The sequence below is a fragment of the Talpa europaea genome (genome assembly GCF_964194135.1).
Source record: "Talpa europaea genome assembly, chromosome: 10".
NCBI classification, from domain to species: Eukaryota; Metazoa; Chordata; class Mammalia; order Eulipotyphla; family Talpidae; genus Talpa; species Talpa europaea.
Genome location: NC_140077.1, coordinates 12,524,481 through 12,663,573, shown reverse-complemented (window position 1 = coordinate 12,663,573; position 139,093 = coordinate 12,524,481). Strand labels below are relative to the sequence as shown.

At 44.9% G+C, this 139,093-nt stretch overlaps 2 protein-coding genes across 2 annotated transcripts; one reads left to right on the top strand and one right to left on the bottom strand.

Annotated features, from left to right (window-relative positions):
• Window positions 1-76,974: 76,974 nt before the first annotated feature.
• Window positions 76,975-98,574, top strand: TECTB (tectorin beta; the record flags this gene model as incomplete). The annotated part of the gene is made up of 9 exons (XM_084244555.1): window positions 76,975-77,050; window positions 77,937-78,127; window positions 79,708-79,850; window positions 79,957-80,029; window positions 85,307-85,410; window positions 85,549-85,632; window positions 89,419-89,581; window positions 90,994-91,066; window positions 98,507-98,574. The coding sequence occupies 9 exons, from the start codon at window positions 76,975-76,977 to the stop codon at window positions 98,572-98,574; spliced, it is 975 nt and encodes a 324-aa protein (XP_084100681.1).
• Window positions 98,575-98,641: 67 nt separating this feature from the next.
• Window positions 98,642-133,832, bottom strand: LOC311178179 (guanylate cyclase 2G-like; the record flags this gene model as incomplete). Its single annotated transcript, XM_084244554.1, has 21 exons — window positions 98,642-98,746; window positions 99,479-99,570; window positions 100,702-100,800; window positions 101,944-102,118; window positions 104,119-104,311; window positions 105,528-105,668; window positions 107,450-107,627; window positions 109,315-109,470; window positions 110,776-110,944; window positions 116,224-116,295; window positions 116,795-116,899; window positions 117,679-117,762; window positions 120,745-120,882; window positions 122,948-123,105; window positions 123,813-123,922; window positions 125,170-125,305; window positions 125,974-126,238; window positions 127,531-127,713; window positions 130,319-130,428; window positions 131,385-131,733; window positions 133,449-133,832. 21 exons carry the CDS (start codon window positions 133,830-133,832, stop codon window positions 98,642-98,644), a joined length of 3,402 nt encoding a protein of 1,133 aa, XP_084100680.1.
• Window positions 133,833-139,093: the final 5,261 nt, after the last annotated feature.

Here is a 139,093-nt window from a genome sequence, read left to right as displayed (position 1 = left end):
AGAACAGTCCCTGGAAGTACAAAGTCATATTGATTGAATTAAATATGTTACATGAAAACAAACAAGTAGATAATTTTTAAGAGTTATATGCTAAGAATTTCTGGTCACATTATGCAGTGTAAAATGGGTAAAGACAATGAGTGTTTCTCCTAGTTCCCACTTAAAGTGAATTAAGCTCTACTTTTCTTGTGATCCTTTAAGTGAAATATCTGCACTTCTACATTCTGCATATCTACACAACTAAAACAAAAGCACACTGTTTTAAATTTTTTGATTTGTAAGTTTTCACCCTTCTCAATAAGCATTTTCCTACCCTCAGAGAAAATGTTCCTTAACAGTGAACAGCTTATGAAAATAAAGATGTTAACCTAAAATAGAAAAACTTTACAACATATCCTCAAATCATTTTAGTATTTGGCTATTTCTCACCTGGCCTTAAATTCCTTTAAAACATTGGCAGGTCAAGTCCAGGTTAGCAGTATTCCTTAGAGGGCATATTCTCATTTGTTTTACAATCCCCACATGAGTTCACTGCCATAACTGTTATTCTCACATAACTATCTCTGCCTTTATTTTAATGTAACGATCTAACATAATGGGCGAGGGAAGAAAATAGTAAAGCAATGCACCTGGCATGAAAGCTCTTTTGTATGCTAAAACCCAGCTACACTCAGGTGCAGAATGTGGCTACAACAGGGGGAGCCCTTTGCCGCCTGAGAAAAGAAAGAGGCGCCAGCCCCAATAATGCAGGGAGGAGGGGCGAAAGAAAAGTCTTGTGCCAATAGGAAGTCCACGCTCAATTCTCCCTCCCCTCCGCGTTTACTCAAGGTCAGTAGAAGAAAAAAAAAAAAATCCCAGAGGCGCTGGACTACGGGCCGAAGCGAGGCAGCCATGGGTTATGGAAGGGACAGGCGCGGGAGGGCCAAGTCTGAAGCCAAACATCCCGAGTTCAAATCCCCACTCCTTACACCTGCGTGACTTTGGGCAAGTGGTGAACTTCCATGCCTTGGTTTCCCCCTCTGGAAAATGGGCATACTGTGTCGAGTAAGGGCATACCCTTACTTGAGTTGCTGGAGGACTGGCCACTGCATGTAGGGCGCAGTGTCTGGCACACCATGAGCGCTCAGTCCAACCACCCGACCATGGGACTGAACTCCACGCAGGGGCTTCCGAGCATCCCGGCTGCCTACAGGCCAACGTCAATGTCCCCGTTCCCTCTACAAGCGCAGGGTACGGAGTCCCCAGGGATCTCCCTCCTCCCCAGGGCCTGCCCTGCCGAAGCCTGGTCTCCCCGGGAAGGAACCACCCGACCCCACAGCCCGCATGGGCAGTGCCTCCTAGGGGGATCCCCAAGGCTCGGAGGCGGGAACAGGGGGGACAGACCACCCGGACAACTTGCAGGTGTCACGCTGGATGGGGCGGGGAGAGCGACGACGCACCTGTCCCGGGCTCCCTGCGCAGCACGAGCAGCCTCCAGCGGCTGCAGCACACTCCGGGCCGGCGGCGCGCGCCTGCAGCTCCACGCTCCAGCTGCTGCAGCTGCCTGCACCTAAGTCTCCGCTGGAGCCTGCTGCAGTGTCGCGCAACGGTGACGCCACCGGCGCCCAGGAGTGACGAGTGGCGCCAGCTGCTGGCTCTGGGCGTGGGAGGGGCCGGTGGGGGCGAGGCATGGGCGGGGCCGACCGGGGGCGTGGAGTGGGCATGGAGGGGCGGGGCATGGGCGGGGCGTGGGCGGGGCCAGGTCCTGCAGAGCCGACAGGCGAAAGTGTGCTTACCACGTGTCTGTGTGACTAAGTGTAGCCTTCAAGTGGCTAAGACTGGTTATTCGGCCTGAGCAGAGTCACGAGAGTGTGCATGTGTGCGTGTGTGTGTGTGTGGGGGGTCGCCTAAGTGTTCTCTGTGTGATCTGTGCTCATCTGGCAGTTCGTGTCTCCTCAGGAATGTGTGCGTGGGCTGTCTGGGTTTATGTGTGCTCTGTCTTTTATATTTGTAAGACTCTGCAGAATTTATTAGGGTTGGGAGGGGGAGATCGGCATGGCCTTGTGTAATTTCCCTAACAATGAGTGAGTTCCTTTCCCTTAAAGGAAGAAAATGAAGTATTAAAAGAGAAACTAGGTTTGAAAGAGCCCTGGTCCAAACTTGCCCAGGTGTAACCCTTGAGATAAAACGACAGATTCTTTCACAATGTTGGTCAAGCCAGTGACAAGGCCAGTGGTTATCAAGAGCATTAGGAATTAAGGAAAAAGATAACCTTTTAAAGGAGCTTAAGCCACAGGCATTAAGTATGAACAGCTGAGAATACAGTGATGCTTGAAATATAATCCCTACCCTTATGCCTCTGCTACCAGCTTCGTTTCTTCTGTACACACCAACCCCAGCCCTCTCTTCAAAAAATCTTTGTCCATGTTCACCATCAGAAACCATCCAGAGCACCCCATGGTCCAAATATCTCAGCCTGGAGCATGTGTCCTCCACAGATAGACCCCTACTTTTCCCACTATCCTCCAGCAGAAGCCCCTTACTTTCAATTATCCATTTGTCCCTGGTGAAGCCAGAGGCACTCATACTCCTAGCAGTGCTCACATTCTTCTCTAAATTCTATAGTTGCTTCCTAAACTAGGTCCCCAAACCTTCCCTAATCTCACCACTGCTCAACAATCACGCCCTCCTGTGAAATCTGATAAATTTACTTTGGCACCACACTTGGGTTTTTATCAACTTGTATTAACCTTCCACAAGATTATAAACTTATCAATGCCACTGCTTTGCCTCAGTCTCCTAAGTGACTCTATGATGCTTTGTTAGCGTAAGACAATAGATAACTCACTGAAACTCAGGGACAAGAAGAAAACCAAAAATGTCCTCTCTCAAACTTTCCACTTCTGTTTATATAAATCCATCCCAAATTGTAGGCCTGTCCCTCTTTTGAAACAATCCAAAATAGTAGAAATGGCTATTCATATAAGAATAAATTTTGAGCTTTTTGAAATCAAAAATTCTGTCTTTACTACATACACCCCTTACCTGCAATCACCCAGCTAAGTACTCAAGGCCTATTTTGACAATAAGGTGAATTCTAATTCCAAAGCTTCATAATTTTTTTTTAATTCTATCCTGACTGATAGAGATTTTTTATTTATTTATTAATTTATCTATATAAGCACTGGGTACAATAGAAAGCACGGGAGGGTGAGAGAATTCACCAGAGCCTGAGCAGGGAACGGAACAGGCAGACTGATGAAATACACTGCTGAGGGGAGCAGTGGGCACGGCAGGAGAGGTCTGCATACCATGTGAGACCCTTGCTGGCAGCCGGGGATAGAAATGGTGCTGCAGAGGCTGCGGGCTGCTTCGCAGCCCAGCACTCAACCACTGCGTCACCACAGGAGGCCCATAAATTTTTGATACAGATTAGTGGTATCTAGCAAAAAAATAAAGAAAGAAAAAGTAGAGAAAACAAAGTGAGGTCTCAGGATTTGAAGACATCACTAAAGAGAAAGTAATGAAAAATGAAGTAGGGACAGAACTAAAATGTAATACAGATAAAAAATGACCTTGTCTAACATAAAATTCACTTGTAGGAAACTCCTCAGCAACACCCATTGCACAAGCGATTTTTACTGGACTTATACAAGTAGATTGCAATGCAAGGTGTTTCTGGTTACTTAATAAGAACTGTTTTGGAAACAAGTGACAGCCTTCGCAATCTGTTTTATCAACAGAACCACAATAATTTATGGTAATCCACCTAGCCAATATGGAGCAACAAAGACTGAATTAGCTCTCCAGCTAAGTCAACTTAAAAAGAAAAATAACAAACAAATAAAGCAGACAGCAGCAGTACAAGACAACAGGCCAGTGGTCCAGGAGGGCGGGAAGACACATACAGGTGAACACAGTGATTGCCTCACAATGAGTGTCACCAAGCAGTAGTAAGGAGAGAGGGAACTCAGAAAGAGCTCTGCAGATATCCTGAGTTGAGGAGCTAGAACTGGAAGACCAAGAAAGCCAAAGCAGGAAGTAGAATCTAAGAGGAGAGCTAGAGAGAGGGAGCCCTGGAGACCAGCAGAAAGTTTTGCTCTGGTCTTCAACAGGTTTATACATGCGCGTGAGGAAGCTACCCAAGGCCAGGAAAGAATTTAGACAGAGAGAGAAAACAAGCACCAAAACTTGCATGGGGCAGGGAATCATTCCTGTTCTCACAAGCCAGAGTGGAAGGTACCCAGTGATCATACAGGACCAGGAATAAGGCCTGATCCTGGCACTCAAACTGGAAAACCACATAATTTATGATTCAAAAGGTCTTGGCTCAGTAGAGGAATAAAATCTACCCTAGAGGAAATGCTGCTTTGGTCCTACAGAACAAATTTAAAAGCTCGCCCCAAAAGGATCAAACAGTTTTCAAGAACAAAGTGTCCTAAATCAAAGCACAAGAGTACTTATAAGAAATCAAAAACATCCACCACCCAACAACGTGAAATTCACAATGTCTGGCATCCAATCAAAAATTATCAGGTATGCATAAAATAATCAGGAAGGAATGACCCATACTGAGAAAAATAATTCATTTCAAAAAGTCACAAAAACGATAGAATTGGTAACCAAGGATATAAAAAAGCAATTTTGGCTGTATTCTATATGTCCACAAAAGTAGAGGAAAGATTAACCATATGAAGTAAAGATGTGGAAAAACTTTAAAAAGACCCAAACCAAGCATCAAGAAACTCTAAAATCACTGTCAAAACATTACAACACATACAAACTCCACTGGTGTGAGACTAACAGCAGATTAAACATTACTGAGAAAAAGATTAGAGAACTTGAAAACATTTCAACACAACTCCTAAGGTGACTACTGATTAAATCAAAACAAAGAATTGCTGCTAATATACTAATAAAGAAGAATCATTTTTTAAAAATCTCAATGAATCCAAAAGAAGATTGTTGGAAAGAGAGGAATGAAGAATAGATGGGACAAAGAGAAAGGTCACAGCAATTTGGTAGATTTAAATCTAAACACATAAGCAATCGCCCCAATTAAAAGTCAAAACTTGTTAGACTAAAAATAAATCAAGAATCAACTATATACCACCTATAAGAACATCACTTTAAATAGACACATAAGTTAGAAAACAAGAGGTCGAAAAACAATTTACCATGCTAATGCTAATCAAAAGAAATATAGTTGATTACATTAGTATGAGACAAAAAGGATTTCAATGCAAAGAATATTACCAGAAATAAAGACGGTCACTTCATGCTGTTAAAGAAATCAATCAAGAGGAAAAAACAACTTTAAACATTTCTGTAATACAGAGCTTCTAAATAATGACTCCAAGACTTACAAAATTGCAAAGAGAAATAGAGAAAACCCATGATTAAAAACAGCAATTTCCACTCCTCTCTTTCAATACCTGGCAGAGCAAGTAAGCAGAAAATCGGTCAAGACACACAAGACTTGTACAATACTACACACCAGCTTGGCATGACTGACCTCTACAGAACATTACATCCAATAAGAGAACATCATTCTTTGAGTACATACAGAACATTTACCAAGACAAACCAGATTCTGGCCATAAAACAAATTCTCAATAGATTTGTAAGGAATTCAAATCATATAATATATATCCTCCTGCCATGCTGGAAATCTGAAATCAGTAACTTAGAGGTATCTGAAAAATCCCCAAATATTTGAAAACCTGCACACTTTCATAAAAATGGTTTTAAGGAGAAATAAAAATGGAAATTAGAAAGTACTTGGAATTGAATGGTAATGCAAACACAGCACTTCATGATGTGAGAGATGTAGGTGAGCAGTACTTAGTGAGAAATTTATACCAGTGAAACAACTATGTGAGAAAAGAAGAAAGAGATGAACTGGAAGTGACCATGGACCTGGAGAAATCAGACCCCTTCTGACTCACTTTTAGCCCATCTGTAGCAGATGAAGATGTCAATTTGACTGAAAAATGCTTCATTAGTAGATCAAGCCCAAAACTTTAAATAAAGCAAGCAAGAGGCAGTCAGACTTCTGGAAGATCTGTCTTGGCATCTCCTACCCAGTGAGCTACAGGACAAGCTCAAGTCCCCCCACCCTAGGAAGGAAGGCTGGCAGGAACAAGGGAGGGTTCCAGGCTCCCAGCTACTGGCTGTGCCCAGGGCAGGGCACCAGATCTGGAGGGGATCTGGGGCACTGGGTGGGATAACTAGTAGAGCAAGGTCATTAGGAAATGAGCCTGTAAGTCTTTTTTTTTTTTTTTTTTTTTTTTTTTACAACTATTAGCTCATCCTTAAGAAATGAAAGGTATTTATTCCCCTTGTCCCAGAAGTATAGGCTGGCTCTGAGGTTTAGGTCTGAAGTTTCCCAAGTTGTTAGGAGAAGTTGCATTGTTAATAGCCTTTTGTTATTGAAAACCAAAAACAGTCAAGCTGGGGTTGGTCACCAAGAAGAAAAAACCCAAGTGGGTCTTCTTTTTCCTGTGCAGCCAAACTGCATTGTGGGAGGAGAAGTTTTATGAGGAGGGCTGTAGGCCAGCACTGCCCAGAGACACTGCCCAGGGGCTGAAGATTGAAGGTTGAATGTGGTTCAGATTTGAGATCGCCCCATTGCAGGCCGACAGGTGGTGCGTCTTCAGAAGGAGGGGAAGACCGTGAAGAGTTAGAGCCTATGGTCTTGGGAGCCTCAACAGGGTCTTGGCCAATGGCCGAGCATGTTGTCATGGGATGGAGCCTCATGTTCCCAGCAGAGCCCAGGCAAGGAGCAATGAAGGAGACCAGCCAGAAGCCAGCCAGCGCCTCTGCTTTCACTTTCTGCACAGGGGCCTGGGGAAGCCGTGGGGAGGGGAATCGCAAATGTGAACCTCCATAGCCCCTTGACGTGAGTCATTTAAAGACAGATAATACAATGTTCATTCATTCACAATACACTGACTAAGTGCCCAAGTGTAGTTTTAGGTGCTGAAGCTACAGAGATGTCACACACAGATCCCACACTGATGACCCCAAGTGTAGTAACATCCTGTGCTGTGTTGGAAGGAGGAAGGTAGGGAGAAGGTAATACACAAGCAAACAAGATCGCAGCAAATTGCAGAACATGCAATGCAGAGCCTAGTGGCATCTGTCACCAAGGATGCCAAAGATGACTACAGGGGTGTGAGAAGACCTGGCCATGAAAGCAGCCCAGAAAAGACCTTTCCAAGTACAGGGAGAGCCCCAAGAGATGTCAGAGCTTGGCAGAGAGAACTGAAGAAAGGCCAGTGGGGGCTGGACTAGAATAAGAGGACACATGGCAGAGGGAGGGGCTGGGAAGCTAAGGGCCAGATAAAGCAGGACCTTTTGGGTCATAGTAAGAAAGTGGAAAATTAAAAATAATTTTGAGACATGAGGCATGAATGTCATGGAAAAATTTACATATCCTTAATGTAAAGATTAGAGTAGGATGAATCAAAACAGAAGTCCAGGTGTATGGTTTTAGGCAAGCTGGAAGGGGGAGAAACAGGCAGTGATTCAGGAGTTATGATGTAGGTAGGGGCCTGCCTAGGACAAATCAGCAGCAGGGAATCTAGGTAAGAGGAAAATAAGGACATTGTGTAAGCCACCATTTACTGAGCACTTACTGTGCGCCAAACACTGTTCTAAGTACTTCACGATCTCAAACAATCCTCAGAATTAGTCATGGCACAATCTAGAAAACAGAACTCATGCTAGACAGCTGGTATTGCGGCTTTACTACGGAACGCTATGAAAAAAGCTCTTGAAAGAGCTGACAGGACAAAATGGAACCACGAGGCAGCCTAAAGACTGGCAGCCATAGAAAATCATTGCCCCCTAGAGCTGGGGTGATAAAGTGAGGTGTCAGAGCCAGCAGCCGGGAGGTAGAGCCACTGAGGTGACAGTGGGACCAAGGACAGAAGGGCTGCCTGGGAGAACTGACACCAGAGCTGCCACTGCTGGAGACACCACCTGAAGAAGAGGGATGCCCTCCTGGCTGTTCCCTTTTCTGCCTTCCCGTTATCTGCTTCTTGGCTGTAGCAACCTGCAGGGAGCTGAAAGAATGTGTTTGCAGGGGACACCTCCCACCCCGAACACAGAGAAGAATGGGGAAGACTGGAGAGTGCATCGTGGACAGCCAGGCAAACGAGGTACCTATCCTCCCAACACCCTCGTGAACTTGGAACTATTATTACCCCCCCATTTTTCATATTGGTAAACTGAGGCACAGGGAGGGGTTAGTTGACTCTGGTGTATGGTGGAACCCCAGTGTGAGTTTAAATCTATCTGATGATAGAGCCCAAACACATAACTGATATGTTTTCTTTTTAATTTTTTTAATTTTATTTTTATATTCCCCATACAATTGCAACCCCCTTATTTTGACCCCAATCCCTGATATGTTATTCAGCCAGTTTAGTGAGAGCCTGAGCATTAGGACGGGTTCGCCAGTCTGAAAAGCAAAAGTCTTAATGTTAAACATGATTCCATGACAGAACAGAAGATATTAACAGAAGAGGTGGAGGGGTTGGCTTAAGAACTAAGCTGGTGGTCCAAACTCAGACTGAGGCTGCAAAAGCTTAGAGCCAGATGACCTTGGTTCAAATCTTGGTGGTGCCACTACTAGCTGTGTGATGCTGGACAAGTTACTTAACCTCTCTGAACCCCAGTTTTCTCATTTTTAAAGTGGATTCCCTAATGTCCACTTACTTGTTGGATTATTTTGAGGTAAAATGAAATAATGTATGGGAGACAAATAATACAGAGGTAAGATTCACTAAATAGTAACTATTATTACCACAATTATTGTTAATCTTCTCTTGCAGACTCTAGAGGCAAATAGAGATTCTATTCTTTTGAGCTTGAATCCTGGCAAAGATTATGATCTAAAATTTTTGTAACTCATATGAACCCTTAAGGTTACTTTATTCTTGGAAGACTGTCTCTGTATCAGTCAAGATGGGCTAGGTTCTGATACAGTAACAAAGGTCTCAGAGTCTTGAGACAAAGTTTATTTCTTATGCTATTTGTAAACAGCAGGTTTTTATAGGGGCTCTGCTTGTAAAGATCACGGTGAGGGGCTCCTTCTTTCATGTGCTTCCTTCAAGGCTGAGACTGGGGACAGAGAAAGTAGAAAGCCACTCATGGACTCTCAATCCACATCTAACTCTGATGCCATTTTGTTAGCTACAGCATCACAGATCAAGAAGTGTAATCCTACCACATGTCCAAAATAAGATAACCCACAGTGGGCCTCCCTGGTAGTGCAAGGGGTTGAGCGCAGCGCTGTGAAGCTGTCTGCAGCCTCTGCAATGTGAGTTCAATACCCAGCCAGGGAGCTACCCACATGGCACAGCAGACCTCTCCTGACTTGCCTGCTGCTCTCCTCAGCCATGTGTTTCGGTCAGTCTGCCTGTTCTGTTCCCTACTCTGTCTCTGGTGGATCCTCTTACCTGCTACACCTCTGGCCTGTACCCCAGTTCTTGTATGCATAAATAAATAAATCTTTTTTTAAAAAAACACCTTTTTAAAAAAGTAAGATAACCCACAGTTACGACCTACCCCAATGTCTGTCAGAAATACAGTAAATACAGCTTGGTCTGGATAAAGCAAACTTTCCATTTGGGGATGAAGAGACTTATGTCTCTAACAACCTTCTAACAAGCCAGACTACAATGCATGACATCTTCAAAGTCTGTCTTTGTTGTACCCAGAATTGCATCCCTAAAGACAACATGTCTCTTAGGCAATTTTTTGTTCCTAAATATTAAGAAACTTTCTTTGAACATCACTGTTGGCTCTTGGAAGACATTGTTGAAGATGAGATGGTGGCTGGAAACAAAGTGTCTCGACCTCTAGAAAGGACATCTTACACAGACTAGCACTTGCACACCTGGACCTAGCCAGAACCTTGCTGTTGGGTATTGATGCTTGTTGAACAAGTTCTGGTATAAGCAACAAGGCCTTCCTGGCCTTGCACAACCCAGTGTTCTCCCTGACTTCATTCTATTTACCTGGGTTTTATTCATCTTTGGCTGGCTCAAGGCTCTGTTTTGTTCTTACTCCTTTGTAGAACAGAAATCTAGGTATTGTTAACTTCTCCCACATCCAATCCAACACGAACTTCTGCAATTTTACCTTCCAAATATATCTTTGAATCCAGCACCCATTTACTTCCCTCTCTACCTGCACTGTCCCAATCCAGGCCACCACCATCTTCCCTGGGAGGTGTAACAAGTTACTGCCTGGATTCCACATCTGCTCCCCACCTACCACCCTCCCAAACATGCCACACATCAGCCAGAATGAACATCAGAAAATTCCACCATGTCAAACAACCTCATTTCTCTGCTAAATTTCCACCCCAACTGATAGAAATCTTTTCAATTATTCTTTAGAGTTTTTAGGACAAAAACTAAAGCCTTCAACGTGGCCTCTACTGCCCAGCTCTGCCTGACTTTGCCAGCATCACCACCTCGTCTCCTCCCTCTGGCCCGTTCTATCCCCGGTTTGGGCCACCATGGCTTTCTCTCACTCCCTCAAGAAAGATAGACCCTGCCCTGCTCTTGCACACATTGCTTCCTGTGCAGGCAGTAGTCTCCCCCCTCAGCAACCCTTTCCTCTCTAATCCGTACTTCATAGCATGCCTCAAATTCTGTCTCCTCTTGAAAACTTAACTGACCCTGAGACTAAGGCCCCTGGTCACATGCTTTTCTCCTGCAGGACTCATCACTGTTATAATTTAATACCTACTTGTAGAAGTGGTTATTGACTATGTGCCTCTCCCCCTTCAATGTCATTCTTGACTTCTCCTACTACCTTCCTCTGTATTGCATGCACCTAACAGTGTCCCCACCAAAACAGATGCTCAATACTCTGTTGAATGTCTAAATGCAAGACATGGTTAATTGACATATTAATCAAGGAGAATGTGATGGTCCTGGACAAGGATACCTCTAGAAATAGATGTGTTCAAGGGGGGATGTGTGAGCTGTACAGTTTGGGGGACTCAGGACTTACAGGCATGGTGGAAAGGTATATATCCAAGCTTAATAGAGGGGAAGCAGAATTCCCATTCATATCCATCACCACTCCTACTCCTTGAGCTAGATGAAAGGGATTAGAGGGGGCAACATACTAGAAGGGACCACAGAGCCCAGCTCTCCAGTGGTAACTAGCAACATTGTGTGGGGGTCCACCAGGAAACAGTACACCCCAACTAAGAACAAGGCAAAGCAGAGGCAGAGAAGCAGACACACAGTAGGTCTGAAGGAATTGGAAATAACTGAAAAGGAAAGCAGGGCCTCCGTGGTGGTGCATGCGGTTGAGCACAGCATTCTGAAGCTGTCCGCAACCTCTGCAGTGCCGTTTCGATCCCCGCCAGCCTCGGAGCAACCCACATGGTGAGCAGACCTCTCCTGTCTCGCCTGCTGCTCCCCTCAGCAGTGAATTTCGTCAGTCTGCCTGTTGTGTTCCCTGCTCTGTCTCTGGTGAAAACTCTCACCCTCCGGCACATCTGGCCTGTACCCTGATTCTTGTATAAATGAAAATAAATCTTTAAAAAAAAAAAAAGCACACATGACTGAGACAGACTTACTTTTATTTTCCCCCTCTACAAATCAATCTTTACCAAAAAGGAAAAAAAATAAAAGCTTATGAAGAAGATGAAAATAAAATAGAGCTACTGTGCATTTAAATGAATCCTTCTCAAAGGAGCTGAGACTAAGCTAAAACCTCACCAAGTCTTATAGGGAAGATCAAATTCAATTTAACTAAAGTTTCATTTTAAAAGAGTTTTTTAAAGAATTAATTTTAACACTATGATACTGTTGATGGATGGCTCATTGAATCGGGCCCTTCATTCAATTTGGGTGAGTTGTAACTTGTCCATTACTGCCACATGTATAATTCTGTTTAGGAGATTAAATTATTACATAGTTATGTTATCAAATAATTTTATAGTAACTTTTCCCAGAGGCTCAGTGCAAGGCTCCTACCTCACCTCTATAAGTCATTGGAATACATATGTAAATTTAGCATAATTGACGGATTAACAAACCTTAAACCTTTATTAAGGTTTGGAATTAAACAAATGTTAATATCCACAATGTTGTTTTTTCTCTAGATTATTTATTATTAACTATCCTAGAGGATAGTTTGTCTAAATTTCTAAGTCACCTGCTCAGTAACTGCTGAATAAATATAATCTAGGTAAAGGGTGAATTATAGCTAAAGTGCCATCAATTGATTGAATTCTGGAATGAATGAAATTTTCACCTCCCAGAGATAAGGTTTGGTTGACTTTAAGGGTTATGGCATACCTTATTCTGCACAGCATGAATTTTTGAGTGGGGATAATAGTTATAATAATAAAATTATCTGCTGGTGAGTAAGCCCATTTTAGAAACCACAGCGACTCTTAGCCAAATCCTAATTAATCAGATCAGTCAGCTGGTTCTCCTCTGCATGTGACCTGCAATCTGTTCTTATTCACGAAACCAGAAGTGGCACATGCCAGAATCCTGTTATTAATTAGGTTCATGCTTCAAGATTACACCATGGCCACCATTTCAGACACATCCAAAATGATAATTATTCTGAACCATTCATTAGAGCTTGACAAACTCTATTATCCACAACTGTGAAAGGTCTTGGAATGCTGACTGCTAACTCAATATATGGTTTCAGTTTCCCTGTTGCTCATTTTCTCATGTGTAAAACAAGACTATTAATAGGACCTACTATTGTAAGGATTGCATTAAAACATGCAAGGCACTAGGACAGTGCCTGGCACACAGTAGGTATTGCGTAATGTTTGCACCTATCATAAGAGTTCCTAGCAAAATCTCTAGTCCCCTACAAAGGAAATCTTCATTTGATCCAGTTATCAGTCATTTGCTTTCATGTGTCATGATTGATAAATGTGGTATTTTAGAATCATAGTCTTCTCTGGCTTCTTCTCCAATAGGCATTCCTCTTCCAGTTACAGATTTACATAGAGCTTTTCCTTGGTAACTATATCACCAACAGAACAAGGATGGTCTTGAGATCACTAACTAGTGCCCAGCTTTTTTTAAAGTCAGGGAACACTGAAAATCTCATGAGAAAAACAGGACATTGGAAAAGTTTGCATTCAGTTTCAGGGAGTTCATCAACCCCCACCAAGGTCATTGTGGACCCAAGATTAAGAATCAGTGTTTGAAAGCAGGGCCTAGAAGACAGTCACATTTGGAGCCTGTTCTTTTCATGGTGGCGAACTCAAACAAGACAGAAGCACATACTTAATGCATTGTAAAGGAACCACGAATCATGATGTAGTGGGTAAGGCCTTTCCAACAGTGTTCTGATGCTGATGAAGATGATGGAGAAGAATGAAGATAAGAACAAGACGGGGAGTCATCACCCCAAATGGATAGAGTTAAGCAAGCTATAAGTATACTTCTACCTTGAAGTGAGGCAATTCTGCCTGGTGCTTTGGGCTCGGCTGCACAGCACAAGGGTTGTTATTAACAACTCTGCAGGCAGTTTGAGGAATTGATTTTATCTACAGCTTTTTTTAACTTTTTTTTTTTCTGAAACTTTCTTTTAAAACTGGAGCAACTAAAATATTAGCCCTGGGGCTCTTCACGCATGTTGAGTGATTCAGGCACAAAAGAAATGCTAATTATGGGAACTGAGCTGTGAATTCTCAGTGACCCTGAGAAACAAAGTGGTTATCTAGTGGTCTTAGGTTGCTAGAAATTTCTTAAGAGTGTTTTAAAATTACCTTAACTGATGTTCACCTTAAATGCTCCACCTAGAGAGGTTTTAAAGGCTCCTGATAAGAAATGAATTCAAAGAGGTAATTTCATGGGCCAGGAGATCTTTGGGGTGAGTCAGGGGTACTGTAAGGAGAAAATCCTCAACTGGGGTGGCAGGATAGGCTTGCCACCCCCAAAAGCTGCCACTTGGACTTGGGTCCCTGCTCCAGCCCTGCTTCCACCAGGCACCAAGGCCAGGGACCAAAGAGGAATAATAATTTAATTTCAACAGAGGTCACAGAATGAGGACAAGGACCCAGTTACATTTCTGTCCCATTATGATCTCAGGTTGCCTTTAAAAGCCTTCTCAGGGTCTGCAAGGACCTCTGCTCCCTCATCCTCTACCATCCTTCCTTCCCTCACTCTACCCTAGTCCCAAGGCCAGCTCAGCCCTGGCTCAGAGCCTCTGTTTTATTGCCTCCTCTGCCAGGAACATTCTTTTTCTAGATACTTGCATGGCTGACTCATTCTTACATTTAGGTCTTAGCAACTTTCTGTCCTTTGCCTTGTCACTTTCTTTCCTATCATCCTATTTTATTTATAGCACTTATCATCATCTGAAAATAATTTGTGGATTTGTTTCCATCACAGTGTCTATTTTCTCCTTTAGAATGTGAGCTCCATGAGGGCAGGGGCCATCTCTGCTGCAATCCCTCCTGTAGGCTCCCCTCACACCAATCTCAACACAAAGAAAGCACTAGACATGCATTTGTTGGAAGGTGGAATGAGTGATGATAGCAGTGACGATTTATTGAAGATATACTCTCTGCCAGTCTTGGGCTGTAGAATGTTACAGCTCACTAGATTCTCTGCACAGTCCTACAAGATAGGCGCTCCTCTGTGATCTCCATGCTCTGGATGAGGCTGCAGAGATCTTAGACAGCTTTTCCAATGTCAAAGCTAGCCTGTTGTAGGCCAGCAGGTGCCAGGACCTGATTTGCACCTAGGCATGTGTGACACCAACACTCATGTTCTAAATCAGGGGATGGTACCCTTGTTTCAAAGGGCCTGATAATATTCAAGATTTTGTGGTTCCTACGGCCTCTGCTACAACTACTCAGGTGTATTGTGGAATGAAAGCAGCCATAGAGGACAAATAAATGGACTCGACCATGTGCTAATAAGACTTACTGACAAAACAGAAAGTGGGCAGGGCATGGCCTGGAGTCATCATTTTGGATCTCTCCTTTAAGAAATCACTCTGTGCATACTGTGCTAGACAGAGGGGCTAAAATAAGGTGGGGGGGTTAGTAGTCAAGCATTAAAATATGTGCTTTGTTTATGCAAAGTCTGCTTCCCATAGGAAAAATAGCAGAGGGATAAATGAAGTTAAAAAGGCAAAATAGGAAAGTTCTGGTAGGAATTATGATCACTGATTCAACCTCCAGCTGAACTGTAGCCATCATGTTGAATGACTGGCTCATTCAAATGAGTTATTCCATTCATATAGTAATTATACATAATTTCAGTCTTCCTTCTCAAGCACATGCACTTGTTGATATTTGCAAGAGGAGAAAGAGGAGCTAAGGATCATGGGTCTGAGCCAACTCAGAGAAATCTCTGGCCACCTCATTGGGAAGGTGAACAGGATTTGTGCTCTTAGTGATTCAGAGTGGCGCTTGAGTCTAATTATCGTATTAAAGCTAAAGATCAACTCACCAGCCCCTGGGAGCTGGCCTGGAAGGCTAAGGCCGAGCTCTGAGAATCAGGAAGACAGGGACAAAGGCAGGGGTTTCCACAGTGCTCGGCGATGTGTAAGCGATGGGCTGTGTGGGCTGGGGCCCAGAGGATGTTGGGGTGGTAGGGGGCATGGACAAAGCTCCTCTGGGCACCTTGCTTTTCTCTTGGGCCATCCTAGGTCATTGGAAAGATATTGCACAAAATATTCCTTTCTCTTACTCTGAAGAAACTGTCTCTCTGTAACCAATACAAGATACCGACACCAATACCTGCATTGCCCTCAAATTGTATACAAATTTCAAAACTTGGCCTTTAAATATTTGAGCAGGTGACAAAGAGGCAAACTTTAGTCATGCTCTTGAACATTCTAGTCCCATCTGCCTGAGGAATATTTTGTGTAATGTCTTTCCAATGACCTAGAGAAAAGCCCAAGAGAAAAGCAAGATGCCCAGAGGAGCTTTGTCCACCACCTCCAGTTTAGCAAGAGCCCTGCTAAGTCAATTAAAGTGGAACCCCCACCTTTGCTTTCTGATCAGGTTCCTCATGCTCTGCCAACCCCCAGGCGATATCTGATCACCTGGCCTGTCTTCAGGAAAAACTCCTGCCAAGTCTCCGCTTAGTAAATTTCCATCCCCTGGACCCTCACCTACTTCATGGCTACAAATTCTAGCTTGTGTGGGTGCTATTCAGAGTTGAGGCTGATCTCTCTCCCTTGCTGCAAAATCCCATTGTGGTGCTCTCTATCCTGGTGGGGGTGGGGATGAGGGAAGTCTGCCTTACCATACTTCACAAGTGCCATTGGACATTTTTGTCTTTAGCACAGGAAAGCAGCCCTGCCTGGTAGAACCAGGCTCGGAAGGGGGATCTAGCAAAGCAAAACTACCCCAGCCCCGTCTTTCACTAGGAATGAGATTCTGGGCTCCCCTTCTCTCAAGAGCTCCTCTTTCTGGGCCTGATTTCCTCTCAGTAACAGAGTGAGTCCATCTCATACCTTTCTGTCTATTCAAACATCCATTTTTGTTGTCCACTGAATGTCTGTTGTATTTATTATTGCTTAGAGTGACTACTGAAGATGATACATAACATTAATAAAAATAAATCTCTATTGTTTATTTAGTATTTACCTGGGTTGTGCCATGTGCTTTCAATTATTCTGTTATTTAATTCTCACAACCTCCTTATGAGGAGGGGCCCTTGTGATCTCAGCCTTCTCTCAGATTGACAGCTGAAGTTGAGCAAGGTGACATATATTTCCATGAGCAAACAGAGAGTAAGTAGCAGAGCTCGGATTTGAACCTCAGCCTTTTTTTTTTTTCCCAAGAACTGTGCTCTCTTCGTATTCCCTATGACCCCTGGTTAGGCTTTTATCCAAGAGGAAAATGCAGATTCAAGCTCCATTATCATGAACTCCTTATTACTATGCCATGATGCATGTCATCAAATCAGATTACCAAACATCAGGATGTTTTTTCTGGAGCAGAGGGTGTAGGAGCTGCCTGTATGTGGACAATGCATGCTGTCTCGGGCACAGTCTTTGCCCTCGAGACACTTAGAACCCAAGGGAGGTGATAAAACCTATGGCCCAATCCAAGCCGTAGGCAGACCACTGGTAATGAGGCAGGGAGCGAAGGTCCCCTCTGCCTTGATTCCTTATTGCTGTTGACATGCACCAAAACAAACAAAAAACTATAAAACAATGGTGTCTGCAAATCTCTACTTACTCGAGAATCTTTTTCTTTTGTAGAAAAAGGCAACCCCTTCAAGGATAGACCAAATCAAAACTCTGGTATGCAAAAGATTGTGGGGCTCTCCTTGGAAGAAACAGTGTGGGTTTCTAAGAAAACGTGGACAATGGCCTGATGGAGGGGGAATGTGGGGGACTCATGGTGGAGATTCTAGAAAAAGCAGAGCCAAGCTGGAAAAGTTCATGGTTTTCACAGATCTGATTCTTTCAGGAATCAGGGAGAGAAAAGGAGGAGTTTAGTTATTGAATGTCCACTATGATCTAGGCGCTTCTCTAGAGATGGAGCACTAGGTCCTGCCGACAATGTGCCACGTTGATGTTTTACAGAGGAAGCTAGTAAGAATTCAAACAGGCCTTCTATCTCTTTCTCTTTCTTATTCCACCTTAATGCCTGTGTAGATATCTTGGTAGCTCTCAGTCAGAATTTCCTGACATCAATGGTACTGTCTCATTAGAATAACTGTAAAATATTGAGGCTGCAAACCTACTCCAGAGCCTGGCAAATAGCAGGACCTCAGTAGGATAGGACAAATGAACAAGGCTTTAATGTGGTTTCTCAGACCAAAGTAAACATCATCTGACCCAACAGTTCTCAAGTGGGAGAGATTTTTACCCTCAGGAGGCATACTAGAGATACATTTGATTGCCACAAAAGAGGAGGGTGGGTACCTTACTGGCATAGTAGATGAAGGCCAGGATGCTACTGAATGCACAGGACGGCCCCACAACAAAAATTAACTGACCCCTGATGCTAATAGTGTCAAGGTTAAGAACTTCTCCGCTAATCCAATAAGTATTTTGTACAGATGAGGAAATATGAATCAACAAGATAAAGAGACTTTCCCAGGGTCATACACCTGATGGATGGCAAAACCATGATGAGAAACATCCCCTGAAGTCTTCTGTCTTCTTGCCAGACCTGCACCTGCTGGCCAGCCAGGGGGCTGCCTCCTACCAGGGGATGGGTGCAGTGGAAATGTTATAGGGCAAACCCGATGGGGTGGGGGTGGAGTCCACAAAGCCTATACGAAATTTGCTTTGGGACATCCTTTTCCCCCTAACAGAAAGATTGTGTTGAGTTAATGCAGGCAAACCAAACATCATTACATAAATTCAAGTGGACCAAGTCTTGCTCCTCAGTCTGTATCATTCTCTGAGTAAGCCGCCAGGAGAGATTCCAGAGAACTAGGAGACGAAGACTTGGATCAAAAAGTTCTCACCACCACCTCCACAGTCCTCATCTCTTCCTTTTTTTTTTTAAAGATTTGTTTATTTACCCATACAAGAGCTGGGGTTTAAGCCAGGGGTAGGGGGATGAGAGGAGTCACCAGACAGAATGGGGAGCAGAACAAGCAGATTGACTGAAATACACTGCTGAGGGGAGCAGCGGACAAGACAGGAGAGGTCTGCTGCGCCATGTGGGTCAGCTCCTTGGCCGGAAGGGAATTGAACTCATGCTGCAGTGGCTGCAGATAGCTTGATAGTGCTGTCTTTAACCCCTGAGCCACCAGGGAGGCCCACTCCTCCCTCCTTTTCTTAGGCTCACAAACTAAAACATCATTGTCATGTCAAAAATATTTTCCTTTAATAGAATGTTAAATAGGTAAGTTAAGGATATTAATGATTCAGGGGTCATATTAGATTGAGGTTGAAACTGCCAGAAACTGATTCTTTCTAAAATCTATTAGTTGTTTATATTACCACTGTCACTAATACATGGTTTACCTCCCCTGTGCCAGGGGAGAGATAGAAGGAGATGGACAGAAGGAGAAGAGGGTGATTGCCAATGTCATTCACAGGCATATCATTGACCTTAAGAATCACTTAGTCCCAGCATGAGAATTTCCTTTAATTGTTATGACAGAGCATTGCAAACATGGATAAAACAAAACAAAACCCTCCTTCTAGCTGATGTCTAAGCCCAATAGGACTGTTTTATTAAACAAAGTTTAACAGAGACATTTAATCACAACCCCTCACTTGGACCTTGCCACTTACATGGTTGGGGTTGGCTTACTTGGTAGATGTGTTTTGTGGGGACTTGCAATTCCCTGGAACATATTGAAAATGGCAGGATACCCGACCCAGGTGTAATATGGGGTTTCATTTAATCAGAACAGATTCTGACCCCAACATTATCCCTAACCTAAGCTTGTGGAGAGAGTCCCTGAATGAGTGCCCAATGCCAGGGAACTGGCATTTCCAGCAACCTCCAAGCTACATCTTAGTGGAGACTGGAGATCTGGGTTACCACAACTCTGAAGATCGACTTTTATCTTGAAATTTCAATGAAAAATTAAACATCCTGAGAACACTGAGTACTGATGGCTTTTGTTTCCATTGCAACTGCTTTTCGAGATGGATAATTCCCCTTTAGATTTTCATGAGTTTGGCCCAGAAATCAGACACTCAAGGCATTAAACATACAGGAGCCTGGGATGCCAAGAAAGCAGTAGCATCTATTTAAGGATTGGCTGCATCACCAGCTAAGTGTCTTGGGAAAGTGAGTTGAATTTGAATAGATCAGCTCTCCCACACAAGTGGGAGATCACACTAAGAAAAACACCCCAGGGGGTGCTGCTTGGGTCTGGACAGGGGTGTTAACTTTGGTGACAAATAGTTTGTTGGAAAATGTTGTCCCAACTTTGAGATATCCCAATGCAATATACAAAGGAAATCTACCTTTTTTATTCTGCCCAGGTATAACATTAAAATTAAACTCAGCATAGATGGATCATCTACAAACAATATCAGTTGCTAAAGGAATGTTTTAACAGCTCAACAAACACAAAGGACAGACTCTCATAATCAAAGAAGTTCCCTCAATTTGAATACAACTAGCTGTACCTAAGACTTGCTACTTGGCCCTGAGTTCTTGCATCACCCTAGGCTGGAAAAAAACTCCAGAGATGGGTAACCATTTGCAGTCTGTAATTTGGAAACTGTGAGTATCCAGTGAAGTTGTCTAGAGAAGATTGAGGTGAGAGACCTGGAATGGAGCAAGTAAGTATTCCAGGACAAGGGCAGCGCGGAACTGGGAGGACAGGAATAGTTCTAAGAATAAGTCGCTCTGCTCTAGGGCACACTTTCCATGCTGTAACTCTGCCCTAAATTGCTTACTTAATTACCCACTCGGCTTTGAGTTCCTTGAGAGCAGTTGCCCAGAGTCACAGAGCTCATTAGACGTGAGGCAGAGATGGTGGTACAGCTAGGGGCATTCGAAAGGAGAGGGCCAAGCTCCAGGGGTACACATATGCTTGATGTACCCATTGAACCAGAGTTAGAGGGTATGTTTGCTGTTATCTAATCGCACTTGCCTTTTCTGGCTGGTGTCTGGAGGGCGCCCCACCTCCATTCTATCCTACCTGGCAGGCTCACAAAGAGCGTCATCCAACAAGGTAATTAAAATGTACCCCTAGGGGAGTGTGATGGGGGTCAGGGCTGCTGCTGCCCTGGGGAGGTGCCCTGTGGACGGCAGAGGGAAGGCTCCGCTCCTCCCCCACAGTCCCTGAGGGTGTACAACTGTGGGTGAGGAGCAGCCAACCTCCTGCCTGCCTGCTGCTTGAGCTCCGGTGTGTTCCCATTGCCAAGTGCAAGAAGAGCTTAGTTCCAAGCTTTTCCATTTTCCCAGGCCCCGGTCCCTCATAGTCACTTTCTGGAATTGACTCCAAGAAAACATCACCCACACTGTTTACCAGCAGCTCTTGGTGTGAAGTTCCACAGCAACAGCCCCTCCTCTGCAGGGGAAACCCAGTCCACAGGGAAATGCATGTTGCCTTCTTCTAAGACTCATTTTTAGGTGTTTCTTTTTTTTTGTTTTTTTTAACAACCTGATTTCTGGCAAGATGTTGAAGCCCAACACCCAGAGCCAGCCTTAGCTAAACTTCCTGCCAGCCCCACAGGCCACTGGGTGGAGGCCAAAGGCAAAGCTCCCTGAGCAGGGGTCCCGGGCACAGAAGCTCCGCAGTGGTGATGGAGTGTTTTCATTAGCGCTGGCTCTGCATGCCAGTGGAGCCTGTTAGGTATCTGAAATGCTGCTTGCACTTGGCTTCAGAACCAGAGTCCAAGACTATGGTTTCTGGAACTGAATGGTGAGGGTGGTCTTCCCAAAGCAAATATCCTGCCATTTTCTTCCTATGACCTATTGGAGGGGTGATTTGCCTTGGGGTACAACCTGCTATTCAAAGTCTCTTTGGAAATGCTTTAGCTCCAGTGTTTTATTTATTGAGTGCATCTGTGTTCCTTTCTTGATATCCAATCTTCCATGACTGCCCCATCCAATAGGTTTCAAATCCTGAGTGTATGTTGTGTACCTTCGAGAATCCATCCTCCTGCCTATAACCCCATCAGGCATCATTGGCTAAGACACTCATGACCTTGGGTGGTCCCCTTAGGCCCCATGGCCCGGAGGCAATAGATGGAGATCGACTAACACACAGCTGGTGGCAAGAGTGAGCCCCAAGTAGAGAAGAAGAGACAGAGAATTGATAGCCTTCAAGAGGTCAGGGGGACAGAGTCCCCCATGGGGAAGGTGGGAGAGAATTAAAGTGATAGATATCAGAGGGGATTGATGGCTTTCTTTCACTGTCCACTGTGAGCTTAGCCTTCCCATCAACTCCCAGAGTCTCTGGCTTTGTCTGGAAAAAATGCTAACCAGTTCTTTACAAGAGCTGTCACTGATGCCGCAGCCAGAGAGCTAAGAGATGCAGCATGCAGTGCAAAGGGAACATGGTGCTCCAGGGGGAGGTTGAGTGGGTGGGAAGGGGTGACCTTGGGAGCACTGATGGGCAGCCAAGGAAGACAATGGGCCCATCCCCAAATCCTCAACTCCTTGCTCCCCTCCCAACCTGCCTGTGTTTGGAATTTCACCCCCAGAGATGACCACTTCAAGTGGGTTAATCATCCTGGACATGTGAGAACTGGGAAAAGGACACAGAGAGCTTGTTTTCTCTTCCCAGTTTCTGGAAAAGGTCTCAGGGAGTTGCTTCTGATAGGAGTCACTCAGGGGAGCAAGGATGCTGGGCTCCAGCTGGGTGAGGGGAAGGAGGTACTGAGAGAATGGGGACTTGGAGGGACAGAATTTTCCATCCTTCCTTCTGTCTTCCTTGGGTCTGGACCCAGTCTCTCCCCAGCAGCACAGACAGCTGGTGCAGACGAGCACTGGACAGGGAGGCAGAGGTCCTCACTCCTCCTGGCTTATCAATGCTGGAGCTGGACAACTCTCAGCACACTCAAGAGACTTCAGCGTTCCAGGTCTTGGCCAGGGTGGCATATACTGAGCACCTACTGTGTGCCTGGCAAGGGGCTTGTTAGGTGCTCACATGCTATTGCTTCATCAAAGCGGCCTTTCCTGCCTAACTCTCCACCTTCATCTAAATTAGGTCCTTGTTCTCCTTCTCAGACCCAAAGGGAATGATGAATTTATTTGTGTGATTTTTTTAAGTGCCTACCACTGCCTATTCAACTGTAACTTCCAGTAGAGCAGAGAGTTCTCTTTGCCTCATTCTTCATTACATTCCAGTGCCTCCAACATGGCGGGCTTATGCTAGCAGTTATTTCACACAGAATCTCTGTCCTCAGAGAGAAGTATTACACCCATCTTCCAGATGAAGAAATGAGGCTTAGACAATTTAAATAAGTGGACAAAGCAAAATTTGCAGCAGATCTGAAGACACTCTCCCCCCGGTTACACTGCTTTGCTAACAAAGATGATCAGACTTGGGGGCAGCCTTGAAACCAGTGACCTTGGTTTGGGTTTGCCACACTGCCCTGTTCCAGAATCAGGTGCTCTAAGACCTTTCCCTGAGAGAGGAAGAAGGAAGAAGGGTCACTCTAGATTGAAGGCAGCTCAGAGCTGGGGTCCCCAGGCAGGCTCTCAGTCTTGCTTAGGTGGGGGCAGGCAGAAGAGATGACCCTGAAGCCCACACAGCCATGAGCAGAGCCCCTCTCAGCAGACGATGAAACAGGAATATCCACCTTATGAGGATATTAAAAGGGGGGCAATCCCCAGGATGTAATGAGCCTAAAACTTTGTATCACAGCCCCTGGCAGGTGGGAAGGGCACAGACTTTGAGGATGGATGCATCTGAAATTGATGACTCTCACACTTGACCAACTTGGGCAAGTTGAACATGTAGTTTTAGCCTCAGTTTGTTCACCTAAAACACAGGATGAAGCTTGCCCCCTCCCTCGGGAGAAGCATACGTGAAATAGGCCACACTTCGCACAGCTTGCCTACCGCAAGCATCCAGTCAATACTCATCCGTCTAGCGCCTACCCAAGTCTGGACCATTTCCTGATTTGGAGCCCTCCTCAGTCTTAAGACTGAATCCATATGCGGGAAAACCTAGCTACAAAGATGTGAGAGGCTGATAGAGGACAGGAGATCCTGACAGAGAGGGGGAGCTGGGAGATGACATCTTGGCTGCTGGTCCATGTCCACTCGCCACCACATCCTCAAAGCCATGCTCACACCCTGTGCCGTGGTCAGCATGCAGGATGCCCAGCTGAGCGAGTGAGATCGACAAGGTAGGCAGGAGGGTTGCCAGGTTCTGACCATTAACCCAACACCAGTCATCTGTTTTTTATAGACACAAGGGCACCAGGGCAACTCCATGGCACAGGAGTAAAGACGAAGGGTCTGAAGCCTGCCACTTACTCTGCTAGCTTGTCCTTTTACTTCCTCAGCTGTTCAATGGGCAGACAGACACTCACCTCAAGGCTTGGAGGGGTTGAGTAAGTGTAAGACACTTGGAACAGTGCCAGACAGGTAGGAATGCTCCGTTGATGTTAGCCATCAGGCTCACAAGGAGCTACAAGGCATGAAAGAAGGGGAGCTGGTTCCTGACTTGATAGAGCTGCCAGCACAGCAGAGCAATGGGCCAAGGAACAAGCAATTAGAGGACATGCTCATCAGTGGGCCAGTGAGGTGGCTTCTGGGGACTCTAGCCCAGGACCTGAGGGGATGTCCTTTCTCAGAGACATGATCAACCTGTTGATTTGACCAAACCAGGGGGCAATGCAGGTGCCCCAAGCAGAAAGGATGATGTGATAAGTTCAACCCTGCACAGTATAAAGAATGAGGGTCCATGTGGTGGGACCAGATGCTACATGGTGAGGGAGCAAACAAGAAGGCAAGCACACCCAGACTTCCAGAGGACAGTCAAGGGAGGAAGCGCCCCTGAAAACGCAGAGAAGAACCTGGCTTGGGGTATGACTTCTGCACCAGGGTTGGCGTTTGCCCTTAAAACTCTAGCCCTTGGCACTGCCCTTAAAATCATGCAGGGGAAGCAACATCGAATCTAAAGAACTTCTCATACCAGTTCCTTGAACTAGTCTCAGGAAATCCAATGAGGTCTCCGCAGAGAAAATTCCCTGGGGAAACAGTGATCAGAGGCTTGATGGGCCTCAGCCACGCTAACCTCCCGCCACCACTAATAAAGCAGCGACACCCAGATATGAATGCTTGAGAATGAAGACAACACCAGTGGGAAATGAGACCACCAAGACCAGAGCCAGGAAATACAGGTGCCGAGTTTCTTTCTTAATCCAAAATGGAGTGGGGAAAATCCATTTTAATGCCAATTTACCATAAAAGCATTCTTTTCCGAGACAAACCAAAATAAAATTATTGCTTTGCAATATATCCGCCCCTCCTCGGCCACCTCCAGCCAAACCTAACAATTAGACGTGAGGATGGAAGGGAGTCTACCCTTTCATCTGTGTCTTTCATCTTCATTCCTGGTGGTTAAATCCCTGCCAGCTCCGCCAGCAGCCCCGCTTTCATCCGCAGTGAGGAGGTGCTCTGACATAAACACACATCTGTCCATGTCCCCAAGTGTGGAAAAGCCCCTGAGCAGGGAATATGATGGGGATGGGAAGTGACACTGCACATCACGCCCAGATCCCAGACTCAGGGAGACAAGATCTCTGAGGGAGGCCCCGAGCTCCCCTGTGCCCCCCTCTGTACCCAACGCCCCAGGAGCAGTGCCTCCAAGCTGAGACCTTGAAGGCTGAGTTCCTTTTGCAAATCAGATTTGATGACATTTCAAACGAAAGCATTTGGACATTTCTCATAAGCCAAAACCCTCTCAAGATTTTGGGGTTCTGGGCCAGGAGGAAGGATAGAGGGCAACCAAATCATGTGGAAGTGACTGTCACATTTCCACCCTGGGCTCGCCCCTCCACAGCATCAAGAAGCTCTGCCTTTCTGTGGAATTCCAAGAATCTGAGTTCTCTTGTCTTTGACTCCCATCCCCTGTGTCTCTGCCTCCCGACCCCTCCGCTAAAACCCCATTTCAAATGTCATGACATCCTAAGAAATTAGGAACCCCACCCCAGTATTTTAAATACCTGTATCCTTGCCTCGGTGGTGTTTGAGGAATTATTTCCGACCCGTTGATAAGCAAAATTGATGGAGATTCTGGAGAAGGAGCCCCAGCCTGTGAGCGGTGGAATAAAAAGTGAGTTCTGTTTCCTCTGAGAGGCTGTTTGTATGGCCAGAGGCTGAAGGACTTTGGGTGCTCCGCAGTAACCTCAGAAAAAGTCCCCAGGCAGCAGCAAACTCTCAGCACAGTTTTGAAACACCAGAGGAGGAGGAAGCCTTTTTAATCAAATAATAACCAGCTGGAGATAAGGCCGCTAGGCCGAGCTCGGCCAGCCAATCACAGGCTTCCTTCCGACAAGCTGCAAGGACAAACAGACCCAGGCTTCTGGAGCGAGTTTCAGGGCTTGTTATAATTTAATGATGCTCTGGGTGGTGTCCACTTGGCTGTGCCTGGTGGGGATTATCTAACTGGGGATGGAGCTCCAGCTCAGAGAGCTCACTCTCGGTGGAGGCACCTGGCCCAGGGATGCAGCTGAGCATCCTGAGAGGTCCTGTGGAGCAACATAGCTGGCTGCTTCCCCTTGCAAGAGAGTTCTCCCTGCTGCGGAGAACCAAGCTTCAGTGGGGCTGAGCAGTGGGGCTGAGCAGTGGGGCTGAGCGGGGCTGGGGGCACAGGCATGAGCAGATTTGATGCTGTCCATGCTCCTCACTGACTGTGACCCTGCAGAGGTCACGGAAACATTGGTGCTTCCTCTCACATGTTGGAGATGCTTTGCTCGCAGTTTCTATGGGTCCTTAACTGGCAGTGACCTTGAGCTTCTCTTTTCTCCTCAACCCCTCTGGCTGCCCTCCTCTTCCAGTGCTATCAGTGCTCTGTTAGGCCACAGACACGTAAGAGGGTGGTTTCTGGGAGCTAAACAGGCCTGAGGGTAAATGTTGACCCTACCTCTTTCTAACACAACTTTGAACATGGCACTTAGCTCCATCCTTGCCAAATTGCTGCAAACACTAAATAGGATTACTCTGATAGGTCCAGGTAAGGTCTTCTGTATCCAGAAGAGATAGAAAAAAAAAGCTCTTATATGTGTTGATGTATTAGAGCCAATAATTAAAGAAATTAGGGGAAGCTCTTTTGTTGTGTAAATAACTCCTCGTCATCTGCAGAATTAATTTTAGACCATTTGAGCACCTCCAAAAGAAACCTCGTCATTTAGAGTCATTCCCTATTCTTCCCACCACCATCGTGCACACACTCTCTCTCTCTCTCTCTCTACCTTTCCTATCAACTATTCATTCAACAAATATTTATTTTGCATCTACTGTGTTAGACACTGTTCATCACTGGCAAACTCCCTGTCCTCAGGAGGCAGGAGTTTATTAAAAAGGCTCTCAGTTCTTGGGCCTCCCTGGTGGCACAAGGGTTTGAGCACCGCATTATGAAGCAATCCACAGTCTCTGCAGCATGAGTTCGATCCCTGGCCGGCCAGGGAGAAACCCACATGGCGAGGCAGACCTCTCCTATCTCGCCCGCTGCTCCCCTCAGCAGTGTATTTCAGTCAGTCTGCCTGTTCTGTTCCCCACTCTGTCTCTTGTGGATCCTCTCACCCCCCACATCTCTGGCCTGTATCCCAGCTCTTGTATGCATAAATAAATAAATTTTTAAATAAATAAATAAATAAAGAGGTTCTCAGTTCAGTGGAGCTAATGGCAGGGACCAGTGAAGGGGGCTTATCACAGAAGGTTTGTCCAAAGGGAATAAGGGGATAGTCAGCACTGGTGGAGAGGAAGTGGGTTCAAGTCAGTGGCCCACATGCTGTCAAAACTCCTCAAGGAAGTTGATGGAGATACGAGAAGAAGTAACGTTACATCTCCACTCCCATTATGTGTGTGTGTGTGTATAAAACAACACCCTAAAATAAATTTACCCACTTAAAGTATAGGATTCAGCGAGTTCTAGTCCAGCCATACAGTTGTGCAGCTGTTAGTAGAATCAGTTTGAGAACATTTCATTACCTCCCCCCAGAAAACCTTCCTCCCATGTCATCCCCAGCACCACTTCCACTACCTGTAGGGAAGACGACCAACCTACTTTATGTCACCCAAGGATTTGCCTGTTCAAGACATTTCATTACAGAATCCTATGCCATGTCACTTTGGATCAGGCTTCTTTCACTTGGTATAACGTGCTTAAGCTTCATTCCATGGCTTTTCATTGTTGAAAAACATTTTATTGTTTGACATTTCGCAGTTTGTTTATCCATCCATCTATTTTTTTAAAGATTTATTTATTCATGCATATTAGAACTGGGCAACAGGCCAGATGTGCAAGAGGATGAGAGGATTCACCAGAGACAGAATGGGAAACAGAACAGGCGAACTGACTAAAATACACTCTTGAGGGGAGCAGCTGGTGAGTCAGGAGAGGTCTGCTGTGCCATGTCGGTATCTCCGCAGCCAGCAGTATCGAACCCACACTGCAGAGGCTGTGGACAGCTTCACAGAGCTGCACTCAACTGCCTGCGCCACCAAGGAGGCCCAGTATCCATACATCTATTGATGGACACTTGGATTGTTTACACTTGCTGCTTGTGACGAATAATTCTGCAATGGTCATTTGTGTGAAGTCTCCACTCCTTTTTATTGACTTCCCCATGACAGGGAAATAAGAAAGAAAAAGAGCAGGTGAAAGATACAGGCTCTGAAGGGCTTCTCTCCAGCCAGAAATGAGACTCAAAACTGTGGCTGAGTGCGACACTTGTACAGATTTTCACAACGCATAAAGCTCTGTCACACATGTCCTCTTGAGTAACCATCCCACAGCGCGAGGAAGGGATTACTTTTATTGCTATTTTAAAGATGAGATTATGAAGGATAAAACAAGTTTGAGTAACTTGCCAAAAGTCCCTTGGCCAAGAATGAAGACAGAATTAAGTCCTATGTCCTTTCTACTTGAGCTCTTCACACACAAAACAGATCTTTATTCTTCTCTGACATTCAGTCTTGGCTTCCAGCATGTGTAGCTAAAGGGGGAAAAGAGAAAAGAAAGAAAAATTTCATCATAATTTGTGGAGAAAATGGCAATTAGAGCAACAAATAGTTATTCTGTCTGTATTTTTTTTTAAAGATTTATTTATTTATGATACAAGAGCTGGGGTACAGGCCAGAGATGCGGGGGGTGAGAGGATCCACCAGAGACAGAGTGGGGAACAGAACAGGCAGACTGACGAAATACACTGCTGAGGGGAGCAGCGAGCGAGACAGGAGAGGTCTGCTGCACCATATGAGTAGCTCCCTGGCTGGCGGGATCAAACTTGTGCTGCCTCTGCTGTGGATTGCTTCAGAGTGCGGTGCTTAACCCCTTGTGCCACCAGGGAGGCCCTGTCTGTATTTTAAATTTTGTACATAAGCCTCAGAAGTAGTAATTATTTTACCTAAAGGTTCTAGTAACCAGCCATTAGGGATCAAAAGGTGGATACCTGGGCCTCCCTGGTGGCGCAGCGGTTGAGCGCTGGGTTGCGAAGCTGCCCGCAGCCTCTGCAGCGCTGGTTCGATTCCCGGCTGCTCCCCGGCCACCAGAGGAGGGTCCCACATGGCGCGCAGACCTCTCCTGCCGCCCGCTGCTCCCCTCAGCAGTGTACTTCGGTCCTTCTGCCTGCTCTGCTCCCCGCTCTGGCTCTGGTGAATTCTCTCACCCTCCCGCACTTCTGACTGTACCCAGTGCATGTATAAACGAACAAACAAATAAATAAATAAAACATGCCTCCATAAAAGGAAAAAAAAAAAAAAAAAGGTGGATACGTGATTTTCCCTACATAGATTAAATCAGACTTTTTCCTCCTAACAATCTCACTGAAGGTAGCGAAGCTGGGGGGATGGGTGATTTTAGGTGGTGGTGGGGCACTGAGAAAGGCAGCATGCATGGGAGGGAGATGGGAAGGGCGTGTCAGAGAACATGAAGGTGTGAAAATGCAGTGAAAGGACCACTGTAAAGAGCAAAATTGCAGGAGAGAATCAGAGAACATGGGGAAAGTTCTATTGAATGCTGGCCAAGTTCCCAATGCATTCTGGGGTGGAGGATGTGTCATTCAAACCCTTGAAGCCATTTGGGAAGCAATACACATAGATATTCCAGGTGGAATGGTGTGGGGAAATAGTCAGCCATGACAGCCACAGAGCTAGAGGGTCCACTCCATTTCTCATCACCAGCCCAGCCACCAAGAGCACAGCCCTGGTGGAGAACACTTTGAGAGGGACCCTCCAGAAGCAAGGGGAGAAGCTTCCATGGGAGAGACAATGCCTAGCCGACTAGGGGCGCTGCCACAGCTCCCTTCTGATGTGGACATTCCAGGGCAAACCTGGACTTTGGGATGACAGAATGGACAGTAGGGCTGTGGTGACCCCAGAGGCTTGGAACTAGGTGAGCATCACTTGGCTCCTGGATCCTGACTCGTTGCACCAAGTACAGGCCAACTTCATTTGGTTTCCTTGGGCCCATTATTTGCAGAATTCAGTTCACATCAGGCAGGTAGAAAAGCTCCCAGTGGGTGGGAAGCAGCCAAGCCACTTCCAGGCCTGACAGATCTTTGAGCTCGCTACAAGATCCGTTTCAAGAAGAGTAAAAGATATCTTTAGAGCTACTCTCACTTCAGAGCAAAGGAGGGTACTGGGCATCAGGATGCAGAATGAGGCAAGCACCTAGCAGGAGGTCTGGCTTGGGGAACGAAACACTCTATATATCGTCTCCCTTTTTCAGCCTCAATAAGAGATGGATACAGAAGGGCACAGGGGTTCGCATTTCTCCTTGTTCTCAATGATACAACTTATTTTCTGACTTTTTGATAGTAGTCATCCTAACGGAAGAGAGAAAATATATCATTGTGGCTTTGATTTGCATGTCCCTAATGATTACAGGTGGTGTTTGTTCCTGTGCTCGGTAGCCATTTGTATAGCTTCTGTGGAGAAATGTCTATTCAAGTTCTTTGCCCAATTTTAAATTGGGTCATTTGTTTTTTTGTTGTTGAGTTTTAATCATGATTCTTAAGCATTGACACCAATGATTTCCAGTAGTTGAAACCTGGTAATATTCAGAAAATAAAAATTGCTCATTTTCCAAATGGGTTAGAGGGAAAACAAACCTATTTCATACAACTGCAGCCAAATGATGAAAGGAAAAGCCAAGCCATTGAATTCAAGTGACTTTTCTTCTTTGTATAGACCATGAGAGACCAGGGTGGTGACATGAAATAGTATTTTTTCCACCAAGAATAAAAACATTCCCTGATGATGAAAGGTGTCCCGGGAATTCTAGAGGAGGAAATGAATGTTCTGAGGGAATCAACAGAGATCTTGAGACACAAAATCATTAGCAATAATATGAACAGATGAGACTGATAAAATTTAATTCCAAGAACTAATCATTTAAAAATACAAAAAGGAACAACCATCTCCAAGGGAAACATACATAAAAAGGATGCAAGACTTATCTGTGTAAGAGAGGTTTTGGGTGATACGTAACTGCATTTAAGAAAGAATATATGTGTGAGTGTTAATTTCAAACTATATTAATTTATGTCTATTCAAACAAAGTAGAATTGGGCAATTCAAGTATAGGAATCCTATTTAACTCTTTGGTACCTACGACAATGACTTAAATAAGCATTTCTACTTTGAGGCAGATCCTGAACAGAGGAAAATGACACCACATTTCATGGCAGGAAACCAAGTTCACCAAAGATCACTTCCCAAGCAGTGTCCCCTGAAAGCAGAAAACACGCATGACTAAACCTTTTCTTCGGTAGCAGAAATCATACATAGCTTCGTCTTGCTTGGCAGAAATCATGTCCATCAGAGTGTGAACTGTGTTAGCTGCTGGGCTAACCACTTTATGTCAAATGTAGCTGATAACCCTGCAGAGTAGATATTCTCAAATCCATTTTTTGGATAAGAAAATGGAGACTCAGGAAGCTGAAATGGGTGATAGCATCATGGAAATGTTTTCAAAGAAAAGCAACATCCTTATCCTTCAGAGCTATGTACTAAAACATTCACCAGTGAAATTACATGTCAGGGATTTGTTCCAAAATAAATAGCAAAAGCAGTGGGGTTGGGGGAGGGGAAGCTAAGGATGAAAGAATTTGCCATGAAGTGATAACTGTTAGGGCAGGGCAGTAAGTGCATTCATAGCCCATTATAGATTCCTGTGTTGTTTTTTTTTTTAAGATTTTTTTAAATTTATTTATTCATAAAAGCACTGGGTACAGTCAGAAGTGTGGGAGGGTGAGAGAATTCACCAGAGCCAGAGTGGGGAACAGAACAGGCAGACTGACGAAGTACACTGCTGAGGGGAGCAGTGGGCGGCAGGAGAGGTCTATGCGCCATGTGGGACCCTCGCCGGTGGCCGGGGATCGAACCAGCACTGCAGAGGCTGCGGGCAGCTTTGCAGCCCAGCTCTCAACCGCTGCGCCACCAGGGGAGGCCCCCATTATAGATTCCTTATTCCATTTTTTTCTAAATATACTTCTTCTAGTTTTTCATGAGTGACAAGCAAGGACTTCCTTCCTACTTAGTATCATGCGTTACAGGATTTAATACAGAGATGGTAGCTAAATACATGACTCTGCCCATTGTATCTATTGTGAATATTGCAAGTTTCCAAACATTAGGAGTCCCACACAAATCCACACATACTTCCATAGATGTATTTTTTTAATGACTCATGAGTGACTCCACAGGCTGTCAATAAGCTTGTTTATGACCAGGGACCCACGCAATCATGTCCCTGGCAAGAGGCGGATTCTTGGCAAGTACTCAGTGATGCCGATGCGGTGGAGGCAACACGTAGGTGTGGGGAAGACTGAAACAATGCAGAACACCGAGCTCAGATGCCCACCATTGTGCTTAATGGGAACATCCCAAGCTTTCCTCCTGGAACCCCACTTTGAACCGCCAGCTCACATTGTTCCCCACAATCTCAGCCAGCTCCACCTGCCTCCTTTTATAATAGCCTTTGCCAGTCAGTGCATACTCACCTGATCAAATGTGCATGGTTGTTCTTCCCAAGAAGACAATGAGCTCCTGGGGGATGGAAACAATCCCGCCAGAGGGGACTGCTCAGCTCCCCCTTCGAAGGACCAGCTGCAGAGCAGAGTTGCCCAACAGCCTCTAGATACTGCTCCTTTGCACTGACCACATATTCCTGCCTAGGTCACACTTACCCGGGCTGCTGCTGGTCATTGGTTGAGCACAGTGGGGACACTCCTGCCCTGTCAGTATCCTCCACCAGCCCAGCAAAGCTCAGAACTGCACTGTGGTCCCAGGCTCTTCCTACCCAATCCTTCCTTACCTCTCTCCTGCCCCAGAGCTCAGACCCTCTCACCATCACAGCCTGCCAGCTTCTGCTCCAGCCCCTTTCTCCTTCCCAAGTATTCTTTCCAGTCAGTCTCTTTCCTGCCTACTCTTCTCTTAGTTTCTGATTTTTTTTAAAGATTTATTTACTTATGCATAAAAGAACTGGGATATAGGCCAGAGGTGTGGGAGGTGAGAGGATTCACCAGAGACAGAGTGGGGAACAGAACAGGCAGACTGACTGAAATAGACTGCTGAGGGGAGCAGTGGGCGAGACAGGAGAGGTCTGCTGCACCATGTGGGTATCTCCCTGGCCAGGGATTGAAGTCGCTCTGCAGTGGCTGCAGATAGCTTCATAGTACTGAGCCTTAATCCCTTGCACCACCAGGAGGCCCCAGCTTCTGATTCTTGGACAACACAAACTGTTAAGCAATTGATGCTCCTGAACTCCTCTATTAACTGGGCCTTTCTCACTCCTTTCCACACACATGAAAAAAAATTTATTGATCTCCCAGTTTGTATTTGCACGCTTGGTATAAAATTCTTATCCTGGAGCCAATTAAAGAAATTCTGCACCAAGCTAGGATGTTCTCCACTATTCTGCAGACACCAATTGCAGATGAACCAGGGCCCCAGGCAACCATTCCAGTTCTACAGTTTGAGCAAAGCACCTTGCTCTTTCTTCATGGTGCCTGACTTTCTTCTTTGTAAAATGAAACTAATAAATCATTCTTACCTTCTTCATAGAAATGATGAATGTAAATATATTAAAAATGGGGGGAGGGCTGTAGATGTGTATATATTTTAAGCGTGTATCCTAATATGCCCTAAACAAAGTTGGCAAACTTATTCTCTGTTGAGTCCAACAATTAATATTGCAGAACCTTAGGGTCCCTGTCAGAACCACCCAAATGCCATGTATCACAGACGCAGCCACAGAAATGTAAACCAAAAAACAATCAGATTGTGACATAATCAAAGGCCTTTATTGGATAATAAGAGTCATGATTCAGGTCCAGGACCCCGGGGCAGTCGCCAGGTGTGTTCCATCAGAGTCAGGGCACAGGAGAGTCTAAAAGAGTTAGCAGGGAGATGGTCTGGGGCTAGGTCAGTTGGGGGAAACTTATGGGTTGGTTCTTAAGTCCACTTATCTGCCTCTGGCTGGTGGGCCAGTCTCCAGACAGAAGGCTGCAGAAGGAGAGTCTGTTGTCATGATCCACATCTGAGCTTGTTTTTTTGTAGTCACCAAGTGTCTGAGTCAGGCTGTTTAATTTTTGCCTACAAATCTCAACATGGCAGTTAAAGATAAGATGGCCTCTGTTTGACTCAAAACAGTTTCCACAGATAACATGTAAACAAGAGTGTGGCTGGGGGCTGGGTTTCATCATAACTTTAAATAAAAACTGGTGTTGGGCTGGAAGAGGTCTAAAGGCTGTATCTTGCTGGCCCTTGACCCAGAGTCATGGAGTCTTATTATTGAAGAAGATAAGCATCTTGAGGTTCAAAATCCTTTCTCCTATATTCATAGCAGACCTGACCTATCCATGAGGAAGCGCCTTCCTGCAGCTCCTTCTTAACCCAGGCTTGCTGGTCCACCTGAGCCTGCATGCACAGCGATGTCTCCTGCGTCGCTCAGTTCTTGTTAACTTCCCACAACTCCTACATGAGAAACTGGGGCCAGCAATTCAATAGCAGGAAATACACGGGTATTTTAAAATATGTAAAGCACTTCTCCAATGCAAAATGCACTGATCTGAAGCTAAAAACCAGCCTCTTGAAATAAATTTAAATAATAATAAATCATAGCATACAAAATGAGCATGTTATCTTCCGAAACAGGAACAACTGGGTCAGAATTTTTTATTGCCCTCTTCCCATGTCCTAGAAAGTAAGCATTCAGAATGTTAGTACTTACAGATAAATATCTGCTCTAATTTTGCACTGGCAGAAAATGGGCTGGACTCTGATCCTGTGTTGTTCCAGGAGACAGTCTGCCTCTTTTCCTTTGCAGAACCACACAGGTCCCAGGACAGGTTTGCAAGCTCTCCTAGTTGCCCTCCAAGAAAGGGGCAGTTCAGAGCAGAGCCCTCTCCCCACACCATGCTGGCAACCCCACAATGCCAGGCCTCTCTTCCTCCAAGTTGTTGGTCCCTGCGTTCTTGCAACCTTGACATTTCCTTTCTCTTCAGTGCTTGTGCATCAGAAAGATCAAAGCTTTCTGTGAAGCACACAAGTGCTCAGTACTTGTGATATTGTGATTTGTAAGAAGAAATGTGGTTTTTGGTCTTCTGGCACAGATCTCCTGAAACCCTTGGAATTTCGTGAGTAAAAAGAGTCACCCATGTGTCTTCATATTCATACCCAACCACACCTGAGTTGATGTTAATGAGGTGACTTTTGGAAAGCACCTGAGAATAGGGTTGGTTGCCAGTGGAGCCAACCATGTGATGGAGGTTAGACATTAAATCCCACTCGCTGACCTACCGGGAGGAGAGAGGGGCTGAAGATTGGAGGTCCATCGGCATTGATCAATGAGCCAGTCTACATGCCCATGTGATGAAGCCTCCATCAAAATCCTAAAGCACAGGCTTGGGAGAGCTTCCAGGTTGGGATACACCAGAGAGGCATAGAAACTCAGTTCCCCTTCCCACATACCTGCCAGATGCATGTCTTCCATCTGGCTGTTCCTGAATTATATCCTTTATAATGAACCAGGGGCCTCCCTGGTGGCATAGGCAGTTGAGCATGGCTCTGTGAAGCTGTCCGCAGCCTCTTCAGTGCCCATTCTATCCCCGCCAGCCATGGAGCAACCCACATGGCACGGCAGACCTCTCCTGTCTCACCTGCTGCTCCCCTCAGCAGTGTATTTCAGTCAGTCTGTCTGTTCTGTTCCCCATTCTGTCTCTGGTGAATCCTCTCACCCTCCCACACATCTGGCCTGTACCCTGGTTCTTGTAAAAATAAATAAATCTTTATATATATATATATATATATATATATATAATGAACCAGTAATCTAGTATATTCTGTGAGATTCTCTGCAAAATATCACACTGAAGGAGGAGGTCTTGGGAGCTGGTCAGAAGCACAGGTGACAACGTGGGTTTGTAACCAGCATCTGAATAGGAAAGAGGGAGTGTTGTGGGTCTGATCTCTTAGCCTGTATGATCTGAGGCAATCTCTAAGAAGATAGGATCACACCATTTTTCTCATGGCACTCATTCATATCAACAAGCTTGGATTGTGTACCTACTGTGCATCAGATCCCATACGAGGCCGTTGGATTTACAGTAGAAACTATGGAAAATCCTTGCTTCCAATAGCTTGCAATGTAGTTTAGCATGAAAAAGCATCCAGTTTGGACTTCCAGGTGCTTCTTGAAGATAGTTTTTTCTCCTCAAGGAAAAGGTGGCTGCTGAGGAAGAAGAAGGCTGCCTTGCCGGAGCACCAATATATTGCCAATTGCATGCCATGTGCTCTTTTATAACCAGGTGCCTTTCCCCTGAAGGACATGGGGATGAGGCCCCAAGGTAGACAAACAGAAAGCAAGTTGGGCCCTGAATCCTTATGACCTTGGGCATCCCACTGCCCCTCCCTTGGGCGTTTCCATGTCACTAAGCAGCTGGTGGTTTAACTGACCTCCAGAGCCTCATGTGCAAACTCCATGATCTGTCCAAACCAGCATGGATGGCGTCTTCCTCCTTTACTTCTTGAGGACCCTCTCCTGATGCCTCTGTATGGAAAACCACTTATTTGGTTTCCATAAATGTATCTTTCCAAAAAACGGAGGGTCCCTAAACCTGAACTCTTAAATTTTACAAAATGATTTGAAAGACAAGGCGCATGAAAGAGCTCAGGGATTCCCCTGTTCTATTCTTTTCAACTAACCCTACAGACTTCTCTCCTGCCCCACCCTCACCACAGGCACCTCCCCATCCTGGAGTTCAATTTTTGGCTGTCCTGGCTCTTCTCTTGCTCAAGTCACTCACATGATAGACTGTGAGGCCAAAGCCCAATAAGCTCAAGTAGTTACCCAGCAGTCTTGTCTTCTGGCCCTCTGACCTCCTATAAGACAGAAGCCAACAAGTCTCTCCTCTCAAGTCAATTCTTCATCACACTGTCCTGAGGCTAAAGATAGATGGAACCAGGAAAATGAAGACATAATTGAAGACATTCATTAAGCAACTGGCTCTCATCTTACTGCTGCAATGGGACAAACAGAGGTCAAGGTTTCTACTCCCACCTCCATCCATTGCCCAACTGCACACCAAGGAGAACTCATGGCAAGTACTTAGTGGCTTTTGGAACCACAAACAGTCCAGATCAATTTGTTCCCAAGGACCATTAGGCAACCACACTGTCCTCTTCCCTTTTTGTATTCTGGCCATGAACCTCCATGCTGACTCCCCACCTGCTCACACAGAAAGAATACCAGCCCTTCAACTAATTAACCACATCCCATTTGCAATCACAACAAGACAACATGAGTAGAATCATTCCAGGTCTTTCCAAACATAACCTTTCTTTAAAAAGCTTAATCAGTTGGGGCCTCCCCATTGATGCAGCAGGTTGAGCACCGCGCTGTGAAGCTGTCCATAGCCTCTGCAGCGCAGGTTTAATTACCAGCCAGCCAGGGAGAAACCCACATGGCACAGCAGACCTCTCCTGCTTCGCCTGCTGCTCCCTTCAGCATTGTCTTGGGTCCATCTGCTTGTACTGTTCCTCGCTCTGTCTCTGGTGAATCCTCTTACTCTCCCGCACCTCTGGTCTGTACCCCGGTTCTTGTATAAATAAATAAATCTTTAGGAAAAAATGCTTTTAAAAATAAAAATAAATAAAAAGCTTAATCAATACTAATCTTAGTACTGAACTGAGACATGTTGTTAATAACAATAACTATGCAATGGATAATGGTGATGGGCTACTGAAAAACTTCCTTAAGCCAAATGTACAACAGTGGCATTTTGATGACACTGTATAACATAAAAAAATCATTATGTTTGTGGCTTCTATAAAGATGTTGAAATCAATATCTCAGAAATCCTTATTCAGTCTATAACCAAGAAATCTGAGAGTTGAAATGAGACAATCGAACCACTAATATTTATTGAGCATCTACCGAATACAGAGATATACAAATTTCAGTCCTTGATTCCAAGATGAGTTGGTTCTGAAGGAAGTTTGAGGACAGAAAAGTTACAAACCTATACAAAAATAATCAAGTGAAAGCAGTCAAATGTTATAAACATTCATTGGAACAAGCATCTCAAACAGGTACCTTAAGGATCAGAATCATTCTTATGACACTGACCCCATCAAATTCCAATATGAGAGTTGGTCACTTGACATGGAGCCTGGAGAGATAAACGACAGATGTGAGTATTGCTGAATTTCATAAAACAAAATACTTCTCAGATCAGTTAGGAGAGTATCCAGCTGCACGTGATAGAAAACTCACAAATAATGGTTCAAACCAAGTATGGGGCATATTTTTCTAAGTCCAGATGAATTCCAAGGGCAGACAGCTCACAACTGGGGAAGTTATTGTGAAAGCCCTCAACAGGTTCTGCCATTGTACTTGACCTGTGGCTTTCGTCCTCATGGTTGCAGCACTCCACATTCCAAGAAGAAAAAACGAGGCAATTCAAATGACAAAAATCTTATTTTAAGTAATTGTGCTGGGTTTTGTTGTTGTTGTTGTTTTCAAGAGAAGACTTCCTTAGTATCTGCCTGCATCTCATTGACCAGCACAAATCACAAGGCCACACCAGCTGCAAAGGAAGCTCTTCATTTTTCCCTTTTCTGGCTCCATAGTGGAGAAAGGCATGGTGGAAGGTGATTTAAATACATTTCACTGGGCCAACAGCAAAGTTTTGCTGTATAATTTCTATATAATAATCATGTAGTACATGAAATGTACTTGATTTTAAATGGTCATTTTATCAGAGATTATTTCTTTGGTCTCACTGAATGTACAACATAACCCTATTTTTGTCTTTTAAGAATTGATTTTAAATTCAATATTTGAAAAATGTTTTTTTAAATAAATTTTATTTTTATATTCCCCATACAATTGCAACCCCCTTATTTTGACCCCAATCACTCCCCTCCCCGCTCCCCGCCCTCCACCCCATAGAGTGTCTCTGATTCATAGTTTTTTTTTATTTTGATTTTCACTTTCTTATAGTTATTCATTTTCCTGGTCCCTTATTTAAGTTTTCTAGATTCCTGCTATGAGTGAGACCATGCGGTATTTTTCTTTTTCTTTCTGGCTTATTTCGCTGAGCATGATCCCTTCCAGCGCCATCCATGTTGCTGCAAATTGCATGTGTTTCTCTTTTTTGAATGCTGAGTAATATTCCATGGTGTATATGTACCACATCTTCTTGATCCAGTCATCTATTTTTGGGCATTTGGGTTGTTTCCAAAGCTTAGCTATTGTAAACAGTGCTGCTATAAACATAGGGGTGCAGGTGCTCTTTGGAATTGATGTTTCTGTGTCCTTTGGGTAAATACCTAGGAGTGGAATTGCTGGATCATATGGAAGCTCGATGTTTAGTAGGTCCAGAAATCTCCACACAGCTCTCTATAGTGGTTGGACCAGTTTGCACTCCCACCAGCAGTGCAGGAGAGTTCCTTTTTCTCCACATCCTCGCCAACATTTATTGTTGCTAGTTTTTTTAATATGTGCCATTCTCACTGGTGTAAGATGGTATCTCATGGTAGTTTTGATTTGCATTTCCCTGATTACAAGTGATGTTGAACATTTTTTCATATGCCTGTTGGCCATTTGCATGAAAAATGTTTTAAAAGAATAATTAAATACACATCTTACTATGATTCTCTGTTGAAGTTAAAGATTTAAAAGTAAAAATTTACTTCTCTCTGCTATCTTTTTTGTTGTTGTTTGTTTCACATAGGCTTTTAGCTCTCCATAACAATAGTGTTTTCTTTTGTAATAAGAAAACAACCAAAAAAATTCTTAAATAAGAATGTTCATGGTTGTATACAATTTGTCCAATGCAAAAGCAGTATATATAACATGTTCCCTATTTTCATAAATATATGAGAGAAGCATAAAGCAAGAGAGTTGCCTCTGAGTGCTGGAAATATAGATTGTTTTAATTTTTATCCTTATGCTTGCTGGTATTTTCCAAAGTGATATTCAGTGAAACATATTAGAAATGAATAGCTGTTGTGGGTGAAGCAGTTCTCTGCCTGGACCTGGAGGAAAGGGAACCTTTGAGCATAAACCAAAAACAGGCTTTGAGAATGAAAATCGCAGCAAAACAAAGCTTTCTACTAAGGAACAGGCCTTGTTTGTTAAGACCTAAAAGGATACAGGAAAATGCTTCTCTCGCTCTCTGTTTCTTTCTCCAAAGGCACTTTCTGCTGAGAAACATTAAACCCCCTTAACATTCTTCAGGGGATTCTCAGGTCTGGGCTCAGAGTCCCATAGAGGGATATTTGTTCCTTTCTGGTGAGTCAGCTGGGAAATGTGGCTCATTGTTTTTCAGCAAATATGGCCACCAGAAGGGGCCCTTTCATGGCATCCTTCCTTCCCAGGAGGCTGGAGAAGCCGGGGCACAGAGAGATGGCAGATGGCTCCTTTGCCTTTCAGATGGTCTAGTCTGCCTGCAGGTCCAACAGTCATTTGCTTTTCTCATGTTTTATGTCTCTTGCCCCAAAACACTGCTTTCTCCCACAGAGTCAAGAAACCATCTGCAATTCCCCTGAATTTGCAGAATCAGAGGCCAGAATCCCAAAGGCCTGGAAAATTAACCATGGTCACCTGCTGGGTCAGTATCAACGAGAAACGGCCTGTTCCTTCTACACATCCATTCACATTCACTCACTCATCCATCCGTCCCTCCCTGCATTCAGCAACGGTGCTTCATCTGGAGACACTGAGACCAAGACCAACTAAATATATCTTTATATAGTATATATCTTTATATAGTATATTTATATACTAAATATATATTTGGGGAAATTGGGGGTGGGAGAAACAGAAGATAAGAAAAAAGGAAACACATTAATAAATACATTCAGAGTCAGCACATGGTGTAAAGAACACATAGCAAAGCAGGGCTCTGGAGAACCACAAAGGAGCAGCATAGGTCCTGAGGGTCTTTCAAGAGGTGATGCTGGAATGGAGTCTTGGATCATGGGAAAAACAAAGCCACAAGAAGCTCAAGCATGGTGCAGGCAGGTGACAATAGCCATTAGCAACTCCTCTCCAGCCCTGCCAAATGGGAACATGGAGGATTATAGTAAAAGCTTCTTATTTTCTCAGCACATCCAATCTAGACAAGAGACAGAAACAATACCCAATGCAATTATAGAAGATTCCAGGCTTAAGTGGTGTGGCTCTGATTCTACACAAAGGCATTTGGTGAAGGAGGAGGGATGAGCATGGGCAGCAGCCAGAGGATCCCATCAGGATGGCAAAGGTTTCTCTGCACATACCACTCTTCTACCCAACACAAACACCTTCAGACACTCACAGGTCTTCCCACTGCCCTTGGCCTCTGTAGGGTAAATGGTTTTCAGGCTTTTCTGGCCTCCCACCATTAGGATTGCCCTGCCTCATGGGGCACCTGCAGTTGTTACATTGTTGTAAGCTGTCTTGTTTACTTCTGTGGGCCTTGGGAGGAGTATTGAGAGATAGTCACCAAGAGAAGAAGCAGCAGGAGAGAAGCAAGAGAGAGAAGGGGAGAAAAGAAAGCCAGAAGAAGCCAGAAGAGAGAGAGAGAGAGAAGCCCAGAGTGAAGACTTGGGGGTGGGGCCTTGGAGGCCACACACACACACCCCCCCACCCCCGCACTCTTGCCTACCATGTACCTGTTTGCCACACTACATGTAAAGCTCAATAAAAGCCTGAGAAAGCCACCGAGGGCTCCAAGACGCTCTTTACCCCGTCTGCCTGATCAGAAAACCTGCTCAGTGGCCATCCTGCCACTACAGCCTCAAAAACCTTAAACTGACAATGCTAACAGATTCCTCCAGTTTACCGGAGTTGGCACAGGAGGAGTAATCTCAGCCTAAGCCATAGATAGTGGTCAGGGAAAAAGGGGCGGGGATGCCTCACAAATAGAGAGACCCACAGCTCAGGTAGGAGTTACCTAAGTGAAGATGGCAAAGATAATAGTTTCCATCCTAAAGAACAGCACATGCAAAGGGCTGGAGGTGGGAATGGCTGGGGCAGGTGGTGCCATGTGGTCTGTAACCAAGGGCAGGGGCACACAGAGCTGGTGAGACATCACACATGCACTTCACAGGGGAGCAATGGAGATGTTTTGCAGGGGGAACATTAAAGGGAAATGATCTCAGTCTAGGTCCGAACATTGCTCCACAAACCAGGGAGGACTCAGGAGCTGCTACAGAAACCCAGGGGCCTGGACTAGCGTGGTGTCTGGGAGAATGGAGACAAGCGGGTCACTTGCAGGCAATGTGGGACATAGAATTGCTGAAAACTGGTCATCAGCCACAAGGATAGAGAAAGGTTCTGGATGGATGGAGTCCAGCTTCTTCACATGAATGCCAAGCTCCCCTCACTACAAAAGAGAAATTAAAGCTGACAAACCTAAGTGAGCTGAGTCTTCAGGGCTCAAATACACACAGGAAGCCATCAGCACATGAAGCTTTGCCAAAAAACGCCCTGGTCTCCACTGAGAACACACCAGACTTGCAGCTGTTTCTCGCTTCTGCTGGAGGTCTCAGGCAATGTGTACACACAAGCCTTCAAAGTCTATTGGGCCTCCCCAGTGGTGCAAGGAGTTAAGCACAGCACTATGAAGCTATCCACAGCCTCTGCAGCATGAGTTCGATCCCCAGCCAGAGAGCTGACCCACATGGTGCAACAGACCTCTTCTGTTTTGCCTGCTGCCCCCTCAGCAATGTGTTTCAGTCAGTTTGCCTGTTCTGTTACCCACTCTGTCTCTGGTAAATCCTCTCAGCACCTGAACCTGTAGCCTACACCCCAGTGCTTGTATGCATAAATAAATAAAATCTTAAAAAAAAACAAGGTATGTTTTCTTCAGAATGCAAATCAATTTGTGTTTAACCACGTGCATTGGCGTGGTTCTTGGGTTTGTTTGTCTTCCTGAGACAGTAAGATCCACTCCTGATGAGTGGCCTTTGGCTCATCTGCCTTCTCACCATGAGAGTGCTTCCTAACAGCAGGTGCTCACTGCTTGACGAATTCATCTTTGTAGGAGTGACTGGTTGGGGGCCACTAACCCCAGAGAGCATGTTTACCTCTTCTCTTCACAAGCCCATGAGTGGAGTGGAAGGAGAGGCAATTTATACTCCAGTATATCAAAATGTGACCTTAGGAGGAAGCAGGACCATGGCAGATGTAATTGATTAAGATGAGCTCACACTGGGTGAGCTGCTAGTCCAATGTAACTGGTGTCCATATCGGAAGATTGTCAGGTGGAGACAGAGACACATGGCAATAAAACTCAATTCAAAATCTTAAACATATGAATCCTTCCCTCAGGTAGCAAAGCCTAGCGGAAAACAATGACTGCATTATTCTAATTCAAGGGCATGCCAGTTGGCATTCTCACCAACACGCCTTTTAAATCATCTCCTCCAAGTAATTTCTTTGCAATTATTGGCCTATTAAATTATCCTCCTTAAACTGATAAGGATTGTTTTTAATCTATCAGTCAAGGAGAAGCAAGTTCTTGAAGAGGACTTTCCAGAATTGGTGGGGATAGTAGTTGAGGGAGGACTTGGTGTTCCACCTTCAGGCATTTGAGAAGAGCCTGGCATTTGAGAAGTGCTTCTGCTGGTTCTTTGGACTTCCAGCAATAGCCTTAGGGTCTAGGGTCGACCACTTTGGATGAAAGTTTGACCTGCCTTGGGATCTCACCCCGAATAGGTGAATCACAGTCATCCTTATTGGTTACCAGTCTGGACCCTTCCTGTGGCAATAGGACCCGGCTAAGGTCACCAACCCTGACCATCCAGCACTGCTGAAAAGTCTTAAACAATCCCTGAATTTCTCACTTAGGCCGTGAACTACAAAGTGACTTTCAATTCAGATTTCTTTTCCCTGATCAGACACACACAAGCTGACCACGTGGCTGGTGGTGAAGGGCTCAGTGTGATTCAGACAACAGACTTGGGTCCTGGCTCAGTCCCTAACCAGCTATCTCACTTCTAGCTCCAGAGCTCTGCTGACACCTTAATTTTAGCCCACTGAGACTGATCTTAGACTTAACACCTCCAGAGATAATAGATTTGTGTTGTCTTAGGCCACTAGGTTGATGGCGATTGGTTACAGCAGCAATAGGAAACTGCAATCACTATCTATGATAGTTTAATCAAAATGTTATACTGTCTAACTGTGCATTTGGAGGGGAAGGGGGAAGAAAATACACCAAAATATTAATACTGGTTATCTCTGGGTATGAGGTTATTGCTGGTTATTTTTATATCCATCCTTATTTTATAGCTTTGTAGTAAACAAATGTTAGTTTTATTATCAGGACAATAGAAAGGACTTAAGAAATCTTATCTGTTCTTGAAATCCCATCTCAAACGCCAGATCTGCAAAGGCTTACACAGTCCCTGGCCCAGAAAAATAGTAATTTTTCTCTTTGGTGCTTATCTTACTGCCTTGTATTGCAATTATTTCTTTACTCTCCTTATCACTCTATCTTCATGGTGAGGTCTTCGGAGTCGCACTATATTGACCCTGTATGTGGAAATCTGTGTGCATCACACATTTGTTAAATAAAATTGCCTTGGATCATCTGTTGGGCTATCACCTTCTAAATAAACTCACTATCAGATTGTTCCTCTCAACTGCTAGTTTTCTCTTCCAGTCTTAAATCCTGGCCATGTCCTGGCCCCTCACACTACTCTGCCCTCCTGTCCTGCGACAGCTCTCCAGCTCACCGGGCCAGTCACACTGGCTTCCTTACCACTTCTCCACCTCCTCAGACAGTCTCTGCCTCTAGGACTTGGCGCTTCTTGTTCCTTCTGCTGAAACAAGTACCCTCTGACATTGGTGGGGCTCACAAGTCCACCTCCTGAATGTCTCTGTTCTCTTTGAGTTTGACTCTGTCCCCCACTTCCCAATCCCAGGACGTCCCTCATCTTCCCCTTCTCTGTCTCTCTCCATTAGCCTTATCATCACCATATATTTGAGTTACTTGTTTCTGTCCATCTCCCTCCTTTAGGAAGGTCTGCAGCAGAGCCCAGTAAGAACAAGAGTAGTCACTCGATGAGTAGGTACTTGCTGAATAATCAGCAGGTATTCCCCCACAGCAGCTGTGTCCACTGCACTTCACTCTGTTACCACACAGCTCCAGTTCCAGGCTGAGGACCCAGCTCCAGTTCCAGGTTTAACTTGGACTCTGACCTCAGAGAGTAATTTTCAAAATGGATAACATCCAAGCAGCAATTCTGAGTTGTTACAAAGCATCCTTTGCTCACGGGAATGCCAAACTTCCCAAAGCCTTCCTGCTCCCACTTACCCAAGACCCAGGAAGCCGAGTCCTGGACCTAGAAGCTGGCCATCAAGTGTTACTCACCATCATTCTGGCGATGCTGACACATCTATCACGTCTTCAAGGATCCCTGAGTTTCTACTTGAGCCATGAACTTTAGTACCGATTTCTGATTCAGATTTCTTTTCCCTGTGCAGTCACATGGCACACACAGAAGTATGGGGAAATGGAACAAGAATGGACTCAGAGAATGAAATTTTCCTCTAACTCCCCATGCTGGAAAGATCTACACAGGCCTCCCTCATCTCCTGCCTCCAGCACAACTCCCAGTTTCCTGGGTGGGAGTCTTTATTAAGATGGAAAAAAGAGACAGATGCCCTGCTTGCAAAATAATACATGGAGAAGTTGCTACACACAAGTTGGCTGATACTGTCGAGAAAAACTTTGCAGATGTTTTCCCCTGAAGGACAAGAAGCATCTGTCATCACCCCTGTAGCAACCACAAAGGGAAAGTTGAAAGGAGTGGCCTGTTCAGGCCTTCCAGCCCTACAGGTGGAGTAAGTGGTGACAAACTCTCCCTTCTCAACCTGAGAGACAAGTGCTTTGGCAGGGACACAGCAGGAGCCGGGACACGAAGGACCTGGGGTGAGTCAGCTCATGTTCCTGAGACACCAGTTTTACTCCAATTTGTTAAAGTAAATGTATTGAAATTATTTTTTTATTTAATTGTTATTTTCCATGATAAGTTTTTTAAAGCGGTTATATGAAACCTTATTTGTGCTTTTGTTAAAAATAAACACAAGCATCACAGTGTGACAAAGCTTTTATAAATGTTGAAGTTGGGGAAGGGGCCTAACCCATTCACACACTCTCTGACGAGGGAGAAAAGTTTAAGCGTCACAGGCCAAAGATAATCTCATATGACTGTGGATTGTATCTGTGTTGGTTCCAGACCTGCCTCTGACTGGCAGAGCTTACTAAAAACAAATAAATAATTTAAAATATAAATCTAGAGGAGAAAATGCAAGTTCACCTTGAAAAGAATTAGCTCCAAAGCAAGCAGGCCCGAGACAGCCGACAAACTAAGTGCTCCCTGGCGCCAGGCGCAAGTCTGCGAGGCCCTTGGGGAATGTTTCCACTCTGTGCCCAGGACAGAAGGTTTTCATGGATCTCACAGGCTGGCACAGGTGCCCTTATAGTGTGGAAGTCAGAGAGGGTCTAGCTCGGCCTTCTTACCCAGAAGCTGAAAATGCTCCCTTGGAAGGAAGGCTCATGGATGAACTGGACAAATATTGGAGATTCCACTATTCTAAAAGGTGGAAATGGATTCAAGCAACATTCCAGGACTGAATTTACACTCACGTCGCACCAGGATCGTCACCTACATGCTATCCCTTACTGGTTGGGACCTGGCTAAGCACTGTAGTTTCAAGCTATATTTGACTCTCTGACCTTCCCATCAAGATTGGGTGTTGGCAAGGGAGAATTCTCTGGTCTCTACCAGCCCTGGCCAACCAATCATAGCCTCTCCAACCCAGACCCAAGGAGAGGGCCTTGCAGAGGGTGCAGCAGGAAGTACCTAGGCCAGGAGCAAGCAGGTACCAGTGATGACCCATGCCTGCCCAAAGGCCTCCAGAAATATCCAGTCACACTCTGCTTTCACATGAAAAGGTTTGGTTTTATTTCTAACAAGTAAGAGAAAGAAAGACTATCTAGTATGTTTTCAAACCCCAGGAATTGACTATCCCAGGGAGGACACTTGTTTATCTAGGCAACAGGGATTTATTTATGCAGATGATGTCCAAGAATGTCATCATCCATGAGAACAACAAGGTGTTACTGTCACCGTCCAGAGAGTTTCCCCACAAGATGGCACACCTGTTGCTGACTGACTCACCAACTCCCTGCTTCTTTCAATCACTCTCCGCCTACCTGGAAATGTGGGCTCGGCAAGTAGAGAGGAGATTCTAGAACCACCCAGGAGGGATTGCCAACTCCATGCCACCACCCCTCCGTCTCCACCACCTCCACACCTCAACTGCTCTAACAAATCTGATAAAAATCCCATTTTTCTCCCTTCCAGTTTCTCATGTTTTCTTCCAACACAGGAGGCTGTTTCAGAAGTTGGAAAATGGGCACTTGGATCATGACCCTGCCCCTGCCCTCCCACCCTTGGCTGAAAGGAGCTTTTCTGTTTGAAGTCAATGCGGACCTTTCTCTAGCTTGGCTTTGAGAAAGAGGGGAGAGGGTTTGGCCTAAGTGAGACAAGGAAACAAGCCAAACCTGTCCACGGCTCCCTCAGGACCCTCCCCCGCTGCCACCACCTTTGTGGAGTAAAAGGGGCTTTTGAAAGGCAAAGGAGAGCCACTAAAAGCCTCTAAGAACAAAGCTTTAACTGTTCTAAGACCTTGTCATAATATTGGGATGGGAGCCAGATGATACTAGAATGGAACATTCCATATGTGCTCATATATGTTTCCCCCAAATGTGTCCATTTGGAGGGGAAAATAAAGAAAAACATCCAAGAACATTATTGTATTACCCAAACTTCTTGGTCCTCAGTCTCCCGAACCTGGTCAGATTGGAGAGCCTCATGGGAACCTGCAGGTTTCTCAGGCAAACACTACGGGTATTTTTAGCTTCTATTTGTTAGTCTGCCTTCACCAAGAAATAGCAGGAAGCCATGGACTTGTTTTAGAAACAAGTGGAAGCACTAACTTTATTTGCGGTAGATCTCTGAAGTAATAAAATGCCGACTCTCTGAAGGTCTTTCAAGAACTTTTCTTTCACGATCTTGTGTGCAAAAAAGAGACCTGAGACTTGGAGAGACATGACCTGCTTCAAGTCAGATGTGGGGACCAGGAAAAGGAGGGGGCTCTTCACTAACTGGTGAGGAGGCCAGGGCCATGACAATGCTCCTGCAAAGCCTCAGCTCTGCACCCCACTCCCTGCCCTCCCGCCTCCTGCAGAGAAAGCAAGAGTTTTTTAAAGAATTTGCTATTTTTATTTACAAGAATGCTTAAAATTCAGAACTATGTTAGCTTCTTGATATTGATTTTGCCATTTAGTACTTAGTTTGGAACGACAAATAGGAGAGGTGGCAACATGAATTTCTCAGAGCTCAGCACTGCCATGGCAGCCTCGCTTGCCACCCCTGCACCCCAGGCCCCCAAACACCCATCTCAAACACCTGCCACCAGCCCCTAACACTCGCATTCACAAGCCACTCTGGTGGGGTGTTGACTTTCCGTGACATTCCTCCCTTGTAAGAGGTTGCCCATGAGACTCCCACTGACCTTCAGCTATGGAAATTACTGGAAGCTGGAGGGCAGTGGGAGAAGAGGAAGATACCAGGGATTTCCCCTGGTTGTCCTGAGTGAGTGGAAAGAGGGCTCAGAACTGATACTACACAGAAAGAAAAGAAGGCAGACCTGGGCTCCTGGAGACCCCTCCCATTGCACCAATGGGAAGGACTCAGGTGACCTGAGGGCAGACAGGACTCCTAGGTTGTGGCTCTTGACTTAGTGCTGTATCCATCTCAGTCCCAGGTACTTGAGTGGAATACCTGCTCCAAGGGCCCTAGGTCTTCTAAAGGCAAGTACTGCTAAAGATGTCCCTGGAGTGGAAATTTTAGGCAGAGAGAACCGGTAAGGTGGCTAGTAAAATCCTTTCCATCACACTGTGAATAGGTTTGTGGACAGGCCAGAGGATTCCCCTGGAATTATCCAGGGGCTTTTCCAAGGTGATCAGGATTTCCCACATCCCTCCTCATGAGAATAGAGTGTCCCTCACCTGGTTCTGACACATAAAGCTCCTCTGCAGTGACAGTAAAAATCAGCAATAAGTCCTACTCCTCAGTCCCTTCTTTGTTCCACACCCCGTGCCCCAGATGCCCTCTGAAAGCTTTGTGTGAAAAAACCACCTGGGATGTTGACCCAGGAGAAAGCCTGAAAAGAAGTACCCCAAGACCTCTTGAAGGTTGTCACTCCCATTAGCCAGTTACTTTCCCCCCAGTCACAGCCTCGGGCAACTTAAGCCTGGACGGTTCAGGCCTCTCAGCCAGAGCTGTCTCAGAGACATCACAAACTGAACCTTTGGGTTTGAACTTCCATGAAGATGAGCTGGGGAAAGAGAGGAAGGTAAAGGTGTGCGGTTCTCCAGTGGGAACAAGCTATTGGCTGACACTGATTGGACAAAAGGTATAAGAAGGAAATGAACTCCCTTAAATGAAAACCAGAAACCTCCTGGCTTGAGATAGAGATAAGACGAGGGCCTCAAAACACAGGCAACTCTGCTTAGAGCCCTGGGCTCCTAACCCCCATGTCAGCTCATCCCCAGCCCCAGGATAGGCCTCCCCCTTTTAACACCCAGGCCCAGAATAGTCAAAACTGTTCCTTTCAGTACTGTTCAAACAAGTGCCATTATCACTTAAAAAGAAAACAAACAGGAACATTTAGAATACTAAGGAGAAACAACTGAGCAAGAATTACAGCCAATGCAGAGTAACTGTCATCACTTTTCAATAGGAAAATGTTTTCCATAAAATGCTTTGCAACACCCAATTCAAAGCTCCTAGCGGATCTCACTAATCCACAGCAACATTAGCCAAACGCTTTGCCCTCTGATCTGAGAATCTCTCTAGACAGTCACTACCAATCAGTCCGAGGTGGCACTGGACATGAAGCCCAGCTGCTCTCTCTGCTCTCCCCAGGAAGACTGGAAGTATTGGGGTGGGGGTGCTGCCCTGTAACGCTTCTAGTCTTCCTGGGGAGAGCAGAGAGGGCAGCTGGGCTTCATCTCTAGTGCCACCTCAGATTGATTTATACCAAACCTGGCTGCTTAACCCCACCCTCAGGTTCCTGCCGCCTTCCCTTTGGTGGTAATGGGATTTGTCTTTCCCAATGTCCTGATGGCTTTGGTCTGGGGTGGGGGTGGAGTCCACAAAGCCTGCATGGAATTAGCTCAGGACATCCTTTCCCCTAACAGAAGGACAAGGAAGACATTGCCCAGTTTCTTCCCTTCTAATTCCATTTGTCTTTTGATCAGGAAGCCTCCGAAGATCACCTTGACTTCTTGTCCCCCAGGATGTGGTACGGTCACTTCCAACTAAGTCCTGATGCCTCGTTCATTGGAGAACAAAATTGTCCACATTACAACAGACCATGGACCCTAGGGCCTTCCTTTAGTTCTCTTTGCCAGCTGGACAACATTGTCCACTCTCATCGACCTACCTTTAGAGACTGTCCGACAGAGAGAGCTCCCTCCCCGCCCAGGTGCGCGCTTCCTCCTCTTTATTGTTACCTGAGCTTCCAGATGGCCTCTGACAAACCTCTCCCCGCTCCGCCAATGGATCTCAGTGTCCAAGTTCCACAGCCAGGAAGGTGTTCTAGTCAGGGACCTATTCAGCTTTAGGGAAAGCACAAGGTGCAGTGGGTGAGTGCAGTCTTGGAAGACATTCAGGATAATGCTTTGTCTTGTGACATAGGGCAAATTACAACACCTCTGGCCGAGCTAGAAATCTGTCCTCCCAAACTCACTCCACCCTGCTCTCTGCCCCAGGTGTGTGACCTCTAAGAACCATCTCAGTGGCCCCTTCATCCCCTGGTTTCCCGCTGGGTTGGCCACTGCAGAGACAGCATGAGTTTACTGGAGGAGAATAAGTGTGAGGCATTTAATCCTCCCTACTGCCTGTGCCCTGCACGCCACTTGGCTCTGCTGTCCGCCGGGTATGACTCACCTGTCAGGTGAGCCTGTCCTCACAAGCCTCTTTGTCTCCAGGTTCCCTTCCACACCCTCCCTCTCATCTCTTCAGTCCTCAATCACTAATTTCGGGCCCTTCACTACTTCCTGAAGTTCCCCTTTATCCTGCCCACATGGGGTCAAGAGTCCCTTCATTCAACCTCCTCTATTCTGCTTGTTCTTTCTTTTTTTTAAAAGATATATTTATTTATGCACACAAGAACTGGGGTACAGGCCAGAGGTGTGTGGGGTGAGAGGATTCACCAGAGACAGAATGGGGAACAGAACAGGCAGACTGACTGAAATACACTGCTGAGGGCAGCAGCAGGTGAGTCAGGAGAGATCTGCTGTGCCATGTGGGTCACCTCCCTGGCCAGCCGGGGATTGAACTTGTGCTACAGAGGCTGCAGACAGATTCACAGTGCTGTGCTTAACCCCTTGCGCCAGGAGGGAGGCCCTATTCTGGTTGTTCTATCACATTCTTTCAGGACCCCTGACTATCGCAATTGGGTACAAAAAATCAGGTTGCAAAGGTTAAAAATAAGGTAACTGGACCCCATATGTATATTTGACTACACTGCCCTTTGCACTTGGATGTGGTGTTGGTTTCCTTGGGCCGCTGTTCCCAGTAACGCAGAGTATCACACTCCGGATGGCTTCCAACAAGAATACCTAGTTTCTCACCATTCTGGAGGCTGAAAGTCCAAAACGGCTGTGTCAGCTAGACCAAGCTCCTTCTGAAATCTGTAGGCATGGTGCCTTCCTGCCTCTTTGAGCTTTTGGGGGTTGCTGGCCATCGAACCCTGGACTTGCAGCTGGGTGGCTCAGCACCAGCCTCTGGCATCGCAGGGCCAGCTCTTGCTGTGTGTCTCTGTTCCCCCTTCTAGTGAGGGTTCCTGTCATTTTGGATTAAGGGCCCACCTGCTCCAGTATAGTCTCATCTTAACTGATCATTTTTTCAAGGACCCTATTTTCCAACAAGGTCAAATTCTGAAGCAGTGGGGATTAGCACAACAGCACATCTGTAGTGGAGGCAGGGATTCATCTCTGAAAAAATTCAACTCAAGAAAGATGTCTAAGACAGACTTCCAATCTAAGGGTTCGAAACCAAGCCCTGGTTCTCCTTCCTGCCTGTTTCTCACAATCCCCCCATGTCAGGCAATGGCAAGTCCGTTCTCCTAATTTCTGAATAAAAACCTGGGCGCCAACCTTGCCTCCCTTGTCTCCCTCTCTATTTCATCCCTCGCTGTCTGCCCTTGGCAGGACCCAACCAGGATAAGGTATTTCAGTTTTTTTTTTACCAGAATAGTACAACCCAGATATCCCCTTCCTGTCGACCACGTCATTGTCTTGGCAGACCTTCAATTTGTTATAATGGTGCTTTAGAGGATGTGGGTATATGTGGGTATCAATGAGTTATTATTTGAAATTATTGTTTAATTTAAAGCAGGAGCGGTACACACAAGTGTCTACAGAGTGCAGAGAGGGCACATGCAAGAGGCAGAAGCAGGAGGAAGCAGATATCCAAACTGACCATGAGTGGTGGGGACCCTAACAACTGGGCCACATGTGACCTGGGACTGGGGTAGGAGGCCCCACCATGCAGGAATGTGGGCTCCTATCGCCAGAGCTTATCCCTCTTCAGGTCAAGTTAACATTTAAATTGTAGGGATCATGCTCAGCGAAATAAGCCAGAAAGAAAAAGAAAAATACCGGACGGTCTCACTCATAGCAGGAATCTAGAAAACTTAAATAAGGGACCAGGGAAATGAACAACTATAAGAAAGTGAAAATCAAAATCAACAAAAAACTATGAACCAGAGACACTCTATGGGGGTGTGGGGAGGGGAGGGATTGGGGTCAAAATAAGGGTGTTGTATTGTATGGGGAATATAAAAATAAAATTTAAATTTAAAATAAATAAATAGATAAATAAATTGTTATGTTAAATCTCCCAACTTTTAAGTGTTGGCTCATATTATAAAACCTTCCGAGGACCAAATCGATCAAGTTGCCTCTGGTTGAATTGGCCTGTGACCTGCCTGCTCATGACCTCTGACCCAAAGGAATGCTCTTTTGTAAATAATTACGAATTAGGTAAGAAGGGGGCGATGACCCTGAAAAGAAAGGGAAGGAGAAGGGAGGCCAAACATAGAGAAGCCGGGGTGTTACTGAAATGGGGGGGGGGGGGTGCTGTGACTGATCCAGAAAAAGGGATGAAGAAGGAAATATAACCGAAGCACAAATTGAGGGAACCAAACATTGACAGCTGGGGATTTGACTTCCTCCTGGAAATAAGGAGCCATCAAACACGTTTGAACAAGAGAGTGACCGACACTCGGCTGTAAATTTTACAAAATCTGGTCCCCCTAGAATCTCTTTCTGAAGCATGAAACCTCTTTCTCTTTGATTAGGCAAGGAAAGTGAATCAAAGGGAGAGCAGCAGAGGCTGCTGCCCTCTTCCTGGTTCGGAGACAGCCGATACCTGAGCCCCGAAGCCACTTTCTTGTCATTCTCTTACTTGCCGTGGGCAAGCCTAATGGGCCACGCTGAGGTTACATAATATGGGCTCCAAAAGGCCTGGGACAATTGGGCCGACTCCATAGGGGATGATGCTATCTATCAGCTCCCTTGAAATCACAAATGTAGCAAAACAGGGATTGCCCGGCAGGATAATGGTTTCAGTGTGTTCAGAAAAGGTGGCCCTGCGTGAAGTCATGGGCTCGAGTGAGGTGGAGAGAATTCTGATTCCATCAGGATAAGCTCAAATGCAGAAAGCGGTCGATATTTGTATTTTTCCAGGGGCCATTTGATAGGAACTGCTACTGATGAGAGATTTGGGTGGGCAGCTTAGGTCAATTGTTTTTATTACCTTAATCCCTTTCACCAGTTGGAAAAATAGAGACTTTTTCTCTGGGTCACCCCTCCCTGCACGGCAACAAGGCTAAGTGAGGTGATTTCCAAGGCTCCCATCCTCTAAACTTTACCTGGGAGAAGGTCAAGAAGGAAAGATGAGAAAAAGAATCTTCAACCTCCGTCTTCCTCCGTGGTGTGAGAAGCAGGACACCCCCGGCAGTCACAGTTAAATACCTGAAATTTAAATAATTCACAAGTGATCCCGAGAAACAGATCAGGTGTTCTTTCTGATCATGTGAGTTTGAGTTACACGTGGTGCGGAGCTGAATTTTAGGAACCAGTTCCTTAGGGAATGTTGGGGGCCAGTCAGCAGGCCAAAGTTGAGAGGCAGCGGTTATCACACGTGCTAGTTCACAGACAATCCTGGGAAGCGACCTGAACAGTCAGGTGCTAGTAAAATAGGGACAGAAGGGGGCCTCCCCTGGTGGCACAGCGGTTGAGCGCTGGGTTGCGAGGCTGCCTGCAGCCTCTGCAGCGCCGGTTTGTTCCCCGGCCACAGGCGAGGGTCCCATCAAAAAAAAAAAAAAAAAATAGGGACAGAAGGTTTACTGGGGAAATGATGCTCTATACAAGTGTTGGCACAGATGGGGATTCCAGAAGATCCTGAGCGCCCCCTCTAGAGATCATCACAGTTCCAATATGCTGCCAGCAGAAATGAGGACACTAAAATTCATAAGCAGTAGGCTCTCAATGACATTTTCAAAATGCATAGTTAAAAAACAGGGACAATAATTAATAAAGAAAGAAAATAGGTCACAGGCAACAGGGGTGGCCAGAAGGATATGGAATTGCACATTATTCTCTTTGATATTTTTATAAATTTTCTAAATATTCTGCAATGAGCCAAAAGAGGAAGGACAAATAAAAAAAAATTTAAAAAGAAAAGGAGAGGGAGGGAGGATGAGGGCAAGAAACATGAAAGGAAGACGTGGTAAAGGTCAGTAAGAGCCCAAGGCAATGTCTCCCCCTGACCAAGCCAAGCTCAGAATCACCACTTGCATATCCAGCATATGGTAGTGAATTTGATGGTCTAACCAAGACAAAAACAACCCCCCTTCCACCAGCTTCACCATTAGAAATGGTGGTCCCTAATAGTGTCTTGCATTGTGAAAATGATTTCACAAACTCCACCTGTCTCTCTCTCTCTATTTGGTGGCAAGAGAGATGATATTTATAGATAGGAGCTTTGCATCCTTGCTCATAGGTCATTATACATTTTAAATCACAACTTCTAATCTTCCAAAACATTTTGACTGTGTCTTCCCTGACCTTCATCACAGTTTTCTAAAGAACTTGGTGGAAATGAATGGCCAGATGCCCAGGCTACAGAGTTTGGGGCAGAACCAGAACTGGAGTGGGAGGGATGGGGGACAGGGAATCGGAATGTTTCCCAAGCCCAAGTCCCCTGTTTCCCAAAATAAAACCACATTGTGCTGTGCTATCCTGGAGCATGAGCAGAGCCACAAACAAATTTCTTATCAATTTTAACTATCTTTGAAGTTCATGGGAGGATTGATCCCCATGGTTTTTTAACCCAAGTGTAAGAGAAAAGAGCTGATTTCAAAGCAGAAACTGAAACAACGTAAGTGGTCATGGGCAACTAGTAAAGGTCATGGAGCACAAAGTTCAGGTCAAGAAACCACAGAAATCTCTGGCATTTGCAATACTTGGAAAAAATTACAGGCCTGATCATACAGCTCTCACATCACTCAAATTCAAATTATCTGTTTTGCTTTTTCCTTCCAAAGGAAAAAAATAATTGCACTATATTCTCCCATAAAGATCGTACAACTGTGTATACATGAGCACAATTCTGGAAGGTCCCAGAATATCAATATTGCTAACTGAACCAACATATTGGCTCACTGGGTCACTGCCAAGCAAAGTCCTTCAACTATGAATTGTAAATGAACTGGGGACATATTCAGCGACCACTAAATCAATGGACTGCCTTGTAGATGACTATTGGTGTAGATAAAAGCAAATGGGAATGTAACCATGAAGACACCTCACTCATGTCCCAATCCTGTGGGTGAAAGGAGTAGAGTTGAACTAAATTTCTCCTGCAAGCTCCGATCCTCATGTTACCCTGATTCCACAACACATGGAGAAGACACGAGCTAATGAGCCCATGTTGGTGGGTGAATGGTACCATAGGACATGATTAAAAGCAAAGTTAGTGGCAGAAAGACTGTGCTGAAAGCCAGAAGCACCTTGAGACTCTTGAAGTACCCAGCTCCTCAAGTGCAACTGTGCTGGCTGGGTATAAAGGTGGGCATGCAGGTCCCCACCCATGGTGAGTCCTGAGCCCAAGTAGAAGTCCTAAGAGCTCAGATGAAAGATGTCTTCTAAAAAAGAATCCTGAATCCGCAAAGGAGCCACATAAAACTGCCCTCCCACTGGGATTTTGAGAAAGGCAATGAGGTGGCCTCTGTTAAGGAGGCACCATGTGCCAAGGACAGTACCTCCTCCATTTCATTTAGTCTTTACAACAACCCTTGCAGGGAGATGTTGGCACTGCTACCTTTTCCCTATTGAGCAATGGGGGAAGGAGAGGTCAATACCTTGTCCACAGACACACTGCTGGTGGGCTTCATGCTCATGTTCTGGCTCCTCATACCACTCCGCCTCCCTGTCACTATGAAACAAGCACCTCATCCTTGTAGCCCAGAGCCCGGGTGCTTTCTCCCAGCAAGAACAAGACTCAGCAGCAACCTCTACCTTTTATGTCATCACCTGACAAATATTTACTTAGCTAAATGATGGACATCAGGCTGGGTGATGGAAATTCAGCTGAGGGTAACTGGAAGACACTTACCCCTTGACAGCACTTAGTATAATGGGAGAGACAAACATACTACAGGAAATAATAACACTGTGATCATGAAAGTGACAGTGAATAGACTCCAAGTGCTTAGGAAATAATGATGCAAGAGGTTTTGTTTTTGTTTTTTAAGATTTTTTTTTTATTCATACAAGAGCTGGGGTACAGGCCAGATGCACAGGAGGGTGAGAAGATTCACCAGAGAGAGAGCGGGGAACAGAACAGGCAGACTGATGAAATACACTGTTGAGGGGAGCAGTGGGTGAGACAGAAGAGGTCTGCCATGCCATGCGGGGCTCTCGCCAGCCGGCTGGGATCAAACCTGCGCTGCAAAGGCTGCGGACAGCTTCACAGTGCGGCGCTCAACCACCTGTGCCACAAGGGAGGCCCTGTTTTTGTTTTTTTGCAGGCCCCTTTGAGCACCCAAGATCCCTTTTGGAAATCAGAGAGGAGAAACCATTTTCATAATAATGCTGCAGCATTATTTGCCTTATTCACTAACATTCACACTTATAGTGCAAAAACACTGGCAAGGGGGTAAAATTGCAGGTGTCTTAGTCAAGGTATCAAACTACGCTGTTACTCCTGGTGGTAGTCTTTGTAGCAGTAAGTTATGTTCACTTAGGAATATCCTTGATGGAACAGTAAAAATTATTAATTTCAATAAATCCCAACCCCTGAGTCTGTAACTTTTTAATATGAATATACTATTGCATATGACAATAATGAGAAGCTCACATAAAGTACTCTGTTCTATACCAAGGGATGATGATGACTTTGAGAAAAGTACTTGTAAGACTGCTTAGGGACAAACTGTTACTGCTCCAAGAAGGAATATTTTTACTTGAATGAGCAATTGACAAAAAACAAAACAAAACTGTGGTTATTTAGATTTAGATTTTTTGGCAGACATTTTCTCTAAAATGAGTAAGTAAGCTGTCCAACAAGAAAGCAACTGATGACCTTTGTTGCCAATAACAAAGAATTCCTAAGAGCTATCATCTACCACCATGACCTTAACAGTTTGTCAATATCCATTGAATTTTATGATGAGATATTGATGATATGAAGGAATGTGATATTTTGTAAGTATAATAATAATCTTTGGAAAATCTGCATAACTCAATGAATCAATATTTTCAAAAGACCAGTGCATGATGTTATAAACCAATCTATGAATGTGTGATAGGCCACTTTGTATCTGAAGGAAAGGGAGGTCAAATCTCTCTTGTACATAATTACCATTCTTTATCCAACTTGAACTTGACTCTCATTACAACTGATAGGACCAAGAGTTGTTCCATTTACAAGTTGATCAGCAACCACTGAGATAGCTAGTCTTGCAAAAGAGCTCTACCTTCAGGTATTGACTGACAAATTAGAACCTCTCTTGGGGTTGACCAGTAGTCTGCAGAGGGACTCTGCAGGCACAGAGGAGGCAGAATGTCTACCCTGGGCATAAGAAAAGATTCAGCAGCATGGTGCCACATTCAACAGAACCATTTCTGGCCAAATAATTACTAAAATTCCCACCAACTGTAATAGCCACTGACACATCCAGCCCAGGACCTCAAGTCCTGCCCTTTATTTCCCACCTACCCTCTGCCCCATCTCTCAGTCTAGAGCCCAACACCCTGAGGCCTGAACTGGCCTGCCTTGGTCAGAAGGCCTGGCAACTCTGAAACCTATGAAGTCTTTATACGAACCCTGTTTCCATTATCTTAACAGGGCCTACTCTTCAGATTTCAGCAGGACAGAAAATAGAGAGTGAGGCCCTTTGCTGTTGGTTTGATGTTTTTCCCACACAGTTGGCTGCCATTACAGAAACTACCACACTGTCTTCAGCTCTTCTGCTGGATCAGGCAGAGGCCACCAGTGGGTACATCTCATGCAGTTGCTCGCCATGTTGCCCAAGGACACAAAGGTGGGTGTACCAGGTAATGAAGAGGAAGGAGCAGAGAATGGCAGCACTGCAAAGCTTTTCCTAAACAATAGAGCAAAAAAGTGGAGAGGTCTGGGGACCTCAGTTTATCAATAACCCACATGAACCACCTCACTCTTCAGTATGAACAGTTGAGATATTTCAATCTTATGTAAATTACCCTTAATCAGTCAAACACCCCATTTTCGACTTAAATCTCTTCCTCATGGAAAATCTGCTGGCACCATTGTGCATGAACTAGTTCTTCCAGATATATCACTGGATTAATTAAACAGAGCCCCTGCACAGGTCCAGCACCTTCTATGACCCTTGCCTGACCACATCAGCGTAGAAGTCGGTACTCACTGAGTATGTGCAGAGGAATGGCTTCAAGAACTGTGCAGAATATCCAGACCATTTCTTCTCTCCCTCTCTCCTACAGATACAGGTCTGTGTAACTAAATCTAAAGATTTTCAGGGAGGATGATTTCTAGTCCTTCATAGAAAGAGACCAGCAAAAAAGGCATTATTTCACCACCTGGCAGCAATGCTTCTCAGAACAGCTTTCTCCAGGACCTATCCACTGAATATTAGAACACTCTGGGACTCAGTTTATATTATTAGATTACTTCTAGATAACTCTGGGGTCTTGAACACAGACCAAGGCCTTTGCTTGTAATTAATTAGGGAATTGGTTTACAGATGTTTACTGAGCATTCATTAAAGATTTTCAGGCCATGAATTGATAAGGTTAGAGCTACGTTTTGAGAAGATTGATCTGTCAATAATAACGCTTGGGTCTGTTATAGAAGTTAAATTAGGATGCTGTGAGACCTAAATGAGAATGGTGACAAGAAAACAGAAAACAGCAGAGGAGACTGAGAAGGAGACTTGCAGGAGGCACATGGAGCAGAGAGGCACTTGAAGAAACTACGCTTGCCTTTTGTTTGTGGGCCGGGTGACATAGATGTGGGTGAGAAACCTGTGGGCAGGGATTCAGAGCCAGCCCTCGGCATATCAGGAGACGTACTGCAGCAGCCGCAGCTGCTCGTCTGGAAGAAGTGAAGCCTGTGGTGGAAGTTCACCATCAGAGTGAGCAAGAAATTTCAGTGAGGAAACGAAGAATTAAGAAAAATAGCCGAGTGCAGCCAGAGTTCTATCACTCTGTTCAAGGTGCTTCGACCAGAAGGCCTGGGCGGAGCAACATGGCGGCGAGGAGACGCTGCGAGTAAGATCTCCCATTAAAAAAAGTTAATAGGGAGGAAAAGCGGCAGGTCCCAGTGAGAACTGGGACACGGAAGATAAACGGACGACTCCTGCAAACTGCCCGAAGAAGAAAGTTGCCATAAAAGAGGACGAGAAGGGAGGGAAGCGCAGAACCCTGCTCCCCTCCCCCGCCCACAGAGGCGGCACTCTCCGACCGGCAGAGACCAGGGAAACAACAAACCAAAACGCCCAACAAGAAAAACGGATGCAGCAAGCGGGACTGTGAGTGGAAAGGAACTATTTCAGCCACCACACCCCGTGAACGGGAGCTGAGGCGAACCCTGCAGGATCCGCCGCGGAGGTGAGCTCCACGCGCCATTAAAAAGAGAGCCCCGCCCACCAGGAGGAGACCAGCACCAGCACACAGCCCCGGCCGCCCGGTAAGCTTGCGCGAAAGCGGCGCTGGGATTGCAGCTGCCCAGGCCCCTGTGCCTGCGACCTAGGCTTGCGGGGAGACGGCGGAGGCCCTCCCTGAGTGAGCAGGAACAAGGTGCCCAGGCAGGGGAGCGGGATTCAAAAGGCGCCATTCCCGCGCCACTGATCTGGGCTACAGCCCGCGTCCTGGAACTGAGGGCTTTGGAACTGAGACCCGGGCGGAGGCCCTCCCTGAGTGAGCAGGAACAAGGCGCCCAGGCAGGGGAGCGGGATTCAAAAGGCGCCATTCCCGCGCCACTGATCTGGGCTACAGCCCACGTCCTGGAACTGAGGGCTTTGGAACTGAGACCCGGGCGAGGCCCTCCCTGAGTGAGCAGGAACAAGGCGCCCAGGCAGGGGAGCGGGATTCAAAAGGCGCCATTCCCGCGCCACTGATCTGGGCTACAGCCCGCGTCCTGGAACTGAGGGCTTTGGAACTGAGACGCGGGCGAGGCCCTCCCTGAGTGAGCAGGAACAAGGCGCCCAGGCAGGGGAGCGGGATTCAAAAGGCGCCATTCCCGCGCCACTGATCTGGGCTACAGCCCGCGTCCTGGAACTGAGGGCTTTGGAACTGAGACCCGGGCGGAGGCCCTCCCTGAGTGAGCAGGAACAAGGCGCCCAGGCAGGGGAGCGGGATTCAAAAGGCGCCATTCCCGCGCCACTGATCTGGGCTACAGCCCGCGTCCTGGAACTGAGGGCTTTGGAACTGAGACCCGGGGCACGAAATTAGGGGCGTGGGTTCCCCACGACGGTGGGGCACAAGGCAGACACAGCACCCCAAAGCTGTTGAGGTGTACCCTACCATCCCCGCTCTGCTCCCTGTCCCACGGGGTGGAAAATCAGCTCCCCAAGGGCTCTAGGAGAGATCTCTGGTGCCACCTAGCGACTTGACCCCAGCACAGGCTACTGAAGGAGCTAGTGGCCAGCTGGGGAGTTAGCCCACACCGGGCCCCTTCTGAACAAGTAGTCTGAGCCCACAGGGAGAGCGAGCACCCACAGCCGGGGCAGACCAGGCGCACAGAAGAGTGTGCCTGAGACCAGAAGCGCAGGGAGTGTGTCCCACATCACCATTTTAGAACAGGGACATTTCTTCAGTAAAGACTACCTGCAGAAGGCTTCCTCAGGAGCCAGAGGTGAGCGGGGGAAGTTCGCCCACGCCAGACCCCCTCTGGCCTGCAGTCCAAGCCCAGAGGGAAGCAGGAACCCACCGCCGGGGCAGACCAGGCGCACAGGGGAGTGTGTCCCCACATCGGCATTTTAGAACAGGGACCTTTCTCCAGTAAAGGCTGCTTGAAACTGACAGATGACTCCTGGAAGAACCAGAGGGGAACAGAGAAGCCCACCCAAGATGCCGGCAAGTCCCAACAACACAGTGTCCCAACGCATACGGCAAATTAGAAAACAGACAGTAGGGAGGAGAAGAACCACACGCAACCTAGCAACTCTCCAGAGAAAAAGCACACCACAAAAAGAAAGCCAGCCCCCAGATTGCAACGACAATAACTTGGAAGAATTTCTGAGCCTTCCAGAAAGAGAATTTAAAATTGCCGTGATTAAAAAACTGACAGAAGTCATAAAGGAAAACAATGATAAGGGAAAAATAATCAACGATCAGAAGAATGCAATTGAGTCCCTAGAGAGGGAAAACAATGGTCAGAAGAAAGAAATTGAGTCCCTAAAGAGGGAAGTAAAAGAAATGCAGGAGATCAAAGAATTAATGGAAGAACTAAAGAATTCTGGGAAAAGCAATGAAAGCAGAATAGATGAAATGGAAGAACGAATAAGTAATCTTGAAGACACAGAAATAAAAAGAACCAAAACAGAAAAGGAAAGAGAAGTACGAAGGAAAAAGAACGAAGAAAGACTTCGGGAACTATCTGACTCCATGAGGAAAGGAAATATAAGAGTTATAGGAATACCAGAAGGAGAGGAGAGAGATGTAGGAACAGAGAAAATATTCAAAGAGATAATTGAAGAGAACTTCCCAAATGTGAAGAAGGAGCTGAAAATTGATATACAAGAAGCAAGAAGAACACCAAACTTCCACGACGAAAGGAAAAATACAGCAAGACACATAATAGTAAAGCTCCCAAGAATCCAGGACAAGGAAAAAATAATGAAGCTGGCAAGAGGGAAGAAACAGATAACATTCAAAGGAAAACCAATCAGGCTGACATCAGACTTCTCCGAAGAAACACTACGGGCAAGGAGAGAGTGGAGGGACATAGTCAACAGACTCCAAGAAAACAGATGCCAACCAAGAATACTCTATCCCGCAAAGCTCTCCTTCCTCTTTGAAGAAAGAATATGGACCTTCCCAGACAAACAGAAACTCCGGAATTTCATTGCAACTAAACCCCCACTCCAAAAAATACTACAAGGAGTCCTAAAGCCAGAACCTCAGAGCGACGAATAACAATGAAAGAAGGCCAAAAAAAAAAAAAAAAAAGTTATTAAAAGAATAAATAAATAAAATCAAAGGAAAGACAAACACAATGGCAAATACAGATGTTAACATATCAATATTATCTCTAAATGTAAATGGACTAAACTCTTCAATAAAAAGACACAGAGTTGCAGCCTGGATTAAGAAACAAAACCCAACCTTTTGCTGTCTCCAGGAAACACATTTAGCTACAAAAGATAAAAATAGGCTCAAAGTTAAAGGATGGAAAACAATCCTACAAGCAAATGGACCAAAAAAGAAAGCAGGAACAGCTATACTTATATCAGATAAAACAGATTTCAAACTCAAAAAGATAAAAAGAGACCCCAATGGTCACTACATCATGATCAAGGGGACAATACTTCAAGAAGAAATAACACTCATTAACATATACTCACCAAACGAAAGAGCACCAAAATATATCAGACAACTGTTGTCCTCTCTGAAAACAGACATCAGAGAAAACACATACGTAGTGGGAGACTTCAACACACCACTATCAACAATGGATAGATCAACAAGACAAAAAATAAGTAAAGAAACCAAAGCTCTAAATAAAGACCTAGAGCAATTGGGCTTAACAGACATCTATAGAACACTAAACCCCAAAAAAATGGAGTACACATTTTTCTCAAGCGCACACGGATCATTCTCCAGGATCGATCACATACTGGGGCACAAGACAAACATCAACAGATACACCAAGATTGAAATCATATCAACCATCTTTTCTGACCATGAAGGCATCAAACTAGAAATAAACCATAAAAAGAAGGCAAGGAACTTTCCTACCTCATGGAGATTAAAAACCACACTACTGGAAGACCATTGGACTAATGAGGAGATCAAAGAAGAAATTAAAAAATTTTTTGAATTGAACGACAAGGAGGACACCAATATCCTAAATGTATGGGATGCAGCAAAAGCAGTAATAAGAGGAAAATATATAGCAATAGAAGCTCACATCAAGAAACAAGAAAGAACGCAAAGAAACAACCTAATCTCGAAGCTCAAAGATCTAGAAAAAGAACAACAAAAAAACCCCAAAACCAGTAGAAGAAAAGAAATAATAAAAACCAAAGCAGAAATAAATGAAATTGAAACTAAAAAAACAATCCAAAAGATCAATGAAACCAAGAGCTGGTTCTTTGAAAAAATCAATAAAATAGACAAACCCCTAGCCAGGCTCACAAAGGAAAAAAGGGAGAAAGCACAAATAAACAGGATCATCAATGAAAGAGGAGAAATCACAACGGACACAGCAGAAATCAAAAGAATAATCAGTAACTACTATGAACAGTTATATGGAAACAAGTTTAACAATCTAGAGGAGATGGACAAATTCCTACAACTCTACAATCACCCAAAGCTAGATAAAGAAGAAATAGAACACCTAAACAGACCAATTACAATTAGCGAAATTGAAATGGTAATCAAAAACCTCCCCAAAAACAAAAGCCCAGGACCTGATGGATTTACAAATGAATTCTACCAAACATTCAGAGACGAATTAGTGCCTATCCTTCACAAACTCTTCCAAAAAATTGAGAAGGAAGGGACAATACCAAACACGTTCTATGAAGCCAACATTACACTAATACCAAAACCGAACAAGGACAACACAAAAAAGGAAAACTACAGGCCAATCTCCCTAATGAACACTGATGCAAAAATCCTCAATAAAATTTTAGCTATCAGAATCCAACAATGTATCCATAAGATAATTCACCACGACCAAGTTGGATTCATTCCAGGGGCACAAGGATGGTTTAACATCCGAAAATCAATCAACGTTATCCAACACATCAACAAAAAGAAATATAAAAACCATATGATAATATCAATAGATGCTGAGAAAGCTTTCGACAAAGTGCAACACCCATTCATGATAAAAGCCCTTGAAATTCTTGGGATACAAGGAACATACCTCAACATCATAAAGGCCATCTATGACAAGCCAACAGCCAGTATCATTCTCAATGGTGAAAAGCTGAAAGCAATTCCATTAAGATCTGGAACAAGACAAGGATGTCCACTCTCACCATTGCTTTTCAATATAATACTGGAAGTCCTAGCCAGGGCAATAAGACAAGAGAAAGACATCCAAGGAATCCAAATAGGAAAAGAAGAAGTCAAACTATCACTATTTGCAGACGATATGATATTATACATAGAGAACCCCAAAAACTCCACAGAAAAGCTAATTCAACTCATCAATCAGTTCAGTAAAGTGGCAGGATACAAAATCAACACGCAAAAGTCAGTAGCCTTCCTATACACAAACAATAAATCTGAAGAAGAAGAAATCAAAAAGACCATCCCTTTTGTTATTGAAACAAAAAAAATCAAATATTTGGGAATAAATCTAACAAAAGAGGTAAAGGACCTATACAAAGAAAACTATAAAACACTGTTAAAAGAAATAGAAGAAGACACAAAGAAATGGAGAGACATCCCCTGCTCATGGATTGGAAGAATAAACATTATTAAAATGGCCATCCTTCCAAAAGCAATATACAGATTCAATGCTATTCCAATCAAAATTTCAATGTCATTCTTCAAAGAAATAGAACAATTATTGATGAAATTCATATGGAATCACAAAAAACCCCGAATAGCCAAAGCTCTCCTGAAAAAAAAAGAAGGGAATGGAGGCATCAGACTCCCAGACTTCAAACTATACTACAAAGCCATAATCATCAAAACCGCATGGTATTGGAACAAGAACAGACATACAGACCAATGGAATCGAATAGAAAATCCAGAAATAAACCCACAGGTTTATGGTCAACTAATCTTTGACAAAGGAGCAAAGACTATGCATTGGAGCAAAGAAAGTTTGTTCAATAAATGGTGCTGGGAAAACTGGGTCGCTACATGCAAAAGAATGAAGCTTGACCACCACCTCACACCATACACAAAAATCAACTCAAAATGGATTAAAGAACTAGACATAAGACCTGAAACCATAAAATATATAGAAGGAAATATAGGCGAAACACTACGTGATTTGCACATCAAAGACATCTTTACAGACACATCACCCAAAGCTGTGATAGTGAAGGCAAAGATAAACAGCTGGGACTATATCAAATTAAAGAGCTTTTGCACAGCAAAAGAGACAATAACAAAAACAAAGAGAAACCCCACCAACTGGGAGAACATTTTTGCACCCAACACTAATGATAAAGGACTGATCACAAAAATCTGCAAAGAGCTGATGAGTCTCAACAACAACAAAGAAAATAATCCAGTCAAAAAATGGGCAGAAGAGCTTAAAAGAAACTTCTCTGAAGAGGAAATGCAAATGGCCAACAGGCATATGAAAAAATGTTCAACATCACTTGTCATCAGGGAAATGCAAATCAAAACTACCATGAGATACCATCTTACACCAGTGAGAATGGCACATATTAAAAAAACTAGCAACAACAAATGTTGGCGAGGGTGTGGAGAAAAAGGAACTCTTCTGCACTGTTGGTGGGAGTGCAAACTGGTCCAACCACTGTGGAAAGCTGTGTGGAGATTTCTGGACCTACTAAACATAGAGCTTCCATATGACCCAGCAATTCCACTCCTAGGTATTTACCCAAAGGACACAGAAACATCAATTCCAAAGAACACCTGCACCCCTATGTTTATAGCAGCACTGTTTACAATAGCTAAGCTTTGGAAACAACCCAAATGCCCAAAAATAGATGACTGGATCAAGAAGATGTGGTACATATATACCATGGAATATTACTCAGCATTCAAAAAAGATAAACACATGCAATTTGCAGCAACATGGATGGCGCTGGAAGGGATCATGCTCAGCGAAATAAGCCAAAAAGAAAAAGAAAAATACCGGATGGTCTCACTCATAGCAGGAATCTAGAAAACTTAAATAAGGGACCAGGAAAATGAATAACTATAAGAAAGTGAAAATCAAAATCAACAAAAAACTATGAACCAGAGACACTTTTAGGGGGGCGGGGGCGGGAGGGGAGGGATTGGGGTCAGAATGGGGGGCTGCAATTGTATGGGGAATATAACAATAAAATTTATAAAAAAAAAAAAAAAAAAAAAAAAAAAAAAAAAGAAAACAGAAAACAGTAGGAAAATGTAAGAAACTAAGTTGATAAGCAAATAAAGTACAGTGACTAAAGAATCAGACAATTGTGGGTCAAAATCAAGTACCAGCACTTACCCCAGCAAGTGACTTGATCTTCCCAATTTGCAGTTTTCTCATCTGCAAAATGAGAATAATAAAACCTACTCTCTGGTTAAACAATAGATGATAGATAGATAGATAGATAGATAGATAGATAGATAGATAGATAGATAGATAGATAGATAGATAGATAGACAATCTTCCAAAAGGTCACTGTGTATATTTGACAGCTATTTGTTCACCAAAACCCATTTCCCAGGAGGGCACAGCTGAAATTTGACATTGTTTCACAACTGAGTTCTAGCCAGTGAACTGTGAAATATGTACCACTTCCAGACCTGGCCTTTTCAGATTCCCCATGGAGATCCTCTTTCTCCATCTGCTGACTTAGAACAGAAATCTCTGAGGGCCCAGAGGCAAACAGAGCCATGAGAGAAAAGAAATTCAAGTCCCTGGACAGCTGTGGGAGACCAATTGCCAACTGGGGATAGCCTTTTAGCCTTTTTAAGCCACTAAAATGTGGAGCTATCTATCTATCTATCTATCTATCTATCTATCTATCTATCTATCTATCATTTTTTTCTTATATAGAACCTGATATCATAAGTCCTCAGTATATGATCACTGTAAGAGTTTTTGGTATTATGGAAAATATAGACATACGAGTTCTCAATTTAACTAAGAAGACAAGACATGCGTATAGCAGCACATGCAAAATACCATATGCATGCTAGCTGCACACAATAGAAACTCAAAGAAGTTCAAGGTCCCTAGAGGTAGAGGGATCTGAGATAGTTTCACATAGCAGATAGTTTTGAACTTGTCTTTGAAGAATGAGTTTGAATTGTCTGGATCGTGGCGACTCCATTGATAGACAAACATTTAAAAAAAAATCAACAAGAAATTCCTCATCATCCAGTGTCCAGTTCCATGGTCTGTAGAACATTTGACTCTTGTCCAATATTTTTCCATTGCCCTGGTCTTGTGCTAGTGATAGCCAATGTAGTTTGGTCCTGCTTTCAATGCAATGACCTTCAACCATCCGTATCCTTCAGAGATCATCTACAGTAACACTTTTCTTCAGAAACCCTAGCCCAAGAAAGAATCACCTCCAACTATAGAATTTTTGATATCCTACCCCTTCAGTCCATCAGTCCTGGATTTATGACTTTTAAATGACATATAAATGAGACTATACTTACATACATTTATTGTTCCAGTGTTTGTCTTGCTCTTTGCCATTATGGATCAATTAATCTATTTTAATTACTATTTCTCTCTGGCCAATCCCCAAGACTATAGAAGCAAAGAGCTTGATTTCAGAACTCAGAAGATTGATCAAGCTACCAAAAGGATTTTCTATTTTAATCATTACCATATAAAGGAAGTCTGCAACATAAGCATATTGCTCTAATTTTCCTTTACCAAATAATAAATCAAAAGTTGTGATGGCAATTCTGTTATGGTGTCATGTATATATTAGGAACCATTTTTATAACTTCCCTAGTTTTTGATTCTCCCCAAATGCTTAAAATAAGCACGATAGTTCTCTAGGTCCAGAAGTGCCCCAAGTGTCCACTGAAATAGGAAATAATTTTCAAATAGTGAAAATTCATTCTGCCTATTTATTAAAGACATAAGACCCATATACACCGGGGTTAAGAAAGTACAAAAATGGACATAGAAGGAAATGTAGGCTAAACACTTCATGATATTCACATCAAAGACATCTTTATAGACACATCACCCAAAGCAGTGGTAGTGAAGGCAAAGATAAACAGCTGGGACTACATCAAATTAAAGAGCTTCTGCACAGCAAAAGAGGCAATAACCAAAACAAAGAGAAACCCCACCAACTGGGAGAACATTTTTGCACCCAACACTAATGATAAAGGACTGATCACAAAAATCTGCAAAGAGCTGATGAGACTCAACAACAACAAAGAAAATAATCCAGTCAAAAAATGGGCAGAAGAGCTAAAAAGAAACTTCTCTGAAGAGGAAATGCAAATGGCCAACAGGCATATGAAAAAATGTTCAACATCACTTGTAATCAGGGAAATGCAAATCAAAACTACTATGAGATGCCATCTTACACCAGTGAGAATGGCACATATTAAAAAAACTAGCAACAACAAATGTTGGCGAGGGTGTGGAGAAAAAGGAACTCTCCTGCACTGTTGGTGGGAGTGCAAACTGGTCCAACCACTATGGAGAGCTGTGTGGAGATTTCTGGACCTACTAAACATAGAGCTTCCATAGGATCCAGCAATTCCACTCCTAGGTATTTACCCAAAGGACACAGAAACATCAATTCCAAAGAGCACCTGCACCCCTATGTTTATAGCAGCACTGTTTACAATAGCTAAGCTTTGGAAACAACCCAAATGCCCAAAAATAGATGACTGGATCAAGAAGATGTGGTACATATACACCATGGAATATTACTCAGCATTCAAAAAAGATAAACACATGCAATTTGCAGCAACATGGGTGGTGCTGGAAGGGATCATGCTCAGCGAAATAAGCCAGAAAGAAAAAGAAAAATACCAATGGTCTCACTCATAGCAGGAATCTAGAAAACTTAAATAAGGGACCAGGAAAATGAATAACTATAAGAAAATGAAAATCAAAATCAACAAAAAACTATGAAACAGAGACACTCTATGGGGGGGTAGGGGGCGGGAGGGGAGGGATTGGGGTCAGAATGGGGGGGTTGCAATTGTATGGGGAATATAAAAATAAAATTTATTATTTAAAAAAAAAAGAAAGTACAAAAATGGGACTACTTGGAATTTAGTCCATGAGATCATCTAAAATTCATCAAGGGCCTCCCCTCGTGGCAGAGCGGCATTGCCTCTGCATTGCCGGTTCAATCTCTGCCACCAGCGAGGGTCCCACATGGCGTGACAGACATCTCCTGTCTTGCCCGCTGCTCCCCTCAGGAGTGTATTTCATCAGTCTGCCTGTTCTGTTCCCCGCTCTGGCTCTGGTGAATTCTCATACCCTCCCACGTTTCTGACTGTACCCAGTGCTTGTATAAATAAATAAATAAATAAATAATTCTTTTTTTTGAAAAAATAAATAAATCAAAAAAAAATAAAATAAAATTCATCACCAGTATCTTTTGTGCATTTGGGTAGGACTTGCTGGAGCATGTTGGTGGAACCGCAGGCTTTTTAAAGCACTCCCACCCTCTACCTCGGGACCCAACTCGGTTCTTAGAGCAAAGAGTAAACATTGGCAGGTGCATGCATGAGTTATATGAAAATACCTTTGATGCAGCTTGGAAATGTCCTTCTCTACAGAAATACTTAAACCGTTGCGCCTGCAGTCGTGCAGTAATCAGAACTAGCATTGACTGCAAAGATTTCACTGCTTCAGAATAACTCTATGTGCTAATTGACCAAAATCTCATTGACTTCACAAAGAAAGAAAAAATGATACCCTCCAGCAGAGGCTCATATTTGGGTGCCCATTGTGCTGCCATTTGAAAAGCATTTCACTTTTTCTAAAGAACTACTTTGTGTCATTCATTCATTCAGTAAATGCTTTCTAAATCAACTATGTGCTAGCACTGTGCTGGGAGCTCAGGATTTAATGCTGAGCAACACTCGGATGTAATCCTTGTGCTGATGGTGCTTTTAGTCTAGCAAAGGAGTCATCAGGCAAGAATGTGAGTCACCTATAGTAAATGAAGGAGCAGTGCACAGCGTTATAAGGGCATAACTCTCAGTCTTAGAGTTTTTTGTTTACACCATGGCTAAAAAATGGGTTTTAACTCATATGCTAATTCCAATCCATTAATCATCTCTATTTGGAAAACGGTGTTAAGAATGCTCCTGAGGTCTCTTTGAGGTCAAAGGAGGAAGAGTGCCTTGCTTAGTGATGCTGTCTGACATGTATGCAGAAGAGGGAAGTGACAGTGTGTTACCATGTATTTGACGTGCCTGGTATCCATTTGTAGCGTGTGGCATTTGAGGACAAAACATAGTGTGTTACAACTGCAGAGACATCTAGTAATTGCACACAACAATCATGCAGTTGCTTTTCCTCTGCTGCTTCTTCCCTCTACTTCTCTCTTGCTAGCTGAGAACTGGATTGGCAAGTATTGCTACAATAACTGTCACAGACATAAAGGAAAATGAAACTCACTCTGTCTCTGGCATAATGACCAAGGCATCAGGCTTTTTGACTGAGAGTGAGGAGTAAGTCAGGTTCCCAGAAAGAAAAATAAAGCAAGCAAAGCAGACATGTGTCCTAGAGGGTGAATTCATTTTTGTTTCTAAGACTCAATGAACAATCACTCCTATCTTAATTATAAATCTATAACAAAGTGACATTAATTTGCAAAATACAAAGAAACCCTAGAGGATGGAAATCCTCATGGTATGGAAGGCCAAGAAAAAAAAAACTGTGTTTAAAATCAAATAGGAAATCTTATTGGTGTCTAGGAAAAGAGCTTTTTTAAAAAAAAGTATGGGTTTTGAATATATTGTCTCCATCCTACATCAGATCCTCCTAAGTTGTCCTACACCTTCTCACCTAGAATATTCCTACACTCACACATCCCATCCTTACCCAACTCAACTACTTCTCAACTTCCTATCTTAAGTCTCTTCAAAGAGATTTCCTTGAGCAATCAAATAATTCTATTTGTGTCCTTTTATTTATAGATAGATAGATAGATAGATAGATATTTAATTAGTAGTTGGTATATAACAGACACATATTTGGTTACATATTTGGTGAATACATGAATGAGTAAATAAATGAAAGATATTCTGGAAAGTTTCAGGAATATAACAAATTAAACTTGAATGTTTTAGACCAGTGATGAGATTCCTAATCTTCATCTGAGCTACTTTTCCTCTCCAGCATAATGACTGGAACTGAGGATGAAGGGTAGAAAACAAGGGGGAAGTTGAGAGGCCCCACCTTCGAAGAAAGAAGTCAAAGCTTGAATCTCATTAGAGATTAGCCAAATGAGACTCCACGAGGGGAGGGGTCAGTTTATCTGCCTGGGGCAACTTGGGTGTTGGGAAGGGGAAACTGACTGCAGGGCCTGGAGAAGGGTGGGGAGGGGGGATTCTTTGCTCTGGATTGTTTGATGCACTGTCAGCATCTTTTCTCACTTCTCAATTCTCCTTTATGAAGTGTGTTTTCTGAGGGGAACACCTCTTTCTCCAGAGAACTGTGAACTCCCTGGGAGTAAGCTATTGAAGCCTGCAAGGGAATGCCCACTCATTTGCAAATTGGCAGACAGAGTCTCCCACAAAGTGAAAGAAGGCTCAATTCAGGACTTAAGGGGAACAATGGAATCCATTGAACAAAGCCAAGATTTAATGAACTCAAAATAGTGTGCCTTAAAAAATAAGTTAATAAAGCAGCCTTTTAGAGTTTAATGCATGCTCATAATCTACTTTCAGAGAACCATCAGTTACCTCGGCAAGAGTTTACTGGTGTTATTTATCATCCTGACCCATCGTTGTATGATTTCTGATCTAACAATGAAAATATTAACTGGAATTTTCCAAATGGCAATCCTTGCGTACTCAGACCAGCTTTCACAAATTGTGTGGGAGCATCCAATGAAACAGGTGCTCTCCATTGCCTGGCAATTAGCAAAAGAAAGATACAGGAAAATATCTCACTTTCAGATGAATCTGTCATAAAACTATCTTGGGCTCTTTCAAGGTGCTGGGATGGTCAAAATCTTACCAAAATTTTGGGAGATGTTGCTTTTGCCTTCCGTTTCACAGTGGCACCCCTCCCAGTCCATCTTCATCCTGGGAAGGGAGAAGAGCTTTGGCAAGCAGAGAGGGGGTGGGTGGGGCAATGGAATGGTGGGTAATTACCAGGAAATAATAGGACCCTCCTACCTTTTATCAGAGCAAGTATCAAATACTGTTTGGCCCAAGTATGTTTTATCCTGTTCTGTTTCTTATGTAAATTCAGCATCTAGAGACCAGCTTGCCACAAAAGTTGCCTCCGCTTCCCAACTTCATTCAACTTGCTCTTGAAAGGTGTATCATGTACCTGGGTCCCCACTCCAAGAAATTGTAGGAGAGATCTTATCTTGATCAGGTTTCTCTAGAAATCAAAAGCACCTGCTCTTTGTTGAGCTGGGCTTCTAAAGGGAGAACTATTCCCCTTAGAAAACACCCGGAGTTCATATGGGAACACACTTGGCATGTCCTTCCAGCCCAGTGATACCAATCTCCAACCAATAACCTTTGTGACAGTGAACCTCCATTGAGCACTTACTGCGTGCCAGGCTCTGTGGTAAGCAAGTTGCATGTATTACTTCATTAGGGCCCTGCAATAGTCATTGAGGATAGGAAGCCTGATTTTACAGATTTGGAAAATAACAGCCTGGACGGCCCAAGTTGTTTCTCTGAAATAGCACAATTGAAAATGTGACAGAGCAAAGTCATGTGTTCAGTTCCTGTGCTATTAGTTACATATGACATAGTTCAACTTTAGTATCAAAAATGTATACTGTCTGGCGGTGACCCACTCCTAATACACTTCCCTCCATGGACTTCCTCAGCAGAACTGAGCATGATCCCCTGCCGATGCAAAGGAAAATCAGTCACATTTACGCTAGCAGATAGATATAGATATAGATATACACACACATATATACACATATACATATATATATACATATACATATACATATATAATGTATTACTCTGAGAACACTGTGTCATAGAGAGTATCAAACCCTTTCAGGAAGGAGGGGATGGAGTTCACAGAAGCTAAGTAGTAACAGCCAAGAACACACAGCCAGGAAGTGGTGGAGTTGGACTTTGGACCTCAGGCCAACCACAGAGCCCATCTACCCAACCTCACCCCACACTGCCTCATGGAATCTTACAGGTGTCCTGCAGACATGTCCCTGAGAGACAGCAAAGGCCTTTGTTTCCCCTGCAGCTCTCATCATGAGTGAAATCTGCACTTTTGAGTTTAAGACAAGATAAACCTACTGACCGGCTTGGATCAAGCATGCTGAAAAGGATATTTTTTTTTCAAACTTTTATTTATTTTTTTTAAGACTTGACTTTATACAACCATTTTAGGATCAGAGCAAAATGGAGAATAAGGTACAGCAATATCCTACCTACCACCTTTCCCATTATCATTATCCCCTACTAAGAGTCGTACATTTGTTGCGAATGATGGACCTACATTGAGATATCATCATCCAAGGTGGGTGAAAAAGAACTTCTTGAAATAGGAATAAGTATCTCAACACACACTGAATATGATTATTTATTAATAGCAATATTTAGGCAATAATAAATAGCAACATTCATTAATACAGCATTTATCAGTGATATTTATTGATATTGAAGGGACAGTCCTTATGAAACTAAACTATTTTTGACTTCTGAGACTTTGGCTTACTTGTTATTTCCTCTGTCAATCACTTAGATTTTCCCATTTTCCCACCTCTCCATCCCTCCTCCCCAGTACAGATTTCCATCACTCTGCGTTGTTCCCACCTCCCCCTACCCACATGCTAGCTCCACTGACTTGCTGGTATCTTCCCAGTGTCTAGTTCAGTGCCTGAAATATGGTAGGGCTCAATAAGTGATTTTTTTTCAATGATTTTTTTAAAGGAAGGAAGAAGCACCAAGTTAATGCTAAGCCCTAGAAAAGAAAATATATATAAATGAACAAACCATATTAAAAATAATAAAAATAAAAATGATTCTTAACTTAAAAAAGAAAAGAGAAATTCAGAAAATTTACATATACCTTTTTCTTCTGAAGAACGTAAGGCCTGAAATGAACTAGGGTGATCAGCATCAGCTTCTGATGTTTTCAGGCCACACTAAACTCAGACTCAGTGTAAAAGGAAATAAATGTTCCCTCCTTCTCCCCTCTTCATCCATGTGTTTTTTTTTTTAAAGATTTATTTATTTATTTATTTATTCATACAAGCACTGGGTACAGTCAGAAGCGCTGGAGGGTGAGAGAATTCACCAGAGCCAGAGCGGGGAGCAGAGCAGGCAAAAGGACCGAAGTACACTGCTGAGGGGAGCAGCGGGCGGCAGGAGAGGTCTGCGCGCCATATGGGACCCTCCTCCGGTGGCCGGGGAGCAGCCGGGGATCAAACCGGCGCTGCAGAGGCTGCGGGCAGCTTGGCAACCCAGCGCTCAACCGCTGCGCCACCGGGAGGCCCTATCCATGTGTTTTTTATCCACAAACTAAAATAACTCCGCATGTGTCATACATTACAGATATGTCTTGAGTGACATTACTCTTACCATGGACACTTTGTGATACTTTTAAGGAAAAGTAAAACAACTCAGGGATGTATAAATGTCACCAGAAGTTGCCATTTACCTTTTTATGTCATCTGTTTATCTATCTAGCACTTTATTAAAGCCTTCACCCTGTGGGGGAAGCGCTAGACTATGACGCCCATTTACAGAGAAGGAAACTGAGTCCCAGAAATGTTTAATGGTGTGTCATGTAGCTGTTTCCTCAATTCTGGGACACCATCGTGGTCAGGCATACTATCAATTTAAATAGGCTTTAGGACATAAGGAAACAACCATACTATGCTTGCATATTGCTTACAGGACACATCCCAGTGTTTCTGAGACATTAAGTAATGTGTATTTGCAGGCCTGCATCTTAACTAAAAATATGACAAGTAGCAGAGCAAGGACTTCAGCCGGTATTCTAAGCCTGAGTCATTGTTGATATATAATTCAGTTTTTCAGCTGTCTTATATTCCTGCAAGACTGGGCATTTTTCTACACTTCCTACATCTGTCTCTCAAAGGGCTTAACGTAGTAGCTTCTGTATAACAGTCTCTCATTTGATTGATAAGGGTCTGTTTCCTCGAAGAACAAAAAATCAAAACATACCCTTATTTTTCATTCTTACATTTTTGGGTGCTAAAAAATCACAGGTACCATCTTTGGGAACTTCCCAGAAATAGCATTTTATCTGTTGTGTTTACAATGAAATCTTGTTGGGTGCTAAGAATTGACATAAGATTGCCTTTCTAAGTGCCTTCTTCCAATGTCATTATTCTAGGAAACTAACAAAATTTTAGGAGCTGGAGATCTCTCTTCAAAAGTGGTGATGTTTTGGATTAACTACAAGGTGATACGCTAGAAGCTCAGAGCTGATTAGAAAATACTAGAGGAAAAAAGCCTTAACGTGTTTTCATGAACACAAATACCCTATTTTAGTTTTCATATCAAATGTCACAACTGCTGAACTTGAGTCTTCTAAGTTTATAGTTTAGATAGTCTAACTATAAAAATAAGAATGCAAGAAATAAAATAAAGACAGCAAGAAATTTGTCTCCATGCAGAAATTAGTTTGCCTCCAGTCAGCTATTTTTTGTACGAGGGAGGAAAATTCAACTTTTTTTTTCAATCTTGGTTGGAGCAGTTAACAAAAAAGGTTTTCCAACTCTGTGAAGTCAAAGAAATTAGACTCAAGTGGCCGTAACCGAGCTTCCCTGCAGATTACTGTGCAAGCTCCCCCTCTTTTTTCCCCCACGGTGGATAATGTGAGTTCTTTGTGATTTATCAGCAGCCGGTTTCTTTTACAACGTCGGCCTATATAAATTCAAGTTAGAACTGGGGCCAGAGATTCGGGAAAGACCCGGGAAGCAGCATCCAGAGTCCTGAGAGGATGAGCCAGGCAGCCGGGCACCTGAGCACCCTCCTGTGGCGCTGACAATCCCAGCAGTGAGGCAAGCTCTGCCTGTGGGTGTAGATGAGGACCCTTTGTAACAGGCGAGGCAACTTGGAATCCACTCCCGACCCCCGTGACTGAGTGTTCTGCTTCATTCTCGCCCTTGACTTCAACTTCTCACTCGTGTTTCCTGATCTAGTCTGAGGTTCGGGCCCTGACAAGACCAGAGATACTTGGCTCAGCTCCATTTGGCCAGGTTCTGAACATCCATGATGTTGAGGGCCTTAATCCTGTTGACCATCTTTGTGGAAGCCTCTGGGAGATCGTGCACGCCAAACAAAGCAGGTACACCTGGGCTAGCCCTCTGTCCTGGGAAGGAAGGTCTCCTCAGGGCCCCTTTGCAAAGCTCAGAGCTCTGGGCTTTTCAGGTTGTGAAAAGGCAGTAATGTAGCTGAATGGAAGCCTCTTGTGCCAACCAGACTGTCCCCACAGGAAATGAAAATATATTGGATAAATTTAGACTTTTTTTTTTTTAAAGATTTATTTATTTATTTATACAAGCACTGGGTTCAGTCAGAAGCGCGGGAGAGTGAGAGAATTCACTAGAGCCAGAGCTGGGAACAGAACAGGAAGACTGAGAAAATACACACCTGAGGGGAGCAGTGGGCGCTGCAGGAGAGGTCTGAGCGCCATGTGGGACCCTCGCCGGTGGCCGGGGATCAAACTGGGACTGCAGAGGCTGCAGGCAGCTTCGCAGCCCAGTGCTCAACCGCTGCGCCACCAGGGAGGCCCATAAATTAAGACTTTTTGAAAATTAGACAATGCTAAATAGATGATCGACATAAAATCTCCACATTTTTTCCTATGTGACTATTGAATTTCTGGCCTGTGTTGAACAGTGTTGTACATAAATGGACTTTTAAAAAAAAATAGGTGCTCATTTTCATGGGATTTAAATAGTATATCCAATCTGTTTTCACAGATACATTATTTAAAGATTAAGGTTTAAAAGTGCACCAGTGTTGAATCTGTATTAAATATAGTGCCGATATTGTAAGGATGGAGGAAAGACCATAAAAGAGGAAGTTCAAAGACTGAGATTTGAGGGAAACTTTTATGACAGCTCATGAAAAATAGCAAGGAAAGTGGTTTTAAACAACTTTGCCTTTTTAAATGTGGCTAGAACCCACTGTTCTAATATGATTGCATATCTAATTTCAAATCTTTCCAGATGTCATTCTTGTATTTTGTTATCCCAAAACCATCATCACCAAAATCCCCGAGTGCCCTTATGGATGGGAAGTGCACCAGCTAGCCCTCGGTGGAATGTGTTATAATGGGGTCCACGAAGGAGGTTACTACCAATTTGTTATTCCAGATTTGTCACCTAAAAACAAGTCCTACTGTGGAACTCAGTCTGAGGTAAGTCCAGTTAGAAGTCACTAAGAGGACAAGGCTGGGCCCAAGAAGATGTCTGCTGTCTGCCTTTAAAAGATTAAGAATTTTCCAATTACCTTGGAAATTGGAGTCAATTCTGATTCTTATTTTCTGTGACATTAGCGATATTCAAATTCTTCTCTTCTGCCTAGTTTTGATGTCTCTTTTTGGATTTGAGTTTTATTCTCTTAATTTGTTACTGGAAACAGATAAGTCACCTTCTGGGAGTAAAAAAGTACATTTCCTACCTTCACCTATTTCAGGTTCTGAGTATGTCCTGGGTTGGATGGATGGGACATCCTGTGCCCAAGATTTTGAAGTGGCTATAAAGTGCATTTGGAATGACATGTATTTTAAAGGAGTCACCAAAAAATAGCACTCATAATTGGGTCTTGTGACTGATCCAGGACAAGAAATCAGAACTAAAATGAATCTTCCCAAGCAACCTGATATGACAGAGAAATTCTAATAAAGTCATTGGTTGGGGATCACAGAACTGGTGGAGCATACTTAAGAAGGGAGATTGTCTTCTGATGATCTTGCTGAAATCTAGTCTCCCCACTGCCTTGACTGCAGAAGAATGTAATCTATTGGGTATCAGAAAATGAGGATCAAGAGCTCTCAGACCCTCCTCCTCTTCCTAAAGTCCTTACAAAGTAATAGAGATTTAGTGGGAAGAGTCGGGGGCATAATTAACAAAGACTTTATCTCTGGGAATTCTGGTAAAGTGAACTAGAAATTATTTGCATGGTTTTAGGTAGGTCACTTCTTAAGTGGGTATTCAAGATCCTGTCTGGCTCCAATATTCTGTAATTTCAGAATCTAAGTCAGAGGGAAGAGTCTTAGAAAAAGTGCTCAGGGGCCTCCCCTGTGGCGCAGCAGTTAAGCCCTGGGCTGCAAAGCTGCCCGCAGCCTCCGCAGTGCCGGTTCAATCCCTGGTCACCAGTGAGGGTCCCACATGGCACGCAGACCTCTCCTGCTGCGCCCACTACTCCCCTCAGCAGTGTACTTCGTCAGTCTGCCTGTTCTGTTCCCCGCTCTGGCTCTGGTGAATTCTCTCACCCTCCCGGGCTTCTGACTATACCCAATGCTTGTATAAATAAATAATTTTTAAAAAAGTACATAAAAAAAAGAAAAGAAAAAGTCCTCAGGAGTGGAAGAAGGAAAAATCAAAGAACTAATAGAGTGACAGTCTAGAAATGGGAGCTGAGCAAAGGCACTGATTTAAGATTACTTAGGGAAAGAGATAAAAAGTTGATACTGGGAAACAGAGATTCTTGAGTCAGTTCTTTTTGGTCAGAAATGCAACAGGATATGGATTTATTTTAAACATAGAACATTAAACTGAGATTATTTTAAATAAGTCTTGTTGAACAGTCTCAAGAACTCTTTACAAAAATGATCAACTCACGCACAGGCCAAAAAGATGGGCGCTGCTCTTAATGGCAGACATTCCTGTCTCCCGTTGGGCTTTTTCTACACCATCTTCTTCCATTTTTCCCAGAATCCTCATTTCCATCATGGCGACATGGGGCTTACCCTAACTGCCTTCTTCCTTTCTCCAGTACAAGCCCCCCATCTACCACTTCTACAGCCACATTGTTTCCAATGACAGCCAAGTGATCTTAAAAAACCAGCCCGTGAACTATTCCTTCTCCTGCACCTACCATTCCACCTACCTGGTGAACCAGGCAGCCTTTGACCAGAGGTAAGTTGCTCTGCTGAGCGGAGGGCTGGCTGCCTTGTGTGTGTTCTGCAGTCCCTGTCAACCAGGCATGTTTCAGTCCTTATGCAAAATTCTCTCCCCTTTTCAGAGTGGCCACTGTTCATGTGAAGAATGGGAGCATGGGCACATTTGAAAGCCAATTGTCTCTCAACTTCTACACTGTAAGTGGTTTCTGGGTTCCATTTCTGCTCTGTGATCTTTCCAGGAGGTGATGGGATGATGGGGTGCTTCTTCAGGATTTGTTCTTCATTGAGACTATGCAGATCCCCATTCTTGAATTTAAGTGGAGATGTAAGCTTTGATCTAGCTTTCAACCTCTTTTAAAGACTAGATACAACAGAAAGTCAGATTTATAAACTGGATAGAAGAGTTGAAAGGTGCCACAGAGATATAAGGTCAACCTTCCCATTTTACAGATGAGAAAAATGAAGGCAAGAGTAATCCTGTGGGTTGCTGAAAGTCAGTCATCAGTATGACAGCCATTGTCTAACTCATCATCAAGATTAGTCTGCAATCCACTCTGAAGATTCATATTTAAGATCTAGCACTTAATAAAACCTGGACACAGAGTAGTGAGTTTGCTATGGCTATGGAGACTGGGGTTGGCCTCTGCGGTCTAGTTCTTTGGTCTCCAAAATCTCTCCATTACTGGGCTTCCTCACTGTCTAACTTGGCTGTCTATGTTGACACTGAAGTTAAAGGGACACTTTGGTCTCTCAAAATAAAGTACTTCAGAGAAACATCATAGTCAGTGGCCCCTGGTACATTCCCCCCCCCCCCCCCCCCGTTCAGAAGGGAAGCTTTGTCTTTTAATCCTGCAGCCTCCAGGAGGAGGCATGCACATAGCGACAGTAGCCCAGCTGGAAGGAAGATGCAGACAGAAATAGAAACATTTACATAGGACCTTAGAACTGGGAGATATCCTCAGAGGACACTATGCCCAACCCATTCATTTCACACAAGAAACAACTAAATTATCTGGAATGCCACTCTCCTTGATCTCTTTGAATTTGCTTTACCGGATCCTTGGAAGCTCTTGGCTTTGCTATATTCTGAAGGTGAGAGTTAGAAGGGATCCTGGAATAATCTAGTCCACTTACAGATGAGGATCTAAAGCTAGAAGAAGTAAATGCCCAAGATCCAGCAGGTAGCTGAGATCCATACCCATTCTGGACCCAGATCACCTAACCTTGATCTCTGGGGCACACTTACTACTCAGGGAGAGAAACTTAAGTTTCATATGCAAAACCTCTAGTTTTGTATGCAAAATTTTTAATTCCTTTTATTAAAGAAGGCTCTCTGAATTACATAAGCTGCAAGGTCCCACAAAATCTACATCTGCCCCTGGCCACACACCGCTAGTGGTTAAGTCCTGAGAAAGGGAACCACATAGAACTCCTTGACCTGTTGTAATCGGGGGTGGGGGGGTGGGGTTCATACAGCATGGACCGCCACAGTGGTGGAAGTTGGCAAGACCACTGTAGTAGCTGATGAAGGTTGTCCAGAAAGGAAAGGGCCTTTGCGCAGTGACCTCAGCCTCAGGGAATGTCCTGAGCAAAGACTGGTTAACTGCTGCATCCCTGTCAAGAAGTGTGTGCAACTGTTGTTTTAAGCCAGTAAATAGCTATGACCCTGCAAGGATTTTATGACATCAGGAAATGGAAAGGCACCAGGATTATCAAAAATCATCACCCATGATGTCAAAATACATCAGTCATGGTGAGATAGGTTTTTGATATAAGTATCAAATCTTAGAACTTTAAAAAAAAAACGGGGGGCTAAATAAAGAGTCATGTTTATGGCATCTCCCAGGCCATCCTCTGGACTAGCCATACTTAACAGCATGCTTCCTTGAACTGTTCTGGAAATGAGATTCAGACTCCCATGGGACTCCCCAAGACCCTTTCAGGAGAAAAGGAACTCAGCAAAGAGGGGACTCTGATGTTACAACACAGACTTTTGTACTGATTAATATTCCCACCATGGACTCGTTTTCCTATGCCTGACCCACGGGTTGGTATTTTTCTTCTCCTCCCTTCTTCCGCTTTGAGGGCATTCTTGTGTGTTTCTGAAGCAAGGGCTGCTCCCTGCATATATTTCCATCAAATTACCAGAGACAGAGCTGTGCCCTAGATTGCACAATGGCATCAGTGCTCTGCTAATTGCTTAGAATTCTGAGAACTCCAAATGCTGGGCTCCAAACCCCCAGTTCTACTCAACGTGCTTCTTTCTTCTCTCCTCCCACTCACTCCTGCCATGGTTGGTGTTCTTGGTGAAAAGTTATTTTGACTCCCTATCCAAAATAAAGGAAGGAGGTCAGCTTGCAGAAGCAGCCTGTGCTGTGCCGAAGAAAATAGGCCTTGTCATTAGTGGTTTAAATCTGGTTCCTCTAGTCACTAGTTGTGTGACCTTGGGCAAGTCAGTTAACCTCTCTGGGCTTACCGATGCATTTATTAAAGAGGAGTAGTAATAGCACTTCCCTCTTAGGTTTGTCAGGAGGATGAGATGAAACAATTCTTAAGAGACATTTAGCACAGTGCCGGGCATAAGTGTCAGAAAAAGTTATCATTCTCAAGATTGTGGACTTTGACCCCACTTAAAGTGGAAACAGCCTGCCTCGTTATCTTTCTAGAGCTGAGCATCAATGTTAAAGTGAGATTAGGCTCACTTTTATTCAATGGTACTGCTTAGCTAGATGGACAAATGCAAAACTGTAAGATGAAATCAAAGAAAAAAAGCAAGAGAGACCAAAATCATAGCTCTCCAGAGTCAGAACAAACCTCAGAGGTGGTTAACCTTGATGTTCCACTCAAAACCAGAAACTCTTTTGCATGATTGCTGAAGGGCAGGCTCCTCACTCTGCCAGGGAAAATGGCAAGTTGAACCTTCTCATTTCCTAACAGTCTGAAATCTGACATCCTGAACTGTGGCCTGTTGGTCCTGGTCCTGTTTTCTGAAATAATACCCATGTGATGATCTTGCTGACAGTCCTTCAACCATCTCAAGATTGTGCTTCCCAAGGCAAACACCTTCCCTCTGTTGGTGTCCATTTATCATCTTCCTCACTTTTCTCAGAGTATGGTCCAATTGGTCAGCACCTCTATTAAAAAAGAGAATCCAGAATTGAAATGTTATATTCTAGACCTTATCAGACCAGTTGAGGCCAGAGCCAGAGGTGACCTTTTTTGGTTCTGGAAGACTGTAGGGACATTTTTCTTCACCACTATCTGATGTTGGGTTGTAAGCAAAAGCAACTCCCAGATCTTTCTCACACAAACTGCTGTTAAACATTATATACCCATCCTAGCTCAGATGTGATTTAACCTTGTGGTAGGTAAAGGAATTGAATGGCCTGACTTTCCAATGTCTTCCATCCTGTGTGATGAATGAGTAGTTTGTGTGGTATTTCTGTTTCCAGGGATGCTGTCCAGACATTATAGGGTGAAGTTACCTGGAAACAGGTCTCTATTGTTCATGATATACAGGAAGCAGGGAGAGATGTCCTTAGCTGTCAGATGAGGCAGAGAAACTAACCTTTAAAAGTGTTTTATTTGAGAAATTGAACTGATGATGCAGATTCTATTCTCCTAGGCAGTAGAGATGTTCTTCCAATACTCAGATATTCTGCTGCTGGTCCCTGAGAGATGAAGCTTGAAGAAGTTCCTCTGGATAGATTTGAGGCTTATTTTGTGACTCCCAGGTTAGGTCCAGAATTGGAAACAGTCCGTTGAAATACGGCGAATCTCAGAAAATAACATGGAACATTACAAAACTGCTTCTTCAACAGGCATATTAAGCTGGTAACTCACAAATAAAAAATTTTTGCTTCATTTTTGCAACTAAGAGGTGCAGAGGGCTGACAGATTGCAAGAAAAAAACTGACTGATAAGTGACTGAATCAGGGCATGCTGGCTCAACCATCAGTCAGTAAAATAATGTCAGAGGCACTGGAAGATGACTCTGAGGCCTTGCAGTATATTCCTGAACTTGACCCATAGCGACTAAAGTATTTTAATGACAGCTCCTTGCTGCCACTACCTATTCTGTTCTATAAATCTCTAAGATTGTGAAACACAATCTTTTAACTAATAGCCTGCTCTAATTTCATATTTCTGTTACATAAAATCATCATCAGATTTTCTGCAAGGTAGGTGAAGCCAGAAATTATTCCCATTTTGTAATAGGGAAACTGAGACCCCAAAATCTGACTTCCCTATAGTGTGCCTCATGTTAGTAGTGGGAGCCAGGATTTGTCCAGGACCCTTGTCTTTCTATCATGATGCTTTTGTCTCTGGAGGCTAAACTGAAGAGTAGTTAAAGGTTGTAAGTAGAGTTGAATGGTCCCAAGATTCAAAGAATGGAGAATTCAGCCTCCTTTGGGTAAGTCACTGCAAACACTACTATTACTCCTAATAGCTCCCCCAGAATTGCCTGGATGGCAGGTGAAGACCAGACATGCAAGGCCAGTGACTGGAAGCTGCTGTGAGAATTGCTGTGGTGGCTCCTATTATACTTCAAGTCAAAGCCAAAGCCTCTGGGTCCACCCCCATGGCCTCTCTAACTTTATCTCCTGCTTCCCACCCCCCTCCACTACCTACCACCCTCCACCTGCCCTTTGCTCACCCATGCTTCAGCCTCTCTGGCCTCCCTGCTGTCTGGCAGCCAGACTCACCCCAGGGACTTTGCCTTGGCTGATACACACTTCCCTGGATGCCTGCAATGGTGCCCTTCCTCACCTTCTCCAGCCTCTTCTCACATGTAACATCCTCAATGAGGCTTCCCCAACCACTGTATTTAAAACTGCAACTTGCACCTCCTCAAAGACCCAATCCACCTTATCCTGAACCGTAGTTTTTCTATAAAGCACACTATGTTCTATTCTAACATACTAAATAATTTACCTCCTATGTAACTTGTCTTATCTGTCTCCCTTTCTAGAATATCAGGAGATTTAGAAACAGATTTTGTTTTGTTCACTGGCGTGGCTCAAATACAGACTATCCTGATAGAGAGACACTCCCAATATAAAGAGCAACCCCTAACACATTGTAGGTGGCCAACAAGCTGCTGTTGTTGCCGCTGATATGTTAGGAATCTGATCATAAACTTTCCAGCCCAGGCTGGACTCTGCTCAGTAAATAGCAGTGGTGAGCAGGTTGAGTGGGGTGTTTGGTCCCCTGCCTTTGTGTGATCTGGTAAAGAGCAGCGCTCAGCACCGCTGGATTCCACTTGTTTTCTCCCATTAACCAAATCTTGTCTCTCGTTGGCATGGAAGATGCACAACATCCTAGGAGGGACAGTTTCACTTGTCCTAGAGTGCCTCATGTCTGTGCCTTTGGGTTGATTCCACCTTGGTCCAACCCAACTCACCTGCTCCTGTCAGACTCAACTGCTCAGTCTAAGAGGTCATAATGCCCTTTGTTAATTTCCCTCCAAAGAATGCCAAGTTCTCCATGAAGAAAGAAGCCCCCTTTGTCTTGGAGACATCCGAAATTGGTTCTGATCTGTTTGCAGGAGTAGAAGCCAAAGGATTAAGTGTTAGGTAAGTGTTTTCCCTTTATGTTACTATTTTTAAATACAAAGGAAAAAAAAAGACCAACCAAGAGATTTTGTACTTGCCAGATATTTCTATGACACATGATTCTCTGGCTCAAAGTGGTGCACTCTGTTTTATTTCCAGGTTTAAAGTGGTTTTGAACAGCTGTTGGGCCACACCCTCGGCCGATTTCATGTATCCCTTGCAGTGGCAGCTCATCAACAAGGGGTAGGTTCACTCTGGAGCACAGGGTTGAGAGGTGGGGACATGACGAGCCAGGTCTTCCCTGGCTCAGGATAGCTTGGAAGGAAGAGTGAGCCTATTGGGCCCTCCTCTGTCTTCCAGGCTGAGTACTGGTGCTGGGAAACAGAGGGCTCCTAAGTACCAGCTACTGTTCTGAAGGCATTTGTCTTACAACAGATAGGTATTACTACTATCATCCCCATTACATGAGGAAGCTGAGGCACAGGAGGGTTAAACAATGTCACATCATGTGGGGGGGGGTAAACAATATCACATCGTGTGTGTGTGTGTGTGTGTGTGTGTGTGTGTGTGTGTGTTAAGGGTAAGTGGGCAAGCTGGGTTCAAATCCAATCAGTCTTACATTAGACCCCTGGTGGCATTAAATTAGATAATTCATGTAAAAAAAACTTAGCACATAGTAGCCTATAGATTAAAATAATATTGCTTTTACATTAATTCACTAGAATTTTTTAGGAGAGAACTAAAGCATTGGGGTTGCACCCTAGAAAGATGATTCTGAGTGTTGTAGGTGACTTAGAAACAGCACAAGGGAGCTGAGAAGAGCAGATCTGGGGCCAGGGCAGCTATCTGCCTCCCAAGAGATAGACAAGACCTGACAGGCTGCGGCCAAGTGAATGGAAAGTTCGTCCAAGGGAGGGGAAGGGATAAAAATTTAGCAACCGGTGGCTTTGGGGTGGAGGGAAGGACAGAGCGAGCCATCTGAGGAATATGTGACCAACATGGATTTGTATTAAGCCTGTGGATCACAAAGGTGAGGGAATTGTTTGCTGTTGGCTGCAGGAGAAGGGGGTTTCTAGATGAGGGAGTTTGGATTCTCCTTGAGTGCAGATGACACACTGAGATTGTGAGGGCAATTGTTTGCAAACTCTAAGAATTATAATGCTGGAAACAGGAGGCTGCCTAGACTGGAGGCGTGGGCATTATCCATACAATGAGCAATAAGCCCAGAAGAGAACACTCCCCAAAACAGAGACCAGTGTGCCTGTGTTGCCCCCGAACCCTCCAGGCTGTGTAAACATGGGGCGGGAACAAAGATGGTTAGCTAATAAGGGGGAGCAACTCTAGACCTTTATTTATTTTTATTTAACAAACACTGACATACTTACATAACATACCAAACATGTTTCAGGTAGGTGCTTTACAACCATTAATTTAAATTTCATTACCACCACCCCCATAATGTAGATAGTAGTCATAATCATGATTTATACTATTTAAAATATATATTTTTTAAAGATTTATTTTTATTTATTTATGCATACAAGAGCTGGGGCACAGGCCAGAGGTGCAGGGGGTGAGAGGATTCACCAGAGACAGAGTGGGGAAAGAACAGGCAGGCAGACTGAAATACACTGCTGAGAGGATCAGTGGGTGAGTCAGGAGAGGTCTGCTGTGCCATGTGGGTAGCTCCCTGCCTGGGGATCAAACTTGTGCTGCAGTGGCAAGCAATAGCTTGATAGCACTGAGACTTTAACCCCTGAGCCACCAGGGAGGCCCATAATAATCATGATTTTATAGTCGAGAAAACCAAGGCACAGACAGATCTAGAAACTTGCCCAAGCCTCCAGCTAGTAAGGGAATGGTTGAGCAGGTTTAAGCCAAGGAGAGCTATGTCCTGAGCAGCCAGGGCAGACAGGTCAGCAGAACCACACAAGGACTCAGCAGCTCTTCCTGTAGAAATGGGAGCTCAGTCTGGGTGCTTATGGCACTTCTGTCACTGCAGGATTGATTTAGGTTCTGTTGACGAGGTGCAATCAGATGACTTCAAGGAGATTCTGAAATAAATTCTTGACCTACAGGGTCCCGAAATTACCATCAGACCCTGGGAAACTCTCAGACAGTATCCACACAGGGACACAGCTGAGTTGAAGAAACCCCAAGCTATTTCCATATTCCACCTGGTTGAAACAGCGCCTCGAGGCTGGAGAGACAGGCACCAGGCTCAGTGTTGAAGGGGAGAATGAGCTGGTCCACGCCTACCACCTCCCACACGCTTTTGGCTTCAAAAGGGCCACTAGGCCTTTTTGAAGGGAAACCTAGTTTTCAAAAGGGCCTGGAGAGATTAAATATTATCAGGAATTTTAATTTGATGTGGGGAAGGAGAGTCTAGTAGGATGGTGTGCAGCCTCCCTGTGGGCTGTGAGCGACCTGGCAGCGTACAGCAGAGGGATCATGGGCCTGCCCAAGGCTTGGCTGGAGCCCCAGAGGGCTCTGTTTACATTGTTTTCCATTGCTGACACCAGGCCTCGGCCACCTCAGCCTCAGGGAGCTATTTTAAGGACTCTCATCTTGAGTTCAAACAAGGATCTTGGGTTTATTGACCAAACAGTCCTGCAAGAGTCTTGTTTCACAACTCGGAAAATGCCTCTGGTTCCGACAGTGCACAAAGGCCATCACACAGTCCAGTTTCCGACCCCTGATCCAGAGAGAGGCGCCATGCTCGTTCCTTGTTTCACTCACTGGCCCTCAGAGTTAACCTTGCTTCCCTCTTCTCTCGCACCTCCAATCTGGCCCCTAGTAACTGTTGCTGATGGAGCCAGGTTGAGGAAGAGACATCACAAAAATTCTGGCAGGGAGAGGGCTGGACCATGCTCTAGTGTGTGTTGAGTTTGATTGACAGTAGAGTCAGGGAGATTCTTCAGGACGGGCACTCACTATGGGTCCACGGTGCTGCTGTCCACTGGCCTGAAGCTTTGGGGCCCATAGGCCTTTCTGCCCAGACCACAGACTCTGCTGCTCCTTGAGCCCTGCAGACCACACCTCTCCACTCGTGTGTGGGCCTCACGGTGCATTCTCAGGAACAACTGTGTGGGTGCCCAACACTTGGTCAAACATCTGGCACTTAAGCAACTAGCATGCATTGTGTGGCTGGTAAATGCAAAAATATTTTGCTTAAACCAAGTTTCATCCATCTCGACACCAGTGACATCTGAATCATTCTCTGTAGGGGGATGACTGTGCATTGCAGGATGTTCTGCAGCACCCTGGCCCCCACTCACCAGATGCCAGTAGCTCCTCCCTCCGTCATGACACCCACCATGCCCAAAGCCCCCCAGCTGAGAACCACTGTCTTTGACAAATGTCCACCTTTGTCATCCTTTCTTCTTTTACTGCCAACTATTACCTTTGGGACTTCCCAAGTATTACTTTCTCATTATAGAGAATGGAAAATACATAAAGACACTAAGAAGATAAAACAAACTGTCCGCGATGTCACCATTGGCTGCTGTCAATAGCCAAAGTGAAAATTAGATAGTATTCTTCGAGTCTTTTGGTTTCATATTAAAAGCATGATCTCAGTTTTACAAATACAGAGATGGCATTGGAGTAATATCAACAAGAATTTCAACCCTAAGGGCAAACCTCGAGATGCCCAGAAAGTGGGTGTGCTGGGCTTCCGGTTGCTGACATCATCTTGATGGAGAGTGGAGCCCGGGGGCCGTGCCTCTTCCAGCCCTCAGGGCTTTCTCTCAGGGGATTTTGCTTCTTTGGGACAGGCAAGTGTGTTACTAGGGTTGTGGCTTCTCATCTGTCACCCTCAGCTGTAGCTGTCTATAGGATGGGGGCGCTCACAACCTTCTAGTAGCTTCCCAAGGTGACCTCAGAGCCTTGAGGATCAGTGAGGTGCTGTGAGGACAGCCGCTGGGGCAGTCCAGGAGGCTACGGCTGTATATGAATTTGCCTCAGAGGCCCCCACCTTTGTTCAGAGAGGTAACATCTCTCCTCCCTCCTGCCCACCCTGTGCTTCAGCTGCCCCACTGATGAGACGGTCCTCGTGCATGAGAACGGAAAGGATCACAGGGCAACCTTCCAGTTCAATGCCTTCCGGTTCCAGAACATCCCCAAACTCTCCAAGGTTTGGTTACACTGTGAGACGTTCATCTGTGACAGTGAGAAGCTCTCCTGCCCCGTGGTGAGCCCCCTCTTGCACGATGTTGCCCCAGGAGGCTGGTATTTGAGAAGCTGTATTTTTAGCTGGGGAAACAGTCACCGTGCCCATGTGGGAGTGTGCTGAGGGCATTCTGGGGAAAAGGGCACTGGGGTGAGGCCGTCGCGCCTGGTACTGTCCATCCTGCCAACGACAAGCTGCGCGGACCTGTCACTTAACCACTGGAGCCTGCTTTTCTGCTCTTTAAGGGTACAGTGGTGGTTAGACAAGCAGTGATAAGGCTCCCTTTTCAGACAGCAAGATTGGATGCAATGAAACTAATGACAGACAAGGAAATGTTTTGACCAAGTTAGAAGCACCAGGGAAATTAAAAATCTAGGTAGTAACGGTAGGCTTTGGCAGGAAGTCAAAAAAGTAGGTATGTTCAGTTCAGATAGTCTGGGACTTGAGATGGACCAGGGAGAGGCTGCAGCCATTCCTGACATGGGGTCACAGCTGATCTGACCTTGTGAGAGGAAGGGGCTCCAGCTGCCAGGCCTGTGTAGCGGAGCTCAAGTCAGAATCTGTTGGCCCTGCGCAAGCCACCAAGAAATCACCGCAGAATCAGTCAGCACGCACAGTGAATTGCTAGGGAGGCAAATTCCCAGACCCATTCCTAAGCCCCACCCCAGGAACTCTGGGGTGGGCCCAGAAACCCCAAGTCCTTTAGGTGATTCCAAGGCCGCCTCAGATTTGAGAACCTCACTGCCCCAGAGAACTAACAGCGCCCAATCCCAAGCTGTCACCTCCGCTGGTCTATTTGGAGCAGAGACTGTTCATGAGGATGGCTGCTCCAGCCGCCTGTGGGAGCCAACAGAAATCAGATCACAGTCTATCTCTTTTCATTCATTTGGCCAGAAAGTGGTCACTGACAAGAACAAATACAGAAAGGAAAGAAGCAGAGAGACAATCTACAATTACTGAAGAATTGTTCTTGGTACTCAGAGGGGGAGGGGGGCAGAAAATGAGCCAGAACACATTTTGTAAGGATCCACTTCTCAAATCTTGGTGGCAAGAGTAGTGACAGCCGTGCTTCCATCAAGAGAAGTGGGGTCCACGCCTCCCACAACTAGGGACCCCTCCCAGGCAGACATCTTCCAGCTTGAAGAATTAATATTGTTTTCTTCCCATTGTCACGTTCGAGAAGGGATGAAAAAGATCCCTGAGTTATAAAAGATATGAGGTTACTAGAATATTGATTGGAAAAAAATTGACTGTACCACTTTTGTGACATTTATTTTTAATTCTTATCTTTTCTGTCCTGTGTTCACTTCTCACCTCACCTCCCTGCCCTTTACCTCCCCACCCTTCAACCCCCACCCCCCACCTGCTCACCCCTCACATCCTTACCTCTACCCCCCTCACTTTCTCACCCCTCACCTCTTGTGGGTTTTCAGACTTGTGACAAACGCAAGCGGCTGCTCCGGGACCAGACAGGGGGCGTCCTGGTGGTGGAGCTCGCCCTGCCCAGTAAGCCTCTGGGATTCCACACACTTGAGTTCCCGCTGGGCTGCAGCCACAGGCACAGTGGGTTGGAGCATTTTCACCGAATTACCAAACCAGCTATGCCTGTAGGCACAGCCTTCCAGCCTCCTCCAGCCTCCCATGGGGGTGGGGGCATTGCTCAAGGAGTTGAGGTTTGTTAACAACCCTGAAAAGCTCTTTCTGCAGCCTAAGTTCCAATGCCCCCAAGGAATGAGGAAGTGCTGAACTCCCAGAGCCTGCAGTCAGGGATAACAATAGAAAACTAAAGTTCTGGGAACATCCAGCCTGGGTCAACAAACTTTGGGCAGCCAAAGCTGGGCCTGGTGCAGCAGCCTGGGATTTCAGAAACTCAGGAGAGCCCTCAGGACTCACTGTTCAGCAAGGAGATGTTAAGTGGAAGGGAAAGGGCGTGGCCTATTAGAGGGGGTCGGGTGGGCTGGGAATTGATGGGGGAGGCTGAGAAAAGGCAATTCCACCCAGTCCAGGCCTCAGGGGAGTCCTCTGAGGTTAACCTTTAAGTGTGACCTGAAGGTGAGCAAGTCCTGGGTGAAGGCTGGGACTTCTTAGTAGCTTTACTTTAGAGGACCTTCACAAATTACACCGAAGGTCGGATCCCAGCTGCTAATTTTGTGTGGTCTGCAAGCTGTGAACAGTTCTTACCCTTTAACGTGATCAAAAAAAAAAAAAAAAAAAAAAATCAAATCAGAACAAAATTTCATGAGACTTGAAATTCCAGCTTCAGTGTCTATGGAACTGGTTCAGGAGGAGTGTCTACAGCTGCTTTCATGCCCCAAAGGCAGCCTCAATTAGCTGCAATCAAGACCAGCTGGCCCCCTACCTGAAAGCTTGTTCTCTTTGGCCCTTTCCAGAAGGTTTACCAACCCTTGCCTGCCTTAGAGCCCAAGTAAAAATGGGGTGAGATGAAGCTTTGTAAACCCCCTGTGAATGTTGTCCCAAAGGCAGCTGGGCACCTGGGTTCATCAGGGGGACAGTCAGGTTTGTGTTTAGAACCAAAGATTTCAGACTGCTCTTTCCACGAACTTTGCTTAAACCTTCTGCATTCTCTCTCTTTACTCACTACAGGCAGGGGATTCTCCGGTCTCTCTAGTTTCTCAGGTAAGAAAAGGAGACACTTCTGGGAAATGATGCTTCCATTTAAAAGCATCAGGGGGTGGTGCTTTTATCAGATGGATGTATGTCTCAAAAGCAGCTTACCTTTGGCCCCAGTAAAGTCTTTAGGAATTAAGAGTAACACAGTACAGCACACCTGTAGCAGAGGGGATTGGAGGTAGAAAGGTCTCTCTTGAGTCAGCCTGTGGGCTCAGAAGGAAGAGGGGAGCCTCAGGTAAATTGGATGAAACAAAATTGGATCTCGCTTCCCAAAAGCAAAGCATCACAACAAAGCATCACCAGGTAGCCCTGCCTAGTCTCCTCCATTTAGAGAACGCAATCTTCAACGATCTGTTCATTCAACAAATATTTCTGAGTCCCTGTTATTACTCTACCCTTCATTAACTGAGAGGCCTTAGGCCTTGACCTTGACCTTCCAATTATATAGGTGGGCTAATAATTGCCCCCCTCACATGCAGCTGTTGTGTGAATTAAATATTACAGCTGAGGGCACCAAACAATGCCCAGCACCCAGCCAACATCCAGGAAAGCTCAGCCATAATTATTGACCGTACAGGGCACTATTCTAGACTGCGTGGCTACTGCAAGGAGCAAAGCAGAGGAAGACTCCACACTTCCTGCTTTGTGTGAACTGGGGCGGGGTGGGAGAGGGATGAAGAGATAATAGCTAGGAAAGCTCACAGACGAGGAAAATTTCAACGGTGACCCCAGTTCAAGATCATACCTGAATGATGGCAAAAAGGCAGCAACACATGGAGATGGGGGAAAGACAGTTCTATTTTTTTAACACACTCACGGGTGTTGACTTTGCTGTCCCAAGGACCAGAAATCATGCAAATCTGATTTGTAAGTCCCCACTCCTAGATTCTCCTTTCTTTTTTTTCTTTTTTTTTTTTTTAAGATTTATTTACTTATTTATACAAGCACTGGGTACAGTCAGTAGCGCAGGAGGGTAAGAGAATTCACCAGAGCCAGAGCGGGGAACAGAACAGGCAGACTGACGAAATACACTGCTGAGGGGAGCAGCGGGTGCGGCAGGAGAGGTCTGCGCGCCATGTGGGACCCTCCCCGGCAGCAGCCGGGGATTGAACCGGTGCTGCAGAGGCTGCGGCCAGCTTCGCAGCCCAGCGCGAAACCTCTGCGCCACCAGGGGAGACCCTAGATTCTCATTTCTAGAGGAAGTTCTGCAGTGAAAACCCCACCATGAAATGCCATCTCTCTGCTATGGAAGTCCAGATGTGCATTTGCTGGGAGTCCACAACCAGGTTTATCTGCTGGGCTCTCTGTGCTGATGAAAGTGAGTTACTGACACTGAAGGGGAGAACAAAATGGCTTTGTATACAATGTGCAGATTCATGACCCCCTTGAGCTGACTTTTGTTCATTCTTGTTGAGTTGTCCTTTCTCCTTATGGAACAATTTTGTCTCCTGTCCCGTCCACTCCACAGATTTCCTCTTCCACCTGGCCGTGATGCTGGGGATGGGTGCGGTGCTATAGGAGAGGCCCGGCGGGCAGCTGCCACTCCTCCTAGATCATCACCTCTGCCCATTTGCTGCCCAAAGAACAAACAGACCAAGCAGGAGACCGTATTGTTGGGCAGCAGAGATTCATGCTTTGCCAAATATGTGTTCAGTGATTTTGGGGGATTTCAGTGATTATTGTCCTTTGGTGGCCCACTTCCTCTCATTCCTTCCTGTGATTCTTAGATCCTGTAGCTGGTTGGGCAGTTTCCCTCCTCCACACTCAAGTCAAGGCTGCCACGGACTCCTTTGAAAGCTATTCCAATTTTGAAAGACAGCACCCCATGCAAGTACAGCTGAGTACATTGAGGAGCAGGAGGACATAGCCACAAAGTCAGCAGAAGCTGGGGGACAGCCACGTTCGCCAGAGGAAGCCAGTGTCATGGATGCTGTGATACTTATCTAAGGACCACATTTGGTCTGGCAGTGATGTGGAAATCAGAGTGGAATATAGTAGCTTTGTTCAAATCTAAGTAATATGAAGAAAAATGATTCTCAAGAATCCCCAATTGCTGACCTAATTTGCTTTAGGTGATAGGATTTCTTTTAATATATGTAGACATGTTGTAGGCATAAACTCCTTATCTTTATAGCTGGTATATATTTCTAGAACCAAAAAAAAAAAATTAAATAGCATTAAAACCACAAAAAGAATAAAACTCACATTATCATGAATTCAAGTTCATGACATGGCTTGTCTAAATGAAGCTGCAGCTTGACGCATGACTGTAGTGATGGACGGGTTCTCAGAAGCTTGTCTGCCTGCCATGTGCCTTGATGCTCTGTCTGTGTGCCCTGCTAAGACACCTTCATTTGTGCAGAATGAGCAGACCTCACTTAGCCCTTACTGAAACATTCAAGCCCATATCTGATTTTGTTTTATTAACTTAGGATCATTAGAAACAAACAAATCAAAAACACAGTTGCAAATATGGCCAACACCACTGGTCCAGAGTAAGGTGATAGTGATGTTTTACACTGTCAATAAAACAACAGTTGAACAAACCAATCCTGGAGGAAAATTGACAGATCTTGAGAATACACCATGGATCCCAGATGGAGGTGAGAAGCTGGAGTGTGATAAGAAAAGCCAATTTTCTGTGTTTTTAGTGTCATGCAGACCTCATCAGTGGCCTCTCGCTGTGAAACATGTCTGTTTGTATCTATGTTCCACGTGTTTGAAAAGTGTTGAGATCTGTAGTTTGGTGACTCTAATACAACTTTGTTAATGAGCTCAGAAATGAAACTAGTTCTCAAATCTCTGGAGAAATGAAGTGCAAGTTTGTTTAGTATTAGGCTAGATTAAAATGACTCATGGTAGGCTTGACTGTCTTGAGACTGCTGCTCCAGCCAGTTTGGGATTTCTTCTTCCTGTAAATTCAGAATTCTTGTAGCCAGGAAGAACAAAAGATTTATTTTATTGGTTCTAATAAAAAAAACTCCTAAATATAGCGTATGCATAGTCCTAGTCAAATCCTTGGCTCTCAGAGTAAAACATTGTATTAGCTTTGCTTTTTTTTTTTTTTCCTGTTTAATGATCTTGTATCTCTACCTGACGCGATGAAATAAAATGCCTTAAAATAAATAACCAATGACAATAGCATGCCGTGTTGATTTCTCGTGTTGACAGCCAATTCCTTGACCCTCTCTGGGGTTTCTACAACTGGGGGTTCTTAGACTCACATGTACCACAGCCTTTTGATCATTCTAGCCCACATTTGTATTTCCAAAATTCCAGTATTGGATTTCAGATGCGAAGGTGTAAAGCCAATACATACGCTAAACATTTGGGGGCAAATCTTTTTAATCACTCCTGTTGCTAAAGCTCTGATGTCTATCACCAGAGACTGGAGGTGTTTTGACCTAAAGTAACCCTCTCTCTTAGGTAATTAAGGAAAAGCACACTCAAAACAATTGCTCTTGTAAATTCCCGTTAGTGCTAAACGTAACACAGACATCTAGAGGAGGAAAGAGTGTATTCTCCCTTAGGTATACTTGGTTCACATAGAAAAATTACTGGATATAGATTTTAGGAAATTGTTCTTATTAAAATTTCTGGTTATGAGCCCTGAAGACACTGTCTCTCTCTATAGTTAGATGAATGATGATAGATCATAGACAGATACATAGTTAGATAGCAAGATATAGCTCTATAGCTCTATGGATGTAGCTCTCACATATATTTATCTTTATCAATGGATCAATAGATATACATGTATAGAAGTATATGTACTCAGTATATATGTATGTACATGTGTGTATATATATATGCATATGTGTGAATGTGTGTTATGTGCACATATGTGTGGTGTTAGTGTATATATGGATGCCAAATGTTTATGTTACAATATTCAATGATAAAGACAGATGTTATTAAGTATTACATGAATATAATTTGTATAAACATGTAGGCTAGGGCTGGAAGGGAGAAGACACACACCATACAAACACAAAGATGGGATAATAATAGATAATGACTAATTCCCACCCCACCCCTGTGTATCACTTTCTAATGTTCTTTTAAGGTAGCTATATTGGATGGCTGAGTTACTTCTGTAGCCAAATCTCCTCCATTTTACAACAGTAACCACTTGTAGATTAAAAATTAGGAATAAGTAGAATTAACCCCAGACCATGCTTTTGCATTCCCTCTTGGGGGCTGTTCATGCACCAAATCACATTCCCTCTCCAGGATTAACTGTTAACTGTTAACTGCTAACTGACTCTACCTGTGCTCCTGGAAACTTGGCAAACTGATGGTGTTACACCCCTATAAAATGCCCTGTGTCTGTCTGAGTTGACAGTGGATCAGAAACAAACATCTTTTGATTGCTGAGAAAACATTCTGTTGGGAAACTCACACACCTTGACTCCTGTCACCCCGACTGCCGGACACCTCCTCAGATGTGAATCCCTGGGCCCCTCACAATTTTTGCCCCTTCTAAACACCCAGCATTCCCACCATTTAGGGTGCTGGTTGCTTTGGGGTGCCTATCCTGCCAATTTCCTTCATGGCCATCTCAAATAAAACTCCTTCAAGTGAAGACAATCCTCATAATTCAGAATTTGGCTTTCAGGGCTTGAGCAAAAGACCAGGTTTGGTCATTTACACTCTACATTTCTGTACATATCTCTATTGTCCTTAATATATTGCATCATTACCCTTTATGCCTCCTCTCCAACTAGACTGAGAGCCAAAGATCAAAGAGAGTTGAATGTTCTCTTATGTTCCCCAGTGTGGTACTTGGCACAGAGTGAATGGTCAATAAATGTTCCTTGAATTAATGAAAAGTTCATACAGTGGATGGATAGGTGGGTGGGTGGATGGATGGATATATGGATGGGAGCTTTGTTCCTGTTCATGGTGAACAAGTATTGGGGACCCTGGAAGTTCTGATCCCAAACAAGGGGAGAAATTGTGAGGCATGAGAAGAAAGATTCTGACCCACTGCTTCCACACTGAGGTGGAGGGGGAGTCTTCTTGTCCCCTTCATATTAATGCCTCTGCCTTCCCTCCTCCTAAGCATCGGTGAAAAGTTCTCAGGCCTTACACTGAAGGCCTGTGGGGAGGAGCAGAGCCTACCACAATGAAAATGGAACCATGTTCTAGAAAACAGAGTCTGCAAAGGTCATGGAGTCCAGTTGCCCACCTCGGGGCAGAGGAAAAGTCCCACAGACGGGCACACTTAGGAGCTCAGTGGAGTTGGGACTATTGGAGAAAGCACTTCTCTTGCCCTGATTGCATCATCTTTTTCCCTGGAGAAAAGCAAGAGTTGCACCAAAAGCTGTGTGAGGTTCTCAACTAATCAAAACACTGTTTATTTCTCTCTATAGAGCTCTAAAATTGTCCCCACAAAGACACTCAGGGGTCTAGTAAAAAGGAGCCATTTCTGGGTCTCAATGATTTTCATTCTTCAGTCTTGGAAAATCAACAGGAAAAGGTCTCAAATTCGATGCAGCATTCAAGTGGCTCTGCCGTATTCCGGGACAACCACCAAAGTTGTGTGGATGTGAGGAGCTGCAAGGGATGAAGAAGCACTGGGATGCACTAGCAGTTCTATTCCAAGATCCATAGCATGAGCCTACAGGAATCCTATTCTTCGCATAAAGGGGAATATATTCATGGCAGAATGTATGGGATCATGTTTGTCTGCTGGAGATTAAAAACAAAATCAGCACTTCATAATGAATGAAAATTCCACCTAAAATCTGAGCCCTGATTGCATCCTTTGTTCGGTGAATAGGAGAGAAATCAAGCAGTAAATTGAGAACAAGATGCCATCCATTTGGAAGGTGCGTTCCAGAGGAAGTGGAGCTCAGGGCCGGGCCTTTCAGTGACTGATAGCAAAGGTCCTGCCTGCTTGGAATAACCTGTCCTTTTGGTTTCACTTAGAGCTGATCCTCTCCACAGGTTCCTGAGATACCTCCTGATAAGGGCTCCCAGCTCCTTCCAGGCTGATTAGCTGATAAGGAAAACAAGCACGCCAGGTTAGCAGCAGCCACCTTGCAAAGGAAGGTGGGGTGTAATCATTGGGCCAGAGTCCCTGGCCTCCCACCTTCCTCCTCCAGCTTTCTCTGCTCTCAGATTGATGTGGGGTTCTTTGCAAATTTGCAAGCTAATGGGCCAGAAACATCTGATAACTAGAGGAGGTTTTCTGGCAGGGCTGGGAGAAACAGCCCAGGGTCAGTGTCCCAGAAAATGAATTCACCAGATCCACCTGATCCAATCCCACTTTTGTGCTGGACCAGCCTCTGGGCGCAAACTCCCCTGCAGGAAGAGACCAGCTACATGGCTCCCAGCTACACGGCTCCCCCTACTGGAGGCTTATTAAGTGCGCATGAACGACACCCTTAGATGGGTGATTGAATGCATGGGACTCCATGAACATCTTTAAAGAAAATACTCACCTCAGAAGATTTCTGGGACTTTATCTTCCTCCTCAGTAAATGCAGGGAGTGGAATAGTGAAGCCTTCCTTGCCTCTCAACCAGAAAGTTGTTTGTTTGCCTTTGCCCTGTGGGAGACTAAGGAAATTCAATCCCGGGAAGAGGCTGAAGTGGCCTCTGAGAAGACAGCTCTGACTCCCTTGCTTGCTAATTAAGAAGTATTTGCAGCCATATAGGGGCTGCCTCGGGGTGGAAAAGGCCAATTTCCCTGACTTTGCTGATAGTCGGTGAAGTCATGATGGACTGTGATCTGCGGGCTAAGAGGCGAGAGCCAGTTCACAGAGATCACCTTTGTCCTGGTGACCGCCCACCATTCCCATCATGACCTCTCAAGAGGAGCTCCCAACTCCCACACCCAAAAAGGCCAGTGCTTAACAGAAAGATGAGAATGTACATTTCAGTGGCAGGCTGACAGGCTGAGCAAAGGGACAAGGCAGAGGGCAAGCAAAGGGATACTTAAATGGACAGAGATGAGATCCCAGTACTTTCAAACAAGTGGGCTTCTTACTCCCCACCCAAGCCCTCAGACTCGAGAGAAGGGACATGGGGGAGAGGAAGGCACTGTGATTCCTGGGCCATCTCTGTGGTTGCTTTGTGCAGGAGACCAGACAGGGTGTTCACATGGAAGCCAGGAGGCCCTTTGTGGCAAAAAGAAGACAAAGCATTCACAAAGCCTCTGCCTGGGCCTGGATGGTCTCCATGCACCACAGCCTGGAAATTCACTCATCCTGTCAGTTCTCAGAATCTCCATCAGAGACCCAAATGGGGCGGGAGAGGGGGTACAGTTGACCCAGTCTTACCTTGACTAGAATGGTGCCTCTCTTTTGCAAATCATACCTTCCAGAGGCCAGCAGGTCTCCTGCGGTGCTCTGAGAAACGTGAATCCGGAGAGCTGCCATAAACCAGTTAGTGCCTAGTGAATGCTTGGGCTCACTTGCCATCGGCCTCAGTAGGGCAGGGGCTGCTGGAGAGGGGTATCTACACTGCTCAAATTCTCAACATGCAAGGACATCTCACTCCGAGCTTGGGCAGTGACCCCCAACCACCCAGTGTTGCTCAGACACTGCTGTGTGGGCCAAGCTCTGTCATGTTCAGCTCAGAAGCAGAAGATAGAACGGACCCCAGACAAAAGTTGGCATCCCCAGGTGTGGAGGTCCACTGGGCTCTGTGGGCTTCCTGGGGTGGTACTAGAGCTGGTACATGTCATGGAAAATGTTGTTTGTAACCAGAGCTGCAAAGAGAGTCAGCTCTGGAGCCAAACTAAGCAGTTCAACCTCTAAAATATATCCTTAGCATCTTTACTTAGAAGCTAAAGAGGTTAAATCTGTGTTTGAGAGAGGGAATGTTACTTTCATGTTTTCATATATTGTAGGAAATTTACAAAGGCAAAAGAATGCCAGCCTAAACTCTTCAAAATTTGAATCACTAATTCTTTTTCCCAGCTAGTTAAATGACATTTATGCATCTAGCAATAGTCAATACAATCAGGTTACTATAAAACAAAAGAATACGGTGTTCTGTGCATTCCTGGTCATAGATTTCTTCTGCAGCACCCAAACTGCATTATACATCAGGAATGGGCAAATTACTACCCATAGGGCAAATGCAGCCCACAACCTGTGTTTGTGAATAAAGTTTTATTGACATGGCCATGCCCATTCAATGACATATTGTCTGTGGCTGCTTCCAAACTACAATGACAACATTAAGTAGTTGCTACAGACCATAGAAGTCTGTCAACTTCTCTTCATTTAAATGGTCTTATATGTTGTGTGCCTGTCCAGAATGGAATGTCTGAAGGAGAAAGTTGTATGTGTTTACACAACTCCATGGAGAGCACAGTGAACACCTGTCTGTAGATTTTATGACCAGTGTCATCTGAAGTGGATAATGATCTTATCCTCTAAATGGAAAACAGTTGACAAATGCAAATGGGTCCTCTAAAAATACCCTCTGGTTAATGACAGGGGACAAGGGACTCACAGCAGAGAGGTGTTTGCAAAGTGCCGGAAATGATACCCACGCAAACTGCTGCTTTCCATTCTGGATGCCATGTTCACAGTGTCTCCAAACAGACAGTATCTGGGCATGGTGGTGCCCACCACACCAGCCACCACTGGGCCTGCCAGGGGAAAAACAGAAGGGCACAGGCAGTCTGCATCACCCAAGGGCCCAAGTGCATGATGCAAATTAAATCAACAAATGCAATTCAACAAATATTTGTTAAGTGCCCTCTTGGGGCAAAGCTTGGCAATAGATCTTAGGGTTTACAAAGAGCTGCCCTCTAGAACTCATAAACATAACTACCTTATGGGCTGAATGCCTGTTTCATCCTCCCTGCACACTCATGTGCTGAAGCCCCAACCCTCAAAGGATGGTGGTAAGACGTGGGGCCGTGGAGAGATGATTAGGTTCAGATGAGGCCGTGTTGGTAGGGATCTCCGGATGGGATTAGTGCCCTTCAAATAAGAAAGACACCAACTCTCTCTCTCTCTCCTCCCTGCACCTCTTATAATCAGGACACAGCTGGAAGGTAGATGTCTGTAAGCCAGCAAGAGGGCTCTTGCCAGAACCCCATCATGCTGGAACGCTGACCTGGGACTTCCAGCCTCCAGAACTGTGGGAAAATACACGTGTACTGCTTAAGCCTCCCAGTCCATGGTATCCTGTTACAACAATCTGAAGTGAGACAGAAACTAAGGACAGTGCTATTCATGCACTAGAGACGTAAACAAGCCACCGACCTGGGAGCCATTCATTCTGATGCAGGTTCAGGTTTTAGTTTGGGTGAGCTTTGGAGAATAAGTGGGAACAGAACCAGCTAGTACTTCATTTGCAGGGCGCCGTGCAAAATGAAAATGAGGGGTCCCCTCATTCAAAACATACTAAGAGTTTCAAGACAGTGACAGCATAATATTAAACCAAGTGCAGGTCGCATCTGCACAGGCTTACAACCATGGACTTGACCAAACCAGAACAGAGCAAAGGGCACTGACACCGAGGTGTGGGGAAAGGCAGCCCAGTATTAATGTCCAATCTTTGGTCTTCTCCATATTTTTGGGTCCACGCCTTGGAGTCTTGGGGTATCCTTGTTGCTAACAATCTGCTTAACTGGAAAATACCTGCAAAGTCAATTCAACCTTTTATTCCCCTGGACATGTTACTATTTCACTTCAGGCACCTCAAAGGCTCATATCTAGGGCTTGAATCCAGAAATCCTGCCTCCACACCTGGACAAGAAGGCCACCTTCATGGTGCTGTGTACCTGTGTGGAGGCCAATCCGGAGCTTGAGTTTCTCCTCAGGCATGTGCCCGATCTGGAAGTGGACAACTGCACTGAGGATGTGCAGGGACATGGTGGCGATCTCGTCCACGTGCCGCATGCCGTTGCGGATGGGAAGCCCACTGGCCACCATGTATGCGTCCCCAATGGTTTCAACCTGAAGATAAAGCAACAAAGGGGCTTGTGTTCTCCATGAGGGAGGCCCAGGTGGGAGTTGGGTCAGGCACCAAGGCCCCTCATGACTGACTCCAAGTTTGAGCCCACACTTTTGAAGGGTCAACTCCCTGACCTCCACTTTATCCAAGAACCAGCATTTCCTGTCCTGGTTCTTCCACAAAAATTGCTTCCCTCAGTCCTGCTCCTCAAACACTCTGCTTCCTCCCTGAAATTTCATAGTAGCAGAGTCTTGCTTCCTGCTCAAACCAGTTAGGCATCTTGTTGGGGTGTCCTCGTGGGTAAATCCTGATGGGCCCCATGGACCCATCAAGTGAAATCCATTTTAGTCAACCTGATGTCCTCACGCCCACAAAGGCTCTTATATCCATTTACAAAGATGTATGCATTTTAGAAAATAAGTGTGTTTATACCAACAGATGCATGAATGGACCCGCCAATCTGTCACCTTCTCTCTCACCCTCTTTTTTTTTTTTTTTTTTTTTTTTTTTTTTTTTTTTTTTTTTTTATAGAGGCATGTTTTTATTTATTTATTATATTTGTTTGTTTGTTTTTTTTGTTTATACATGCGCTGGGTACAGTCAGAAGCGCGGGAGGGTGAGAGAATTCACCAGAGCCAGAGTGGGGAGCAGAGCAGGCAGAGGGACTGAAGTACACTGCTGAGGGGAGCAGCGGGTGGCAGGAGAGGTCTGCGCACCATGTGGGATCCTCCTCCGGTGGCCGGGGAGCAGCCGGGGATCGAACCGGCGTCGCAGAGGCCGCAGGCAGCTTCGCAACCCAGCGCTCAACCGCTGCGCCACCGGGGAGGCCCTCTCACCCTCTTAATAAAATCATCTCTTAGACCCTTCATTTACAATAGAGGATACACAGTAAGTGTAAGTTCAAAGTTACAGCCCTTTCCAGATACATTGCATTTTAGCAGAATCCAAAGGTGATGTGGTCCAAGTGGGATTTCAGGCACTAGCCAGGCAGTGAGAACACTTCTGTCTCCTGGTGACCCCCAAGTCAACTGGCACCCAAGTCTAACTTCTCCTAACCTACCTCTCCCCACACATGAACACATCCTTTAGGAATAAAACTAATTTTAGCAGTTGCTCATGCAAAACATAACTGAAAAGACAATACTCAGAGGATTTCCTAGAGGCTGCCCTCCTAAGCAGAAGAGTATCCACTTTTATTGGGTGTGTGTGATCTGCTCTTAAGATTATCTGTACCATCCTTTCGTTCACCCTGAACAGAGATGACATCTGTGGGGAAGGCTGGAGGATAACCACTGGGGACAATACTGTCCCCCCAATTCTCCCTACCCCAACCCTACAATCATGGTCAGCAATGGTGCACCTGCAGCTGGCCGCTGGGTGTGTGTTGACATGGGCACATGTACTCATTAGAAAACCAGAAAGCAGATAAAACAGCCATCATTATCATCCCCACATGAATGAAGTCGAAGTATTAACTTTTCCTATCCTCCCCCAAAATTGTTTTTCACTCTTGTCAACCACATTCATCTGTCCCCAGAGCAGCACCAGGCAGACAGGGGTTATCTCACCTTTACCTGATAGTCTAAACTAGGTCTGTGTTCACCTGAATTGTCACAGGAGTGACACTCACACATGATCCAAAGATGACCTTAAAGGAGAATGTATAGGAGCCTCTTAGAATTAGAAATAAATATATTCAGGAGGGAACTGGAGGAATCTGCCAGCAGAAGGCCAGTGCCTCTTAGAAATACATTTACTGTGAGATACAAATAATGGAAGGCAACGGGATGAGTCTTGACAAGCACAAACACCTGTGATTAATCAAGCTCTTTTCCAAGAAAATAAACAGGGATAAAATATTGAGTTTCTGCCATGAATTGGGATAGCTGCCAGCCCGAAAGAGAGCCTTCCTCCTGGCTGACATCTGGGCATCCTTGATCATGCCAGGGGACAGCCAGCCGGGAAACGTGGGCTCTCACCACCCAGGGGCCAGGAGCCTCACCTTATATACATCATAGGGCTCAATGATGTGATCGAATAAGCTGTACAGATCATTCAGGAGCTTCACAACTTGCAAAGGGGAACTGAGAGAACATAGTTTTGTGAATCCAACAATGTCAGAGAAAAAGATGGTCACAGACTCAAAATGCTCCGGCTCCACAGACCTTCCCGCTATGAGTTGTTCTCCGATGAAGCTGCAATTGGAGAAGACAGCAGTTTTTAAACAGCGTCTTGTTCACACGCTCTCCTGCAAAGTCATCCTGGGAGACCCTGATGTTCCATCAGGATAGGTTTTGCTTAACAAAATCCATCATCTAGGGGGATTCTTTGGTGGCCCACTTCTCTGCTTGCATGTTCTCTAAGGAGATATTTTCTTTTGTATTTTTTTATTGGAGTAACTTTGGTTTATGCCACTATGTGTGATTCACCTCCACCATGATCCTTTGTACCCCCACCCCTTTTAACCCCCTCCATCCCCCCACCTTGTAGCCTCAACTCTACAGTGAGATTTCTAGGGTTTCTTATTGGTTTGATTTTGTCTGATCCTTTCTTTTGCTTCTCTCTATTCCACATATAAGTGACACCATCTGTATTTGTCTTTCTCCTTCTGAATTATTTCACTTAGCATTCTCCCCTCTGTTTCCATCCGTGTTATCATGAGGGTCAAGAGTTCACCATTTTTTTCTTTTTTACAGATGAGTAGTATTATTCATTATGTATATATGCCACATTTTCCTAGTCTGCTTAAGGAGCTATTTAAATTGGTGGGTATACATTGGGAGAATAGGGAGGAACAATTCAAATAAATGGCTTTCCAAGGATTTCCTTTCTAGGCCATCTCATGTCCTCCTGTTAGTTACAGAGTTTGATTGTAAAGATTCTGTTGTCAGATGTGGAAGTAAATGTGGGTATTCACCAACCCACAAATCAATATTTTTGCTTCAATCTACCCAACTCTGCTTCTTTTATTAAAAGGGATTTCAACAGCAAATTAAGTGACCGCCTTTTGTTTAAGGAGTGCACAGGCGAAAACAGAAACAAAATGAAGTTGTTTTGAATCTGGAGACAAAGGTAAATAGTGCATTGTGCAAGAGTTTTTTGCATACAATTAGAAATACTGGGAAGGTAATTGGGCCAGAGTTGGGCTCATGAAGCTAGAGCGCTATCTAGTGGCTGCTCTCCTGTAGGTGCATCCACAGCATTCCATGCATGCATCCTCTGCTCAGATGGGGACTATTGCCTTTATCTCCTGCAACCAGTGTGCCAAATTCCACACCAAATCCGTTTGAAATGAAGCTGATATTCCCTCAGAAAAAGAACAAAGGAAATACATTCTCCACGGAAGGCCTCTTCGATAGTGATGATGTTTGTCCAGCTTCCTTCGTCAAGGTCCCCAGTGCTTTGGAATACCTGGGCAGCATTGTGGACAGAAGCTTATCCACCTTCCTCTTCTCTGCCATCAGCTGTCTGGTCCTGTCCTCCACCACCTCCTCCAGGTGATTGGCATATACTTCCAGCTTGCTCACCATGCTGTCTAGTATATTCACATGGCTTTAAAAGAACCCAGGCATTAACTTAGTCTTTTTCCCAGAAATTTAGGACACAACTTCCAACGACACGTTCCAAGAAAACATGGCTTGCCCCTAAGGTTTCCTACCTAAGGGTTGCCCGTGGACAGCAGTGAAAGGACAATGGCTATGAGGCCATGTAGCAGGGCAGAGCCTGCTGTTTACCAATTCTGTGCTCTTAAGCACTCCCTTCATTTCTCAGAGCCTCGGTTTATTTCAAATGGAAAAGGATAATATCAATAACATATATCTTACCAGTTTGTTCTGAGGATTCAGGGAGGTGACAGCCACAAAGAAGCTAGGGCTAAGACTGGCACCCCCTACATGCCCAACAAATGGTGGTTTTCACTGGCACTTCCCCACTTCCCAACAGTGCTCCATGCCATTGTAATGGTCAATCAAAAATTTACATTTCAGGATGGGTCAATGTCATCTTTTCAATGACAATACTGGTGTTTTCTTTTCAGGTGACAGATTTAAGGGGCATTTCTAGATCCCATAGGATCTTGTTTTAGAAGCGTCTTCAGAGAAACCATTGAAATTCCTCCTCTCTCTGAGGCTCATCTAGAAAATAGACTTAATATTTGGGGACCACATTTTGTGAGTAAAAATGTCATGACATATCAACTGAACTGAAACATACCATTTAAAACTATTTTGACTATTTTCATGGATAGATGGAAAATGCAGAATACAGGGCTGTTGGCTAATAATGAATAAGCAAACAGCCAAATGAGGAGTAGATGCCTGAATCCCACCATAGCGCTACTTCTACTAACTTAAGCTATTTCCCAATGGCTGTGCCTTCTTATGTTCAAAGCACCTAAAAATGATACAGTGATTCTGAGGTCAAGCAAGCTACTATTGAAAAAATTGCTTGAGGGCCTCCCTGGTGGCACAAGGGGTTTAGACGCAACCTATGAAGCTAATTGCAGCACAAGTTTGATCCCGGGCCAGGGAGCAACCCTTATGACACAGCAGACCTCTCCTGACTCGCCTGCTGCTCTCTCAGCAGTGTATTTCAGTCAGTCTGCCTATTCTGTTCCCCACTTTGTCTCTGGTGAATCTTCTCACACCCCTGCACTTCTGGCCTGTACCTCAGCTCTTGTATGCATAAAAATAAAATAAATCTTAAAAAAAAAGAAAAAATTGCTTGAGAGGCAGGAAAGGAATAATTTAATAACTTACTTTAAAGTTGGTGAATAATTTCCCAATTAATTTCTTCCCAGTCATACCCCAATTAATTAGTTATGATCCTTGGAATGCTGGTTTAACAAATATTCTAAGGACATGTCAAAACTCCCTGGGAAAGAGGACCTTGATTGATTAGTTCTGGATGAAATAGACAAAGGCAAACAATGAAAGTATTAATGTCTGATCCATTTTTGTAACATTTATGAAGTAGAGGACTTACACTCATGTAGCATAGTACTTTGCATGTGGTAGGAATTAAAGGAGAAAAAAAATGATGATAGATGGATGGATGGATGGATGGATGGATGGATGGATGGATGGATGGATGGATGGGGTAGGTAGGTTGGTGGGTGGATGTATAGATGGATGGATGGATGGATGGATGGATGGATGGATGGATGGATGGATGGATGGATGTATAGATGGATGGATGGATGGATGGATGGATGGATGGATGGATGGATGGATGGATGGATGGAGTGAGCCATACAGGGCCAATCATAGCCATGTGATTTTAAATGTCAGTAGTTAAATGATTAAGAGGAAATTTCTGCTGCACATTTAACTCACCCTTTGGGACTGACATCTCGTAAAATTTTCTTGATGGAAAGGAAAGTAGGCCTTTTCTCTGGAGATTCATCCCAACATGCCCTTACCATGACCATGAACTTTTCATTGCCCTTCTCCTCTGCCAGGGAAGGTCGAAGTGGAACTGATGCTGCCGGGTCTTTGATTTGTCTGATGATTTCTGAAATTCATTTTGGGTTCAGATGGCCAAATGTCTGAACTTTGTGCTGTTTATCATAATTCATACATAACAAATGTACTTTTAAATTTGTAAATTGAATTTTTAAGTAAATTGAACCCATTGAAATCTCAGAGAAATCTGAGTATTTTAATGAAAATATTCTGAACCCTTCTGGAAAATGGATAATACTAATGCAAAACATTTAAGTACCTGCTAATTAATCTGACTGTAAGATAAGTTGTTTCTAAAAGCACTTTTCTTGAAATATATCACTATATGATTTTAGGAGTATATAAGCATCTGATGTTAGAAATCCCCAAAATGCCTTTATGCAAATTACATTCCTTATAATGTATTGTATGAAAGTTATTTTAACAAATAATAAATGTTAGCATCATGCCCTGCCTCTCTGTCTAGCTTTATCAACCTACCTTCACTTCCTCATTGGCTTCTACCAATATTTATTAAATATTCTGCTTAACCAGGTTTTATAAAAGGAATGACATTTTAAGAATAAGGTATACATGTGTTGATATAAAAATTATGGGTGAGCAAAAATGTGAATGAATCTTATCTGCTTATTACTAAATATAAGAAGCCAGTATATGGGCCTCCTCTGGTGGCACAGTGGTTAAGCGCTGGTTTGCGAAGCTGCCCGCAGCCTCTTTAGTGCCGGTTCGATCCCCGGCCATAGGCGAGGGTCCCATATGGCGTGACAGACCTCTCCTGCCGCGCCCGCTGCTCCCCTCAGCAGTGTATTTCTTCGTCAGTCTGCCTGTTCTGTTCCCCGCTCTGGCTCTGGTGAATTCTCTCACCCTCCTGCTCTTCTGACTGTACCCAGTGATTATATAAATAAATAAATAATTCTTAAAAAAAAAAAAAAAGAAGCCAGTATGAAAAGGCTATATATTGGATCATTATGTTTATATTGACTTTCTGGAAAAGGCAAAATTATGGAGGCCCCCCCAACAGATCAAAGGCTACCAGGAATTAGAGTCCAAAATGTGAAAATATCAGCATGCTTTTTAAGGTAAGGAAGTTATTCTGTATGATACTATCACAGTGGATACATGCCACTACATTACCAAAACCCACAGAACTTTACAGCACGAAAAGAGAAACTTAGGAATGCAAATGTTAAAAGATATCAGTTGGGAGACTGGACAACTCAAAGACGGAATGCAGGCAGTGAGGAAAGAATCTGTTTTACAGATCTGTGACATAATCTCGCTAAAGTGAATGAGGGGAAAGTATTGACTTCTAGCCTCCAAAACAGTGAGAGAATAAATTTCATTGTTCAAGCCATCAAATTTTGTGGTCATTTGTGAAGGCAGCCCTAAGACATAAACACAGGCAGTCACAGAGATTCCATGAAAGGCCTGTGGGGTCTTGAAGGCCATGGAAGGACTTCGTTTATACTTCCCAAAGCGGAAGCCAGGGGAGAATGTAGGAAGTGACGTGATCAGGTTCATTTTCTAATATGATCGTGCTGGTTGCTATTAAAAAGTAAAAATTATATAATTCTGAGTTCCTTCAATTCATTTTCTAATTTGAAAAAGAACATGAATTTTTAAAAGAATGGAAGAAAGTGTACCTTATTAAGCATTTCCCACAGCAATTTATAAAAATAAACATTTGAAAGCCAACCCAGCTGACCAGAGCCAGCCAAGGGAGATGCGTTATTTACCATCTGGTCTCTCATTGAGATGCTCAAAAGGCCCGGGGCCGGGGTGATGGAGGAGGTCCCTCATCAGAATGGCGAAGCTGTAAACGTCTCCCTTTGGGGTGCCTGACCAGGGTGCCTCTGGGAGCCTCAGCAGCTCTGGGGCTGTCCAGTAGAGCTCTGCAAAGCAACAGGTGTGGTTATGATGGATGTGAGAGCCGCGGGTGGCACCCCTTCTTTCTCAGGGGAGCATAGGAAAAGTGGGATCCTGCCCTCTGAGAAGTCAGCATGGCGGAAACTGACTTCCAGAGCAACCTGCCCATGTGAGCACAGAGAGAACACCCAGGAAGGGTGTGCGAGGGCTCATTTCCGCGTTAAGTATGGCTGTGCAATTCAAGTTTTCATCTCCTTGTCCCTTTCTTTATTTACCTCTTTTTAAAAAATAGTTTCTTGACGTACAAGTCATAGAATACAAAATGAACCACTTTACAGTCAAACTGGGTGGCATGTAGGTCTTCAAAATGTTGAACCACTCCTCTCTAGTTCCAGAACCTTCACACAAAGTAAAAGCTCATACCCATTAAGCAGTTGCTCCATTCCCCCCACCATTTCCACCCCAGGCGATCACCGATCTGCCTTCTGTCTCTATAGATTTGTCTATTCTGGATATTACACACACCTACTTTTTCTTTTGCAGTGTGTTTCATATGTTTATATCACTGAAGGAAAATATATTGGAAGATGGGTCGTAGGAGTGGCTACAGGCAGGTTTTCAGAACTTCCCCATGTCTTTTCCCATGAGACACTATCCTGTCTCAGGTCGTGGAAACTTCCCCACATGCAAAGCAGAGCAGCTGGCAACAGGCCACAGACAGTTCAGGACTGAGGGTACTGAGGGCCAGAATACACAAGGGGAGAGCTGAGAGCATCCCATTAACTCGACAAGTTGGATGAGTCTCCAAGCCTCCATGGACTCCTATGAAAGGAGGGTTGGATGCCAGGGGATGGTGTCAGAATCAGAATCCCGTGGGGCTTTTTAAAAGCAATACAGATGCGCAGACTCTATTTCAGATATTCTGATTCCCATGACATAAGGGAGGGCCCAGCCACTACATAAGTTTAAAAGCTTCTCAAGTGACACTGGATCACACAGAGGATGGGGAACCATCGAACTCTTCATCTTTAAAGTCCCTGGAAATTGGTACATCCTGCACTGAGAACAGGGCATGAAGACACCAGGGACCCAGAGGACCACAGAGAAGGGCCCAGCCGAGCCAGGAGAACCCATTCTAACTCACACCATGGAGTCATGCCACCACTGGGCTGTTTTTCCCTGACTACTTGGGGCAACAGAACCACCACAAACCATCAGCTCCAGAGGAAGCCTGCCTGCAAATACTTGTGCAAGCAAGCACAAGAGAACTGGGATTAAGGAACCCCCTTATCACACTGCCAACAGGGGGTACACGATCTGCCAGTGGTTACCCGTGTGGTCCAAGGATTTCTCCTGGTATGTTCTGTATGTCTGGCCGTACTTGAGTTCCCACAGCCCAAATCCTGACAGCTTCACCTGCATCCGACCGTCCACCAGGCAGTTGGAAGGCTTCAGGTTACCATGGGAACCCAGCGAGCTCCTGTGGAGGAACAGCATGCCCTAGAAGAGTGGAAATGAGCAAATGAAAGCTTCATGGAAACAGAAAGATAAAGGGACAGACAGACAAAAAGACCCGGGACCACTTACCCAAGAGTCACTAACACAGTCCCAGGTTCATGGACTCAGCCTGGGCAGGGACACACAAAGAGGAAATTATCTCTGGCCTCTTGACATAGAGTCAAGACCTGCTTAAAATAAATAAAGTCTAGTGGTCAGATTCCTAAGTTCAAATCCCAGCTCTCCACTTAGTAGAGGGTAAGTTACTTTACCTCATAAACCTGGGTCTTCGCCTCATAGTGGAGACGCAAATAATTCCCACCTCATAGGATGGCTGTGGTGCTTAAATGTCATAACCAGACAGGGCGCATGACCCAGAGGCAATCCCCACTCTAAATTATGATGAAAAATGTGTATAAATATGATGAGTATCAACAATATAGAAGCAGCACTACATAATTAAGAATTTTATTTTATTACCTAGATACTATGAATTACATTCTATTTGTCTGACCAACATATAACGGCCCTATAATAATAGAATATTGTATTCTATTTTACGCACTTCTGGGTTCTATTTCTGTATCTCAAAGAGAAAGGAAATAAAATGAGAAAAGTTGAAAAATTCTTCTGTCACCCGCTGTGTTCGTAGGGAGTTACATCACCTATGACTACATGGCAATACAACCCCACTATTAAGAAGGGGCAGAAAGAACGCTAGAACTGAAGGCCTGTGCTGCAGCCCAGACTCACCCCTCACAGTATCTCTGAGCAAATCACTCCCTAGACTTCAACTTTAGCATCTGTAAGGGGGGACTCTCCAGGACAGTCGGGGGACCAGCAGCACCAGCAGCATCCCCGGGAATCCCAGGCCCTACCCAGACCCACTGACTTCAACTGTGCCTTTTAACCCAACCCCAGACAGTCTGAGATGACCTCTCCTCAATATTCCCAAACTTGACCGCACATTAAAAGGTCCAGCAAAGTTTAGAAATAAAAAGATCCTTGGGCCTCCCCAGTGGCGCAACAGGTTGAACGCTGTGCTGTGAAACTGTCCACAGCCTCTGCAGCATGGGTTTGATCCCCCGCCAGCCAGGGAACAACCCACATGACACCACAGACCTCTCCTGTCTCGCCCGCTGCTCCCCTCAGCAGTGTCCTCGGTCCGTCTGCCTGTTCTGCTCCCCACTCTGTCTCTGGTGAATTCTCTCACCCTCCCACACCACTGTCCTGTACCCCAGCTCTTACATAAATAAATAAATCTTTAAATAAATAAATAAAATAAAATAAAAAGAGCCTTGGCATGAGTGATAAGAAACCAAAGGTGGAGAATGACGGGAACAGGAGGAGCTGCTTGATCTGAAAAGCTTGCTAAGGAAGGGGGTTCACACGGGCTATAGCATCTGTGAGGAGGGACTGTGAGGTGGTCATTCTCATTGGCCCAGGTGAGGACAGAGCGGGAGGGTCTTTCCCTGAGTCAGGGGCCAGGTCTTTCCCTGAGCCAGCAGCCAGGGGCTGCTGCAAGAAAGTCTTGGGGTTGAGGAGAGAAGCACTTATTTGGGGAGGACGGGTAGAAGAGACCAGTTTGGAAAATGAGAACTTCATCTGTTTCACGATGAAGAAACTCAGGACTTTAAACCACTCCCAAGGAGAGAGGACAGAGCTGGGGTATGGACCCAGGCTGGGGTACCTCGAAGCCCAGCTTCGTCTACACCATTAGATTATTCTGTTTCCAGCACCCTGGCAGGAGGGTGCCAGGGGAGAGAGGGTCAAAGAACAGTTTTCCTCCTAACACAATTATACAAAAATAGCCTTGTTCCAACGACTCTTGAACCCAGCTGAGAAAGTGGGTGAGGAGAGAAGTCACCCATGGGTGGGACTATGGGCAGGCACCGGCCCTCAATGTTTCAGCAAGGAGGAAGGCAAGGAGGGCTCTTGAACAGACTATTGCACCTCAGGACAGAGGTCCTTGGGCCTCTCAGGCACCAGCTCAGGACTCACCTCTTCCTCCAGCAGTGATAACAGGCTGAGTCAGGGTCCCTTTAGCAAGAGCCTGACTCATGTGGCATTAGGCTGATGCAGAAAGGAACAGGGAATTATCCACTCCCTGCCCCACCACTGCCACCCCCCACAATATCAGCAGGCAGTGTTCCTTTATCAATGAGACTTGTTTGGTTTTTGAGATGATTGAACATTGAATCACATTTCCAAAACACAGCCTACTCAACCGGAACTAGAGGCACCCACCTGGGGCTGCCTCTGAAATTTCTCCAGCAAGGCTCCAATAGGCCAAAGTCTGGGCTTCAAATCTTGGGGACACCTGTGTCCAAGCTGGAGGCCTCTATAACCTCAAGGAGACTGCTCCGTTTCAGCACGACTGTCCCTGCCATGGCTAATGCCAGGCCTGCCCCAAACATGAGACGTTTTTGATTCTGGTGGCTGCGGCTCATTCCTGACAGCTGGGGGCCATGGGCACTCTACCAGGTTGCCAAAGACCCCAATGTGGGTATGTAACCCTTTCTAAGAGATGGCACACCTCTTTTTATTCTTGTCTTTTTGTCTGATAGAAATATATGATAGAAAACATTGTCACAAACAGAACTCTGAGAGTTTCGTGATGTAAGCTCCAGATTGCACGAGCTTTTAGCAATTTCATCACTGCCAATTGGCTGGTTACATTGATTTTCCTGATCCCACATCTGTGCTCCATGGTGATTGGCAGGAGGATATGTGGCAGAGGCAAGAACTCAGGCAATAGAAACAAAGGAGTCCAAACCCCAGGCTGCCCCAGATCAAGTGGGCAGCTTTCTTCACTTTGCTAAAGCTCATCGTTATCCTCCTAAAAACTGAGTAGCTATTAATATATGAAGACTGTCATTCAAGGGCCTCCCTGGTGGAGCAAGGGGTTAAACACCACACAATGAAATAATCCACAGCCTCTGCAGCATGAGTTCGATCCCCAGACAGCCAGAGAGAAACCCACATGGCAAGGCAGACCTCTCCTGTCTCGCCCACTGCTCCCTCAGCAGTGTGTTTTAGTCAGTCTACCTGTTCTGCTCCCTACTCTGTCTCTGGTGAATCCTCTCACCCCCTACACCTCTGGCCTATACCCCAGCTCTTGTATGTTTAAATAAATGGATCTTTAAAAAAAAAAAAGACTGTAGCTCAAGACAAATTAATAACGGACTTAACTTCTAATGAAGAAGATCATTGTCCAATGGAAACATAATACAGGCCACATGCATACATACCTTTAAATTTTGTAAACAGGTAAAACTCATTTTTAATGATATATTTTATTTAACCCAATATGTTCAAGATCTTAGCATTCCAAAATGTAATCACAAAAATATTCATGAGATATTTTAATTTCTTTTTTACTAAGCCTTTCAAATCCAGTGTCACATCTAGCTTGTCTCAGCCTGGAAGGGTCTCATGGCCAATGTTCGGTAGTCGTATGTAAGTGGCGGCTGCCATTTTTGTCAGTGCAGACTTATAGCAAGGATTGTTGGGGGAACTAAATAAGAAAATGTTATGCAGTAGGCTGGGAGCCAAGCATTTTACAAGCGTCAGTCCTCATATCACTCCTGTGAGATGGGTCCTACTATTGTTTTTATTTTTCACACAGGGACCTGAGGCCCAGGGTAGTTGAGGTCACTGGTCAGTACCCAGCAGGGCCAGGGTTCAGACCCTCAAGGCAACTTATGAGATAATAATAGCAAGGGGCCAGGGCTGTCCATGGAGACCCAAGCACCAGAGTTTCTGTTTGTCAACCTTAATTGGTAACTATCCACTGCTTCCCACTAAGACTAGGAAATAATTCACATAAAGCCATTAAGACTCAATAAAGTGGGCCTCCCTGGTGTTGCAAGGAGTTAAGTCTCAGCACTATGAAGTTATCGGCAGTCACTGCCCCTCAAATTTGATCCCAGGGCAGGGAGCTGACCCACATGGCACAGGAGACCTCTCTTGTTTTGCCCGCTGCTCCCCTCAACAGTGTATTTCAATTGATCTGCCTGTTCTGTTCCCTACTCTGTCTCTGGTGAATCCTCTGATCACCTCCCCATACCTCTGGCCTACACCCCAACTCTTTTATGCATAAATAAACAAATCTTAAGGAAAAAAAGACTCAGCAAACTTAGAAACAAAACGCAATCAAATCCTTGAGGGAGAAAGGTCTTTGATGTTAATCAGACCAATCTCATTCATTAAACCAAGATGGAGGCTGAGGTACAGAAAGAGGAGTTAACGCCCCAGTCACTCCCTGAGGCACCTGCCCTGAACTCCAGGGGACAGAGCTTAGCTTCCCCTTGTGTCCTTCACAAAGCCAAGGCAAGGTCTTGCGCAGAGGAGTTGTGGTTGACTGACGGAGGGTGACCAGCACTTGCCCTGCTGCCCATGTGTCAGACTGAGGGGCTTCTTCACCTGGACCCACCCCCATGAACTTGACTCCCTTGGATGGTAAAAGCAAAGGCAGTGATTTAGAAGGAGCATCTGGGTTTTAGCTCAGGGCCAGGAGAGCCTAAAAATGCTGGACCACACTGACATCCCCACCTGACTTGTCTCCCCTCAGAGAAGCAGGGATGAGAAGAGGCTTACCTCAGATTTTGTCATGAGAATTAAGTAAATCAAATTATACAAAGTGCTACAAAGTATTTGAGCCAAAGTAAAGAATTTCAGCTATTATTATTACTCTTCTTTGCAGCCACAACATCCCTCTTTGTCAAAAATAGATTCTACCTGTGTGTATGTATGTATGTATGTATGTATGTATGTGTGTGTGTGTACATATACATATCCCTTCTCAGATCTGCATCCTTAGTCTACCTTTTAGATCAACAGTTTGTCATTGTCTTTAATCCCCATTTTGGGGGGATCAGGAATCAGAGATTGAGGAAAAGGAAGGGAGTCTTAGGGATCCCCCCACCCCTCACACCCACAAGGCCTCAGTTCACTTCATGGGCTAGTAATTAGACTTTCTTTGCGCTAAAATTTTCCACCATGAAATGTAAACACCCTGCTCTTTCCTGCTGGGTAAACCTAGCATCCCTTTCAACTTCAGTGTAAAATACTTTACTCTTTTGGTATTTATCAATACTTAAGATCGGGGAGGGAAGAAAAAAAATGGAAAATCTGATTGAAGTGGAATCATTTTTGTTTGAAGAGGAGATCTCAGAAGGAACCAAATATTCAGGAAAGATTTCATTTACTTTAATCCAAGATACAGAACAACTCATAAACACCACGGTATTTGTTCTCGAATAAGCTTATGTTATACTCACATTGACTATATCATATGCAAATGAGAGTTTGAATATCCAGTCCATTTCAGTATCTGAGTTTCTCAAAACATCCTGAAAAACAGTTATCCAAAACATCACCAGTTATTAACTTGAGAAGAGTGAGCTTCACGAGTTAAATGGATTTGATTCTAATCCATTGGGTGAATTTTAGCCAGAACAAATACAACCTGAGACAACGAACTCTTAGTTTAGCAACTGGAAGTCTTCCATAAGATACATAACCTGACTCAATATTGAGACTATTACTGACATAAAGCTCATGGTTACATACCAGGGTCGAGGGTGGGCCTCGGAATGTAGGTCAGATGTACTTGTGACATCTTAGCACATGAAGCCCAGCTCAGATTGTTTGCACTCAGAACAAAGGAAAGCTGACATTTGGCAACCCCACTGTTAATTTGATCCCCAACAGGCAGCCCAACAAGATAATCCAGATCTTGCAATTAGTCCAGAAAGGAACTCTCCTTGGATTACGGGGGAAAGTCACTAATAAGGTTCTCTGTTACCTGTCATTCATCAAACCTTAGGTGAGCTTCAGCATTTCACTTACCTTAAGACTCCCTTTTTTGCAATACTGGCTGACAATGCAGATATTGGGTGGTTCTGTGCAAACACCAAAGAAGGGAACAATGTTTTCATGCCTTAGTTCATACATCTGAAAAGGATAATGGTAATAGTAGCTCTCATTATTTTATGTCTTCTGTACCAGGGTGCAGCTTTACACACTTCCAATCAATTCTCACAGAGACCCTGCAAAAGAAAAAGTGTGACTGATTCCATTTTACAGCTGCATAAACTGATGACCAAGAGGTAGTGTAACACATTGAAGATCATACAACGTATTAACGGCAAGACTGGGAGGCAGGTACCTCTAGATTGTATTTACCGGTACATTCAGCAAATAAACCCAAGGGATGACCAAAGTTCTCCGCCATGGGGATTAACTAAAAACCACGTCACAGTAAACATACCCACCCTGCTTCCTGGTGTCAGTGCCAGTGTAGGGGCCAGGACAGTGTGTAGGTCTGGAGCAAGAAGTCACACACGATGAACCTGACTCCCTCCCAGGGCCAGGTTCAAGGCAGGTGAACAGCCAACATAGGCACAAAGGATAAGGAACCAGAATAAGGTCGTGAAGAATTTAAAGAAAAAAGCACAGTTGGGGGAATGCCAGGCTTCAGGTGCCTGAGTCAAACCAAAGAATCTCAGGTTTAAAGTCTGGGCTGTCAGTATGTGTGTGTGTGGGGGGCGGGGTGTGGGGGGGGGGTCGAGGAAGGGGGTGTGATGGGAGTGGAGAAAGAAAAGGGAGGATCAAGGTAAAGCCAGCAGCCTCCCAACTGTTCTTTGTGGGTGAGGGCCACTCCTTGCAGGTAGGGACCGGGAGTTGGCAGAGGGCAACCCCACTTTGTCTCCTCCCAGGGGCGGGGACCTCACCAATCGGATTTCGTGCAGCACAGATGGCTTCCTAACCCAGGCTTCTGCTTGGTCACCAACATAGCGAATAGCCACAAGGGTTCCCTGGAAGCGGAGACAAAGTGGAATGTTCTTAACCCAGAATGATTCAGAAAAAGCCCTACTCAGAAAGAGCCAGGAAGAGGAACAGGAAGACTGGCAAGAAATTCACCTTTGAAAGGGATCACCAGGCTCCTCACTGCCCCCATCGGCCCTGGGGCAACACAGTGCTCCAGCCAGGCACTGAGTTACTGCTTAGCATGAAAGCTCTCAGTTCGCAGGCACCGTGACCGCTACGTAGGTGTGATTAGCACATTTCCAGGTGGAATTACTGAGATTAGGTAATGTGTCCAACGTCATATATTCGTAGGTAGTATAACCAGAATTTGAACACCTGATTCCCAGTCTACACTGTCTCAGTTATACAGTAATGTCCCATTATCCTTTAGGATAATAGTGAGCTGAGGTCATAAGGGTAAATCTGGAGTCAGAGACATGTCTCAAAGTCCATTTTTACCACTTCCTACCTACATAATCTTAAGCAAGAGATTTCATTTCCCTAAGCCTCCTTTTCTTCATCTGTACAATGGAGATGACATATCATGCCTATCTCTTAGGGTTATCGCAAGGATAATGAGTTAAATATGTAACATAGTTAACCCATTGCCCTGCACAAGTCTTCACTAAGAGGCCTATCTACTTGTTGTTACTTACTGAACCTGCTTTTAGAGAGTCGCTTAATCACTAAGCACAAAAACATAGAAGAAAAGGGCCTTCCTGGTGGCACAGGCTGTTGAGCACAGTGCTGTGAAGCTGTCCTCAGCCTCTGCAGTACAGGTTTGATCCCGGCCTGCTGTGGAGATACCTACATGGGCACGGCTGACCTCTCCTGTCTCGCCTGCTGCTCCCCTCAGCAGTGTATTCCAGTCAGTCTGCCTGTTCTGTTCCCCACTCTGTCTCTGGTAAATCCTTTCTTTTCACCCTCCCACACATCTGGCCTGTATCCCAGTTCTTGTATGCACGAACAAACCTTAAAAATTTAAAAAAAAAAAATAGAAGTAGAGCTAGACCATTAACAAAAGAGAAGGTGAACATCAGCACAAGTTATATGTCAACCCGTGAGCTGCCACTTTTTTTTGGGATTAATTGCAGAGGACACAGGCTGTGTTGGGAGTGCCAAGCAGGAAGTGATGACCATGGGATGAAGGAAAGGCTTCTTGGAGGAGGTGACCCTTTAGCTAAACCTTGAATAAGAAGGTTCCAGATGGGGTGTGGAAAGAGGCAACAGGCATGGCACCATATGCAAGTGAAACATTCATGGTCTCGTCAGCAAGACCGAGTGGATGAATGTAGGATTTAGGCCAGGAAAAATTAAGTTTCTGAAAGTAGGTTGGAGCTAGGCAGTAGAGAGTTTTGAGTCCCTTGTTAAAGAGTTTGGACACTAGGGCTTCCCCTGCTGGCGCAGGCAATTGAGCACAGCGCTGTGAAGCTGTCTGCAGCCTCTGCAGCGCAGGTTCAATCCTGGCCAGCCGGCGAGATACCCACATGGTGGGACAAACATCTCCTGTCTCGCCAGCTGCTCCCCTCAGCAGTGTGTTTCAGTCAGTCTGCCTGTTCTGTTCCCTGTTCTGTCTCTGGTGAATCCTCTCACCCTCCCACACACCTGGCCTATACCCTAGTTCTTGTATGCATTTAAGATTTTAAATAAATCTTAAAAAAAAAAAAAAGAGTTTGGACACTACCATGCAGACAACAGATGTGGGGAACTTGGCAAAGGTGTCTGAAGGAGGGAAGCAGAAGCAATTTTAGGAAGATTAACTAACAATGATATACTATGGCTTGTTGGCTTCTGTCTCCAAATAGCTAGTTGACCATAATGTATGGTTTTGTAGAAAGGTGGACTTAGGATTTTATGAGTGGTAATATCCCAGGAGGCTTTTGTGGCTTCAAAACTGAAGTAAATAGAAGAAAAATAATTTCAGTTGCAAAGGGAATGACTTGGTGCCCGTCTTTGCCCAACCCAACTTAGAGTGAGGAATAATTCTTGTCTTACTTGGAACTTTCTGCCCCTACTCTCTGGAATATTACAGAATGAAGATAGATGATTTTTTTCCTTTACATAATAATTTTCCCCAGGGGACTTGAATTTCTGAAGCATTGCTAAGTGTAGGCAGCCCTAATGATCTAGGGTGTGGTATGAGAAAGGGCAGGCAGGGATTGTGCTGAAGGATTCAACAGCTTCCACTGTTTACACTGTAAAAGCATCTAGTCACAACTGATTCATCAGATCCAAAGTGCCAATCATGCAAAAACCCACTCATGTTGACCATCCAGTGAGGTCAGCATTGGCTCTGTGGGGCTACATAAATTTAATTACTGAGAAATTATACCAAGTTTAAAATTCAGTTTCCCAGGGGGCCTCCCTAGTGGCGCAAGGGGTTAAGACGCAACCTACAGGGCTGTCCACAGCCACTGCAGCACGTGTTTTGTCCCCAGCCCGCCAGGGAGCTGGCCCACATGGCACAGTAGGCCTCTCCTGACTCACCCACTGCTCCCCTCAGCAGTGTATTTCAGTCAATCTGCCTATTCTGTTCCCCATTCTGTCTCTGGCGAATCCTTTCACCCCCCAAAAAAATAAATATTTAAAAAAAAATTCAGTTTCTCATTCACATTAATGTTTAATAGTCACATGAGACCACTATTTTGGAGGTACAGAATATGTCCACCCCCAGAAAGTCATATTGGACAGAGCTGAGTCTAAACTGGAAGCCAGTTTAGGAATCATCTGGGAGTTTCTTAGGGGAAATGCAGAGTCTCAGGCCCTACCCCAGATCTACTGAACTAGAGCCTGCATTTTAATACAACCTCTGGGTGACTCATGTGTTCATTGAAACTTGAGAAACACCAGCCTGGTGTCACAGGACTACCTTGACTCTCACTTGGAGAATGTCTCCCTATTCAGAATGCCCTGTGTAAGACAAAGGACATGCAGAGAGTGGGACAGAAACACCCACAGTCCTACAAGAAGCCATCTTGCCCTCAACATACCTGGTAAAGCCCTACTGGGGCATAAAAGAGCTCTCCTTCTTGTCGGCTCTTGACGAAGGAGCTGATATCCCCGGACACCATTACACTCGACGAGCTACTACTGTTCCCTCTTGACACAGGGGTGCTCCTTTGGGATGCCTGCAAAACGGGACACAATTTGGTAGTGCTCAGGGGCAGGGCCAAGACCAGAAGAGACCTGCATTTTACAGGTGAAGTAAAAGAGTGCCAAGAGCACCCAGTCATAAATGGGACAGTCAGGACTGAGACCCTGATCTCTATGGCCCAAAGCGTGTGTCTACTCTCCAGGGGTCACTCCTGCATCTGTTCCACAGACAGTGCAATGGCTAAGAGGGAAGGCTCTGGGGTCAGACCACCTAAATTCAAGTTTTTAGGACATGTGACCCGAGGTCAGATGGCTTTCCTAAATGGACATGTAACCATGTCACCTCCTTGTGTAATAAATACCCCCAGGACCTCCCCAACACCTAGAGAATGCTGTGAAAGCAGAGGGACCCCATATTTCCTTATCCCGGGTAAGGGGTCCATCAAAGCAGAGCTACTTTCATTGAAAAGGGAGGAGAACTGAGGAGTCTTTCCCACCAAACTCACCCTGTGACCAGGCCAGTGAGCCCCCCAAGTCCACAGGGACATTTGAAATTGAGCCACTAATGAACCCCAATCTCCTGGTCTTAGCAAGTTAAAGCCCCCCAAACTCTCCAGCCTGCTACCTGTCAAGTCTTTTTTTTTTTTTTTTTTTTGGTGGGACCCTCGCCGGCAGCCGGGGATCAAACTGGTGTTGCAGAGGCTGCGGGCAGCCTTGCAGCCCAGCGCTCAACTGCTGCGCCACCAGGGGAGGCCCTCAAGTCTCCTTTTTTAAGTGATAGCTCATTTTTTGAACAAATGTTATATGCAAGGATGCCATTAAAAGAAAAACTAATACCACAACTACAATTTTAAAAACAAAGCTAATAGAACAGCATAGAATACACATAACATGAGAAGAATGTTGCTTCTGGCCCATATTGCATCCCTGATCTTTATAAGGAGTAAAATGTCCATTAGAACAAACCTCTTTCCTTTGGTCTAAATTTAGTGCTTCTAAAAAAAGCAACACATCCTCAAATACTTTTCTTTTGCTTTGAAATGTTTCAGATCCATACCTTTGTTCACGTCCTTAGATTCTGACTCAACAAGAGATCATATACCTTGTATTTCTCTTAATATCTTGAGTAGCATGTGCTCCCGCACACGTATTACCTGAAATTCTGGAATGACTGATCTTTAAAACAAAATTTTAAAAAAATAATAAAATTGATATCAGTTGTGCTTTTTATATATTGACGTGAAAGTAAAATTCACTCTTAAGTCACTTTCCTCAGTGAAATCTAGAAACCCAAGGTTATTTTCTATTGTAAAGAGCATTTCTTACTAGCACTTCTGATATGTTTGCAAAGATTACACTGCTTAATATTAATAACAAAAATAAAAAATAAAAAAGGAAAGAAAGGACCCTTCAAATGCCAAGTTAAAATAGGCCAAAAAGACAGCCCACACCATATTGTTTGAAATGGTGCATTATGTGCTTATCAGATACCATGCTTATATGAGTCACCATGCCTCCCAGCCTACAAGCTGACATCCCTGTATTACTTCCACCCTGCTTACCCTCAATCAACCCATATTTCGAAAATGTCACCTCCTCTCTGAAGACTTCATCCTGCCCAGATATTCAGTCTCTCCTGCACAGCTTCTGCCTCACTTTGCCTCAATGGTTGGCCTCCCTCAAGGAAACTCATTTGTGGGGTATCCCCACGCCTGGCACCTATACGCTTGCTAAGCCTACAGAAAATGTGCAAGACGTGTGTTGGGTAAATGAACCCTGTTGTATTAGTGTGGCTTTGAAAATAACCAAATGCTCCCTGGGAGGCAATGTTAACATTTAACATCTAAGGGTTCTGCACCAACATGGGAAAAGACTGATGGGCATCATAGAGAACATCTGGTCACTTCTAATGAAACACAGAAATGACATTCCCAGAGACAATCAGCAAGGGAGGGACAGGTTCAAAACCAGAACTCAGGGCTTGAGACTCCTTGTAAAGTTCTCACTTCCTGAATGAGCCAGTCTCCTGCTCCGATGAGCACCTGCATAAGGGTCCCTTCTGCAGATGGCCAGCAAGGAGCAGGCCACCTGAGACCTCACCTGGGGTAGAAAGGTGATGTCACTGTAATTGATTTGCCACCAGATGTCTTTATTTTGCCTCTGTAGTTTTCCCTTCTGCGTCCTTAAAGTCACACCTATGATGACGGCTCCCAGCACAGGAACCAGGAGGGCTATGGCGAGCATCACAGCAGCCACATCTGGAGGGCAGAGACCAGGATTATACGGGCTGCCCAGGCACAGAGAGAGCCCACACTGGCCCCCACCTGCCCTGGCCAGCAGGGCCCTTAGGCTGCTGCATGTGGGTCCAGCTTGAGGCCACTGGTCTACTCAGACTTCTCTCTCCCAGGAATCCTTTCCTGATCGATGTTCTGCTTCCTATAGCTACTGCACTTACCTCCCCTTCACACACAAACTTCTGTTGTAGAGAAATCATCCTAATAATTTCTAAAACACAACTAATTTTTATTAAACAGCTACTATGTGCTGTCCTCAGAGCTGTTCTCAGGTCCAGGCATCTAATTCTAAGCCTTGGCTCCTAACCACAGACAGCACTCCTTGTCCAGACTCTTTCTACCTCTGTAGAAATGACTTCCGGAGACAAATCTCAGAAGCCAGTTTTCTGGAGAACAGAGGCTCTCTACAGGAGAGGCAGGGGTGTTGCCTCCCTGGGGGATATTTGGCACTATCTGGATGCATTTTTGGTTGTTAAAGCTACTGGACAATGCACAGGACATCCTGCTCCCCCTACACACACACACACACACACACACACACACACACACACACACACACACACACACACACACATGAGATCCAGCCCCAGATGTCACTGCTGCTGCCGCTGGTGAAAAATGTTGCTGTGGAGAATTCTTTCCCACTGCCTTCTCCAAGTAGCCATACTGACCTGTGAACATAGGCACAGATGCACAGACCTTGCTGTCAAACCCACAGCCAAGTCTGTCTTCAAGAAGGGAGCCATGGAGCCAGGTAATATTGGAGAAATCCCTTATGGGCCTTTGGAAAAAAAGGGCCATTAAAAGTTAGTGCCGGTGCTGCAGACCTCTCCTATCCCGCCTGCTGCTCCCCTCAGCGGTGTTTTCAGTCAGTCTGACTGTTCTGTTCCCCGCTCTGTCTCTGGTGAATCCTCTTACCCTCCCGCACCACTGGCCTGTACCCGGCTTCTTGTATACCTAAATAAATTAATTAATCTTTAAAAATAAATAAATAAATAAAAGTTAGTGCCCTCTGGATTTATTTTACTTGTTTCTATTTCAGGTATAGCAGAGACAACTGACAGTCACTTGCAAAAAAAAAAAAAAAGACAGTTCTCAGTTCCTTTGTTCAAATTTGTGCCGGCCCAGCCAATTTTCCCAGCTCTTTTCTACTCTTTAAACCCAGCCTTGAAGGAGTCTAATTGCCGGAAGAGCAGTATATTTTTTGCCAGGTAGAACAATTGACTCATCTTTTGATATAAACCATGTTGCTGATTTGCCAACTGGGTCACTGGGATTTTCTCTCATGTTTGATACGGACAGATGTTGCTATGATCATCTTGACAATTCACAGTCCGAAACATCACCCTCCTCTGCCTATCCCTACAATGCTGACAACCTGGCCTGCCACGGTTGTTTTATTTCCTTGGCCAACCTCTTTCGTACACTAAAAATTCCATAAGCATAGCGGTGAAAAAAATATCAAACCAAATCTGGACTGGGAAGGATGGCTGTGGGGGTAAATAGAAAATGAATTGTTTTAGGTTTTTGTTTTTTATTTTTTAATTTTCCCATTGATTTGTAGCTGAGAGGACAGAAACAAAGGTTTTTCCAGAGACTCCCGGATACTGGAGCCCAGGCCCACACCTAGCACCCACATTCTGTTCTGTGCTGGAATTGAGCCATCTGGGTGAGCAGGTTTCCCTGAGTGTGGACCTGACCCTGAAGGGGATGCTGTCTCTATCACCCCCTCTGCAGCCTCCTCTAAGATTTTGGGCCGGGGGGACCTGCCTGCCTAGGACATTAAAGGAGGCCAGTGTCCCTCAGGGGTGCAGGCAGGGGGTGCTATGTTCTACAGGGGAATCTGCAGTGGCCCAGTCACACCCACAATCAAGTGTAAGATCACTTAGAGGCCCAGAGTCCATCCCTTTGAGTTCAAGGAGCCCCAGACAAGTGGTGGATTCTAGCAGCTGGACCCCTACCCATCCCTCTCCTCTCAGACCTCTCCCTAGAACATGATCTAAACTCAAAGAAGTGTCCCACTGGTACCTGATTGCTTTCTGAGAGCTGTCATATTGAAGAAAAGGAAGAAAGAGGGACCTGTTTCCAGATTTCTGTAGAGCATAGACAAAGTAATCCATGTACCGTTCTCCCTGGTAGTCCACAAACACCGGGCCAGTGACTCCTGGAAAGAGAAGAGATAGCACAGGCAAGGAGACAAAGGGGGCCTATGTATGTGGCTGAAAATGCCAGACTGCAGACAGCAGAACCCCTCCCAGGGAGGTGCCTCCCCGGCAGCACCCCCATCCCTGACAGCACCCCCTTCCTCAGCAGCACCTCTCTCTGGCCACTACCCAAAACCAGCTGTGAGGTTTTGTGGTTTCATGGAATCTGAGAGTAAGGAAGATAGTGAAAAGAAGATCCATCTGAGATGGCACCGCTTTGAGGCCCAGGGGCTGCTTTGGGTGGGCAACTGTGTTCTGTTAGGCTGATGCTGGGGACGGTCACCTAGCACTAGGAAGAAAAACAGGGCTGAGCAATTTCTAATTAATTTTGTCACATCAATTAGATGTGACAAATGAAGGCCCAAAGACCACAAGGTAGCAATTGGCTGGGGCTGGAGACAGGTGCCTCCTTCCAGCTCCTACCACCCTCCTCACCCCAACCCTTCATGCTCCTGGGCAGGTTTAACCTCAACCACCCCAGGGGAAGATGGATATCTAGGAGAAGAGGACTTGCTGCTCATTGTGAGTCTCCAAAGAGGCCTTTCATGGCACCCCAACATCACAAAGCACCAGGGACAGGAGCCACAGGCCTGAGATCAGAACACCCAGCAGTCATCAAGCCACTCACCCCACAATACCGTCCGATTGGAAGCTTTCAGGGTGCTGACCAGCTGCCGCCCATCCCGGAAATCTCTCCCGGCTCCAAGCATGTCCTTCACCATCTGAGCGTAGAGGAGGGCCGCGTCGTGAAGGTAGGCCGAGTAGGGGCTCACCTTCAGGGAGGGAGATAAGTGAAGGGCTGGAAAAGCCTCCTGAGGCTGAGCGAGGAGGGGCCGACCCCCTCCTCTTACTGGAGCCCACAGTGCAGGTGCACCGACCCTCCAGGTGCCGATCTGAGCACAAACATATCAGTCTACATTTTCCCTCTGGAGGCCATGTTTTCCCAGTGAGACCACATGATCCCTCAGGTCAGGGACCACGCTTGGGCCGGAGTCAGGAGGGAACATGGTTTATTCAAAGAGGCTGGCCCGGCTACACAGTTGGGGTAGAGCACCTTGACCCCCCTGAATCTCAGCTCGCTTGTTTATAAAATGGAGTTAAAGCCACTGTCATGATGGAGATAGGGATTGTTACAAGAGACAGAACAGGTGTGCTACCCAGCGCTCTACCTGGCACACAGCAGGTCTTTGGCACGTGTTCTCTTCTATTCATTTAATTAACAAAACACAGGTGCCTGCCATGTGCTCAGCCTGGTTCTCCTTGCACAAGGCAGACACACAGTAGACGACTTCCCAAATATTGGTTGGGGATTGATCAGCCCGGTTCTCCTTGCACAGAGCAGACACACAGTAGACGACTCCCCAAATATTGGTTGGGGATTGATCATCTTGTTTGATGTTGGGGTTCACAATCAGCCCCTCCTTCAAAGGAAAGTCCTGTGGCCAGTGGCCTGTGTTTATCTTTGACTCAGGGGTCCCCCACATGGGAAGAGCACCAGCCCTGGCCCAGGGCCCAGGGATTCTCTGTGCCAACATCTCAACGCCCTGTCCCATCAGCCCACAGAGACTGGGGTCACCACTCGCCCAGGGTCTGCCTCCACATCGTCTTCTCCCTGTGCCAGATACCTGCTGCCCCTGGTCTATTGGAGCTGCACACTGACATGCATTTGTAATCTTGTCCTTGGCATCCTCAGGGAAGAGGAAATTACCATGGTCTGGGTATCCGATGGAGTTTGTTCTGCTACTTCCATGATGAGACATTCCTGCTAAATTAGATATTTGTTCTAGTCATTGGATATTCAAAGCCATGGCCTGGGAGGCAGATGTCACATCAGTCCCCATTTTACAGGTGAAGACACTGAGGGGCAGGGGACCGAGCAGTTCTCAAGTCCTAGAGTTAGTAAACAGCAGAACTAGGGTAGACACCCAGGTGTCTGGCTCCAAAGTTCATGTGGCCTCTCCTCCAGTGACCTCTGCTTGTACTGAAGTGCCGGTGGTACTGGGGTGCCGATTTCACAAGACAGCTGTTTATTTGGGGCTGTGGATGAAGAGGAGGAGTATGTGTGCGTGTGTGTCTGTGTGTGAGAGAGAGAGAGAGAGAGAGACTGGAAAAGGAAGAGGGGAAATAAAAGGGCGAACTATAAAAAGCCCACCACAAAGATCCTCAGAGATGTGGGGCGTCACACCTGCCGCTCGTTGGAGATGGTGCTGCGGAAGGGCGGCTGCCGCAGTCTTCGGTAGACTTCTGTCCTGAATTTTTCTCCGGGGCCTTCTCCATGGGCGCTGAGGGCGATGAGCAGCACCGACTCATAGACCTTGGGGAAGCGTGTCACCCTCTGACTTGTCAATGCGTCCTTCCAAAAACTGTCCTAAGCATACATCATATGAAAATGAAGAAGGATGTAAAAAAAATATATAAAATAATTTTAAAAGATTTAAATAAATTTAAAAATAAAATAAAAAATATAATGAACATTAATATTTTTTAAAAACTACTACAGCAGGGCCTCCCCGGTGGCGCAGCGGTTGAGCGCTGGGTTGCGAAGCTGCCCGCGGCCTCTGCGGTGCCAGTTCGATCCCCAGCTGCTCCCCGGCCACTGGAGGAGGGTCCCACATGGCGCGCAGACCTCTCCTGCCGCCCGCTGCTCCCCTCAGCAGTGTATTTCATCAGTCTACCTGCTCTGCTCCCCGCTCTGACTCTGGTGAATTCTCTCACCCTCCCGCGCTTCTGACTGTACCTAGTGCATGCATAAACAGAACAAACAAACAAATAAATAAATAAAATGCCTCTATAAAGTAGTTAAAAAAGAATTCAAAAAAAAAAAACTACTACAGCAATTAAAATTGCTATAATACTGTTTAAAAAAAAAAAAAAAACGTGCTAAAGGCAGGAAGCAAACGTGGCCATTCTGGAGGCAATGACCTGCGCAACGCAGCTGCATAAAGTCAGTGTCATATTTGAATCACTACATTCTGATCCTCAGAAACATGATCACCCTGGGAGGCCCACCTTGCCAGCTCCGCACTGAAGCAGTGAGAAGGAAGCCCTCAAAAATAAGTTAATAAAAACCCATCTGGGGTGTTAAACGGCACAGAGGCAGAAATCTCACTTTGAACAGTTGGCGGTGAAAACTTGAGAAACTTAGGACTGTGCTTCTTTATTTCTGCTCGTGGCTTACATGGCTTGTTGTTATCAGCATTATTTATACTATCGCTATTGTGAAAGCAATACCTACTCACTCTAGGTAGATCTGGAAGGACAGTAGTTTCTTCCCCAATTTCTCTGTTCTCCCTCCCACTCACTCTGTGAGGTGCACAGATGTTCTCGACACACAGAGAGCTGTGCACACACACATACACACATGCACATTTAACTTCCATGTATCATGATACTGCTCATCTGCAGCCTGGTTTTTCCTGTATCAGGAACACTTTTATAGGACAGATTTCTGCTACTCTTTAAAGCAACATGAATTCAGTTGCATGGACATTGTGTGGCAGAGTCTAGCTTTATATTCTTTCTGCCTCTACAAACCAATTTTAATCTGAGGTTTAAATCATCAAGGTTTTGGGAGAAAGCAAGCAGGGGGTTGTCAAGGCTTCCCCACCAACACCAAGACCCAGGCCATGCTCTGCTCTTCTCGTGGTCTAAAGGCAGTGGTGAGAGGACAGGTGAAGAGAAAGGGGTAGACAGCAATGAAAAGGAAAGGTGGTAGAAAATTCTGGAAATTTTGGCCTATGTTGTGAAGTTTAGCTGAACAGCCATAGAAATCAGAGACACTTTGAGGGGTCTGAAACACTTCCTAATAAAGATAAAAGAAATCTGGAAGAAACCTGGAACATCATTACATATCTTCCTCTACACCCTTTGCCCCATTTCAGCTTCCTGTAATCGTATAAAACAAACTCATTTTAAAAACATAAAACCAATGGGCAAGTTACACAGTGTATCCATAGCTGAATGTCAGGGGCTTTGTCTGGAAGCCTGCGGTGTCATGCAGCAGGTAAACACTAACTCTCCAAACACTCCCTCACACTGGTCATGCGGGCTTAGACAAGTTATTTCACCTTTCAAGGACTCAGTTTCCTCACCTGTAAAATGAGGAATGTTTAAGTATCTATCTGTGGGGTAGCATGAGCTGAAATGAGTTTTAATATATCAAGTGGTCCCAGCAGGGCCTGAACCCAGGGGCCTACCATGAGGTGGAGCTGTTGGGTCCCAGTTCTTTGGCCCAGAATCCCCAGAAACCCTGTTTGGAAGACCAGCCATGGCATGAGGGAGCTCTAACATCTTGGTGAGTTGTCTTACTGATCTAAGTGCCAGTTTTTCCATCTGTCAGCTGCAATGCTAATAACATCCAGCTTATAAGGCCATTGGAAAGATCAAGTGCAGCAAAGCCCATGAGTAATGCCTGTGATATCTGCCTTGTGGGGCCCTGAGACCTAGCCAGGGCAATGACGCATGGGACACGTGTAATCTGTGCTGGTAGCCCATACATGGGGCATTTTAAACATTCCTGTCATTACTGAAAGAACCAAACCACCTAAGAATGACCTCCCTGCCCAGTGCATTGGTCTCTCCTGGCCTTGGTTAGGGCCCCAGAGGACACAGGGAGGTGGTAGAAGGCCAGAAACAGAGGTCCACTGTGTCGGAGTCCTTTGGGTAGGTCTCAGCTACCTGGTTGGAGTGCCAGTTCTTCCTCAGCCGGTACTTGCTTCCGTGGGGCACAGAGGGCCAGGCTCTAGGGCCGGCTGGTTTGTTCAAGGCCTGACTCAGCCTCTCACTGAGTGTGCAAAAGAACTCGGATTAAGTTCTTTCAGCTCAGTCTTTCCTGATCTTAAGATGAGCACACAAGAGTGCCCACCTCAGAGAGCAGAGAGAGTATTCAGGGAGCTAATAACATCCTGGGCATAGAGAGGACCCTACTCGTTAGCTCTAACAACCCAGGCTACTGAGGGGTCATATGGACCCACCTCCAAGTGCTGCAAAACGATGAAGACAAATTCCCCATTGTTGAAGCCCAGGTCCTCGGCAGCCTGAAGAATAACATTTGCATCCTCTGAGCTGCAGATTAAGATGATAACTGTAAGAGGAGAAAATAGAGACAGGCAATTGCACTCTTACGTACAAACGCGCTCACACACATATGTTGTAAAATCTAACCTGATGCTACTCCAAATAAGACATAAACGTTTTCTTCCCTTGAGCAATCTTTAGGAATAGGAACTCCTGAACCAGTTTCAGCATCATCCTTCTGGAGCCAGAGCAGCATACTATAAACTGGTGGCTTTTGCTCCATGCATCCAAGATCTTCACTGCAGCTCTCTCCCAAAGTGCAAGTGGAAATAAAAAATTTTAGACAGCCTCCATGCTCTCGTTTCTCCATTTAATTGACTTAGAACAAAAGATCTGGCTTGTGACTCATCAGCCACTCATCAGTTAGGCAGAGTCATGGAGGATCTAGAACTGGGAGCACTCAGACTTCCCAAGTTGGGATGGGAGCAGAAAAGGAGGCTTATAAACCCCCACCACAACAAAAATTGGTGTAATCAGATCTTGATCAATTATTATGCCCAGGCACAATGTTAAGTACTTTACAGATATGACTTAATTTAATCTTCAGGTATGTAGAATGATTGTCTTCAGGTTTTACAGATTTTGAGGCACAGAGAGATTAAGGTACTTGCCTAGGATCACACAGCTAAATGTGTCAGAGACTATTTTCAAACCTGGGTCTTTCTCAAGAACCGATGCTCTAAGTAATACAAGTCTACAACCCAGTCTTCCTGGAAGATGCATCCAGAATTTATTCTGTTCATCATCACATTATAGCATCTGGGATTTTACTTTAGACAAAAAAAAAAATCTAGTTTTGTTGAAGAAAGAAGGAGATTGTTTTTATCTATCATTAATTTTGTATCATTTCCCTTTGATTCTTATATCCAGAGACAAATAAAGTGTTCTTAGTTTTTTGCAAACAATCTGCTTTTCCTATTTGTCTCTCCAAATAGAAATGACAGGAGACTCTTTCCTACTTACCCCTGGCTGTGGATGACATGCTCCTAAGACTCTCCTGAAGGAGGGCTGGCTCGTTGCTGGTACACCTCACACTGGCAGTGATGGTGAAATGAGATTTGAGTTCATTCTCGACAACCCTCCACAACCCATCCACTCCATCCCGGGCAGAAGCCCGATGGTGACTACCAAACACCCCAATGCGTTTGCAGCCCAGGTACTGGAGACTTTTCTGGAGCACCTCACCCACTGTCCGCATGCATGGCACAAGTGTCACATAGGTGTCATACAGGAAGCCATTCTCCAGCTTTGTTGTTTTTCCAACAAAGTCAAACACAGGGATGTTCCACTCAGAGGCCAGCAAACCAATAACCTTGAAAGTAACCAAAAGAATGTGTTTCCATAAAGTAGTTTATGCTAATCTCAAACTTCATTAATAAGGTGTTGACATAATCTTTGGATTCAGTGAATCCATTCATCATAGTCTCTTACAAAACTGGGCACTCCTGGGATTTTGACAATGTCTTGGATCCAACTTGAGGATGCAAGCCCTCTGAGCACAAGAATAACAACAGCAAGTATTGATTGAGTGCTTACAGTATGTCAAGCACTCCACTAAGAGCTTATATATGTCATTTCAATTCTTATATCATTTCTGTGAGGAAGATACTATCACTATCCCATTTCATAGATGAAAACACAGAAGCACAGATATGTAAGTTAGAAGGTTAACAAATTGTGTCTCAGGGTTGGAATTTAAGCAATATAATGTCATAGCTACTCACTCTTTTATACTTTTTTTATTTTTTCCCTTATTCGTTTCTCCTTTTTTTCCTTTCAAAGTCTACTAGTTACAAGAACTTTGGAGACCTTGCTCTTAAAAGAGATTATCATCTATTGCAAGAGCTACTACGTATAAACAGCTTTATATACCTAAATATGTCCTGCAATCTTTACAGAAAACAGATTTATAAAAGTTTAGAGAAGTACAAAATTACTTTTTATTTGGGAATTAGGAACATGGAGGGTAGAGTGAAGAGATGTAGAAACACAACAAGGCATTTGTGCTTGACTCTGAAGAATGGATAGGTTTTAGACTGCTAGCAGCATATAAATGGGGAATTTCAGGAGACACGAAGACACCAAGATTCAAATTCAAATGTGTAGTACCCAATAATGGTAGTTGCATGAATTTTTGAGAGGGAAAAATGTGATGTGATTTCCTATCCAATCTTTGCATCAACCCCCCCCAGATCATGAGATACTCAAGGAGGTTAGCACAGGAAATTCCCTTAACTCAAAAATACAAATCATTCTCTTCTCTCATTTTCTTGTCCCAGTTTATTTTAACCTGTCCTATTCATTCCTCCCACTTATTTTTGCCATCCCTGAATAATTTATTGTAAACGCCAAGGGGATACAAATAATTTTTACTTTTCTATTTAAAACCAAGCATTCATTTTCTTCTTAATTTTTCTGAACCTGACAATATGAGAGTGAACAATAAGAGTCTATATCCAACAGCACTGTCTAATCAACAAGTCTGCTAGTGTATATCAGAATAAGTGATTTGAAAGTCTTTCTTTAAAGAGGCTATTAACTGTTCTAGTTACATGGTCTAATTACATCTCAAAGAAATATTACCCAAGAGCCACATTACCATTACTTATACTAATGTCATCTTTGTCAAGGATTATTCAAATCTGAGACCTCCCTGGTAGCACAATGATAAGGTCCCAGCAGTATCAAGCTATCACCAGCCACTGCAACATGAGTTTGATGCAGCCAGGGAGCTGCTGACCCACATATGGTGCAGCAGACCTCTCCTGTCTTGCCCACTGCTCCCCTCAGCAATGTATTTTAGTGGGGATGCCTGTTCTGCTCCCCATTCTGTCTCTGGTGAATCCTCTCACCCCCCCACACCTTTGGCCTGCCCTCCGGTTCTTCCATGCATAAATAAATTAATCTTAAAAAAAATCATCACTGACTTTGAAAAAAAGAGATTATTCAAATTCACACCATCATCTTGAAGACCACCCTTTACAGTGAGAACTCAGTCCATAATTTATAGCAGACTTTACACTCTACCTCTGCTGCTTCTGGACAAGCTGGTCCAAACAGGGCAGAAATCTGTTCTCTCTGGACCTGGTAGGTGAAAATAGCCAGAGATTCCTTGGCACTGCAGGCTGAGTTGGTATAAGTGAACTCCCAGCTGTAGTTCCCCAGGTCTGCCAGTTCCACATTGATCTTGTCCAAGGCAATCTGGAGGCCTGCGCCCAGCCTCTGCACACTGAATGGATACGAGATATTCCAAGGGGCGTGCAGCCCCACAGTGATTTTAGCAGCCTCGAGCCAAGTCACCAGCACACAGACAAACAGGGTCAGAAGTAGTGTTGTGGGGGCAGCACGAGAGTCAACCCCCAAAGATAGCCTAGATGCTAGAGGGGCTTCAGCACCTGTCCTGGGAGCCATGATGGTGTTAGGCACCTGGGTCACTACAGAACTCTGACAGGCTCGGCCTCCTGACCTCTCATGCCTGGACCTTAAATGAGAGCTTAGAGCTCCCTGAGGACCACAGCTTGCTTTGTATTCAGTTCTGTTAATTAACTGCAACCTTTCCTTTCAGAGTCAGTCCTAACACACCTGGAAGCAGCAAGCTTGCAGGTAAAGGCCAGGACAAGGAAGACCTAGGGCCATGTGATCATTAAAAGGGCTATTTCAAATGTGCATAAATTGACCTAGAATGATAGTCACAGTTTATTAGTCACCGTGTATTATGCAAGGAAGCCCACGTAGAACTATATGAACATGCTCCATTTTTGCTGTTTTTAAAAAGCACACAAAGTTGCATAGCAAAGATTATATACAACAAACCATTAAAAGTGGCTCTCCCTGAGCCATGGGAACGATGGGTGGGGAGAGGGGTTTCTTCTCTTCCCTTAGCTTCATTTTTCTATTTTTGTCTTAATGCCCTTGCAATCTAGGAGAAAAGGGAATGCTTTAAGTAAAAATAAGCCCTACAAACCATTATTTATGGAGTGAAAGCATGGAGCAGTGGTGATAAATGATGCTGTCTGGGGGCCTGTAGAGGCAGGAAGTGACATTGAGCAGGTTTTCTGATCCAGCAGACCGGGTGAAGGAGTAGTCAGAGGTCTTTTATTGGGGTTCACCAGGCATATGGCAGGCAGGGGTGCTGGGGGGCCGGGAGGCTGGCAGGACTCCCAGCCCCCAGCAAGTTTTCACTCCATCTGGGCTCTCTGGCGTTCTCTGCTTCTGCTTCTTTGCTTCTCTCTTGGCTTCTCTTTCAGCTGCTGCCGGCATCCCCGTGACGCCGCCCTTAAAAGCCCAGTCTCAGCCCAGGTGAATCCCATCTACCTGTGCCCACACCTTACTCCAGGTGCCCGGCATCAGGCATGCATTCAGGACCGCAGGGATCCATCATCCATCCTGATGGCGGGAGGTTGAGAAAAGCCTGACATTTTTCCTTACCCTACAGGGCCTCACATTTCTAGGCAACTGACTTGCCTCTGAGGGCACCAGTGATTCTCTGCTGAGCCCAGCACCCTCTGCTTCCCCATTGTTCTCAGAGGAGAGAGGCCACGGTCTGGGTAGCGCTGTGACAGTTGCCAGCCCACCTCTTTTGCTGATGTGTCCTTGATTGGCTGGAGCAGAAAGGCCTGAGGTTAAAACCAGCTGACGGGGCTTTATCGGGACTGTGTTAGCTGGAGGGACACACCATTCTCCATTTTGCTTCTCCAACATTGCTCCCTTCTAGGAAGTCTTTGGCCTACAAGAAGCCAGGTTGGAGGAGGGAGTCAGGCCATGTTGTTTCATCTGGTGATGCTTTGATACAGAAGTCATCTGGGCCTGGCCAGCAGGCAAGAACTTGATTCTCTCTCTCCACCCTTGGGGATAGCACTTTGGTTCCTACTTAACTATCCTTTCTCTATTTCCTGGAAAGACTTTTCCAGAGGGAGGGTGCTTTCTGCCTGATTTCTGCCTTCCTCAGCCAGTCTGACCACTTAGGCCATAAACCAGATAGATATAGGCCAGCTGTTCAGCACCCAAGATCGAATAAGATTACCTGTGTCCAGGTCCTGTTGGTCTCGGGGTTTTGAAACACTGCTAGCATTTTTCTAGCAGCCCTTCCTCCCCTCCTGTGTGCCCCTCCCTTCCTTCAATTTGCAAATCTGTGTCCTGGTAGCTTTGTGTTGAAAGAAAAGGTGAAGGTCTGGAATGTGTGTTTGGACTTTTCCAGAAAGTGAGAGGCAGAAAATGGTTAAGTTTGGACTACTTGGAATACACTGAGATGTAATCGCCTTGAGGGAAAAGAGAGGCAGCCCTCGCCCAGCCCCCACACCCCCTCTGGCTTCTGGTTGTGTGTTCTGGGAAAAGGTAGAAACCTCAGGCTTCAGAAGTTAGTAAGAAAGACTGTGTCTGTTTTTTGGGAACCACCCTGGAAGCTGAGGGGTTAAACCTCAGGGCTATCACCAGGAAGGTCCACTGCAATTGAGTCCACTGAGTCCAGGGAGCTGACCCACATGGGGCAGCAGACCTCTACTGTTTTGCCCACTGCTCCCTTTAGCGGTGTATTTCAGTAGATCTTCCTGGTCTGCTCCCTCCCTACTCTGTCTCTGCTGAATCCTCTGGCCTGCACCTCTGTTCTACACAAAAATAAATAAATAAAATCTTAAAAAAAAAAAAAAAGACTGTTTGGTTTCTGTGATGTAGGGAAACAGCAGAGGGCAGAGACCTCTGCCCTGCCCAGCTTCCTGCCCTAAAATCCGAGGACACGTGGAGCTGTGCTCCATGGCGACAGCACACTTCTCTTCAGGTCTTGCTTGCAGGTTCCTAAAGTGAACGTTCCTGAAAGTCAAGCACACTTTGTACCAATCATCCCAGAAATAAGACTTTAAAATGTGGCTGTTACCTGTCAGGGTGTGAACTGCAAACTTCCCTGTTGTGTTCTCAGCACTTGCAAACAGTGGTAATGTGTGAAGCTCCTGGTGAGTAAATGTTTGAGGAGCCAAAGGGAAGTGGGCAAAAGGCTGAACCCATGCAGAGAGGGGGAGCATGCTTCTTAGATCTGCAGCCTCGCAGATCCCTGGATCCCAAAGCCACTCCTTCAGGGAGAGGACAGGTAGGGGGTTTGCCTTTCTTTTTTTTTTTTTTTTTAGTAAATTAAAAAATATATATTTTATATAATTCTTACATCATTTTTCATTTTTTCACAATGTATGCATTTTAATTTTGGTTATATTCTCCAAACAATTGCACCCTCCCTTGTTTTGACCCTAGTCCTTCCTCTCCCCGCTCCTCCCCCATACCCCCCCCCATAGTGTGTCTCTGGTTTATAGTTGCTTGTTGATTTTGATTTTTACTTTGTATTGATTAGTCTTTTTCCTGGTCCCTTATTTAGGTTTTCTAAATTCCCGCTATGAGTGAGACCATCCGGTATTTTTCTTTTTCTTTCTGGCTTATTTCACTGAGCATGATCCCTTCCAGCTCCATCCATGTTGCTGAAAATTGCATGAATTTATCTTTTTTGATTGCTGAGTAATATTCACCCCATTGTGAATATGTACCACATCTTCCTGATCCAGTCATCTATTTCTGGGCATTTGGGTTGTTTCCATAGCTTAGCTGTTGTAAACAGTGCTGCTATAATATATATTGTCCCTACTCTGTCTCTGCTGAATCCTCTGGCCTGCATCCCCATAGGGATGCAGGTGCCCTTTGGAATAATGGTTTTGCCTTTCTGATGAGGAAGCTGCTCTTCTGTGTGAATCACAGAGTCCCCCTCATAGGGGCTTTGTCACTGCCGTACTTAGCTGCCTGCTATTCATTCATGCTGTTGGAATGACCTTCCCTTTGTCCTGCCACGTGGTTCTCTCACCTGCTTCTACCCGGAATGGGCCCTTGAAGTCTGAGCATTTGCTTTTGACAACCTGGGGCTTTCATCAATACTTACACCTTTTCCTCCAGCTACCATCTGAAGCCGGGCAGAGTGGCCTGACCTAATGGCAGATTTCTGATCTGAATATTTGTGATCTGAATATTTATATCATGGTCTTGGATCCTGCCCCTCCTTAGAGGACTCCCCTCCTCCCCCATAACGCCTTACTGTGAAGAGCAAAGCTTGCCGTAAGTAACAGGGAGGGTGGGCAGCTGCCTGCTCAGACTTCTCAGTCAGACACAACTTGATTAACAGTGATTTCCCAAGTCATGTTCCATAAATGTAAGTTTTCCAAGAATCCCTTTGTTGTGACAATGTCCCAAACAGTGAGCAGATTAAGACGGTGTGTTTCTCTGGTGACCAGGTACTTCTGACTCATGAGAATGACAGCTTCCCCCGCTGAGCCCAGGAGGGCATGTGGGTGCTAGGCTGGGCATCCCGCAGCTTCTCGCTAGTACAAAACCCATTTACAAGGAGGCAGGATGTCCCTTCTGCCTCCTCCACCCTCTTTGCTTCTTGTCAGGAGAGACCAGAACCCCTCCCACTTCCTGGCATTTCCGTTCTGCTATTAAAGACTCCCAAATAGCTCCCTAGCCAAGCACACCGTGTTGCTTTCCCCTGCTGTGGGCTCCAGGAACCCAGGCTGCAAAGCAGAGGATGCTGTCCTTTAAGGCTGAGCCTAAGCCCTGCAAAGGGCTAGGATGGATGCTCCTCTCCGAGGTTTCTCCCCACCCTCCTGCAGGAGGCGTAGGGGTAGAATGGTTGGGAGCACAGGTTGGCAATGAGTCTTACACTGGTTTGGACATTCTTACCATCTGCACCTCAATTTCCTCAATAGTAATGCCACTGATGAGTTCACATGAGGGTCAGATGAAGTAATGGGACACCTAGCATGGTGCCTGCCTGAATAATAGTGAGTAGTAGCAGTTTCCTAACAAGACTATGGCTTCAGCCACAAACCCCAAAAACTAGGGAGCAGGTGCTTTGTCAACACAAAGGCACACATGCTGCTATAGAAACTAGAACAACAGGTAAAAGGCAACTTCGGTTCACCCAGAGAAGTTACAACATGTTTACCACTGCCACAGGGTAACACCACATCTTCCTAATACACTGTGGGCATTAAGAAAAGGAAATTTGTCTCAATCAGCATTGTCCAAGAAAAATAGAGTATGAGCCACTTACATCATTTTAATTCCAAACACACACATTTAAAAAAGTAAAAGAAACACATGAGATTATATACTTGGTATATTCTAATATCACATCAACATGCAATTAATTTTTTTAAATTTTTTTTAGAGGCATGTTTTATTTGTTTGTTTGTTTATTTATACAAGCACTGGGTACAGTCAGAAGCGCAGGAGGGTGAGAGAATTCACCAGAGCCAGAGCGGGGAGCAGAGCGGGCAGAAGGACCAAAGTACACTGCTGACGGGAGCAGCGGGTGGCAGGAGAGGTCTGCGCGCCATGTGGGACCCTCCTCCGGTGGCCGGGGAGCAGCCGGGGATCGAACCGGCGCCGCAGAGGCCGCGGGCAGCCTCGCAACCCAGCGCTCAACAGCTGCGCCACCGGGGAGGCCCCAATTAATTTTTTTTTTAATTTGAAAGGTGATTTTTCTTCCTAAGCTCTGTGTGTATATTGTCCCTAAGCACATCTCCTTGCAGACTTGCTCCATTTCAAGTGTCCGTAGCGACTGAGCTGCTGTGGCTACTGGTTTCAGCATTTGATAGAGTGCGTCTGAACCTTCACCCTAAGCTACCATTCTGGAGAGAGAA